The sequence below is a fragment of the Pinus tabuliformis genome, chromosome 4_1, assembly GCF_031772625.1.
Source record: "Pinus tabuliformis cultivar Carrire ecotype Pingquan chromosome 4_1, CPIR1, whole genome shotgun sequence".
Taxonomy (NCBI): Eukaryota; Viridiplantae; Streptophyta; class Pinopsida; order Pinales; family Pinaceae; genus Pinus; species Pinus tabuliformis.
The window spans coordinates 795,241,246-795,385,424 of NC_142303.1; the positions used below are offsets into that span (position 1 = coordinate 795,241,246).

General features: G+C 38.5%; 1 protein-coding gene across 1 annotated transcript; it reads right to left on the reverse strand.

Moving 5' to 3' along the window:
- Positions 1 to 19,321: 19,321 nt before the first annotated feature.
- Positions 19,322 to 20,266, reverse strand: LOC149178594 (uncharacterized). Its single transcript, XM_089422157.1, has one exon. The coding sequence runs from the start codon at positions 20,264 to 20,266 to the stop codon at positions 19,322 to 19,324; it is 945 nt and encodes a 314-aa protein (XP_089278283.1).
- Positions 20,267 to 144,179: the final 123,913 nt, after the last annotated feature.

The following is a 144,179-nucleotide window of genomic DNA, read 5'->3' on the forward strand; positions in this document are numbered from 1 at the left end:
AATTAGTGGTCTGGTGTGTGGCACACCTTTTCCTTGGTGACATGAAGTGTGATTTCATTTCTATAGAATGTTTTTTATTTTTTCATGAATGCTACTTTATGAAATTAAGTTCAACGACATTTTTTTTTACTCTTGGCTGAAATGTATCAGCACATATAGTGCATTCTCCTTTGAGATAAACAGACCTACTCTAGGTTGACAATTAATGGTTGTCATTCAGTCAATTAACAATTATTAAATTGAATCAACAGTACCTAAAGAAAAATATCATCTTTGTTGAAGTTTTGGAAGACCTTGGTTATGATGTGATCTTCAGCAAAGGAAAGACATTCTTGAGACACATAACCATAGGACATGTGAAGCAGATCGGGGTTTGTGTGAAGAACTTGTACAAGTTATATGTGGAGGATTATGCTTCATTGACTAGAATGGTGGAGAAGGTGTAAAGTAGTAATTTTGGTGAAATTTGGCATAGAAGACTTAGCCATTTGCATCATGGCACTTTGAAGATCATGCAAAAGATAACCACAAGTATCCCCAAAGGAGCACTTGAGCAGCATAATGTATGCAAAGGATGTACATTGGGGAAGTACAAAAAAGCCACTTTCCATGATGGGGACAACAAGGCACATGCAGTCCTTGAAAGTATCCACTCTGAGGGTTGTGGACCCTTCTTGATAGCCTCCACTTGCAGTCACAAATATTTTGTCATTTTTATTGATGACTTCTCATGAAAGTGTTGGATCTTCTTCACGCAGAAGAAGGATGAGACATTCTCCAAGTTCGTAGAATTCAAGGCACTGGTTGAGAAGGAAACATGAAATAAGGTAAAGGCTCCTAGGAGTGATAATGGAGGTGAGTACGTGTCGAATGAATTTAAAAGTTTTTGTGCAAAAGAAGGCATTCAATGAGAATTGAAGACATCACACAACCCACAACATAATGGGGTGGCTGAGAGGAAGAATTGTAGAATTTTGGGAGAAGCAAGGGAGATGTTGCATGGTCAAGGCCTACCTCTACATTTGTGGTTCGAGGCATGCAACACAATAGTCTATGTGAAGAACCAAAGTCCTCATCAGATTCTTGGCATGATTACGCTGAAGGAGGCTTTCTCAGGGAGAAAGTTGGATGTGTCACACTTCATATTTTTGGAGCCTCTATTTATTGTCGTGTCTCCTAAGAATCAAGGAAGAAGTTAGAGCCAAAAATAGAATTGGGGGTATTTGTGTGTTACATAAAAACTCCCCACAACTATTGTCTGTACTTTCCATCCCTTGAAATGACAGTTGTGAAAAGGGATGTAAAATTTGATGAAGATAAAGCCATGTGATGCTCTCTTGAGAGGGGGCTTTAGATGCCACTAGAAGAGGGAGAAAGAAGTTGTGGAGAAGCCACAAATTGAGGAGCAGAGAGTGGAGACAACCACTCAAGAAGAACCATCCCGAGTAGGCAGCAAAAGGACCAAGGAAGTTGAGAGACTTGTGCAAGATGTGAGGGAGAATGTGGGTGCTCCTTCAAATCAACATAGACAGATAAGGTCACCAGATTGGTGCATTGGCTACATGGCTCTATTGACTAAGCTTGTAGATACTGATACATACTCTTTCAAGGAAAAAATAGAGAAACCTACATGGGTTGATACAATGGTGGAGGAATATGAATCCATTGTAAATAAAAATGTTTTGGAAGTGGTCCTAAGACCAGAAAACAAATTAGTTGTGGGTTCGAGATGGATCTTCAAGGTAAAGCATGCAACAATCAAGCATAGAAAAGTACAAGGCCAAATTTGTGACCAAGGGGTACTCTTAGGTTGAATGGATTGACTATCAGGAGATCTTGGCTCCTATAGCAAGGTACGCATCCATCAAATCAACCCTTTCTTTGGATGCACAGATGGGGTGGAAGATCCACTACATGGATGTGAAAACAACATTCCTCAATGGATTTATTGTGGAGGAGGTGTATATCGAGCAACCAGAAGGATTCGATACTTTTGATCAGGAATCTCATGTGTGCAGACTCAAACAAGTGTTATATGGTCTCAAGAAAGCACCTTGTGCTTGGTACAGTAGGATCGATAACTATCTCACTTGTTTGGGCTTCACGAAAAGTGAAGTAGATCCAAACCTCTATCATATTTTGGTAGAAGCTAAAGTGTTGATTATTGTCTTATATGTTGATAACTTAATTTTGACTTGTGATGAGTAGTTTATCAGATATTGTAAGGAGGACCTTGAAAGAGAGTTTGAAATGAAGGACATGGGTCTCATGCACTACTTCCTCATATTGGAAGTATGGAAAGGTGATGGAGAAATGTTTGTATCTCATGGCAAGTAAGCCAATGAGATACTTCAGAGGTTCCACATGGATAGTTTCAAACCCATGGAGACACCTCTAGTGACCAACTAGAGGAAAGAGGATTCCACTTCAAGTGAGGAAGTGGATGCTACTATTTACCAGAAATTGGTGGGTTCACTAATGTATCTTGTGAACACATGACTAGATATGTGTTATGCAGTCAACCAGATGAGCCAAGCTATGGTTAGGCCAACCAAATAATTTTGTAGGGTAGCTAAGTATGTTCAATGGTACCTCATAGGCACTACCCAGTTTGGACTATGGTACAGAAAGGAAGAGGGAGTGAATTTGTGCGGATTCACAGATGCCAATTGGGCGGGGAGTCCATTAGACTGAAAGAGTACATTAGAAGGAATTTTTAGTGTTGGGTCTGCAATGGTTTCTTGGTACAGCAGGAAGAAAATATTTGTGCCACTCATCCCAGTAGAAGAAGAAAAAAAGGCTACAAGTCAAGTAGCTTGTGAGGCGATTTGGATGAGAAAGATACTTGTTAGATTGTTTGGTCAGATGATGGATCCAACTGTGATCTACAATGATAATCAGAGCTACATCAAGCTCTCTGAAAATCCTATTTTTCACAATCGATCCAAGCATATAGATGTACGATATCACCATTTACAGGATTGTGTGTAGATGTGGATAATGTTGTTGCAGTAGATTCCGACAAAGGAACAAGATGCTAACATTTTGTCAAAGGCCTTGTCAAGAGGGAAGTTCTAGTTCCACAGGTTCAAGATAGGGTTAGTTGATAATCTCTTTCTTTCTAAGAGGTAGTGTTGAAAATGCAGTAAGAAAATATCAGTTTGACTTTGCCTTGGTCAAACTAGAGAAAATTCAAATTTCCATTTCAGCTGAAATCTTGGATGTAGTTAACTGAGGTGACATGGAACTTGTCACTCAATTAACTCAATTAATTTTAGATGGGGAAGCTTGAGTTTAGTTTAGTATGATTGATTTATAATTTGTAGCAATATACTTTAGTTAAATTGAGTTATGGTTAGTTAAACTCGTTCTAACTATTGGAGGAACTAGTGGAAGGTCAAGTTGTGGAAGCGAAACTTCAACCACACTTAGTGATCAACTAGTTAACTAATAAATCAACCCAAAACAATTGATGCATGCATATAATTTGAGTTACCCAGTTGAGATGGAGATTCCAAGGCAATGTACTACCAGTTGTAGACTATTCCAATGTGTACAGGTGGTGCATGAAGTCAAAGGAAGAGCCTAGAGGAATTGCACAATCGAATTGAGGGGATTTTCTACACAATAGGGGCTAATTTCCTTAAGGAAAATTGCAAGGAAATATGAGATTGGAGGGCTTGAAAATTGGCTAAGTGTTTGCCAGAGTTAGTAAATCAAGCATAGAGATAGACTATACACTTGTAGGTTGCGCTTAGGCTTGAGAAAGCATATGTATTCATCTCTATTCTCTAATTAATGAAATACAAATAGGAAGGGATTTTGAGAATTTTATCTCCCCTAGATAAATCTTTGTGCATTTGTGATGTTTCCTTTTGCATGTCTATGGTTTGTGTTCTAGATTGTGAATTAATGTCTACATAGTAGTAGAGTAGCTTTGAGTCTTGTGATTTAGTAAATTTCATGAGAAGTTTGGAATCTAAACCTAATTTCTACAAGTATACTTGTCTTATGGGTAGAAATGTGAAGTTGGGTTACATTTTTGTGAGAATTTCTAGCGAAATATACATCATTGCGCCTTTTCGGATGAACTTTTCCATTTTTTGGCAAAATTAGGCAATTTTTTTTTCGGGCAAACTATATTGTTTTTTGGCCGAACATTTAAACACAACTTTCGGCCAAAATTTTGAATCTTAAATTTAACGGAATCCTAAAATGGAGTTTTGGCTAGTGGGGGTAAAATATGGCCAATGAACACTATTTTGAGTCAAAAAAAAATATTTCGGCTGAGAATATCTTTTGGCGAAAAATATTTTTTCGATCGAAAAAAGTTTATATGTGTGTGTGTGTGATGTGAGTTTTTTTCAAAGTTTTTCTCTATTTTTTATTTTGAATGTTGTTTGTGCACTGTGATGCGGTAAAGGGAGAAGATCATATCCTACATTGCAGGTCAGGTTGCTTTTTAGCACATTCGAAATTTCTAATTAGTTGGTATTGTTTTTTTTGGCAAATTTGTTAATATTTTTTTGGTTTTGTAGGTTTTTTGGGATGGACAAGTTCGACGTTAGAGGATTTCGACTCTAGAGGATTTTAGTGTTGGAAAGTTCGACACTAGAGGATTTTGACTCTAGAGGAGTTTAGTGTTGGAAATTTCGACGCTAGAGGAATTATTTCGAGCACTAGAGGACTTCAACAAGTTTTTCATGGAATACTCCCATCAAAATATTGAATTTTTTATGTGATTTTTTTACTTTTATTTTTTCCATTTAAATACTTTTCATGTATCTTTCCCACCACACTAATGCACGACAATCATCTTCAATCTTGCAAAATATATTTTCTTCTCATTCTTGCACTAGTGAATACCGAAGCATCAGACTAGTTGTTAAACCTTTTGGCATCAAATTGTCTTTGAGAAGCAAGTTTTTTCAAAAAAAAAAAAACTTTCATTAATAAAATAAAAAAGGTATAACATTTAGTTCGGTTACATGCCAATTTTTCTAATTTCAAAAATATCATAGTAAGTATTACATCGTTCATTTTGATCTTCTGCTATGCGTTATTCATATTACATATTGAACAAAAAAAAGCAAAACATCATCTATTATTAGTGATTTCTGTCAAGGAAAAAAAACACAAGAATAATTGGATGCCCCTGTAAACAAGACTTCAGTTCTATATATTTTGATGTGCCCATACCCCTCCAGTTCACCTTTGTCAAAAGATTGGTAGTGTATCTTGTTTGGCACTGCACTGCATCTAGCCTTGGAAAGTTTGTGAGCTTCACAATTTTGTATCCTATAGATATGAGATATTGTAATTTTTTGGAAGACTGTAATCAGGTCTCTGGTTATTTGTTTCAATTGGTGAGAGCTCACTTTGGAATTGAATGGAGTGACAAAACATGTACAAAAACTATTATTAATAAAAATTTCAGGCGTTTCACCATTGCTTTTTCGATGATCATATATTCTCCTTCATGCTGGAAATTTGTTAAAAAATATCTCTTATTTGCCATTATCTTATTAAAATAAGTGATCCTCTCCACTAATGTGGCAATTCTCTACTCTAAACATGCAAACCTAACTTCTGGGTCCTATTAGCATTACTCTTCATATGGGAACCCTTCCATCTTTTGTTGCTTCCTACTTTCCAATTCTTGTTATAGTGAATCTCTCTGTTTTTTGTATTTGCTTAAGGTCTTATCAATCATTTTTTTTTTCTCCTATGTAATTTTGAACTTGGCTAATACAAATTAATATGGATCTATGTATGTTGTGTGGTAGTGTTTTAATTGCAAATTTGAACACTTACATTTGCTGCAAGTCTTACTAGTGCAATCTTGTACTCATTGAACCAATGTAGTTTTTTATCCATTTCTTTAGCATTTTCATTCAATAAATTCTCCAAGACTAATAATTGAATTACGTGAAGAATATAGGTAATTGAAAAAGAGCTTCTAATAAGTGTCCCATAACAACAAGAATAAAAAAATATGGTGAGCAAAAGTATAATTTCTGATCTTGGGCTTTCCCTTGTTTTGGGTTTTATTCTTGCATTTATATAGCATGAAAACCCAAAATAATAGTAGAGAAAGAAATAAATTAACACAACAAACAGGCTTTCATAAACAATGGTTTTTTAAACTAGAGAAAAACACTTTTGGGAACACAAATTTCCATTTTTTACTCATAAAAAGTGATAGGTGCTACGGTAAAAAATAGGTTGTTACCCATTTCTCACTTGTGGCTTTAAGTTTTTAGCTTTTACAGTCAAATTTCATGAATCCTATGTTCTACTTCACTTTGTCTTGCAATCTTGGGTCTCTAGAGGAAGATGTTGTAAACACTTTGCTTTGTCTCTCTCTTCAGCTCGATTATCGACCCGATTTTTTTCCTTCATGTGCCTCTCTCATGTCCATGAATGTTTTTAGCCGATCCCATTTGATGGTTGTTGGTAGTTAGACACACATGGTGCTACGGTGGCATTTTCTCTTTTCTGTCCTATTTCTTTATAGATCACTTGTACTAACTTTCAAGTAGAAGGAAGAAGCCTTACAATCCTATAAATCAAATGCATAGTTGAAATGTTAGAAATACAAAAGGGCATAATCATGAAGCAAAATTGATAACAGACATAAAGGCCCTCTGATTCAAATGCCCATGTAATCATAGTGCAAATAGTTGTACACCACTGATAAATATGATCACCTACATCATCAACTTATTCTTTCTTAGGTATCTATTAGAAAAATAAAACAAAGACACCAATGAAGCTTGCTTTATTTCCTTTCTTATTTTCTTCAAAATCTAGATTAACGCAACTAAAAAGATAGTTAAAAAATTCAATTTTCCACCTTTCTTATTATATACGACATGTCTTTCTTCCTAGAACTCAAAGTAATGATTGGTCACTCTTGAAGCATTAATATCGCCCTTGAACAATTTGTGTTTAACTCTTGGTATACTTGTCACACTTGGAAGTTGGTATAAGCCAGATAAACTTGGTTAGAAATACTGCCAAAATTAGGGGCCAAATTGGAGTACCAAGGCAAATAACCTCATTAGAAATGTTGATAGTCTATCTTAGAAACATGTTGTGCCTCACATGGTAGAAGGCTTGGGAACAACTAGGGACTATGTATCCAATGGAATTGTAGTCTTCACTAATTCTTCAATATATGTAAGAATATAATGTTTGTGTACATAGAGTTTGATATATATTTTCCTAGTCAATTTTACATTCAGTTTCTGATATATGGATTAAAACAATAAAAAATACCCATCTATAAACAAATTGTTGCAAGTTAAATGTCACAGAATGAATTGTTAGTTATGTTCCACAACAAGTGAAATGTTGCATAATGAACTGTTAGTTCTATTCAGTGGAATAGTGAAATATTTGTAGATTTTTCTTTGCAAATGTCTCTCAATTATGATATAACCTGATTTTCCAAATAGAAAACTTCATTCGATTTATATTTTTTTTTAGCAAATGATACATGCAATATAACTAAGGATCATTAACCAGTGAAGTAAGGGCCATGTTAGATGCTATTTTGGAAAACTTTTATCTATATGGTTGGAATAGTGAAATATTTGTTGATTTTGTTTTGCAAATGTCTTTTCATTATGATATAATGTGATGGTGTAAATAGAAAATTTACACTTTATTTATGACTAATCAGGAGAGTAATTATGTATGGGAAGATATATATCATTATAAATAAGAGCATTTATAAGTAAGAAGAATGTTTTGTTTTTTGTTTGTTTTTTTGTTTTTTCTTTCATAAGATCATATATGTTATATCACTGCAAAAAACACATTTACAACATTAATAATTTGTGAAAATGGATAACTTAAAATAAGTTTAGATAACTAATTTCAAATTATCCATTTTCTCATTAATTTTTCCAACTCCAAGGAGTGTGGGGAGCATTGGTGTTGGGGGCGTGTCTTTCTGGGACATTAGAATAAACTAGAAAAGCTAGATTGTGTCTAAGCATTTAACATGTAATACTTAATCATTATTTTCCCAACATATTTATAGGACTATGATATGAGATTTAACATATTTAATTAACATTAAATTCATCAAGATTCACATAAACCTTAAGATTAACCTCTTTAATCAAGGATTATTGACTTTGTCTCAAAGCTTCAATTAAGTTCAATCCAATTCTCAGCAAGTGATTCCTTTTATCACAATCCAAATACTTACAGATTTAATAAGGGAGAGGCTAGACATACATTCAACACTACCATCTCTAAGCTTGAAATGCTCCACTCAAAAACTTCAATTGTGTTAAATTCATTCATACAATCTACCTTAGATAAACAAGCCTAGGGAAAATGATGGATATATACAAAGGAGAAATGTTGTAGTATCTAAGATGCTAAAATTTTGTGACATAATTAGGGGTGATCATAAAAACCCTTAAGATGAGATGTCGTCAAAACTAGCTATGCAGTTAGTACATGTATTACAAAAGATATGAAGAAGTAGTGTTAAATCTACCAAAAACTGGAGCCTGATGGCACTAGCTTAAAGTTTGAGAAGAATTTTAATATTATTCAGAAGTGCTTCCAAACCTTCATAAAAATCCATCCCATATAGATTACTTCTACCATCAAAATAGGAAAGGACATTATCATCTTTCCTTCAAGTATATCATGGGAATTACTCACATCAAATAGGAGGGTTAACCCTTAATATTTTCCATATAGACCTTCATAATAAACTAAAGCCAATTCAATAAGAGTTTTTGTTGTTTTGTATTTGGCACACACACATATAACCCACACATGTACTCCCTTTCAAGTATTCCCTAGATGCACCAGGTCATTTATCCGTTTCAAGTACTCCCTAGATGCACTAGGTCACCTCTTGTCATTTCAACAAGATTGGAGGTCACCTTTTTAAGTCTCTTGTAGACTTAGAGTGAGATAAAAAAATCAATCCTTTAATGGGTCTCCTACTATGAGAAACTAGGAGGATTATATGACTCTAAAATGGCCTTAACTTGGATAATATAAGAACTAGAAGTTGAATGACAAAATTACACTCATGTTACTAACAGTATCGCAATTACGATGACTGTAATGTTAACTCAGATCATACTTATTTACTACTTTGAACTCAGTGAACCAAATAAAAACCATATTCACTTGTTGTTGGGAACCAAGAGCTATTAGTTTCAAGTTCTATATTGGTTTTAACTGGCCATTTATTTTGCAAATGCAAACACCTAAGTAATCCAATTTTAATAATAGATATGATCCCAACTATATTTAAAAATAAATTGAGAAATCTGTTAGTAGGAAAACCAATGACTACTTTTAGTTGTCAAATATATCTAATCATGCCCTGAGATTGATGCAAAACCAATTTTCAACTTCACTCAGGAATCATCCTAGAATTGAATTACTTGCATTAACTATAATGGAACGAAGATTCAAAAATGGTGGGAAAGAAGTTGGTTCTTTGCATGATTATAAAGAACTAAATTTGAACTTTACAGTACTAAAAATTGATGAGTTCGATTTCTCCACTTGAAACAAACAATCGATAATAATGTTGCCAAAAGGAAGTAAAATTGGACTCCTTCCCACTTTCCATGCTAACCATCTACACAATACCTAGAATGTATTCTATGATAGAATTTGATTTTAGATATTTATTTTTTATCATTCTCCCATAAAGGATGATCCAGGTGGATATTTGTGGCCACTCGCCTATTCCACCTAGACCCCCCAGTCAGTTTCATCTGTTTCCTTAATTGTAGCACAATTTACTATTTTTGGCATTTTTTCAGGTCCTGAACTTCCGGAGCCGTTTTGAGGCCCTAAACGAAGTTTTTTTGGAAAAATTTCTTAGCAATTGCGCAAGAAATTTCTTCACTAGTTGTAGTCCTCGGATAGATATTTCCAACGAGGTATCATACACGTCAAACGGAGATAATATGACCAAGTTACAACCTCGGGAAGTTGGTTGCCCAACTGTCCCCAATGGGGCCCATAAACGCGTGGTGTTACATCTCCTCGGGTTAGGGGTTTGGTTGTTTAGGGTTTTCTCTTATTGTTCAATAATAAAAAGGCCCTTGAGCCTCACTGTAACTTAGTTCAGAGGCATGTAGCTGCCACATCTCTTCTTAGAGATAAGCTACCATCGCTCGAGCTATCTTATTTCCATTCTGTTTGTAAGCATAGTTCAATATTTTTCTATTAATGAAATGAAGTGTTTTTTTGTTGCATATCTATGTTTATGATTATATCTATAAGTTGTTGCGTTCCTATTTAAGTTCAGATCAATGGTATCAAAGTGATCTGCTCTTTCTCTGTTTTTCTTTGCATGTCCCCGCGAGGTTAGGGTATAAGGAGTTAGGGTTCGATCTAGTTGAACCATTGTAGGATCAGCCTCGCAAAACCCAACGACCTCCCATGGCAGAAGAAAAGAAAGATGAGGGGGCAGGAGATCCTTTCAAAATGTTTCTTGAGGAAGCCCTCGAGTGACAGAGGGACGCGATGATGGATAAATTTTCCCAGATCCTTTGACGACTACCCACATGCGATGCATCTTCATCTAATAGCCACTATGGAAGCGCCACTCCTTTTAAGGTACAAGTTAACTTCGACATTTCCATATTCGAAGGAGTGATAGATGCAGACGCCATAGATAAATGGTTAAATCTATTGGAAGGATATTTTTCAGTTAATGACTTTTTCAATCGGGAAAAGATTACATTTGCACTTCTCAAATCCACCCCACACGTCAAGGACTGGTGGGAAACCTACTATACAAAAAAGGACGAGAGTGAATCCTCGCTGTTTTCAGCTGCACCCACTTGGAATTCTTTTCGAGACGCCATTAAGGAACAATACTGTTATCACCCAAAAATTCTCAAAACATCATTGTGTCAACTCTGCTTTTGGTCATGATTTCAAGGAGGTCTACAAGTCATTTTATGTTTTAATGGGTAGGTGATGGGGTAAGAGTCTCAAAAGTCTCATTTTCATATCCAAATAAAGTTTAACAACCTTATTCCATGTCTTAGAAGTCTCACATTCTGTTTAGAACTCATATCTTAAACCATTTTGAATTTTTTTTTGGAATTAGCCCCGAAACCACGTTTTCGTAGCGTAGACAGTGTAAAAGGTCTGTTTTGCGCTATGAAAACGTTGTTCTTTTCGTAGCACTTTTCCCCAAAAATACTAAGTGCGCTACGAAAGCGCAAATTCATAGGCAGTATTTTCAAAACATCAATTCGCTCAAATTCTGTTAATTTTTCATTATTAGGTATCAGCTAGGAGTTGGTTCTTAAGCATGCAACCATCCAAATCCATCATTTCAAATGTAGGGGTCATCATAATAGGTAATTTCAAATTCAAAAGGGCTAGATGGTTTCTTATTGCAATTTGCATGCAAACACTCAAAAAGACCATTCTCGAATGATAAGCTTATGGTAATCTCTTACCAAAGCTTCTCTCATCTATGATTCAAGCGAGGCTGACCACCATAAGCAAGCAAGGCTGATAAACAGAAATTCAAGCGAGGCTGATTTGTTACAGGAATTTAGAGGCAAAGATGATAGAAGAAAGGAAAAATCACAGGTCTATTCATTGTTTAAGAACAGAGCCTGAAAGCACCGAGGTCTTAGCTAGAGATGAATCAGTAATGGAAGCCTTCAAGAAAACAGGATGTTGGAAATTTTGTGAAAAATTGCAGGGAGGACACACTCAGGTGACAAAGGAATTTGCTCTATATTTCATTGGTTCAAACACAAAGGTTGGAATCCTAAACTTGCAAATTACTCTTGAGATCATAACTTTGGTGACAGAGATTCCTAAGGGGCAAGATAGATGGTTCAAAAACTTCATATTTGACGTGGAACCATGTAAAGTGTTTCTGAAGCTAGAGTTTGCATAAATAGACTTAACCAAGGCAATTCCAAGGAACTACATCAAAGACATCTATGCCAACTTGCTCTTCAACATTCAATGGTATTTTACCTATGAGGGAAGATATCATAAAGTATATTCATATCATTTTAAACCCCTATTGCATTTTATTGGTATGATTTCTTTAGATTTGCATTTCTTCCTGTATCGAAGTGTAGCTAACATGGCAGATAAAGTGCAAATGAAATCTCAAGGATATGAAACCTCCCTTTTTCATCATGGTCTAATTAAATTGATAGTTTTACATGAACTCAAAAGGATCAACAGAGAATGGTTTTCTTTTTTGTTTTTATGTGGTTTTGGAATGGAGAATCAAGATACAAGCATTAACCCTAAGGCTAAAGAAACTCCACCAACAGAAATCAGTAAGCCTGTAATGACTAGGTCAAAAAGATTTGTTAAGCTGAAATCTAGAAAGCAGGTGAAAGAGCAAGTGAGTAAAGCATCAATGGTTATTCTTGAGATTCCTCAATCTATAAAGGAAAAGATAGCTGAAGTTAACTAAATGACACAAGATTAGTCAACTATCACCTTTGAAAAGTTAACTTTATGACAAACAACTTGTTGTCCAAATAGTTCTTTACAGCTGTCATATTTTTAAGAGGGCAGTTTGGGTTATAAAGGGAAATTTCCATGAAGATGAAAGCATAAAAGGAAGGCTATGTGTTTGGATAGGAGCCTATAGAGCTTTAACTGATCATGGATGACCTCAGCTTCACACAAGCTTTCATCCAGACAGGTTTCATGTATTTCTACTAGGAGCTGCAAGGGGATTTGTGTTTCTTGGACTGTTTTGAGCTGTTGGTTTCAAAAGGAATTTTCAGGCAAATGAAGATGATTTTCAAAAATATGAAGGAGGTTTTTTCTAATAACATAACAGGGAACAAAAACCTCTTTCAAATTTCTCCCAAGTGCTACCAATTTAGAGATTCGAAGTTTCCTTTGAGACCTATTTTCAGAATTCAGAATTTTTCTTGTTTTATACATGATGTTATAATGCATATTCCGAACAACTGAAAATGGTTTTCAAAAAAATGAGAGAGTTTTTTATTATAAACATTATTATCTAAAAAAACCTCAGTTTTTGTAACAAATATCAGGGATCAAAAGATATAAGCTTTGTCTCAACACTTATTTTTCAGATAAAAACAGTGCAGAAAATGATAAATTTATAGGTTAGTCTTTCATTAAGGTGAAGACCAAATTTTGAGGAAAAACACTTTTAAAGGTCAAGTTGTTATGCTTTTTGATGTTTACACCAATCCTTGAAGAATGTTAAATATCTTCAAACTGTAAATTTATGAAAACTGTGTTAAAGGGAGCATACACAGCAATTTCGTAGCGCGCTACGAAACCGCTGAAGGTGAATTTTGAGAATTTTATGCATGTATTTGGAGGTAAAGACTGTTGGTTTTAAAATTTTGGTGTTGCTGATGGAAAGAATAAGATGAAAGATGAAGACTCATATTGAAAAGCAGAAGAAAGAATGGTCAAAGAAGTGTTTTACAGTGGTAGGTAAAAACCCTGTTGTGTATGCTCTTTTTTCTGTTTTTAGAAGTCAACTTCCAAGGGGGGTCCTGAGCAATCTAAAACTCATTTTTGAAAAATTAAAGAGGTTTTTCTTCCTAAGATACTTAGATACAAAAACCTCTCTCACTTTCATTAAATTCATTATTAGGTATGAGAAATTGATGACCCAACTTGCGCTACAAAACTGCTGAAAGTCACTGAGAGAAAAACTCTGTTTTCTGGTTTTAGTATTTCACTTCATGATCAGTTTCTGGCCAAATGGAAAAGTATTTTATAATTCTGAAAGAGGTTTCTATTTATAAAATCTCTAGCTACAATAACCTCTCTCACTTTCCTCAAAAGTGTTACCAGTTGAGATAAACAAGGCTTTCTTTGAAGCCATACTTTCAGAAATCAAAATTTTCCAATTTTACACATGTTGTTCAAAGACAGTTTCTGGACAGTTAGGTCACGGATCAGCAGGGTTGGTAACAATGTTGGAGGCATCATAAAGGTCGAAGACATGGATTATTATCTGTCAAAGGATGTATTTAAGTCTTATATAATGTTGTTGAAACATGTTTTAGGGGTTTCACTCCTATTTGTATTAGGACTCCTAAAAGGCAGTTAGTTGTCAGCTTGTAATTAAGAGTTTGTTTTATGAATAAATTGGTGTCAATGTTAGGAATTAGAATTCTCCTAAGGAGGGATCATAGAATCCAAGGTTGTAAAGACTCTATATGAAGCATGAGGTCGAATTCCTCAGGGTTGGCATTTGTATTAGCAAAAGAAGTTGTGTTATGTGAGCAGACTGTGTGTTTTTCAAACTTAATACAGAGATCAGTTTTACTACTCAAGATTCACAAGGGGTTTATGTGTTTGATGTTCTTATGGCCTTTTCAATTACTTATTTGCAGTGTTATGAGCTTGTGATACTTAGAATTCATTGGAAATTGCTCTAACTTCCTTCACATGCTTATACACTGTGTTGATTCATTGCGTTACCGTTTTACTTGTAAACCTAAACTCCAAGTGCCTTGAATTCCATGTTTTTCTGATCATGATGTTTTTTTGAAGACTATCTTGACTCCATAGCCCAATAGATGTTTGCTAATCTTTGATTCAACCAGATATACATTTCTGTCCATTTTTATTCCTAGAGTTAGCCATCTAATCATTAATCAAAAATCTTAAACCTATTGAGAGAGCCCTCTCAGGTTGAGGAGGCTAAGCTCAACCAAAAGATTGGTTTGAAAGAGTTACTCAGAGTCTACTTGTTCAGCAACCTATCAGGGTCAGATTTTGTGATAACATTTTGGTGTGTCTACTGGAAGATTGAATATTACTCATTCCCGAAATCAAGAAGCTGAACTTTTGAAGGTAGCAAGAGCTCGAGAAGCTGTTCGAGGCTGCATCTACCTTGGTGACTCCACACATCAAATAACAAATTGGAAGGTGACTCCACTGCTAGGAGATCAGTAGCTTGATGAAGTTTCAAGATGAGTGCCATTGCAATAATGAATGCCAGGTATGCCCCTATGAATCGGTCTCATATCCCTGGTTTTCCAAATCCTATGCAAAAGGTCGAATGGTTAGATGATCTTCAAACATTCAAAGATGAAAAGAAAGACAATGTTGCTCTTCATTTGGTTAGGTTCCATATGCATTTACACAGTCTTAAGGTTCAGTTCCCTGAAGATTGTCTCATGAAGATGTTTATGACCACTTTAGAAGGAAAAGCATGGTCTTGGTATAAAGGCTTGGAAAATGGTTCATTGTATTCTCTTGCTATTTTCCATGATGTATTCTATGAGAAGTATAAAGAGTTTCATCCCTCCTTATTGCTGGTCAAAGATTGCTGTAAACATTCTATGATTTTTAGGAGGATTGTTATGATAATAATGAATTCATGGATGAAGAAATTTTAGAGGCACTTCATAACGATACATTTCAACACCAAGAAGAAAAAATAACATCCCATAAAATGCAACATGGAAATCAGCAAGGGTTTACTTATGAAAACTATGTTACATCCTCTCAGATTAATGTAAAGATGTAGCAAACTTGCGAGTCTTTTGATCATAAAGAGAACGAAAATCATTGCAAACACCAAGAAGAAATACTGGAAGATAGCTTTTATAACCTTCAGGCAGAGGAAAAGGTTGATTTTTTATGTCATACTTTGCAACAGATTACATCAAAGAATGATCATAATAATGAGGAAAATTACATTGTTTGTGGGAATCATTCAGAAAAGCAGTTGGATAGCATATCAAAGGAATCTTGTGTGGTTGAGAATCAATTGTCTGAAGATATAGAATGTTATGATGTTCATCAAACTAACCATGTCCTCTTTGACCCTATAAGTGAATACATGGCAAAGATTTGCACACCAGTATTTCATTTTCATTTGCATTATGAAGATCACAAACATCATAAGTTGATTTGGTCATCTCACTATCATGGTTATTTTGAGGTCGAATGCAATCAAGAGCCTCAAATATTAGAAAAGACAATTGATTGAATTTATTGAAAATATCATGTTGCCTGACCTAAAGTGGAAATTGCAGCTGATAGGGTAGGTAGGAATGTGAAAATAAGCTCAGGGTAGGTTGACTGAGCATTTTTAGTAGGTGCAGTTTGAGTCCTTCTTGCAAAAATCATTAAAGCTTGGGGAGCAGATTGGGTAGAATTTCAAAGATTTATTCTAAAGGATGGATAGCAGCACTAGAGCTACCGGTTCTTAGTGTACCACTGGGGCACGCTATCCCTAGTGGAGCCATTGTTATCACCCAAAAATTATGAAAACATCATTGTGTCAACTTTGCTTTTGGTCATGATTTCAAGGAGGTCTACAAGTCATTTTATGTTATAATGGGTAGGTGATGGGGTAAGAGTCTCAAAAGTCTCATTTTCATATCCAAATAAAGTTTAACAACCTTATTCCATGTCTTAGAAGTCTCACATTCTGTTTAGAACTCATATCTTAAACCATTTTGAATTTTTTTTGGAATTATCCCCGAAACCACGTTTTCATAGCGCAGACAGTGTAAAAGGTCTATTTTACGCTACGAAAATGCTGCTCTTTTTGTAGCACTTTTCCCCGAAAATACTAAGCGCGCTACGAAAGTGCAGATTCGTAGGCAGTCTTGTCAAAACATCAATTCGTTCAAATTCCGTTAATTTTTCATTATTAGGTATCAGCTAGGAGTCAGTTCTTAAGCATGTAACCATCCAAATCCATCATTTCAAATGTAGGGGTCATCATGATAGGTAATTTCAAATTCAAAAGGGCTGGCTGGTTTCTTATTGCAGTTTGCATGCAAACACTCAAATAGACCATTTTTGAATGATAAGCTTATGGTAATCTCTTACCAAAGCTTCTCTCATCTATGATTCAAGCGAGGCTGACCACCATAAGCAAGCGAGGCTGATAAACAGAAATTCAAGCGAGGCTGATTTGTTACAGGAATTCAGAGGCAAAGATGACAGAAGAAAGGAAAAATCACAGGTCTAGTCATTGTTTAAGAACAGAGCCTGAAAGCACCGAGGTCTTAGCTAGAGATAAATCAGTAATGGAAGCCTTCAAGAAAACAGGATGTTGGAAATTTTGTGAAAAATTGCAGGGAGGACACACTCAGGTGACAAAGGAGTTTTCTCTACATTTCACTGGTTCAAACACAAAGGTTGGAATCCTAAACTTGCAAATTACTCCTGAGATCATAACTTTGGTGATAGAGATTCCTAGGGGGCAAGATAGATGGTTCAAAAACTTTAGATTTGACATGGAACCATGTAAAGTGTTTCTGAAGCCAGAGTTTGCAGAAACAGACTTAACCAAGGAAATTCCAAGGAACTACATCAAAGACATCTATGCCAACTTGCTCTTCAACATTCAATGGTATTTTTTTTTTTTTTAACAAGGTAAGGTACTATTATATTATAAAACAATAGCAGAGGGACAAGGTCCCAGTACATATATAGAGGGGAAGATCGGTGCAAAAGGGGAGCGCAGTCGCATCCTCCAAATCACTGGTCTTGCTTCTTAGAATTTGAAATACAAAGTAACTATATTGGTGAACGAATTGTCCTAACAGTAAGAAAAATTTACAGAGCATAGAAAAATTGACAGAGAGGTCACAAAAAGTGATTGACCGAATCCTTGGGGGGCTTATCCTTCTTGTTGCTGAGCTTGGTCGAGGCTTCACCTTGCTCACTTTGATTCAGTGTCTTTATGAAGCTCACAACTTCTTCAAGATGTTGACATTTCTCCTTTAGCCCTTCGATCTCAGCTTTCTGCTTCTCGAACTTTTTCTTCTTGGATTTGTTTTCATTTTCCATTTCAGCCCTGAGCTCGTTAAGAGTTTTGATGAAATGCCCAATCATGAAGCAGTTTGCCCGACAGAGCACACAACTATTGTTATTCTCAATCTGTTCCAGGGGATTACCAGACATATTAATGGCGGAGAAGATGCTCTCCTTATCCTTATTGCTATTCCGATGCTGAAAACTTCTGAACGTGAATGGGTGGGAGGCAACAAATCTCAGGTTCATGACCAAGTTTTCTCCCTGCTTCAAGAGCTTGTGACTGCTCGATAGATTCAAACTGTCAATAGAGATGTTCTGAGGCTGTTGCCTATGGGTGTAGGAGCTTATGATCGAAAGGATGAGACAACGGAGAGGAGCCAGCCAAAGGGAGTGATCACTGTGTCTTCTCAAGCCCACAGATCCGATGAGAGTAGAGGAAGAGGAGTGATTGGGAGGTTGAGAGAAATTCTGGGAGCGAGTAGAGGAACTGAGCAAAGGTAAGAAATGAGGCACAACTGAAGAGGCTTGAGACACCTTGTACACAATTCTAATCAGAACCACATGAGAAGACAGGAGGTTAGCTGAAAATTTGCAGAACCATAAGAAAAACAGAACCAGATTACCTCTGCCCATGCACAATGAAGAAATGGAGCTATTTTTATGCCCCAGAAACCTCCTTAGACAAACACTGCGACCTGGAGAACTTCTACTATCGCTGCTGAGATGAGTCTTCTTGTGAGGAAGCCTTATCCCGAGTTGGTTCTTATAATCCTTGATGTGGAGCTCCTCGTGAACCATCCTGGCAGTGATATCATGACAATTCGTGACAAGATGAGAACCCCTACACTTGAAGAGACATTTACCAACTGCTGTCATGTCTTGAGGGCGAGAATTATTCGACAGAAGGATACATGGCCTGCAGTTCTGAATAAAGGAGATTTTCCACTCAGCTCTAGGCAGATTTTCTTTGTTTTTCATGTCAGACATATGAGGGAGGATCACCTTCTGAATCTGCGTTGTACTGATATCCCCTTTTTTAAAATGGATGTTGTAATTTCCCAGGTCTTGTATGATGGGCCAGATCACCATTGAGGGCTGATTATGGTATTGGTTTGTCATAGACATCATGATTTTCTCTAGCTGTCCCTACCCCTCTATCCACCGCCTTGTTGGCGAAGGCATCTGCAGCTTGATTATGAGCTCTTAACACATGTTTGTAGACAACTTTCCCAAGCAGGTTAACATTTTTGTTGATTCTTTGCTTAATTTTGTTCAAGGCTTGATTTTTGAAATCTCTTCCAGCTTCCATTGCAGCTATTATAATAGCAAAATCTCCAATAATGATTGGATCTTTCGCCTGAAGCTTTGTGAGGATGCTGGTGCCCATAAGCAGACCATATGCCTCAACCCTGTTGTTTGACAGAGTCCCTAGCCCCCATTCAAACATGGAGACCGTTTCACCTTGCTGATCCAGGATAAGCCCACCTGCCCTAGCTCTTTCGGGGTTGTTCTTTGAGGCTCCAGCAAAGAAGAGGATGTAGCTTCTTTAGCTTTTGATCCACCCCTCTATTTCCCTTTCATTACCCCGAAGCTTCCAATTTTTCTGATTGTTTCCAACAGTCTTTGGTATATGGTTCCTAACTGGGCCATCCATGGGAATTTTGTTGTACCAATCCTTTTCTACTTGTGTCCAGCTGGTTTGATCTGTGGGTGGCACACCTTTAGAGCTGACCATTTCTGCAATTTGGGCCCAAGTTTTGGATAGAATAGAACCTAAGCTAGGTTTTTTTCCCTTGAAGATGCACTTGTTTCTTGCCAACCAGATGTGCCAGCAAAGAGTGGAGGGGAGACACTTCCAGACACTCATGATGGCAGCCTTATTTCTCTTGGCATAAGGGTAGCTATGAGTCCAGTTCTTGTGTAAAGGAGACAACTGCTCAATTGAATCAATATTCAAATCGAGGGGGCTGATAACTTGCTTCCAGCACTGTCTAGCTATGGCACAGTTCAAAAAGAGGTGCTGGGTGCTCTCTTCTTCTTCTTGGCAAAGAACACACATAGAAGGCCCATGAATGCCTTTTTTCCTCAAATTCTCAGCTATAAGAATCCTCCCTTTCAGCAAGGTCCAGGCGAAAAACTTGATTTTAGGAAGGCAAGCATTCTTCCACACAGCTGGCCAAAGGCTCCAATTATCATAGTTGCTGTGGTTTCGAAGGAAGTTGTATCCAGATTTAACAGTGTAAATTCCTCCGCTAGGATCCCAAATATAACTGTCCATACTCTTTTTATTTATCGGAGCTGAGCCATAGAGCAGAGCCTTCAACTCTTCCCACTGATCAGAAAGGCGATTTGGTAGAGGGGGCTTTTTCCAAGCAGTCCATCTATTTTGATCCCACTCCGAGATGGAGAATAAGGAAGATATACCCTTCTCCTCCAACCAGTCATGGAGATCTCTCAAATTGTGGTTTCCTTTTAATGGAGTTGTCCCCATAATTCTGTCATTCCAAATGGAAGTGTTTTCTCTGTTTCCAGGATTTCTTGAGAATTGATCTTTAATGTGAGGAATGGTTTTTTTAATAAGCCTCCAGATTTGGGTACAAGGACGTTCCAGAATCAGCTCATTAATCAGCGAGGACCTCTGCCCGTTGAGATATTTCCTGGCCAAGGCTTCTCCCCACCACTGATCCTACCCATTTAGCATGCGCCAGACTAGCTTAATACCAAGAGCCTTGTTTGTTATGTTTGGGAGGCGGATGGAGATACCTCCATATTCGAAGGGAAGAGTCACTTGATCCCACTGAACCAAACTGAACTTTTTGGAGTCCTGCCTCCCACCTCGCCAAAGGAAGCCTCTGATTATAAGCTCCATTTGCTTGTGAATGCTAGTTGGAGCCAAAGTTAAAGCAAACTGATAAATTGGCAAAGCCGAAAGGAGAGCTTTGATTAAGATGGTTCTGCCAGCCAAGTTTAACCACATCATCCCCCAGCTTTGGATTTTCCCTCTCACTTTCTCGATTTGTTTATTCCAGGTCTCTGTCTTAATCCCTTCTTTGGCCAACGGTAACCCCAAATATATGAAATGACTCCATTTTTGCTGAACTGGGATTTCCAGGATTTGAGAGATCCTTTGCATGATATTGTTTGGCACATTCCAGGTGTATATTCTACATTTTTTATTGTTCAAAAGACCTCCAGAGGCAGCTAAGAAGTCATCTAACACCTTTTTGAACCTTCTAGCTATAATACTAGAGGCGCCCCCAATCAAGAGAGTATCATCAGCGAAGAGAGAGTGGTTAATTTCTTTAACCCCTCGAGCAATTCTGATACCAATAATTTCCCTTTTGATTCTCTGGTTCTCCAGCTGTATGCTAAGCGTTTCAGCCATAATGATGTAAAGAAAAGGGGAGAGCGGGCAACCCTGTCTCAAACCTCTAGTGCTGCGAAAGTATCTGCTGGGCCTTCCATTAATCAAAGTTGCAATCCATGGATTGGAGATGCACGCTTCAATGATCCTAATAAACTTGGGTGAGATGCCAAAATTTTGAAGAGCTGCAACAAGAAAGCGATGGCAAACATGATCAAAAGCATTAGCCATATCCAACTTTATGACCATACCTCTTTCATTGTTTTGGATGCTACTATGAATGGCTTCTTGTATGAGGATCATATTGTCAATTATTTTCCTTTTTGGGACGAAACCCCCTTGGTTTTCCGAAATGATACAAGGTAGGATTTTTTTTAATCGGTTTTCCAAAATCTTGGTGATGATTTTATATGAGGAGTTGCATAGAGAAATTGGCCTGAATCTATCAAAGGAGACAGGGTTTGGCTCTTTGGGGATGAGGGCTAGGTGAGAAGTTTTGGTGTTTTCCCCCACTTTGTGTTTTTTGTAGACATTCTTAATCATATGGACCAGATCTTTTTTAATTGTCTCCCAATGGATCTTGTAGAAAGCAATGGTAAATCCATCAGGGCCTGGAGCTTTCTCCAGATGCATTCTCCAAATAGCCTCCCTTATTTGCTTTGCTGTTACCTCCTTCTCAAGCTCACTGTTTTGCTGTTCACTAACTTTGTTGCTAATTTGCTGAAGAAAATCAGCGCTGTCCACTTGCTGCTCCCCAGTTGTGAGGAGGTTTTTAAAATAGTTATACACTGCCTCTTTTATTTCTTCTCTTCCCTTTATTTCCTGTCCTTCCACTTGGATTTTGTCAATTTGGTTGCCCACTCGTCGAATCTTGAGGTTGTTGTGGAAAAAAGCAGTGTTCTTGTCCCTTGCTTGGATCCAAAGACATTTGGACTTTTTCCTGAGTTCCTCCTCTTCATTTCTATTTTTCTTGTAGAGGGCCAATTTTTTTTTTGTTTCATGGGCTTTGTCTTGTTCGGTAGCTTGCTGACTTTCTTTTTCTTTGTTCCACTTTTCCAGCTTCTCTTACAACTCTGATTTTTTTCTTGTCCCTGAGAGCTTCTTCTTTGGCCCACGTTTTTATTTTTTCTCTCACATTTTTGAGCTTGGTTTCCCAAACATACTGTGGGGAGCCCAACACCTCTGCGTCCCAGATTTCTTTTATTATGTTCCTAAAGCTTTCTTTGTTGTCCCAAATTTTGCTATATTTGAATGGGATTGGACCCTGATTTCCCATTTGTCTAGGATGAGCACAACCGGCTTATGATTGGATGCCGAGGCATGCACAATTTTTCTCTTGATGGACGAAAAACTTGCTGCTATATCCTCCTGAATCAAGATTCTGTCAAGCCTTTCCTTTATGTTATGAACACCCGTTCTTTTGTTGCTCCATGTGAATTTCCTGTTGCTAGGATGGATATCAAGCAGCTTATGCTCAGCAATAATATCCTCCAAGACTGCTCTTGACGGGTTGCCAAAGTATCTACCTCCCAGATTTTCCTCTATATTCCATATTAGATTTAGATCACCTCCCATGACTAGATTATCTACTTGTGCATCTTGTACCTCTTCTTTTAGTGACTCCCAGCATAAAGCTTTGTCTTTGTAGTGATTTGGTGAGTAGATGTTTATGACCGTATATTTGACGTTTGTGTTCTTCTTTGTTAAATCTGTCCTGACCCAACTGTTGTTGAGTTTTTGGCTGATAATTTTCCAGTTCCATTTATTCCACAACGTACCAATGCCTCCTGAGGCCCCGTTGGAGTCTATGGCTATTCCTTCATAATTTTTTTGTGTTGCTATCAAGTTTTGAAACTCTTGGTTACTGATTTTGGTCTCTTGGATCATTAATATATCCAGTTGTTCTTGCTTTATTAGGTCTCTTGTTGCATTGAGTTTTAAAGCAGAACCCAACCCCCTGCTGTTCCAAGAGACCAAAATCATTATTTACTTGATTTGTGGTGGTTCCCAACCTTGTCCTTCTGTTGCATTTTCTCCCCACTTCCTTTCTGTTTGCTGAGGAAGGTGTCCATTGGCTGTTGGGTGCCAATAGCCATATCATTTGCTGCGACCTCATCTCTAAGTTCCTTATTGGATTTTCTCCCGGCTTTCTTTGGCTGTTCTGGAGCGTTGATTGTTTCTTTGAATTTATTTCTAGTGAGGATTCTATCAATGGAAGGGGAAGGAGGCAAGAAACTGAGGGGTGGGGATGAGGAACCGACAATAGCATTGGGCTAGGGAGGGGAATGAGGGGATGGGGGATCTTCATCCAGGAGTTCAAAGGGATTAGATGATGGTTCAACCGAAGGAGGAGGGTTTATGGGGGGGTTAGAGGAAGTAGCAGTATTTTTATTAGCTTGAGTGGGGTTCTGGGAAGCTTGTTTATTACTAGTTTTCTTCCTTTTCACTTGTTCCTGTCACATGGAATCAGTCAAGGGTGCGGACACAACTGACCTTCCTAGAAGTCTAAGACATTCTAATGACAAACAAAACAAACTGGAGCTATCCTTCTCTAAACATACATTATGATATGAGAAATCAAGGTGTTTCGTTCTTACCTCTGTCCAAACGCTATTGTAGAAGTCCAATCTTTGTTGATCCGGATGAGCTCCTCCCGTTCTCCAAAACCTGCAATCACCAACAGTTCAAACAATTAAATAGCACCTGATTATAACATAAAACAAAACATATTCAACATATAGACCAAGGAGTACATGAAATAACCCATTAACAACAAGCTATTGAGAAGAATGGACCAATTTGCATTAAAGGTAATCAAAAGGAACCATTACAACCTGAGCCTTGGTGTTGTGCAAGCTCCTTCCAGGGTCCACAAGAGTCTTCCTCTACTTTGACAAAGCTCACCCAATTCCAAGTAGAACAAGTAAGGGTGACAATCTCTCCTCACAAACTTCTAAATGGGAGTCCTATTTCCTGCAGCATTTACCCTTAGAAATCTATAGCTTTCAACCTTTTTCCTTCTGGCTCAATGCCTCTTTTTATAGTGCTCAAGAGGAATTTAATCAGGTCCACCATCAATGGGATTGTCCCCTCTTTCGATGGGATCACTCCCTTATTGATGGGATAAGTTCCTCTTTGATAGGAGTGCATGAACCATCTGGAGGCGCTCAATATTCATCCAAGAACCTTCTAGAAAGCTCTAGAAGTGACCACAAGTAATTTTTTGAAGATGAAACTCGCGCATTTTAACCTTTTCAGAGGGACGCACCTGCCCCTTTAGATACAGAGCGTCCTTGGACGCAGACCTTGTGAACAAAAGGTGCGTACCCGCAGGCAAGGCTTGAGAGAACCTGCGTACCCAGAGATAAACATATTTTATAAGGACTTTCTCTCTTTCTTGGATTTTGACATGAATAGCAGAGGCCTAAGACTTGCTCAAAAGGGGTAGTATGACTGTTGATTGAGCCATATTGACTGTAAATAGCCATGGTGACATTTTTTAGTGTAACAGATTGCCCCCTAAAGTGCGAAGCCTGGAATAGATTAGGGTTTTGTATTATCTAGGAAGGGTGAAGTGCTTTATCATTTCGAGGATTATCTTGTGGAGAACCTGGTTGGAACCTGCAATTTTCAACACAAAATACATGGATAAGATTATATCATCACTGAGGTAGGCATTCCCATACTCAGATAAAAACTTTAACTAACAGACTAAACTACTCTGATACAGAAATGATTTTGTAGTACATCACAATCATAGACTTTTGTAGACACAGTATGGGCGCAGCCATCTGTTTATGATTAGTCTACTTAGATAATGAATACAAAACTCCTCGCAGCCTGGACGGTAAAGATTTGATCCAGGGTCTTCATTCCTACTTCTCGAATTGGTACGATTCTAGCCATGTGAATAAATGAGTCGATGTCGAACATGGTAGAAACCACTTGATTACCAGTCGATGATGTGAACTGTTAACAAGCGTGAGAGAGACCACCAGTAATGTCAATGGTTCTCAAAGTACCCAGTACAATCCATGAGATGTGAATGAATGAGTTGGTGTCGAACATTTCATGGAATCCTTCGATCGAAAGTCAATGATGTAAACTGACGTCAAAGGCGAGAAACCTGCCATTGATGCATGCAGACTTCAAGGTACTGACGATTTCTAAGTCATCTCTCTAGATAATGTGCTGATGTCGATAGAAAGAGACTCGTTGCAGGCAAGCCCACAACACGAAATCATTGTTCAAGTTGAAGAAATATTGCTGTAAGGACTGACTCAGGGATGGTCAAATGGATGACAAGTATTTTGCAGATGAAAGTTTTGTTTGCAGACCTCTTAAACACATAACGACACGACAGATGGTTTGGTGCTAAATAACTCAAAGTTAATCCCCGGAACCCGGTTAAAGACTTTCAAAAGTGGTTTGATTGACTGTGAGGTAAAAGATTTCCCAACCCAGGTGAATGAAAAGTGTCGTGTTCAAGAGTGGTAATAAAGTTTCTTTTGAGACAAAAGGTAACAAATAGGCTCATTCTTCTCTCTTTTCCCCCACCATTTCTGGCAAGTACCTCTTTATTTTTAACAAGCTTGAGGAGGATAACATATGCTTGATTATAAGCTCATCCTTCGGATGAGTCCAACCCAGTTTTGATTCGAACCCTAGGAAGGAGTGGTTCGTTCCTGTTTGTAATTGAACAGGTCCTTTACTGTGAAATGTTTAACGAGCCCAGTATAGGAGAAACTCGGCGTTTTTCAATTTTAGAGAGTCTGAAAAACTTAAGGAAACTCCAAGTTGAACTTTTTCGTAAATTTGTGTCCCTCAAGCCCGAAAAAGTATAAAATAATACCTGGGGGAACCGCTTGATCTTGCGACCAAGGAGTACTTTCATAGTTAGTGTCAATGACCTGAAAAGTAAAAAGCGATCAAGGACACGTCGTTTTATTTCCGTATCGAGTTTGAAACGACAAAAACACGGCAATCTTTTCCTGATTTTACGGTCAGAAAAGAGCTATAAGGGGACCGTCTTTTAATTCCGTTTTAACGAGTGTAAAAGAAACGCTCGGCAATCTTTTCATGTTTTAGGAGTCAGAAAAGGGCTTAAAAGATGACTCTGATATTTTGTTTGTGAAAAATTACAATTTTCCCTCTAAGTCCCTTTGTCCTGCACAAAAGCGACACATTACTCATACCTGTTTAAGATAGGCAAAAATTCATCGAAAAACATCTTTTCATGGTGAAAAATGAACAAATTCATCCAAAAAACCTATAAAAAGACTTTTTACCATGTCATTTTTACCGTTTGACTGTTGAGGTTGAAAAAGGAGCTTTTGACAAGAAACTTCCCGTGGTCGCTGCGGAAAAACCGACCGTTAGAATCGAACGCCGTCTCTTCCAGGTATTTCACAACATCCTCCTTGTCAATTTCATCCGTTTAGAATTTTGTTTTAAGTTTCATTTTTGATTTTTAGGGGGTTTTGGGTTTTGGAAACCGCCCTGCGGGGGACGCAGCTTTCCTAAAGGCTGACCTGCGTCCCCCGACTTTTTCCTACACAGGGAAAAGGTCGGGGGACGCAGGTTGCCTTCAGGCCACCTGCGTCCCGGCGCACTGTGTGCTAAACGCGGGGTGCGTCCTCCGCAAAACGCAGGTTTTGAAACCCCAAACTCCCAAACCACCCAATGAAATTTCTCAAAACTAATTTTAATGCCTGTGTAATCATGTGTAGGGCACTTATCATGCTGGATTGGAGAGAAAGAGAGCATGAGGAGGTTGATGAAGCTGCAATCAATCATCAACCCTCCCTCGATGCCCTAAGAGGATGTGGTTTATACAAATACTGGTCCATTCCCGGTATGAGAGCTCAGGTAAGGTTCTTGGAGTGGCTGGTTGAGAGATGGAACGTTCAGGAACAATGCTTTTATATCGGCGGGCAAAAACTCGAGATAGAGCCTGCTGAATTTACTTTCTTACTGGCTTGCCGAACAGAGGTGAGCAACTCAATCTGGCTGGGACTAGGCCGGGTGGCCAATCCCTTGATAGTCTCCGAGCAGATTGGTGCGTACCTGATCGAGAGCACAAGAAAGGCATAGAGATCAAATATGTCTCTCAACGTGAACTCATGGTCTTGGCTTTCACTGTGACCAGAATTTGTGGCTCAGCCACTTTACATATTGCTACTGGGTCTCAATTTGGATGGCAATTGATTGTCTCCAAGGCACCATTTTCAACTGGTGTGATGCACTGTTGGCTAACTTGAAAGTCCAACTGACCAAGGCAAAGACCGGCAGACTAAAGACCTTTGGATATGGGCCTATAGTCGTGAGCTTTGCCTTAGAGAGGGTACCAATGCTGATCCCTCAGCATCTCACTGTTGATATTTTGGGTCCTCAGGAGCCAAAGCTGGTACGATGGGTTGCTGTGATGGCCCGGCATCCGGACGAGGGCGCGGCAGTTGTTCGATTCACTGACAGTTATTTTCACTGGTTAGAGGACCAGGTGTTCGCGATCCAGGATTTTCCGTATGCCGGAATAGATTTTCGAGGTGATCCGGACATGGTTCTTCCACAGGGAGAACAATGGGATGACAGAGGTACTTTATTTTTCACGAGTTTTCAAATTATGTATTTTTTTTTTTGTTTTTTATATATATCGTCTCAAACTGACAGTAAAATTTTCAAAATGCAGATGTTGGTCCACAGCGTCCAGCCAACCTCCGGCTTTTTGAGAGGCGACATCCAGTTGCACCGCTACCGGCCCCACAGGACGCGGCGGCTGCGGAGGTACTGACTGAGTTGGAGCATGATCTACAGCGTCTGACGGCAGATATACCAGAGACATCTATGGATGACATTCCTATCAGACTGCAGCGCTACGTAGTCGCGGTCCCTGGACCGTTGAGGAGATTTTTGCGCAAGGTAGCTCGTGCAGTGGTGTCGTACAGGGAGCACCACCAGTGATTAGCTAGTCACTTGTGGACACATGTGACATTTTGACTTTTTGTACTTATCATTTTGCCGATCATAAGGTGTTTTTCAACCTATGATCGAAGACGATGTATATTTTTTTGACACACTCCTATCTATATATATATCACTATTACCGGCTTATCTTGTTTAACATGTATGATGAAATGTTTTTTTTAAATTTACTTGCATGATTATCGTAAATGTCTGTCCAACACTCGAGAAGCAATTGCATCTGCTAATGTATTTAAGGACCTTGGAATATGCTGATATTCAATGTAATCAAATTCACGTTCCAAGAGACGCACTCTCAAAAACAACCTTAATAACACAGGATTTCTAATGGCATAAACTCTATTAAGCTGTAATACAACAAGTTCAGAATCTAACCTCACTATCAAACGTCGAATTCCAAATGAAATAGATTCGGATAATAATTCAACCACTGCACTGTATTCTGCAATGTTATTCGTTGTTTGACCGAGGCTTACCCCATGCATAGAAACTAACTCGTCAGAGGGTGAATAGATAACCCAAGCTGCGGAAGAGATATTCCGTGTATTACGACAAGCACCATCAGCGAATCCAATGTATGTTTGGAGGGGCGTCGACATCTACAATATCAAGAGCAAAACCAAGATAAGCCATAATAACGACGAAACACACTCACTAAGCTAAGCACACTGACTAACTAACAATCAAACTAGCTAGAAAGAAAACCTAACCTAACTAAAAATCTCCATACCCACCATTTAAGCATAATACCTCTTTAGGTAAAGCCCATTTCTGGGTTTATCCAAAGAGTCCCCATCAAAATCTACTAGCTCATAAGCCCCTTTTGCTAGCTTTCGCTTTACAATATAGGGTCCATGCCACATAGGAACGAATTTTCCAGCACCTAGCTTATCGTTAGCTTGATCATATAAGAGCACTAGGTCTCCCTCTGAAAAATTTCGAGGGGTCACATTTCTATCATACTGAGCTTTCATTCGCTTCGCGTGAGTCTCGATTGCCAATGTAGCGTCACGTCGAGTCTCATCTAATTTAGCTAAGTACAATAAACGTTTCTCCTCTTCGGAAGTAGCTGGAAGTAATTCGACAGCCATTTGAAGTGATGGGATTTCACATTCAATGGGTAACACTGCTTCTAAGCCATAAACTAGCTGGAAAGGAGTGAACCCTGTTGAGTTTTTCACTGAGGTTCGGTATGCCCATAGCGCCGAAAATAACATGTTATGCCAATTCGACCGATGAATACCAATGGTTCGTCGGATCATGATAACCAGAACTTTGTTGATAGACTCAACCAAACCGTTGGCTTGCGGATAATAAGGAGTAGAGCTGTCATGGCGCAAACCAAGCTGGCTTGTAAGTTCAGTCATCATGGTGTTTCGAAAATGGCTTCCATGGTCAGTAATAATTGCTTGTGGGACACCAAACCTAGTTATTATATGATTGAATATGAAAACTGCAGCTGTTTTGCCGCTTGCGTCGAATGTAGGCATCGCCTCGGCCCATTTAGTGAAATAATCAACCGCGAGGATGATATACGCATGCCCCCCGGCCGAGTGAGGGTTACAAGTAATAAAGTCGATACCCCATTTGGCGAATGGACCAACGGCAATTATAGGGTGGAGAGGAGCAGGTGGTGCGCGCATCTTTCGATCAAACACTTGGCAGTTGTGGCACTTCCGGACTGCAATGATACAATCTTTAAACATAGATGGCCAGAAGTAACCAGCGCGCAACACCTTCTGAGCTGTGGCATACCCAGACATATGACCGCCACATGCTCCAGAGTGACAATCATTCAAAACTCTCTCAGCCTCTTCGTGAGTTAGACAACGTCGAAAAACTAAGTCTGCCCCCCGGCGATAAAGTGTATCTCCAATAATTTTGTATTGCTGGGATTGAAACCTAATTTTTCGTCGTTCCTCTTTGGAAGCTTCAGGCCGAAAGGTTTGGGTTTGGAGATAGATGATTATATCCCCGAACCACGGATCTAAAGTACTGATAAGAAACAAAGATTCGTCCGCAATGGACTCTTCTGCCACAGTCTCTGTGTCAGTACGCGGGAAATCACACATCAATTCCGCAAAAACTAAAGATTTCTTAGACTTGGACTTCTCGAACTCCAAGTCGAACTCTTGCAGGATAACTATCCATTTAGAGTACTTGCCCCCTAGCAATTGTTTTGTCAAAATGTAAATCATAGGGTTGCAATCCGAAATAACTGTAGTTTTACGGAGAAGAATGTAGTGACGAAAACGCTGGACAGCTTGAACGGCTGCCAGGGCCAATTTCTCCACATGCGAATATTTTAACTCAGTGGGATTTAAGGTTTGACTAAGATAATATATCACATGTTCAGCTCCGAATTCATCTTCTTGAACTAACACCATCCCAATGGTGGAATGTGAAGCTGCGAGGTATAAGAAGTAGTCCTGGTTGTAGTTGGGAGGATGCAATAACGGTGCATGGGTCAACGCGTGTTTAAGTGCATCAAAAGATTGTTGGGCAATCTCGTCCCAAAAGAATTGAACGTTCTGTTTCAACAACCGTGTAAAACCTTTAGTGACCTCGGCGTAGTTTGGGATGAATCGACGTAAAAAGTTCGCTTTCCCTTGCAAACTTTGGAGTTGGCGCAAACTCGAAGGAGGAGGCAATTTGATGATCGCTTCGACTTTCGAGGGATCGACGCGAATGCCGGCTTTTGAAACAACAAATCCCAGCAATCGACCTGTTTCTATACAGAAAACACACTTGTGGGGATTCAACCGAATTCGATAATGCCTACACCTCATAAAGATTGCTCGTAGGTGGTCAAGGTGATCAGCTCGTCGTAAAGAATGAGCAGGCAAATCATCGAGATACGGTTGCACAATGTGCTTGATGTCGTGAAATGCGTAAGACATCGCCCGTTGAAAAGTGGCCCCGGCATTCTTAAGCCCAAAAGGTAATTTGCAATAAGCAAATGTCCCCCATGGACAAATGAATGCCGTTTTTGGTTGGTCGGCAGGTAGAATATTGATTTGATTATAGCCCGAAAAACCATCCATGAAGGAAAACATTTCACTTCCGGCACAATCATCAATAATTTGATCGATATAAGGCGTAGGATAGTTGTCTTTTGGACAAGCTCGATTGATATCCCTATAGTCGATACAGATTCTTATTGTTCCTTGTTTCTTATTGACGGGAACAATATTCGATACCCAATCCGTTAACGGGATCGGATAAATGAAACCTGCTTTCAACAGCTTTTCGACTTCTGCTTTAATCGCAGCCGCTTTTCGAGGGTGAATCTGACGCAACCGTTGCCGAATGGGTTTAGCATCCGGGTAGGTTTTGATTTCATGAACAACAATGGCAGGATCGATTCCCGGCATTTCCTCGTAAGACCATGCAAACACATCGCGGAATTCTTGGAATAGGGCCTTGTAAGTTTGGATTTCTTCTTCTGTACATGAGGCACCTATATGAATGTTCTCCTCAATTCCGGGTTTCACTGAAATATCAATGGGAATAGTACGAGAAATATTCCCTAAATTCAACTCTGAATCAGAATGTTTCGTTGGATCCTGAGCGTCTTTGACATATTCAGCGGTAAAGATAGATGAAAAATCATTTTCAAATGCATCATCCTTAGGTAAAAACGAAGATCTGTGATGGAGATCTTCCCATGGTAGATCGTCTACACTTAGGATTTCGCGAAGTTGTTCGTCAGATGACACGACTTCGGGAAACGCTATCCGTTCTAAGGTTGAGGTGAAAAGTGATTCTTCACTGACCACATTCATTTGGTCGACTTCGGTTGAATGAAAGTCGGTAAAAGACATAAGAGCTTCATAAGCAATTTCATACGGACTCAACGGCATAACATCACCGAATGAGTCTAACTCAGAGTCAGATGGAACATACCAAGGATCATCATAAATAATGTTTTCTGACGTGATCATATGAATTGTTGCAAACGAAGGTTCTACGCTGAGTGGAGGGAGAGGAAAAGTTCCCAGTAAACCGGAATCCTTAACTAAACCTACACCAACGTCCTTATAAGGGATTGTCGTCTTACCGACATGCTGGATACTCTCTGAAGAGGCTGGGTCGGATGAAAAGTATGTCAGCTGATCAATTGTCACGATCTTACCGTTGTGTGGAAATTTAATTACTCTGAAGACCGATGAAACGACCGCTGTCATAGCATATGACCAACTTCGACCCAAAAGAAGGTTGTAGTCTAGAGGGGCATCAACCACTTCCACATCCAGACTAACGGTTTTACCTTCTACCCCTATAGGCAATTCTTGTAGAATACCAAACGGACGGAACCCACGGCCATCAAAGGCCTTAAGGATGGTGGGGGATTGGTTCAACGAAGGAGAACCAAGGGATCTCCAACATTGAATGGACATAATACACGTAGAAGCTCCCTCATCAATCACAGTGCGATGAATAGGCCTGTTTTTGACTATCACTGGAATTTGGAAAGCCATTTGATGGGGGAGTCGTGGTGTACTATTTTCTAGATCGAAGATCATTAGATTCGGATCCTGAACGTCAACAGCTCCTATAGCCGACAAAAGCAATTTTCGTTGTGCTGGACATGATTGCAGCACTTCTAACGCCGACATTGCTGAGGGTGAAACAGCTAAGTCCTCAACAATGTTGTAATTCTGGGCCGCTCTCGCATGTGGATTGAAAGCAGACCTTCGAAGTACACCCTTGGCGGGCGGTTTAATTACTAAGTCTGGGTTAGGTTTCTCGATCTGTAGTGGATCGGAACCAGGAGCTGAGGTTGATGGGTTAGAGTGAGAAGATTCTGCTTCCTTGCCATCAACAGGATTCTTACTACCATAATCTTGCGATCGAGTCGCAATCCTCACATGAGACATCATCAAAATGGGTTCTTCACTGGCATTCGAGGAAGAACCTATCATCTTATTCTCCTGCTCCGGAAATGGATTTTTTAACACAGCAGGAGTGGGAGAACCTTTGACTATTTTCACTACCTCGGCCCGATGAGGGCAGTCTCTCGTAAAATGATCCTCTTCACAAATGAGACAAGGATATCGAGGTTTGCGCTTTTCGTCATTGGTTTCCGACTTTTCAGTTTTCTCCTTTGGAGCCTTGTCTGCTTTAGCCTTCTTCTTTCCTTTCTTCTTCCCACCGTTTTTTGATTTGGCCGTAGATGACTCTACAGCGTGAATATCGGCGGTAAGTTCAGGAGAAGACTCTCCTGTCGGGGAATCGGGCAAAGTGATAATAGGAGTAGTTGAAGCCTTGGAAGACTTCTTCTTGCTCTTTGTAGTCACGATACCAATCATACCATCAGCGGCATGAGATCCCGAAGGAGCAGCAGCGATTTGGTTCGACTTTGGAAGATCCGGAATCTTCTCGTGTAATGTACCCGACTGCGTGTAAACTAAGTCAAGGTATTGTGCCTGAGCAATGACTTGCTCCTCAGTAACTACTCCGGCCTTAGCTACATCTTCAGTAATTCTTGGTAATAATGATTTAACAAACCATTCAGCTAAGATTTGGTCCGGGATAAAAACTTTCACTAGTCTTCTTCGACGTCTCCACTCATGGATGTGATCTGAAATATACGTGGAGGTCGATTGTTTTAGTGAAGTTAATAACTCTGTACCGTTATCGTATCTGACTGGTAACTGAAAATGAGTTAAGAACGAAGTAGCTAACTGGCTAAAATTGTAAAAAGAGGCCCGTGGTAACTCAATGTACCACTTGGCCGCGAGACCAATGAGTGTACGCTGAAAAAGACGTAAACGGATCGAATCATCCGAGATGGAATTTGAAGCACACCAGAGGTGGTAAGTCATCACGTGATTGGACGGATCCTCTCCAGACTTACCTTCGAACTTGGGTATATCGCTGGGCAACTTATTTGGCATTGACGGCCAGAACGAAAGATATTGAATTGGATCGTTCGTTAGGCGCGTCAAGTCTGGTAAATCCAAAGTTGCGATAAACGGTAACTGCCGGTTAGGATCTCTAAAACTCTGGGTCACAATACCGGCCCCAGGAGGAGGATATCCAGGATAACTAGGAACAGGAGTCGCATTTGGGATATTATATCCTCCTGGAAAACCAGGATTAACCGGACCGTACTGGGGTTGCTGAGGTTGTTGATAAGTGTACCCAGGATACGGTTGATACTGGTAAACCGGTTGTTGGGCAGCTTGCCCAGGTTGATACTGTCCCTGGTACGGAGGTTGAACAAATTGAGGTTGAGTAGTAACAACCGTACTTATACCAGGTTGGCCTACAGGCATCTGGACTGTGGTTTGAATCGTAGATCCAGACAACGGTACAGATGTCTGAGGAGTGGTTACAGGGACAGTAGAAACCGGAGCTGTCGATACTCCAGAAGTAAGTATGGTAGATGTGGCGGTAGTTGCTGCAGCCGTTTGAGATGGAGTACAGGTGCAATTGGCGGCTGAGTAACTACCGAAGTTACAGGGGTCTGAACACTTGACTGGACAGGTTGCGGTTGCTGGGGTGGACCAGGAACTACAGGTTGTCCTGCTTGAGGTACCGACTGTATACTTGGTTGCAACATCTGTTGACCCTGTGACGGATCCCACACTAACATTCCAGGGTATTGACCCATAACAGGTTGAGGATACTGAGATCCATAGCCGGATTGAGGATAGGGTTGATAATTGTAAGGTGCAGTCCCATATGATTGCCCTTGAGGTGGTTGATAACTTTGACCAAAGTATTGACCCTGAGGTTGATAACCTTGAGGTAAATACGGGTACTGGGGTTGACCTTGACCTTGAGGTTGGTATCCTTGAGGTTGATACCCTGGGGTTGATACCCTTGGGGTTGCCATCCTTGAGGTTGCCATCCTTGAGGTTGATATTGATACTGAGGTTGACTTTGGGGTACATATTGAGGCTGGGGTTGACCTTGAGGTATGTATTGCCCCATAGGAGCGTACTGACCTTGAGGTTGCCCCCCAGACACGAATGAAGTACCTTGAGGTTGCCCCCCAGGCATTAACGAAGGTTGCCCCCCAGGCGGTAATTGGCCACCTTGAGGTTGGGTAACGGGAACTGAACCTGACATCATGTAAATGTCTCCTACACTCAATGGTACATTACCACTGTTTCCAACTAATAACCCATGATCAATGGGTTGAGGAGATGCTCCCGCAAAGGTACCAGAAAGAGATTGATACCCAGTAGGAACAGAAGGACCGCCATGTAAAAAAGATTCAGGACTTTGTGTAAACACAGATGACTGACCAGACATATTTACAGGAGTATGAATTCCTCTAGGTGGAAAAGGAGTTCGAGGTGTGGAAAAACCAAAGTTGTCTAAATAATTGGTTAATGAGAGGTACCAAGTAGTACTTCTAGGAGGACTGTAAAAGATGGATTCACGCTCCCTTAGATCAAGGGTAATTTGATCTTCAGGATCAGAGACGCCTATTTCTTCCTCTGGAACAAGTTCTTCTATAGCAATTAAACCAACAGGAAGATTTTCGGTGATAATTCTTTCTATTCTCGGTGAATCAGGAACACTAGGAGTCGGAGTAACAGGTTCGGATATTTCTGGTTCTTCGCCTGTATCGCTAGCAGACGAAAAACTACCAACAAGTTCAGAAACTGTAACAGCTTCGGGATTATAACCTGTCTCTAAACTTTGGTAATCTGGATGGACTACCAAGGAAGATTCTCCTTCTTCAGGTGAACCTACTCTACTGCCACTAGGAGGAGTTACAAGGACCTTTAAACCTTCTAAATTACTGGGGTCGTCTCGAGGAGGTTCACCCCTAAGTCTACGGGATCTTCTCAACAATTCGGCCACAGAAACAACTTCAGGAGACTGGCCCCGAATTCTACGGGACTGTCTCGGTAATTCCGCCACAGCTAAAAACTTTTAACTACTACACACGAAAACAAAATAAAATTTCAAATCAAACCACCTAAAGCCTCTAAAGAACCAAACAAATTGAATCACACGCCTAAAGAATCTAGAGCGTCAAACCAAACACAAACAGTATCTTCCGGACCAAAAGCGCTAGTTGGTGATTAGGTCCAACCTCGCAGGATTCAGTACAGAAATGGTGGGTGGAACAGTTACGCCGACAACCTGCTTAATGAATAGACTGGACCAAGTTCCTCCACTTTAACCGTCTCGAAGTGAAGTGAACCCCCCAGAAAATCCAAGTGAGTATAGCCGACGTCTGCTCCAGGTACAGTGGGACCTTCCCTCCACCGTCACCTTGGGTAGAATCCTAGAGATTATGGTCACTAAGGTTACCAACGGCCACAAGTACACCTGGGGGAACAGTCTAAACTCCGACAGCACGCAAGGGCAGAGTAGCAAGCTCAATCCCCTTACCGGCTCCTTGACAGTAATCCAAGGTTTACCGATAAGTGACCCCTGGCTCCTCGACAATGGTTAATCCGAGGTTTACCGTTTGTAATACGTACTGCCTGGCGTCGTTCCCAACGAGGGGGGAATGATCCCCTCACTGGTTCGGACACGAGCTCGTGCTTCTTCTTTAAGAGGAGCTTTCCCAGAGTGTAAATGTAACAATTGGATTTGATTCTATCACAAGATCGACTACTTGTTTGTTTTACTGCCTTGGAGAGTTAAGTACTCACCTACTCCAAGACACTAGCCTAAGCTATGTTGGTGCTTTAGAGCCCTAGAAAATAAAAGTTACTAGTTCAATTTTACTTTAAGCGTTACTTTTAAGGTTGTTCTTTAAAGTCACAAGGTGATGGAAGTGAAACCGATGGTGTATAGACTCGACTCCAACCACTATAAAGATGCACCTAAGATGATCTAGGCTACTTTTGCTTTTTCAATGAAAATCTTTAACTAAAAGAGTTGAGAGAATGCAATTTTTAGAGAAAACAACTTCTTTAGAAAAGACAATCAAAGAAACAATTCTCTTTTTTCTTTTCGAGCGTACAAACATAACCACTCTTTACTTGCACGAAAAACTCTTTTTCTTTCAAAAAATTTTAAAGCTACTTGAAACAAAACTATTCAAAGGAGATATTTTTGTATTTTCTATTTCAATAAAGCATGTAAACCTACCTTTAACAAAAAACAATCTCAAAAGCTATAAAACTATGAAATTTTGACTCACAAGCAAACCAAAAAAGAGATTACTCTAAGTAAACCTAACAAGGCAAAAGATCATAAAGGCGATTCTAGGATGTTTTACTTGATCAAAAACAAATCAAGGGCTAGCTAATGCAGAATCAAAAGACTAGCCAAAACAAAATTCAAATCTTTTTGTTCTTTTCGTAAAATGGAATTCAAGACTTAAATAACAAGTACTTCGAAAATGGCCCAAAAGACAACTTGATGGTAAGTTACTTCTACAGGTAGGCTTTTAGAACAGGTCTGACTTCTTAGAAAGTTGACAAAACCAGAGAGATCTAAGGCTTTGACAATTCCTACCGCTAAAGTCACTACAAGACCTACTCAAAATCAAACCCTAGGGATTACACTTCGACGAAATCCACTAAAACACTTAATACTAATGAAACCAGTTCAGGTGAAGATTCTGGACAAGGGACTGATGAATCTGGGCAGAAAAAACTAAGAAAAAACAAAATCTAAGAGCAAAAAGGGCAAAAAATGGATTTTTCTTAAATTTTGGCAGGGGACGCAGGCAACCCGTTAGCACAGGTGCGAGCCCGCTCTGTGCACACAGCAAAAGTGCGTCCAGGGACGCACTGTGCAGCACTCAGAGGGTGCGTCCTACTGAAAAACTCAAGAAAACCAAAAATCAAACTAATCCTAAGCTAACCCACCCAGAGACAAGATCACAGAGCCAAAACCAGAAAAAGAAATCAATTTTCTCAAAGCAAAGTTCAAACAAAAGAAAGGACTCTTTTCATTAATGGAAACTATCCCCAGTGGAGTCGCCAATTTGTCACACGGAATCAGTCAAGGGTGCGGACACAGCTGACCTTCCTAGAAGTCTAAGACATTCTAATGACAAACAAAACAAACTGGAGCTATCCTTCTCTAAACATACATTATGATATGAGAAATCAAGGTGTTTCGTTCTTACCTCTGTCCAAACGCTATTGTAGAAGTCCAAGCTTTGTTGATCCGGATGAGCTCCTCCCGTTCTCCAAAACCTGCAATCACCAACAGTTCAAACAATTAAATAGCACCTGATTATAACATAAAACAAAGCATATTCAACATATAGACCAAGGAGTACATGAAATAACCCATTAACAACAAGCTATTGAGAAGAATGGACCAATTTGCATTAAAGGTAATCAAAAGGAACCATTACAACCTGAGCCTTGGTGTTGTGCAAGCTCCTTCCAGGGTCCACAAGAGTCTTCCTCTACTTTGACAAAGCTCACCCACTTCCAAGTAGAACAAGTAAGGGTGACAATCTCTCCTCACAAACTTCTAAATGGGAGTCCTAATTCCTGCAGCATTTACCCTTAGAAATCTATAGCTTTCAACCTTTTTCCTTCTGGTTCAATGCCTCTTTTTATAGTGCTCAAGAGGAAGTTAATCAGGTCCACCATCAATGGGATAGTCCCCTCTTTGGATGGGATCACTCCCTTATTGATGGGATAAGTTCCTCTTTGATAGGAGTGCATGAACCATCTGGAGGCGCTCAATATTCATCCAAGAACCTTCTAGAAAGCTCTAGAAGTGACCACAAGTAATTTTTTGAAGATGAAACTCGCGCATTTTAACCTTTTCAGAGGGACGCACTTGCCCCTTTAGATACAGAGCATCCTTGGACGCAGACCTTGTGAACAAAAGGTGCGTACCCGCAGGCAAGGCTTGAGAGAACCTGCGTACCCAAAGATAAACATATTTTATAAGGACTTTCTCTCTTTCTTGGATTTTGACATGAATAGCAGAGGCCTAAGACTTGCTCAAAAGGGGTAGTATGACTGTTGATTGAGCCATACTGACTGTAAATAGCCATGGTGACATTTTTTAGTGTAACAGTTCCCAATTGTTTTCTTGGACTTCTGCATTCTCAACCATCTCCACATCCTTTAGTTTGCTACACCTATTTGCAAAATGACCATACTCATGACATACCTTGCATTTGAAGGGGATTTTCTCATAGTCCAGCTGCTGGATGTGTGTCCATTGATCCACCTTGAGTTTTATTGCCTCCGGAAGCCCTTTTCCCAGATCTACTTCCACGCAGATCCTGGCACAAGCATGCATGTTGTCTTTTGGTTCGCATCTATCAATATACTTGCCTACCGCGTTCCCTATAGCTTTGACTGACTCATCACCCCAACAGTGGAGAGGAAGATGCAGTAGCCTAACCCAAACCAACACTGTGTTTGGGATGTCCATCTCAGGCTCAAAGTCCGAAGACCATCTGTTCAGGTACAGGCCTCTCAAGTCCATGAATTATTGTCCATTCCTGAAAATAAGGTTCATATCTTCTTTAGATTCAAATAAAAATGTACAGTATCCCCTTCCACAGAACCTGATGGTGATTTTCCCTTGTATGTTGGCACTCCAATTTCTCTCCACCCATATTTGGACTGCTCTGGGGGAGGGCCACAAACCTGTAAACTGCCAAACTAATCCTCTTTCAGCGAGAGAAATGGCTACTTTTCTAGGGAGAGTTGGGGGTAAGGATATCTTAGGAATGTCATCTAGATTTTTGACGAATTTGCTTGTAGTTGGCCTGGCTTTTGGAGCTCCATGATCTGCTATTAGGGAGGCAAAATCTGCTTCATGATTGGATTCTTCATTCGAAGAAGGTGAGCCTTCCCCCGACAGGAGAGGCATTGGATAGAGGGAAGCTCAGCAGCAGGAGGCTGCCAAGCCCGAAGGCAGAGTGCTGGGATCAGCCTAATAAGAACGAGCCAAAGGGAAAGCCAACAGGAGGGGAGGGAGCCCAGTAGCAGCAGGTTACCAGGAAGGGTAGCTGCAGGAGGTAGCACGAGAGGCAGAGGCTAGGTCATAGGCGCGCACGCAACCAATGAAAATTTCAATGGTATTTTACCTATGAGGGAAGATATCATAAAGTATATTCATATCATTTTAAACCCTTGTTGCATTTTACTGGTATGATTTCTTTAGATTTTCCTTTCTTCCTGTGTCTAAGTATAGCTAAGATGGCAGATAAAGTGCAAATGAAATCTCAAGGATATGAAACCTCCCTTTTTCATCATGGTCTAATTAAATTGATAATTTTACACGAACTCAAAAGGATCAACAGAGAATGGTTTTAATTTTTGTTTTTATGTGGTTTTGGAATGGAGAATCAAGATACAGGAATTAACCCTAAGGCTAAAGAAACTCCACCAGCAGAAATTAGTAAGCCTGTAATGACCAGGTCAAAAAGATTTGTTAAGCTGAAACCTAGAAAGCAGGTGAAAGAGCAAGTGAGTAAAGCATCAGTGGTTATTCTTGAGACTCCTCAATATAAAAAGGAAAAGATAGCTGAAGTTAAATAAATTACACAATATCAGTCAGCTGTCACCTTTGAAAAGTTAACTTTATGACAAACAACTTGTTGTCCAAATAGTTCTTTACAGTTGTCATATTTTTAAGAGGGCAGTTTGGGTTATAAAGGGAAATTGCCATGAAGATGAAAGCATAAAAATAAGGCTATGTGTTTGGATAAGAGCCTATAGAGCTTTAACTAATCATGGATGACCTCAGCTTCAGACAAGCTTTCATCTATACAGGTTTCATGTATTTCTACCAGGAGCTGCAAGGGGATTTGTGTGTTTCTTGGACTGTTTTGAGCTGTTAGTTTCAAAAGGAATTTTGAGGCAAATGAAGATGAGTTTCAAAAATCTGAAGGAGGTTTTTTCCAATAACATAACAAGGAACAAAAACCTCTTTCAAATTTCTCCCAGGTGTTGCCAATTTAGAGATTCAAAGTTTCCTTTGAGACCTATTTTCAGAATTCAGAATTTTTCCTGTTTTATACATGATTTTATAATGCATATTCTGGACAACTGAAGCTGTTTTTCAAAAAAATGAGAGTTTTTTATTATAAACATTCTTATCTACAAAAGCCTCTTCCAGTTTTGTAATAGCTATCAGGGATCAAAATATATAAGCTTTGTCTCAACACTTATTTTTCAGATAAAAATAGTGCAGAAAATGATAAATTTATAGGTTAATCCTTCATTAAGGTGAAGATCAAATTTTGAGGAAAAATTTTTTTAAAGGTCAAGTTGTTATGATTTTTGATGTTGACACCAATCCTTGAAGAATGTTAAATATCTTCAAACTGTAAATTTCTGAAAACTGTGTTAAAGGGAGCATACACAGCAGTTTCGTAGCGTGCTACAAAACTGCTGAAGGTGAATTTTGGGCATTTTATGCATGTATTTGGAGGTAAACACTGCTGGTTTTCAAATTTTGGTGTTGCTGATGGAAATATTAATATCACATATGAAGACTCAGATTGAAAAGCAGAAGAAATAATGGTCAAAGAAGTCTTTTACAGTAGGTAAAAACCCTGTTGTGTATGCTCTTTTTTCTATTTTTAGAAGTCAACTTCCAAGGGGTTCCTGACCAATATAAAACTCATTTTTGAAAACTTAAAGAGGTTTTTCTCCCTAACATACTTAAATACAAAAACCTCTCTCATTTTTGTTAAATTCATTATGAGGTGGGAGGAATTGATGACCCAATTTACACTACAAAACTACTGAAAGTCATTGAGAGAAAAACTCTGTTTTCTGGTTTTAGTAGTTCACTTCATGATCAGGTTCTGGCCAAATGAAAAAGTATTTTAGAATTCTGAAAGTGGTTTCTCTTCATAAAATCTCCAGCTACAATAACCTCTCTCACTTTCCTCAAAAGTGTTACTAGTTGAGAGAAACAAGGCTTTATTTGAAGCCATATTTTCAGAAATCAGAATTTTCCAGTTTTACACATGTTGTTCAAAGACAGTTTCTGGACAGTTAGGTCACGGATCAGCAGGGTTGGTAATAATGTTGGAGGCATCATAAAGGTCGAAGAAATGGATTAATAGCTGTCAAAGAATGTATTTAAGTCTTAGATAAGGTTGTTGAAACATGTTTTAGGAGTTTCACTCCTATTTGTATTAGGACTCCTAAAAGACAGTTAGCTGTCAGCTTGTAATTAAGAGTTTGTTTTATGAATAGATAGGTGTCAATGTTAGGAATTCGAATTATCCTAAGGAGGGATCATAGAATCCAAGGTTATAAAGACTCTATATGAAGCATGAAGTCGAATTCCTCAGGGTTGGCATTTGTATTAGCAAAAGAAGCTGTGTTATGTGAGCAGACTGTGTGTTTTTCAAACTTAATACAAAGATCAATTTTACTACTTAAGATTCACAAGGGGTTTATGTGTTTGATGTTATTATGGAATTTTCAATTACTTATTTGCAATGGTATGAGCTTGTGATACTTATAATTCATTGGAAAATGCTATAACTTCCTTCACATGCTTATAAAATGTGTTGATTCACTGTGTTACTGTTTTACTTGTAAACCTAAACTCCAAGTGCCTTGACTTCCATGTTTTGCTCATTATGATGTTTTGTTGAAGACTATCTTGAATCCATAGCCCAATAGATGTTTGCTAATCTTTGATTCAACCAGATATACATTTCTGTCCATTTTTATTCCTAGAGTTAGCCATCTAATCATTAATAAAAAAATCTTAAACCTATTGAGAGAGTCCTCTCAGGTTGAGGAGGCTAAGCCTCAACCAAAAGATTGGTTTGAAAGAGTTACTCAGAGTCTACTTGATCAATAGCCTATCAGGGTTAGATTTTGTGATAACAAGTACTACCCTGTCGGGTGCTATGAAGATAAATACATAAAGTGGACCACACTATGGAAGGGAAGGGACCAAGATGTGCCAGAACTCACAATTACTTTCCATACCCTTTGCACGAAGTTGGGTATCAAGGATACTGAGTGGAATTTGGCGCTCAAGTACCACGACTATCTACACAAATGCATTCAGGATGAGACGTAGTTCCTGGACATTTCCTTGCTTGGCACGGTGTATCGATACACTGTAAAGATTGAGCAGAAGTTTAAATAGAAGAAGCTGGACTTTGGATATGTGAATCCAAAGCAAGGAAAAGTCGCCCCCAAACCACAGAACAAGGTACCAAGCCAAGGTGGGGCTACCTAGGACAACCCTCCAAATCCACAAGCAAAGAAAAACACCACAATGATGAAGAAGGACACGGGAAAATGGTGTGAGTTCCATAAGAGCTCCAATCATAATACAAATGAGTGTCAGGCCAAGCAGTCACTGGTGGCCGAGCTGAAGGCTTCCGAATCAGACACAAGTCCTTACTCTGAATTAGAACCTGATAAGGGGACTGACAAAGGGAAGCAGATCATTAATGCAGAGCCCAATACCACCATGGCCACCACAAAGATCCAGAAAATTGAGCCTGAAGATCCAGAGGAGTGGGAATGCCTCTTCCACTCACAGATGTGGGTGAAGGGTTCTAAACTGTAGTTCATTTCAATAGAAGTCATGAAGCAGCTGGGCCTAAAGACTACAAAACATATATTTTCATACACCATCGGCTGGCTTCACTAAGGACAAGATCTTCGCCTCAGCCAGCAGTGTCACCTTCCCTACAGCATCAAGCCCTTCACAGATGAGGTATTGTGTGATGTTTCTCCTATTGAAGTTTCTGATGTATTATTAGGACAACAATACTTGTGGAAGTGACATATTGTATATGAGTCTAGACTTCGCTCTGCGATTATTACTTTGGCTAATAAGTTGTACAGGATATCGGAGGAAGCCCTGCCTACTGCCATCTCTTGATCACTGTAAAGAAATGCATTAAGATCATTTCCTTGACCAGGAAATTTGTTTTCCTTATGATTCACCCCTAAGGCAAGAAGAAGGTTGTAGCCACAACTTCCAGGTAGGGCTCCTTTGCACAACAAAAGCAGATGGACAAGGTTGTGGAGAAGTACAGGGATATTTTCACCTCAACCACTGGAGTACCCTTGCACTATCAAGTCAAGCACTCCATCGATCTGACCCTGGGAACACCGCTGCCCAATGGACCGATATATCGACACTCTGTTATGGAGAATGATGAGATCAAGAGGCCAATTGGGAATTACTCCAGAAAAGGCACATTAGGCCAATATCATCACATTGTGGGAGCTTGATTGTATTGGTATAGAAGAAGTATAGGATGTGGAGGCTATGTATTGACTATCAGGTGTTGAACAAGATCACTATCTGGAATAGGTACCTAATCACACAAATTGATGACCCTTTGGAACAACTCAAGGGGGCCAAATATTTTAGCAAGATTGATTTGAAGTTAGGTTATCACCAAGTTGTTATCGAACCCTCCTATGTGTGGAAGACTACCTTCAAATCTAAGGAGGGCCTTTTCGAATGGTTGGTCATGTCGTTCGGATTGACGAACGCCCCTAAAACCTTCATGAGATTGATGGGTGACATATTGAAGCCCTTCACCAATGCATTCGTGGTGGTGTATTTAGATGACATCTTGATCTTCATCCAGAGTTGGGAAGAGTACCTCCACCATATTCGAGAGGTCCTTCAAATGTGTCGATAACACAAGATGTGTGCTAACTTGGAGAAATGCACCTTAGGCCTGACCCTGGTTCAATATCTGGGGTACATCATTGATGAGGAGGGTGTACATGTGGACCCATCCAAGATACAAGTCATTCGCGATTGGCCAGCCCCAACCACTCTAATAGAGCTCCGCAACTTTTTGGGTCTTTCCCATTTCTACCGTAGATTCATGTTGGGGTTCTCTCATATCACTTGGCCTTTAAGTCAAGTCATCAAGGGTGGAGTGAAAGAAAATTTCTTTTGGTTGGAAACCCAACAACGAGCATTATCCGAGTTGAATAATTGCCTATGTTCTGCACGAGTGCTCACATTACCAGATTGACAATAACCATTTGATATTGAGACAGATGCCTTCGACTATGCTGTTGGTGTAGTTCTTACTCAACATGGGCATCCATTGGCTTACCACAACGAGACACTTTTAGATAGAGTCCGAAAGTACCCCACTTACGATAAAGAAATGTATTCCATTGTGCAGGTCTGCCATCAATGGAAACATTACATTATGGGGAATGAAACGGTCATCCGAACAGACGACCGACCTCTACAATTCATACAGACACAAGGGAAGTTTCAAAACGATCGCCATCAGAAATGGTCCACCTATCTGCAACTGTTCCATTTGAACATTAATATAAGAAGGGAAGCGCCAATAATTTCGTTGATTGCCTTAGCCGACCACCGTTCATGGTGCTAATCACTGTGCTCGACTCCTATGGGAACGAGACATTGGGGTGGCCGCATATTTCCAAGGGTAATCTAGAATTCGGCAACATATAACAAACAGTCTTGGTAGGGAAGAAAGTTCCAAATTTTCACCTTCAGGATACACTGTTATGCCACCTGGGACACATCTATGTTCCTTCAAGTGAGCATGCCAAGATGATTTGGGAGGCACACTACAGTTGGGTTTCTGTACATTTCAGAGTAGAGAAAACAATGGTGGTATTGCAGAAGTATTTTTATTGGCCAAAACATCGACAGGATGTTGGGAAGTACATTAGATCCTGCACCGCCTGCACCTTTGTCAAACCAACCATCAAGAAGCAAGGCTTGTATACTCCTCTACCTACTCTTAGTCAGCCTTGGGAATCTGTCTCCATGGATTATATGTCAGACCTTCCTTCTACTAAGCATGGCAATGATTGCGTTTTTATGGTCGTCGACAGATTCTCTAAGATGGTCATCATGGCGGCCTGCAAGAAGAGTATCACAACATAGGCCACTACTAAGATCTTCTTTGAGCGAGTGTGGGTACACTTTGGTATCCCAAAATCCATTATCTCAGATTGGGACAGTAGATTCTTGAGTGCATTTTGGTCAAGTCTTTGGTCGATGCTAGATACAAAACTTACTAAGTCCACGACTTTCCATCCCAAAAGTGATGGCCAAACAGAGGTTGTCAATAGGATGATCGTACACATTCTGCGCATGTACAACTCGAAGAATCTACACACATGGGATGAAATCTCCCCTATGTCCAACACAACTACAATAGAGCTCTCCACAAGTCAACAGGGCACATCCCCTTTCAGGTAGGGCTGGGATTTCAGCCACTCAGGTAGATTCGTCTCATGTGCAGTCTAAACCTGAAAGGGCTAACAACTTCATTGAGTGCATTCAAAACATCCTCTAATAGGTACATGATATATTGGAAAAAGACAATGCTAAGTACAAGCAGTGCCATGATCAACATCGAGTGCCGCACAAGTTCCCGCTGGGAAACAAAGTTTGGCTTCATTTGTAGGAGTGCCTTGCTGCACCCCATTGCAAGCTTCGCCCACTCCAATATGGGCCATACACCATCACCAAGGCCATTGGTGGTAATGCCTCTGATTTTAGCATCCCACCGTTCCTTGGTCTGCACCTAGTGTTCGATGTAGATCGTCTTCGACCATACTTTCCACCATTGTTGGACATATCTGACATTGTAGAACATCTCACACCAATAGATCTCAACCCATACTACATGGAACATGCCACAACTGATCAGATCATGGACACACATATCAAGGACACTCAGAAACAGAGGATACACATATATTGAGTTGTCAAAGTAGGCCAACTCCTTCACCAGGGCAAGTGGTTCACCAGGGACCAGGTTCAACAGAAATTTCCTCACCTCATGGAAGCTCTTCAAGAAATGGGGATCATTTCTTCATAGGGGGGGGGATGATCCAGGTGGATATTGGTGGCCACCTGCCTATTCCACATAAACCCCCCAATCATATGTTTCCTTAATTGTAGAACAATTTACCATTTTTGGCAGTTTTTCGGGTCCTGAACTTCCGGATCCATTTTGAGGCCATAAATGATGATTTTTTGGCAAAATTGCTCATTGATTGCTAGGGAAATCACATCAGCAGTCTATTCCTCGTAGATGTATTTCCAATGAGGTATCATGTGTGCCAACCGGAGATACTATGACCAAGGTACGACCCTAGGAAGTTGGTTGCCCAACTAACCCTAACGGGGCCCATAAACTCTTAGTGTTACCTCTCCTCGTGTTAGGGTTTTGGTTGTTTAGGGTTTTCTCTTATTGTTCAATAATAAAAATGCCCTTGAGCCTCATTGTAACTCAGTTCAAAGGCATGTATCGGCCACATCTCTTCTCAGAGATAAGCTACCATCACCCAAGCTATCTTATTTCCATTATGTTTGTAAGCATAGTTCAATATTTTTCTATTAATGAAATGAAGTGTTTTTCTACTACATCTTTGTGTTTATGATTATATATGTAAGTTCTTGTGTTCTTATTTAAGTTTGGATCAAAGGCATTTACAAAAAGAAATATATTATTCATTTTTTTTTTCTTTTTACGGGGATCAAAAACCCATTAAACATGGTTGAAAAATGGACATTATGCATGCATTGAATTTGCTTGTTATCTCAATTCAGGATAAACAATGATTACACGTGTTATACAATATTGTGATGAACAAAGTAGTCCAAAGGAAAAGGGATGTACCTATAAGGACAAAAAATAATGAAGCATATTATATTGCACTGATATAAGGCTTAGGAACAACTAGGGACTATGGATCCAAAGGAATTGTAATCTTCACCAATTATGAACTTGTGTGCAACCAGATGAAAGGTATGTACCAAGTCAAAAGGGATAAGTTAAAACCACTAAATAGAGAAACAAAAATTATTGCTAGTTAATTTCAATCATTTAGCATAAGTCATTGTCAAAATGTTAATAGGATGTCTAGTGATCTATTGTATGGAGCAATACCAATTCAAGATTTGTGTGTGAAATATGAATTGGTATCAAGAACCAATCCATAAAAAATTATTGATGGACATTATAAGATATCTCTAATTTGTTTGTGTCTTTTAGTTATAAATGTGGTGTCTTTAATGACCATGTGGTTCTTTCAATACTATACTAAGTGTGCCCCCATTTTGTAATCACAACTTGTTGAATTATTAGGTGAATTATCGGGGTGGAAAGTTTAACAAAAAATTGTGTTTAATTATCAAGATGTGCACTTTAGCATTTGTTTCTTTAGTCTTGAGTACATATTTTAAATGAACATTTAAATATTGAGTATCTTCTTGTTGTTTATCTTTATTATCTTGGGCCGAAGAAACTATTCACCAAATAGTTTTGAAGAAAACCTTAGATAGTTACATTTATTTGTCTTATAATTTTTTTGAATTGTTAAATCTTTTTAAATAGTAATTCTAAAGATTTTTAAATGCATGAGGTAACTTGGGTTTTTTGAAAGATTATATATATATATATATATAGATTTTTAAATGCATGAGGTAACTTGGGTTTTTTGAAAGATTATATATATATATATATATATATATATATATATATATATATCGAGGGTATGGATCATCACATGAGTAGTCACCACCTAATTGTTTGAGGTGTAAACGAGATAGATAATCAACTTAGTCTCGAGCATGACTTTCTATGCATGTCGACAAGATTATTTATGGATCAAGGAGAGTATGAGATGAATTAGGGGAGGACCATCATTCGTTAAATCACCATTGCGGTATATATATATGTTTATGTGCAAACTTAAATTCCATGTACATACATATTGAATTGATTTTTCTCAATTTAAATAAATTCCATATTTTTTAGGAGAATCTCTCACTAGGTCGATGAGAGTATCAGATCAATCAATGGAGGACCATTGTCCACATCATCATGACATGGTATTAATATATATGTTTATGTGTATTTACTTAAATTATAAATTGGTATGATCATATGTATATACATATTGAATTTATTTTTATCAGTTTAACTTAATTAATTTATAATTTCTATTTTGTTTAGAAGCATTTATCACTAGGTCATCGCATGAGGGTGCTCAACATTCTCTCGGTGGTCAAAAATCTCAGTCAACTCGTGTAATTTGGGCGTGATGGTGCTCAACCATCTTTGGGTGGTTGTGAATCTCAATTAGATCATGATCCCCAATTTGGTAAATTATATATATATATATATATATATATATATATATATATATATATATATATATATATATATATATATATATATATATATATATATATATATATATATATATATATATATATATATATATATATATATATATATTTGGTTATTTATTTATGTTAAAACAAATTTTCACATAAATAAATTGTATGTACATATACATGTATGTCTATTTTGCATGTATATAAAACATTGAAATGTTTTAATATTTATGTAATTATATTGAATTAAGGGGTGAAAATGTAGACGAAAGTCAACGTAGGTGAAGGAGGGTAATTCAAGAAGAAGACCATACACCAATTACCACATATTTGTCTGATATTCTTGATGAGATTCCTTGGGAAACAAATGTCCAACAATGTACGTTACAGAGGTGCACAACTTATTATTCAAAATTTAAGAACTATCTTGGGAGGTTGGATCTCCCTGCATAGAGTTAGCAAAGCTTAGAAATAGTCTTGCACTCTCTAAGTACATTTCTTGATATTTACAGGAACCTTGGGCTAACAACTGATGGCTTTATAGATATGATGAGGTGTAGAAAGTAAACAATGATGGGTCTCGATAAATGGGTTGAAGTAAATAGGAGGGTTACAAAATCACATGGAAAATCTATGTTTAATTTTAAAGAAGTTTTGAAAAGAAATATAGATGAAGGTGCAATATTTCAAGAACCTTGAAATAGTTTGTAGGGTGTGGAGCCCAATTACCCTCCTGATTCAGAGGTCTTGTTTCAGTTGGTTGTATACCCCAAGAAGATTGTACACCCCTCCACATGAGGGGTGTGGGGGGGGGGGACTTGTCCTCCTCGTGGGGGTACCCGGGGGGCGGGGTGTTGTCCCCCTGGGTTGGGGGGTTCGAGGGATAGCATGCCCCAACAGGCGTTCGGGGGTAGTGCCCCCGAAGCTAAGAACAAATGAAAATTTACCTTGTAAAATATTGTAGTTTCGTAGTCAATCTAGGCTATTAATTAGGAAAATAATCTGACAAATAGAAGTTATGTTAATTTATGATTTTCTTCCTTAGAAAGAAACCCTTGGTTTATATGAGGGAATCGTATTGTGGTTGTGTATGATTATTCTGAATGAGAAATAGAGAGGAGACCTGTGAGAACGAAGAGGAAATTACAACAGATCTATTGTAGGTTGTATCTCTGCATTTTGTTGGATAATATAAAAGGAAGGATTAGTTGTTTCTTAGTGGATGTAGCCCAAATTGGGTGAACCACATATAGTTGTGTCTCTCTTATTTTATGTGTTTTTGTATTTATGTTTCCATAATATTTTGTGTAGTTCATTGCTCCGTAATTAATTTCTAACATAGTCCACCATTTGTATGACAGGTTTCTTCCAGCATATGGCAAGCTTCCATGGAATGATAACGTTCCACATTAGTTTGCTTAATTATTTTATGCAGATTCTTTTTGGGGTATGAAACCTAATTATAATGAACTTCCATCTGAATATTAATGTATTGGAAAATGTTAGACATATGATCAGAAGGGTGCATTAAGGGATGTTGCATTGCCTCATCCTCCGCCTCCTTTGGTATCTCAACCACCATGTCTGGTAACTCTGCGATTGGAGATGGATGCCACTTCTTGGATTGTTCGAGAAGCAAGGGATGCCATTCTAGACAACATATTAACTGCAGATTGGAATTGATGTCAGTCTAAATCGAAAAAGATCACAAGATGACCTAGATGCTAATTTTTTATTTAAATCATATGTGTAAATAGATAATATGAATATTGAATAGGTTAGAGTGTATGCAAAGACTTTTCGTGATGGTTGGGAAGACCTAATTGGTCATGAGGAAGAGGGCATGAGATCGGTATGTGTTAATGTTGAGGGTTGATATTTTAATGTAATGTAATGTATGTGTTGTTGTTGATTCACATACATTTTGTAAATTTTTTATAGATATAATCTAACATGAATGTTTAATATTGATAATATAGCATTGTCGGATTTGGGTTCAAATGAAGATATGTTGAGAGATGTTAGTGTTTTTTTTAAGAACATGTTCATACTATTAATTTACTTTTATTATATCGGTATTGTGAAGACATTTTTGTAAAAGAAATAATTACATAATTAAATGTTAACAAATTTCCATTCCATCTAACATTTTCGACACAACGTGACTCTCTTCCTCCCTATTAGGAGATGTGCTAGATATTGACTTGTCACAAGTATTGAATATTTTGATTTATTTTTTTATAAATTGAAGAAAGTTCCGTTAAAATATGAGATCTATCTTACAATTTAATTTTTTTGAATTTTAGGTTTGAGGAGATAGTTTTCCTTCTCTGGGGACATTAGCAATGGATTCAACTATGGGGATTGAATCGTCTAGACAATTTGAAAAAGTTTTTATAATTTTCTTAATATTATGACTTTATGTGTTTTTCATGTGCAATTTTAAATTTTTAATATATGCATGTACATGTGTTGTACATGGTATCCATGAGGGCGCAATGTAGGGGGAACACCATGAGGTATTGCTTGGAATTTGAAACATTAGTCAGCTACGGGGATTGGATCATCTAAACAATTTGAAAAAGTTGTTGCAACTTTTTTAATATTACGAGTTCATGCATTTTCATGTGCAATTTAAAATTTTTAATATATACATTTACATGTGTTGTACAGGGCATCCATGAGGGCATAGTGCAGGGGGAACACCACAAGTTATTGCATGGAATTTGAAACCTTTTATAATTTTGTTTTGATGATAAAATTCTCATTTAAATTTAATGCATTAAAATTTAATTTAAAAGTACACAATCTTATGTATATATGCATATTACACATGTTGTGCAGCGCACCCATGAGGATGAGGATGATGACAAATTATAGAATTTAGCAAGATTCTCTTTGATGAATATTTTTATTTGACAATATTTTTATTATATTTACCTTTATCATGATATAAATTTTGGACATATTTTAAATAGAACCCTTTATTTTGAATTGATCGTTAATATGCAGATTTTGGAGTTTACACATTTTGCATGATGATTCTTATAATGTTAGTAGAATATAATATGGATTTGGGTTTATTCTTAGGTTTTGTGAAGTTGTTTTGTCAAATTGTTTAATGAATAGTAAAATTGCAATTTATAAAACTTAGTACATTTTTCATTCATGAATCTTATCATGGTGTAAATGTCTAAAGCAATCATAACTTAAAATTGCATTATAAAACATGGTATACATTTTGCATTCATGAATAGATAATCATCCTGTATAGAAGAGATACTATGGATGTGGGTTGATAATTAACTTTTAAAATAAAGTTGTGCAAAAAAACATACTATAAAATTGCATAATAAAACATTATACATTCTATATCATGCATGGTTTGATGCTTAAAGATTTTACATTTAAGTTCATGAATATGAAACAATGAAAGTAAATTTTCATTTAGTTGGTACTTTGTATGTTTCAAATATGTAGAGTTTTAGAATCCAACTTTTGATACCCTTTGTAATAGTTACAATTTCCCCATACCAACTTTTCAAGTGATGTATGTTTGAAGTTAAATGATAAGTAGAATGCATCAAGTGATAAGTAGAATGCATATAAATAGAATGCATGATTTATGGTACATATATATGAGATATGTGTTTTGTACAAAAGGACATTCCATTAATCTTGTTAAATACATACATTCTAAAGTTAAAGTACCTTCTTTGTCTTAAAGTCTGTTACTATTGTATTTTTAATGAAATTTGAGAAATTTTAGAGACTGGGAATTAAAAATTGCAATGTTGAATCAACTGAAGTTGCACTAATCTCAAAAGTTGCATTAGATTCAATATGGGCCTAACTTTTCTCTTAATAAATGATATTTTTAAATATTAAATACTATGTGTGGAACATGAATTGTTAGTTTGAATAGGTTCATATAATGAAGATTATGCAATGCACATATAGATGGTGTATGCATGTATAGGACAAACACATAACAAAATGCATTTTTTTTACCTATCAAGATGTACAAGAGATACAAAACATTTGAAATTGATGGTAATGTGATTTTAATAAAGTAAATAATGTCACTAAGATAACATTAAAAATATTTGAAAAGATACTAAGATGACATAAAAAAGAAAAATGCATTGCAAACGTGATAGACATATAATCAACATGTTGGGTATGTGTTATATCCCTTCCATGACTAGCTTCACGCGTTGTATGTTGCGCTGGGTACAACTGGGGGTCACAAGGGGGTCAAAAACCCCCACTATCAGGGGGTTCACAGGGTTCAAGGTAGTGCTAGGGGATTTTTTTTATGCGGACCCAATAATAGTTGGGTGGACCCAAGGATGGGGAGCAGACCCAAAGATGGTGGGCAGACCTACCCATGGTTTTGTGCATGGATTTTACACATGGTTTTGGGCATGATGGTTTTCTTCCCATGGTATTTTGTAGATTCGGTCAAGGGAACTACGGTTATGTTCTAATCCAAGGTTAGTGGATTGGGGTTTATGAATGCTTCAACATGCATATATATGTATTGTAAAATTGAAAGCAATATAATGAAAAATTAATTTGATAGTCTTGATTTTTGGATTCAGGGGAAAATATCCATGTATATTTGTTTTATCTTCTCACCATTGTATATTTTTCTATTTGAAGAATTCATTTACAAGTAATTTTTGTACAAGGTAAAAACCTTCACAACAACAAACAAGAAGATTGTGATGCTACATCCTTACATTATAGTATTATTTGGGATCTTTGAATTTCCTTTTAACTTAACAACAAAGACACCACACTAATGAAAACAACTCTTTCTTAGAGATGAATACAAGGAGAAGATATTGTTGGCTAGTTCAATTAAAAATATTCTAATGGAATGCCATCCTTAATGATTCGTTCATGGTCAACTTTTGACATTCTCCATTTTTTAAATTTCGATTTTTTTCTTGATTGAACTTATTCACTCTGTATTCCATTTTGTGCAACAAATGTGTACTTTTCTGCAAAATCAACTATCGACAAAATTGTCCCTAGTGGAAAAATCTCATGGGATTTTTTGAATTGCAGGTCCTGTCGTTGAGCTCTGTAAGAATGCTTGGTGTATTTATAAATTGTTGTTTCAAACTTCTTAAAAAAATCTAACATAGCAATTTATTCTTCTTGTAAATCGATCCTTCTTGCAATTGTTCTACTACTTGCACCAATCGATGTATGGATATATTCATATCTCTTCCATTCCACTTTTATGTTGGACAATGATTGATCATTCATATCAATAGGATATTTGTTGTGAAATAAAGTCAAATTTCCATAATGATCACATTTTTTACCACCAACACATTTCTTTTGGTAAAATAATTCATGATTTTCTCTTCCACATAGAATCTAGGATATGAAATCATGGAAAGTGGAAGGAGGAGGTGAATTTCTCCAAAATGATTTACCAAAATTAAGGAAGACGTCATAATATAATTAAAATTCGACATGATAACGACAACACCAAGTGTTACATATAGTGATAGCCTTAACATACCATGGTTTTTGTCGTACAAAAGCACTGATTGAGACATTAATTCCATATTCTCTTCTTTGAAATTATTGAACAACTCTATTTGAGTGGTGTCCAAGATATGTTTTGGATGTTCTTCATATTGATTATGTGTTATTCTTTGTCGCATCACCTCCCTTACTTTTGGTGAAACACGTGAATTTTTCATCCAATATTCACATATCATATTTTTAACATATTCTATATGCTTATATTTGTATGGTTGTGTTGTGGAAAAACCACAACCCGCCCCCCATTTTTAATTTATTATCTTCATAATAATAATGGGGACTCTCTATGTAAATTATGGTCATATCACCCTTTAATGCTTTCTTTTGGTTAAGTGTGTGGCATTTTTGAGGGATTTTAATTTTTCTTAGATTTCCATTTAGATTGCTTCATTGGGTGTGGTTTCTCGCTAGCTTCCCAACGACTTTGATTTTGCTAAGTTTAGACTTACGATTTGTAAATGTTGCTTATTCAAAGTTTCAATGATTTTCATTGCCTCAACTATAAAATATATTTTATTTTTGTATATTTAATTATTTTTATAATTTGTAAATAATATTAATTAATTAATTAATTTATTTAACCTAAATTAATTATAATTAGTTGTAATTAATCTATAAATAATAATTTTAATTAATCTAAATTAATTAAGATAATTATTATTAGTTTTTATTAATTTAATTAATTATTATTAAATTATTTTATTAGCTATCCTCTGGAACCACCATAGCTGAGATCGTAGGTTAGTTATAATAATTTTATAGATAGGTGAACGAGAAATGACCCAAAAAAACCCTTCTTTAGAGACTTTAAATAAAATCGCCCAGGGGATGTCTTCCCGGAAATTCCCCTGAACAAAACCCAATCTATGTTTTTATATAGTGGTTGTAGTTTACTTTTAGAGAAAGGTCCCACCTCCACGTGGGCCTCACCTCCCTCCTCTCTAATTCTCTTACAGTGTTTGGAATTCCGACCCTCACTTCCCCATGAATCTCTTCCCTCCCTCGCTCCCTGACCCTTATTACTCCCTGCTCTCATTATCCCTCCGTTCCACCTTACATGCTCCTCTCTTTATCAATCCACGGGACTCTTAAAAGAGTGCCCAGAGCCACTTGCCATAACTTTTTTTAATTATTTTATTGTAATTTTATATATATATATATATATATATATATATATATATATATATATATAATTTAATTTAATTTAATGGTATATAATAATAATTTAATTTAATTTAATTTAATTTATTTAAAATAATTTCTAAATTAAGATTTATTTTATTAATTTGTATATATTAAAAAAATATTAGATTTTTGGTTTAGGTATGTATTTTTTAGAATTTTGGTAGTTTTGAAATTTTTATTTTGAAAGTTAATATCTTGAGTTATATTTGGCTAAATGAGGCCCAAGATAGCTTGTTGGAAAGCTAGAATCGAAGAGAACATTTTGAGAGAATTATATCAACCAAATATGAATATTTAATATACCAAAATATTAGCAGAAGACGAAGCTACAAAATTGTAACAAAAAAATTAATTTGGAAAAATTGTTGAAATAATTTCACCTACCAAAAGTTATGTTGTCACAAACTGGTTTGATGAAAGATCCATTCAGCGATATAAGCCTTGAAAAATATTAATGAGAAGCGTGATTTTGCTTTAATTTATTTTTTTAATTTAATTTTAATTGGAGAGTTTGTTTTCCTATTTTTGGCACTTTTATTTTATTGTGCAAAATTAATTTATTTATTTTCAATTTTGATTGGTTTTTGTAGGAGATTTGTTGAAGAGGATGGAGCTAAGAGATATTGGAGCAATACTATTGCACCAACAAAGGAGAAGAAGAGAATTTTCAGCTCCAAAATAGAGGAATCTGAACCACTTCCAACAACTCTCCATTCTTGGAGGATTTTGCAAATAATAAATATCAATTTTGAGAATGAGAAAAGGGCTTCTCTTCTCTGCAACTAGGTTGCTCTGAAGCATTTTTGTAAAGAGTTTTTAGCTATAGGAGAAAGGGGATACTCATATGTGAGTAATTTGGGAATTTTTCTCTCAGGATTTAAGTTTTGTTAGTGAGGCAAGGCTTGCACTTTTGTAATTCTTCTTCCTGTTAGCAGAGTTGATGCTTTTGGGAGAATTGTTGGAGATCAAATTGGGAAACAAAGCAAAGAGACTAGGTTTAACAATTTGTATTTGAGTACTATTATTTGTAATGAAAACTTCATCTTATTTGATAGCAGATCTGTGCAAATTACTTCATGTTGTGCACTATTGTTAATATGAATGTTTGTAGAGAATAGTCTTTCAGATTAATCACATTGTAAGGATTGGGTCGACGTTTCGAACCAACTAATGTGGTTGTCCTGAGGATGAACCACATTAGTTGGTTCGAAACGTCGACCCAATCCTTACAATGTGATTAATCCGAAAGACTATTCTCTACATCATGGATCACAAAATTCTGAGATCTAACATGAATGTTTGTCTTTTGAATTAAATATCTAATTCATTAGTGTCTGAAACTGTTATCGATTTTCTTATTTTTTCAAGTGCTTAAATCATATTTCTGAGTAACTATTTACTTAGAAATTTGTCATCTAAAAAATTCTTTAATCACCATTAAAATTATGTGAACTATTTCCTAATGTTAACAGTTAATGATTAATTGTTTTAATCTCTAAATAGAGCATGCATGGAACTCATAATACCAGTTGTTAGAACTTCTTCAGTAGCTGGGAATTCATTATTAAAAGCATGTTAAATCCCCAATTTGTTTAAAGTCTTGCACTTGGTATTTGGGAGTTATCTCCTAGATATCGAGTTAGGTTAGTTTCCTTTATTTTTAACAGCACATTCAGATTAGATTTAAAATTATATTAATTAATATCATTCTAGAAGTCCTCTTACATAGGGGCAAACCTTAGGTGTGGCTTGGCTAAGCCCTTAATTCAGCTTAAGGGTTGCTTTCTTGCTTATGCACAACAAGGGAGTAATATTGATATCTCTCTTCTTGTTTGGTAAGTAATTGAAATATCATAAGTCATCAGGGAGAGAGATAGGGTAACTAGACCAAATAAAACTAGTCAAAAATGCAAAATCAAACAAACAAGGCTTAGTTGGGGCTCTAATCGGGTGATCTACCTTACATGTTGATGGGGTCATTTTTGGCCATCAACATTTTTGGCACTAGAAGGAGGGCCTACAATAAATTGTTTGTTTAAATATTTTTTGTTTTGAAATTTTATATCACTATGATGGCCCCTTCAAAATTACCTATTTGGAGTTGTTTTACCAGACCTCAACCAACTACCACTCCAATAAAGGAAGTAAGGCTCTTGTCAAAAATAAAATACAATGGTAAGACTTTTTCTTTTGATAATCTCCTTCGATTTATTTTAAATTGCAATAATTTCAATATTGATGAAGGTATTATTTGCAGGATCTTCGCACTTACTTTGATAGGTAAAGCTAAAGACTGGTACCAATCACTACCAATTGGGATAAAAAAAAAAAAAAAAAAAACCTTCACGCTTTTCAAAAATATGATTGCAAAAAGGTTTGTGATTAGTTAGAAGCATTGCGTAGATTGGAAGGTGAGTCTTTGAAAAATTTTCTAATTCAATTTAAATTAGTTTGTTTACAATTTTGATCAAAATATTTGCCTCACGAGTTTCAGTTAGTAGGATGGTTTATGCATTTAGTGTTTCTTCCCTGTAATTCTAACAATTCTAAAGAACCATAAGATTTAACATTTGTAAGCATATGCACTACGGTTGAATATTCAACAACTCAAAATACCATTGTTGATCCACTACAAATTGAAAATGTTAATGCTTCCAATCAACAATTTGAGTAGGAAATTGAGGTTGCTCAAACAAATCATGCTAATCTTGGGACTGATTTTAATCATAATAATGTTGTTGCATTAAATCATGCTACCTCTATTGAAGAAGAGAATCAACAATCTATAGATTCAATTAGCAGCAACCAAAAATCAATAAACCCTGCAAGTAATCAACATCAAGCAAATCAACAAGTCGAAAGGCATATTGAGAATTTTAATGATGAACTTTCTGCTATAACAATTTATGAAATCAATAATCAATCACAAATTGAAGAGAAACATAAAAAAAAATTTCAGGACAACCAAGTACATGTTTCTCCCTTGATTCTTTCAAATAATAGTGAATTTGATTTTTGTATTAAGAAAGACAATCATCAGCAATCCAAAATCTGCATAAATGCAAATCAAGAAGAATTTGAAATGTGCATTTTGGAAAATGAGCAAATCTCTTCAAATAGGGAAATTTTTAGGTACATAACTTCAAATTCCCATTTCTTTCTTTATCCCAATATGTTTGATGATAATAATTCATTGAATAATATTTCAACAACTCCTTTTTATACAAATGTAATTTCACAAAATGAAGGAGTTGCCATAAATTTAATTAATAATGAATTATTAGTAAATTCTGATTGATATAGAGAGGATTTAATTACCAATACTTTCAACAGTCTTGAAAATTCTCTCAATTATGCATCTAATTATTTGTCTAGTTGTGGTTTATCTTATGAAAAGGAAGAGAACATTAGTGAAGTCATTAACAATGACAATTTGAAGGTTGAGAATGTTGAGTCTCTTCACCCTTTGGTAATAGTTATGTCAAATTCTCATAATCTCAATCCTTTGAGTTCATATATATTTGAAGATGAGGAAAACACCAAATCAGAAATTATTTCCTATGGTGAAAGTGATTTTACTATCGTAAGATTAATCCTACATGGTGTATTTCGATCCACCTAGTTAGAAATGGCTAGGTGATAACAATTATGGAAGTCATTTAACATGGAAATGGATGCAAGTGGTTATGGTACGAGACAAATTTTGATGCAAGGAGATAAATCGATATGTTATCATTTTGAATTTTTCTTGGGTGAATATTAAACTATCCTAGCTATGTTAGGGAACTCTACCCCCTATTTCAAGCTTTAAAAATGTGGGATCACTCTCTAATGGGTAAGAAAACCATTATCCACATAGATCACAAGACGCAATAGTGCTTACGAGCCCCAATTTCAAATTGCCAATGCCAAAGTGACATACTTGAATTAAAGATAAATAACCCAGAGAAGATAACAAAAGAATGATTTCAAGAATGGCACAAAATAAAATTAGTTTTTTTGAGTGTGATCTAAAATGTTTGATTAAAAATTGATCTTCCTCATATTCAAATGTCAGAGGTTTAAGATCCAAAGACATTTGGAAATAATGAAGGCTTTCTCCTTATTTATCACCAAATGATTATGTCAAGTGATAAGGATATCTTTTAAAATTGTAACAAGTTAAATTGCATTAGCTAATAATAGTCTGTTGGCATTATGATATGAGTGTTGTCCTTGATGGAAACTCACTCACAGTGTAACAGGTCTATTCAAAGGTAACAGGGCATTGGTATAGAAGAACAAGAAGATGGAACTAAAATCTACTGATCAGAATAAAGAAGTTGAAGGAAAAGGATGGTGTAAAGCAATTTAAGATGTATACATAGGTCCACTTAGTCAAAACGGCGTATACACGCTAGTTCAAAGAACAAAAAGTGCGTATACGTATACATAAATTTTCATAAGAAGAAAAACGTGTATATGTTGGAAAATCAAGGAAATTCAAGAGGAAACAATACTAGGGGTCAATACAATATTGAGCGAAGTAATGATCCCGTCCAAGAATACCATAGGTCCTAAGTGGTTTTGGTCTGAGGTATTGAGAAAGGCCAAAAACTATATAAGGAGGAGAATATCATAAGGCTAGGGTGTGCAAGTGAAAAGGGTTTCTAAGGAATACTTCTATCTAAAGTATATTTTATGTTGCAGGGCCTATGTTTGTGATTTGATCTGAAACATTTTGTGCACCTTGAATTCAATGTTGGATATGGATCATGAGACCTGAAATGACTTATCATTGAATGATCTGATATTGGTTGGGCTAGATCTAATTTTATACACCTGTTTTATTCTTTAAATGCCATGATCTAGGTTTGTTAGAAGTCTGGAATAGAAGTGAAGTTATGAGTTAATATTTGTAGATCTATACATTGGTTCATCTCGGTAAAAGTGTGTATACACGCAGGTTCTACTCTTCCAAGTAGCATATACAGAAGAAACTTCTATTCTTCAGATCTGACTGATTTATCTAGTCAGTTTTGTTGTTTTACTGTTGTCTGTCAATGAAGTCTTCCTAGATCTGAATGTAAAACTGAATGCATAAGGAGTTTGGTGTTTGATTGATTGATTGTCTAAGTAAGAAGGGTTATCTATGCTACTACCTGTGTAATTCTTTGTAAATTGACAGTAGATGTTCAATATATTGCTGGTTGGTACAGACTTGATTAAGAAGTTTTATGTTTCAGTAGTTTTGAAGGCATACACAGTTTTGGTTAAAGGAAGTAGTGTATACACAGAGGTTGGGTTCAGTAAAGTAGCATATACATTATGATGCATGATTTTTGAGTTTGCGACTGGTTCTGAATTATGATGCATATTTCTGTGTTTAGCACAATGTTTTGGTGACAATGATTTGACTGTTCATATTAATTGATTATTGGTTGATGCAGTTTGAAAGTTCTAATGGGTCTAGTATGAAAATTGATGAAACGAGGCCTTCATTTGTATTGTTGTGTACCAGGAGCATCCAATCTGAAAATTTATGAAACGTGGTCCCTGGAAGAAGAGAGAAGGTCGTAGCCTCTTGTAGGGCGATGCCTACATACTAGTAAACACATTGGCTAGTACAAGAGCTAGAGGTTTGTTGATTCCTTCCATTAGAAGCTGGAAAATGAGAGAAGGTTGTTGCCTTCTGCAGGTGGGTGCCTGCGTAATGGTATGAGTCTACACCAGTACAAGATTGTAAATAGATTTCTTATTATTAAAAGAAGATAGAGACGACAACAGAAAATGGTTTTTCTCCCGCATTGGGTTTCCACCTTAAACCTTGGTGTTCATATGTGTTTCTTATGTGTGATGGTTTATTCTATCTTTACTGCACTGTTTAATAAGTTACAGATGCGCTAATTAAAGATCAACACATGATAAATTGGATAAATAATAAGTTCTCTGGGTATACGTTGGTTTCTCTAATTATAGTAGTGTGTACACGCTAGTTCACTTCACAGAAGTTGCATTTATAAATATGTGTTGGAAATGAAAAATTATTGAACTGATAATATTGATTCAACCCCTCTTTCAGTATTATTTCCAACAATTGGAATCAGAGTAGGTCCTTCAGAAGAAGCTTGATCGCTTGAAGGAAGATCTTTCAAGATGAATAATCATGAAGGCATGGGATCTATCAGACCACCAATATTCAATGGGAGAAACCTGCTATATTGGAAAATAAGAACCAAAGTCTATCTACAATCACTTGGAGCCGATGTTTGGGAAATTGTGGAAGGAGGATATCAATTTCCAGCAGCAATTCCTACAGACTCTACAGGTAAGAAGTTATACAAAACCAATGCCAAATTTGTCAATACATTATTGGGAAGTCTGTCAGAATCTGAATTTGTCAAAGTCATGCAGCTCAAAACATCCAAAGAGATATGGGACAAAATCATTCAGAGCTACGAAGGAGACTATCAGGGAAAACGTGCTAAGATTCAAACTCTTAGAATACAATATGAAACTCTTAAGATGCATAGTGATGAGAGTGATACTAGTTACTTTTTACGTATAGATGAGATTCTTAATTGTATTAAGAATTTGGGTGAAGAGATAAAGGAAGCCACTTTAGTTGAGAAAATTTTTAGTTCTGTGTCTTCTAAATTTGAGTCAAAAGTATATTCCATAGAAGAAAAACAGGATCTTCAAACTATTACTGTGACTCAACTCCATGGAATCCTAACCGCCTTTTAAATGAGAAAAGGAGGTCCATCAAATATGAGAGAAGTCGCTTTTAAAGCATCAGCAAAGGGAAAAGAAAAGGAAGAGCACAATGAATCAAGACACATTTCAGAAGAAGAAGATGAGGTTAATTTTGTCAAGAAGCTTCAATGGGGTTCTGGAAGATTCAGAGGTAAGCTACCTTTCAAATGCTTTAGTTGTGGTAGAGTAAGCCATTATGCTTCCAAATGTCCTCATAAAGATAAATATGAAAAGGGAAAGGAATATGAAAAAGGCAATAGAAAGCAGGTTGTGAATAGAAGGAGTTACCATACACATGAAGAGAGTGATGGTTTATCTAATAGTGATGAAGATGAAACTGAACAAGATTATAGAATACTCATGGCTTATGACAATGATGATTTCTTAGATGCATTAGAAGAGGAAGACTTTCTTGAAGAAATCACTAAACTCAAAATTTGTTTAGAAGAAAATAATATGATCATAGATATGTTGACACTCCAACTCACTGAAAGAGAAAAACACAATGAAAATCTAGAATGTGAAATTGTGGGTCTAAGAAAATATCTTGAGAAGACAAAATCTCTTAATCATAGATTTGCTAAAGGATTAGAAAATTTAAATGAAATCATCAAAGTTCACTGTTCTCCTTTGATAAAGACAGGTCTTGGATATACTGAAGAATCATCTCAATCACAGAAGTCGTCAGCCTCCACTAGAAGTTACCTTGATGCAACAAAGACCAATGAACAGTAAGTCAATCGTCAACAAAGGCCTAAAATTACTCATCAGGTAAATCATACTCAATTTAGTCCAAGGATGAATATCAGTAGAAGCTTCAACCAACAGGGAAACAATGCCAAAAGATTATATGATCGCAAAAATTTCTTTAATGGGAAAAATTTTTCATGTCATAACTTTGGGCATAAGGTTGCTCAATGTGTTGCTGAAAAAACCATCATGAATAGAGAAGCACGAAATCAAAGGAGTGTAACAGGAATAAAGAAAAGTTCCTATAATAAATTTTCTCCTCTTGAAAATGAAATAGAATGTTAGATTTGTAACAACTTTGGTCATGAAGAATCTGAATGCAGGAGCAAATTTCGGCCAACACTTCAAAAGGAGCAAACATCATTAAATCCCAAGATATGGAGAAAGAAGGAATCTCGATTAGAAAGATGTGGCATAACTCTATATGCAGAAGGACAAGAAAATCAATGGTACATTGATAGCGGATTCTCCAAACACATGACAGATGATAAAGAGAAACTTCATTCATATAATGCTTTAGAAAAGGAAAAGAATATCTCATTTGGAAATGACATTCTAGTTGTCATTAAAGGTAAAGGTTATGTTTCTTGAAAGAAAAGGTTAAAGTTGGAAATGTCATGTATGTAGATGGTTTAAAACATAACCCGTTGAGTGTCAGTCAAATGTTTGATAAAGGAAATGAGGTTTTATTTCGATCAAACAGATGCGTGGTTCGTGATCTTGATACAGGAAAGACCGTGATCAAAGGTACAAGAACTACAAACAACTTATACATACTCAAAGGAGGACAACAACAATGATATCTAAGAAAAACATATGAAAATTGGATATGGCATAGAATATTGGGACATCTAAGCTTTTCTCAAATAATAAAAGCATGCAGGCTCAAGGCAATTCGTGATCTTCCAGATATCGGCATCCCAGAAAATACCATATGCAAAGCATGTCAAATCAGTAAGCAAACCAGAGTTAACTTCATTGAAAAAGAAGGATCAACAAGGAAAAAGTCACCTTGTGGAGAAGAATACTTTATTTTATTTATTGATGATTTTTCCAAGATGTGTTGGATAGGTCCGCTAAAGCATAAATATGAAGGATTTGAAAAGTTTAAAGCCTTCAAATCTTTAGTTGAAAATGAATCAGATCGAAAAATCAAATGTCTCATATTTGATCAAGGGGGAGAATTCATATCAGATTAATTCTTTGACTTTTGTGAACAACATGGAATAAAAAGGCAATTCTCCATCACAAGAACTCCTCAACAAAATTGTGTGATGGAAAGAATGAATAGAACAATTTAACAAATGGCTCGAGCTATGCTTGATGACTTTGGAACTCTTGCAACCTTCTGGGGTGAAGATGCATTTGCTGCCGTTACTATCCTCAACAAAGCGAATGTTCAGGTAAATAGCAATCAAACTCCATATGAACTTTGGTATGGTAAGCCTCCTATTGTAAACCACTTTAAAGTTTTTGGAAGCAAATGTTTCATCAAAAGGACTGATGAAAAACTTGGTAAGTTTGAACCCAGAGCAGATGAAGGAATTCTTCTTGGTTATTCATCCAGAAGTAAAGGATACAAATAACAGACTTCGGAAAATTGTTGAAAGCATTGATGTTGTAATTGATGAAGCATGCAAAATCTGGAACAAATGAAATCAACAGAGGAATATGACAATGAGGAAGATGGGGAATGCTTTCCTACATCAAATCAAAATGATATAGAAGAAGAAACCAATGAAGCACCAGAAGAAGATACAACAGACAGGGAAAAGACTCCATCTAGGTATGTTCAGAAGAATCATCCAAAATCTCAAATTCTAGGAGAAAAAGGGTCTGGAGTATAGACAAGAAGAACTCTTACAGGGACCTCAAGTTATCTAGCATTACTATCCTCCACAGAACCTCAGAATGTAAATGAAGCCTACAAAGATGAATGTTGGGTCAAGGCCATGGATGAAGAACTGGACCAAATTGAAAAGAATGATACTTGGGAATTAGTTCCTAGACCTCATGATAAAAATTTTATAGGAACAAAATGAATATTTAAGAATAAGTTGAATGAAAATGGAGAAGTTATTAGAAACAAGGCAAGACTTGTTTGTAAAGGGTATTGTCAATAGAAGGTATATATTTTGAAGAAACTTTTTCACTTGTTGCCAGACTTGAAGCCATAAGGATGTTTCTTGCTCTTTCTAGTTTTCGAAAATTCAAAGTATATCAAATGGATGTAAAATCAACTTTTCTTAATGGATATTTAGAAGAAGAAGTTTATATTGAAAAACCATAAGGATTCATTCTTGGAAATGATGCAAAACCCGTATGCAAGCTCAAAAAGGCTCTCTATGGTCTGAAACAGTCTCCAAGGGGTTGGTATTACTGACTTGACAAATATCTACAACAACAAGGTTTCACAAAAGGTTCTGCAGATAGCAATTTATACACAAAGATTGAAAATGATAAACTACTAATTATTGTTGTTTATGTTGATGATATCATTTTTGGTAGCAATGAAGAATCCATGAGTCATAATTTTGCTTCAGTAATGTAGCAAGAATTTGAAATGTCCTTACTTGGTGAACTTACTTATTTTCTTGGTCTACAAGTACAACAAACAAAAGATGGTATCTTTCTTTCACAAACCAAATATCTCAAGCAGATCTTGAAGAAGTACGGAATGGAAGATTCTAAACCAGTATGTACTCCAATGGTAACAGGATGCAGTCTCAGTTCTAACGATGAATCACCAGTAGTAAACCAACCAACTTACAGATCTATGATTGGAAGTTTGCTTTATCTAACAGGTACCAGACTTGATATCATGCATGCAGTAGGAATTGTTGGAAGGTTCCAAGCAAATCCAAAGGAATCACATCTTGAGGCGGTAAAAATAATTTTCAAATATCTTCAAGGAACTCAAGACTTTGGTCTATGGTATCCTAAAGATACAGATCTTACTCTTCATGCTTATACATATGCCAATTGGGCAGGAAATGTGGATGAATGAAAGAGTACTAGTGGAAAAGCATTCTATATGGTTTCACGGTTGGTGTCTTGGTTTAGCAAGAATTAAAGTTTGATTGCCTTATCTACAGCTGAAGCAGAATATGTGGCTGCTACATCTTGTTGCACACAACTACTTTGGATGATGCAAACATTGCAAGACATTCAAATAACATGTACTCCACCCATCTCCATTCTATGTGATAATACAAGTGCCATCAGTATTTCGAAAAATCTAGTCATGCACTCCAAGACCAAGCACATCCCATTAAGTAACATTTTCTACAAGAAAAAGTGCTTAAAAAAAAGGTTAAATTGGAGTATGTTGCCTCCAAAGAATAGGTTGTTGATATGTTCACCAAACCGCTTCCCAGGGAAACATTTGAATATCTCAAACAAAAGCTAGGAGTAGTTGTTGCATCATCCTGCTGTTAAATCCAGTTTTCAGAGGAAGGTTCATACACACAAGTTTCATGAAGTATAGTCACGTATATAAGCGAGTTTCTGTGGTTGTAGACGTGTATATGTTTTTCAGGCAGAAAAACAGAGGGTCAGACTCTGATATGGGTGCTCGGTCTGGTATTGATGATTACAAGCTGACAATATGCTTTATTCATTGATTTTTATATGACTAACAAAGATGCCTTGATGAATGCTTGTTGACAATGCACAAGTAGCACAAGTTCAGGGGCAAAATTAGCCTTCACATGCATTCTACATTGTTAGCATTATGGTTGCTGAGTTCAACTATGGTTTTAGATATTTATATCATTTGTTGCATAAGTCATGTAAAGATCTAGGGTGTGATATGACTCCTTCTGTCATAGTCTATGTTTGAATGAGTCCTATTGGACATATGATGTAATTTGTATCCCCACTATGCCTGGGATGGATGATGTAATAATTGATGCATTTTTGTCATGTATAAACAATCGGTATATCCCCATTTGGTTGGGTGGATGAGTCAAATGTGGTGTATCCCCACTTGGTTGGGTTATTGATGTATGTATGAGTCATTGGTCATAGGTAGGTCATACTCACTTAGTTGAGTTAAAGATTCATGTTATTTTTTTTAAACATATCTCTATAGACTCGACATGTACTCAGGGGGAGCATAGACAACATATTTTATATCAAAGGAGGAGAGTATTTTGTATACCCTTTGCCCTTGATGTCAAAGGGGGAGAGTATTTTGGCGTTGCTTGTTATCTCTAACAGTTTCTACAACTTGCAGTAATCAACACCAGCATGGTTGCCATCAAGTCCAAAGGGGGAGATTGTTGGCATTATGATATGAGTGTTGTCCTTGATTGCAACTCACTCAGAGTGTAATAGGCCTATTCAGAGGTAACAGGGCATTGGTACAGAAGAAGAGGAAGATGGAACTAAAATCTATTGATTAGAATAAAGAATTTGAAGGAGAAGGATGGTGTAAAGTAGTTTAATATGTATATGCAAGTCCACTTAGTCAAAATGGTGTATACACACTGGTTCATAGAACAAAAAGTGCGTATACATGCATGCACTTTCACAAGAAGAAAAATGCGTACATGTTGAAAAATAAAGAAAATTCAAGAGGAAACAATACCAGGGTTCAATACCATGGTATTAGCCCACAATATTGAGTGGAGTAACGATCCCATCCAAGAATACCACGGGTCCTAAGTGGTTTTGGTATGAGGTATTGAGAAAGGCCAAAAACTATATAAGGAGGAGAAGATCATAAGGCCAGGGTGTGCAACTGAAAAGTGTTTCTAAGGAATACTTCTATCTGAAGTATATTTTAGGTTGTAGGGGCTATGTTTGTGATTTGATTTGAAACATTTTGTGCACCTTGAATTCAATGTTGGATCAAGATCATGAGACCTGAAATGACTTATCATTGAATGATCTGATATTGGTTGGGCTAGATCTGATTGTGTACACCTGTTTTATTCTTTAAATGTCATGATCTGGGTTTGTCTGAAGTCTGGAATAGCAGTGAAGTTATGAGTTAATATTTGTAGATCTATACGCTGGTTCGTCTCGGTAAAAGTGCGTATACATGCAAGTTCTACTCTTCCAAGTAGCGTATACAAAAGAAAAGCCTATTCTTTAGATCTGACTGATCTATCTGATCAGTTTTGTTGTTTTACTGTTGTCTGTCAATGAAGTCTTCTTAGATCTGAATGTAAAACTAAATGCATAAGGAGTTTGGTGTCTGATTGATTGATTGTCTAAGTAAGAAGGGTTATCTCTGCTACTTCCTGTGTAAAGCTCTGTAAATTGACAGTAGATGTTCAGTATATTGCTAGTCGGTACATACTTGATTAAGATGTTTTATGTTTCAGTAGTTTTGAATGTATATGCAGGTTTGGTTAAAGGAAGTAGCGTACACACACAAGTTGGGTTCAGTAAAGTAGCATATACATTATGATGCATGATTTTTGAGGTTGCAGCTGGTTCTGAATTATGATGTAGATTTCTGGATTTAGCACAGTGTTTTGGTGACAATGATATGACTATTCATATTAACTGATTATTGGTTGGTGCAGTTTAAAATTTCTAATGGGTCCAGTATGAAAATTTGATGAAATGAGGCCTTCATTTGTATTGTTGTGTACCAGGAGCATCTAGTCTAAAAATTTATGAAATGTGGTCCCTGGAAGAAGAGAGAAGATCGTAGCCTTCTATAGGTCGGCGCCTACATACTAGTAAAAACATTGGCTAGTACAAGAGCTATGGGGTTGCAGCTCCCTTCCAATGGAAGCTGGAAAACGAGAGAAGATTGTAGCCTTCCGCAGGTAGGTGCCTATGTACTGGTATGAGTCTGCACTAGTATAAGATTGTAAACATATTTTCTTATTATTAAAAGAAGACATAGACGAAAACAACATGTGGTTTTTCTCCCGCATTGGGTTTCCACCTTAAATCTTGGTGTTCATGTGTGTTGCTTATGTTTGATGGTTTATTTTGTCTTTACTGCACCATTTAATAAGTTATATATGGACTGATTAAATATCAACACATGATAAATTGGCTAAATCATAAGTTCTATGGGTATACTCTGGTTTCTCTAATTACAGTAGCATGTACACGCTAGTTCACTTCACAGAACTTGCCTGTATAAATCTATTTGTGAAATGAAAAATTATTGAACTGATAATACTGATTCACCCCCCCTCTCAGTATTATTTCCAACATAGTCTAGTTCATGATAACTATCCCACTTAGTTTCACCACAAGGTTCTGGAAAGTTTCGCATGGGGGAGGGGGAGTTTATTAGGAATATATGATTATAAGGTTAAATAATGTTTTAATGTGTGGTAGACAATAAGCATAAACAAAAAACAAGTAATATTCTTGGAACTTCAATCTTTACACTTCCTACAAAACCAAAATCAATAATCAACAATTGCTTTCCACTTTATCTCTTTCCCAGTGGATCCTCCATGTGTTTTTATATCACCATTGGATGCCAAGACATGTTTTTATTAATACATATCATTGATTTGTTTCTCTGTCACCATTGGATGCTAAGACATGTTGTTATTAATGCATCCCATTGATTTCTCTATTGTCTTGTGCCAAACTCATTTCCATGAGCATGTAAAGTGATAAAAAAAACACATGGATTTGCCTCCCACATTGTGATATTGTTAACAACATCATTTCATAACATACTACTGGAAACACATCATTTGTATCAAGTTAAGGGTAATAATTTCAATTATATGTGAAAAATGGAAAGACATTGAAAAATCAAAATTTGTGTCCCAAAGTAAGGTTACTAGGTTCATCTCTTTTGATAGGAAGGCTCTTGATATCAATATGATGAATCCTGGAAATGACATGCATTAAATTATATGTACCAAGTTCATGTATTTTTTGTCAAGGGTAAACCACTTCATGTATTCTTAGAGTGTGGATGAATCCCTGGATGTCTTACTAGTTGCTTTAAAATTATAGTTTATCCATGATATAATAGTGAGTTGGCCCTAATAAAAAAAATGTTTTCCTTGAAAATTTTGTAATTTTATTATTAAATTAATAAAATTACATTCCTCGCGTGTTTTTTAGCTACAAAATTTCCTCACCTAATATTCCAAAGTTTAAAAAAATAATTTATATATGGAATTGTTTGATTTCATACACATCATATCTAGTACATCAAAGAAAACACTCTACTTAACCACTTAAATGACGTATACAATGGGTATATCATTTTAATTTCTAGATATAAAACAAATAGAACGATAAAAATTTCTAATGAGTAAGCTTTAATTAGAGATAAGAAAGACATCAGGAGTATATATTTCTCTTACCATTAATTCATGAAAATGAGCACAATATTATTCTGAATTGTACCATTTCTATTCTTTACTATTATCTGGATACTACATTGCATCATAATTCTATATTTGAATAAACCATCAACTTCTATATCTACCTCCATGTAAACAAATTAAGAACAAGATAACTAATAAAAAAGCATATGCCAATAATCCTTCATAAAGTATGGAATATCCCAAATGTAAAATTTGCAGGAAATTGCTTATAAAATTTTTGTCGTTAACTTGCTAGGCAAAATTCACAAATTGAACCATAAAAATTAATTGGCAACAAGAAATATGAGCTGGAACTGAAAATTCATTAAAATGCACATGTAGTGAAATTCAACCTTATTTTATTAATATAAAAGGAGTACATATAAAATTGGTACTGGTTGAAAGAATGGCCACCAAAATAAATCTTCTCCAATTGTTGGCTTAATGGGGCTTGACCCAGGTTCGGAGTTGAGTTAGCCAAACAAATCCCAGTACTACTGGCCCTTTCAGCAACAGTTCACGGATCGCGGACTGAGGTCTCACCCAAAGTAGTATGGGAGGGTGCTAGAACCAAGTTTCCGCACCCTGGGGATGTCTGATGGTTTCAAGTGGTGCGCGGTTGCGCCCGTTGCTATGTGCACCTTTCTGTACCACGCATCCCGAGATACTGCCTTCACGCAACCCTACTCGGGGGCCAAACCATGTTATTACCCAAGTCCTTACAAATCACCTAATATTAGTTGATTACCTTAGCTCAATTGTGTGTTTTTAGTTATACTTAACAATATTCCCCATTCATATAAGCATGCATAGTAATAAAACAGTATAATTGCAAATGATAATAAACATATAATAACTTAGAGTACATACACAAGATTGGTAACAAACTTCTCTTTATTATTCTCTTCTTTGGTTACAGACTCGACTCTACCCTGCACACTCAGCTGCAGGGGTCCGCGCACTCAGCTGCGGACTCTACTAGGCCTCTGCGCACTCAGCTACAGAGCCTCTCCCTACTCTATGACCCAAGACACACTTCGCACTTTTAATTAAACTCTAAAACCTTTCCTGCCCATCTTCTATTCGATTAGATATCTTTACAACTTAGAGCCTCACTTTATTTATACAATCCCATGGTCCGTGGACCATGGGTAGGCTGACATTACATTCAAACTTAGGGCGGACAACCCTATGACTCTAACATACACTCCGCGCCTGCAATTCGCGGGGCTTTACAATAATATTACTCAAAACTTGGGCTTTGAGCCCCAAAACATGTTGTGGGGGGATTCCATGCCCAATAGGCCCCCAACACAAACATCGTGACTCACCCTTGAGTCACTCTGTCAGCGCGGCGATCTTGGCACGGAGTCCCTCCAGCTGGTCCCGAACAGTCTTGATGTCTGCAACGCACTGAGCTACTGCTTGCTGAACCTGTTGCATTCTCTCTTCTGAGACCTCTGTTTCTGGTGTGCTACCCTACATCTGTGCATGCATCCCCTGAATCTGCGCGAGATTTCCTTCAATATATACCATGATTGTGAAGGCTTCGTCAATCCATGGCTGGATGCGCGCTTTGAGAACTGCTTCCTTGTGGCGTGTTGCGTCCACCTGCTCCTTTAACGCCTTGGCTTGCTGCATCCTCGCAAGCCGCTGAGTGAGGAATACTGTCTGTGCAATCCCTCTGATGTTGTCGTACTACTGCTGGAGTTCGCGTGCCTATGTCTCCAGCTACTGGATATTGGGATCCTCCTGCAAAGTAGTGAGGACCTCAAATATATGCCATCCTGCTGCAATAGCACTGGTGCACTGTTCTTTGATTTCCGGGGGAGTGGAAGGCTGCACCTTTAACCACAACTCGGCGATCTGGAGATTCAGCTCCAACTGCACCCTTGTCATCTCTTCTCGTGCGTTGCAGACTCCACTTGCCAAACTGTGGATCCGCACTTCTACCAGGAGATCTGTGGCGATGACCAACTCTGGGACACGTCGGGAAGCATCATCAATTGTTTGCACCAATTATTGGTTTTGTGACACCAACTTGTCGCGTTGCAAGCCAAGCTATTCTGTGTTAATCTTCTGTTCACTAAGAACCCGGATCGCGCGGCTCTCCTTGACGCGGAGCTCTGCTGTGATCCCATCCTGCAGCTAATATGGTGTTTCCCCGGGAAGGGCAGCCAGATTAAGGTGAAGGCCTTTCAACATGTTAATCGTCACTCGATCCATCGTGTTGGACGATACTAACGCTCCCTTTGGTAATACTATCGTATTTTCCATCTTTGCATGCAACATCTGCTCTATGGCTGAAGTTCCTGCTGTGACGTGGGTAGACAGGGTACCTTCCTGAGGGGGCCGCACCTGTAACTCCTGCAGCTGTGCCCTAAAGGTCCCCAACACAGTCTGGTGCTCTGTCATAAATTCTTGAAGCATTTCACTGGTGATATCGTGAACCGTCTCGCTGATGTCATGGAGATCACCTTTAGTTAAGGTGATCGGGTCAATGGCCAACTTCGAAGCCTTGACCTTCTTCCTTGGAACCGATATCTCTACGATGCACGGCCATTTGAGCTGTGTGGACGATGTCCCTAGGTCTGCACTCCCTTCTGCTATTTCTGTGTCCTCTGCCTCCTTCCCTAAGGACTTTTCTTGGCCCTCGTTTGCCTGGGCCGTTGCTGCCTCTGTTGCCTGCATTGCTGCTGCTACTTCTACGACCTTCTTCTGCTCTATGGCTTTTTGTGCCGCTTCGCGCACTACCCTTACCTCGGCTACTGCGTTTTCATTTCGCCTTCTCTCGGCGAGTTGGGTGACCCACAACTTGGCATCATCCTTCTTTTTCTCTGTTGCCGCTTTCTCCAGTTCTGCCAAATCTGGGGCACGCCACTTGGGAGGCCATGTCTCTAATATAGTAAATATCACATCGTCAGTGGCTACAAATGGTAGCTTCGTCCACTGCTTTGCTGGATCCTTTCGCGCCCTAATATAGATGTTGTGCATGTCGGCTTTAAAGTCTGCAAAGCTCTGCAGATTATTGTTCACTGTAGGTGACAGGCGTGGCCTCCTGTTAATCCACATCGAGATGCTTGCCTCCATGAGCATCCAAAAAATATTTGTGTCATGAATCCACTTCACGTCCTTGGTGGCCCAGAGCGAAGCGTACTTCACGGCCTCTGGTAACTCTCTGTCAATGGTGGGGAACTGACTATCCTCCGACAATTCTCCCACTACGAACAATATGGATAAGAGCAACCACGCGTAGTGGAAAGTCTTACCCTACTCTTAGGCTTCGCAACAGTTTATCAGAAATTCTTCGTTGAGGAATTCGGCCCAGTTGAACTGGACCCCCTCCGTGCACTACTCGGCTAGCGCGATCACCAGTGCTAGTACCTCATTAGAGCGACATTTTCTCATAACTTTACCGACCAATAGTTGAGTTGCTACATGCACCCCCTTGTCCTTTATGTTGGTGATGGCGTAGCCCCTCTTCTTTTTCTCTAGCTTATATTTCGCTTTCATGGCTTCTACAAGAGCCAAATCGCTACTTTTTCTGGCTATAGTCATGGGGTCCTTTCCCTTACAGGGGAGTCGCGAAATACAATGGGTGAGGTCTGCCATGATGGGAATAGGCTCCTCCAGCCATAGATACCCATCATGCACTAGGCAAAGTAGCTTCCTGATGACGAAAATGGTGATGGCCGCGTGGTGGAAATATGGTATCCATAACAGGTGAAACAATCTGGCCTTTTCCACACCGCGCAACCATTTTCGCAGCTCTAATGTGATCACCACGCCCTCAGTGTTCAGCTTCATCAAGTTCCTGGTTTCTAGGTGTGGGAAATTTTCGCTATCAGCGAGGTCCTAGTCTTCAAATTTCATGGTGGGAACGCGACCTAGGTGTGTGCCCTCAAATACAATGCCAACGGGAAGGAGTGGGGTTTGGAGTGAACTCTTTGTTGCATCCATATCTTTCGGTACTTTGGTGTTCCCTTTCCACAGAGGGACATACGTGGGTAGTTTTGCTGCAGAGCGCAACGGTTGGACATCCTCTTCCACGTCTTCTTCTTCTTCTTCTGTTGCGGCAATCAGGGCCTGCAAGTCTTCTTCTTCCTCATCTGTTTCAATTGTGACTGCCTTCCCCTTTTCTTCCATTGATAATTTTTTGTGCCGTGGATTCCTCGGGGACATGCATACTGGACCCATTTCCTGTTTATCCTTTTTCGGCTGCGGCGTCCGCGGTGATTTGGGATTTCGGTCACCACCCCAGCACCCTCGGGGACATCCTGTACCATGGGGGTCTGCGCAGCCTCACTAGCGGTTCCCTCTTCAATTCCCAACCCATCCTTAGTGGCCGTCATCATCTCTACACTGTATTCTGTCTCTCGCGAACTTAGGGGCTCAATTATCGCTCGACTCTCAACACTCTGTGCTCTGCTCAAGCACTCAATTCTCAAATGACCAAGTGTTGTTCACTGGCTAGCCCTTTGAGTTTTATAGCACCTTTTGAATTCAAATTCGATCGTTCCCCCCAATTTCGGGCCATTAATGCTTTCTTGGCAGCAGATTTTCCCAAATCTTGCCCATAACTCACGTCTTAAATGCCCGCCATCCACTCCATTTGGCCTCAAATCGAACATCCCGTCATGAATAGTGACACCAACAGTCACTTCCCAACCAACTCATGTGGCAGCTCAGCCCTCCATGCGTGGGCACGAACCCTGTGACGTTCTGATTCTGCGCACCTTTCCAATATCGCACAGCTCCCATGCTGAATATTTTATAGTCCCGCGCTCCCTTTCAACTGCCTAGAGTGCTGAGACTATCCTTCTTACAGCTAGTCAGGTTGTCACACCACCCATGTGGAGCTCCATCCCGTCCTCCAGTATGGCTCACAGAGAATCCTCATCTTCCATTGCGGTGATCGGCACCGCGCGCTCTACTATTTGCAATGCGCTACCCTGGTTACTGCATTTGGCAATATGCGGTCCCATCCACGACAACAGACTAACCAATTCTCGTCGATAGTTCTCCAATTCGTCAGTAGGATTAGATGCACCTTACTTTTCCATCCTTAGTTTATCAACAAGAAATGCTTCCTTTATTTTTTTTTGCAACCTCTTGACCTCTGCGTCCATTGAAGCGCTTTTCTCCCTTAGTCGTACCAGGGCTTTTTTGCGAAGTCTAAAGTTTCCCTGTCGAATTTCTTCCTAAAGTCTTATATGTTCTACTTCGTGTAGATGTGTGATTTCTTCATTCCAGTCCTCATGGATCATTGTATCTACGATTGCTATTATGCATGGACTCGGCTTCGCATGCTCCTCAGAGATTACAGCCCCTGCTTTACACTTCAGCTTCAGAATTTCTCTCGCGGTCAGAGTTTTGCACATAGTCCTATAGGCCCATCGAACCACTGGTACGTGCAGGTCCCAGTCAGTGCGCTTCACATGGTGGACCCTGTTCAGTACTTCACACACCTTGTCAAAGGCTTTTTCGCAGATAATCTTTGGTGTGCTTCGACTTCCCTGCTTCTACGTGTTGTTCCTATTTTCTATCGTGAGAGCAGCGTGCATTTGTGCGGGCTGTGTACCACACGTCTGTATCCATCTGGAAAGGTGGGTGCACAGGTTGTTTCATTCATCATGCCAAACTTCCATTCGTATATGAGGCCTCCCAAAGCGTAGGCACATCATCCTTCTACAGTCGTGCCAATCCTCGAAACTCCGTTGATGCGTACCCCACCATCTTGCAGGCGTAGCGCGCAACGCCCATTTCAGAGCATCGAACTGCTATCGTTATCGCACTTCACTTTCAAATTTGTTCAGGAATTCATCCAATGATGTCAACCCGTCATATATAGGCAGATCCCTTGCCTCTGCTGCTACACAGTGTAGTGACCTTATCATCATGTTGCAACTGAGTGTGGTTACCTCATGTAACTGGTTTTGCCATCGTTCTACTTCTTCGTCTGAATTAAAAGTGCAGGAGCTGTCACGCTCCCACAAAATTCTACCATCTGTTGTTGGACTCACCTAATCTTTCTCTCACGCGGTTGTCTTGTAGATATAGTCGAGATTCTCATCACTATCATCGTTGCGCACCGGTTTTGTGTAGTGCGCTCCTTCCGCAGGGTTTAAAGGTACCACTACGCATAGTGACTTTTTTTCAAAAATCATCTTGCGCTTTTTCATATTTATCACTCCGTTCATATCAGTGGCCCAATCTATTCCCAGTAGTGCGGGATAGGGATTGCTATCATCGAAAATTTCTATCACTTCGAAATTGGCCAGCGCACTCACACCTTTAATATCCATTGTTACTCCTTGCAATATCCCCATTGGTAAGATCTTTTGCTGATTCACCATTCTTAATTGAATAGGAGACCATTGCAACGCGGGCTTACCCATGCGGTCCCATGTCTGCTTTGGTAGAACATTCGCATCCGATCCTAGATCCAAAATTACTTGATCCATTTCATATTCCCCGATTTTGCGCAATCAATCTCATCTCCCTTCCTGTTCGCGTTGTTTGTTTCCCGAGCTTGCAGACTACGTGCGGTTCTCTTGACCCAGCACACCTAGTGATATGTTCCTGTAGTCCTTTCATAGTCTTGCTACCACACAACTGCTTCATACATGTCTCCAGAAAGGTAGTGAGCATTGAAGGATCCATCTCCGATTCTAGTTGATCCTTACTACTTGAAGTGGAGGCCTCCGTGAAGCTATTCCTATCTTCCATGAATGTCTCCTTAGCACGCTTCAAATCAAATTTAGGTTCCTTTGTGGGAGCCTTTCGAACGCACACACTTTCTTTAGAATGCTTATCTTTGTCATCTCCTATATTGATACCACTTCGAAGCACTATATTCACATTTAGGTCCTCTTCACATGGCTCAGACCTCATCATCTGTAGGTTCTGAGTCAGGGGAGGTTGGAGTACTCCTTTATCGCGCAACCTCGCTATCAGTGTAGGGCAGTCCTCCTTCTCATGATCAAATTGGGTACAATATAAACATGATGGTCTCATCAGATTTGTACAATCGCGGGCATAATGCCCTGGCCCTCCACAATTGTAACAAATCAGTTGTCCATGACCCCTTCTTAGTCCCATTCCACCTCGACCTCATTCGTGCCCCTGAAATCCTATGCGTGCCATCTCTGCATTTGGATCAAGGGTTTGTATTTTGATCTGCACTCTATATGAAGGAGTATGATCCATCATCAACTCGTAACTCCTACAGAAGTGCTCATCATGGCCTACCGATCTACATAAATTATAGAAAAATTGTTGGGACGTCTGCGTATACTTTTGTAATAAATGAAAATTATCCATAGCATGTTTTCCTCCTATCTAACAAATTTCACACCATAATGTAGGCACCACACTTCGTCCTGCTTGTGCCTCTGGTCTTAATGGCATCGACCCTCCTCTCACCAAGTAGTTTGTGAAGACTGGACAATGGTCCTTGTCATGCCCCTGGCCTTTGCATTTTATGCACCATACCTCCTCGCACACCTCTGGGCGATTTGTCCTGTCCTATTTTAAACTCTGCATTTCCAGACATAAATTTTGTAGTTGTGCGTGGATTTCTTGGACTCCCATGCTAGGATATTGTATTGGGGTCTCGTGCAGACTCATTTCTATTTCCAAGGCTTCGACCTGAGTAGATAGCTTCTGCTATGACATCGTGGTCCTTAGATACGGCATTAGTGATGCCACAAACCATGCGCAGCGTTGTCCATTTGTCAAAGTCATGTTGTCTTCGCGAATCATACTCTTTAGTCTCTGATCCAACTCCTAGGGGGTCTCGCCTGGAAGCATCACGATTTCCTTAAACCCAATAATCGACTGTGTCTCTGATTTTGGCCTGCTAAATTCTTTGTTTAGCACGGCCTGGATATCTGTGATCCCCGCTTTTGGATGGTCATTAGAATGATTAATGTACCATATTAGTGTGCGATCCTGCAACGCGCTTACCAGTGTTTCCTTCTTAATATTGTCATCCATGACTCCTTGTGCTTCCCATACCGCCTATACTACGAACCAAAATTGGTCCAGGTCTTCATTCCCTACTCCTCTGAATACCAGAAATTTTATTGCGCTCGCCATATTAAACTATGGTGGCGGCGGTGGTGGTGTGGGAGAAGTTGGAGGTGATGATGGTGAAACTGGTGGCGGTGTAGGTGGGGGTGGTATGCGTAGAATTCGCTGCCTTATCAGACTAATTGCACTTCTCAGAGAAGCTTTCACGAGCTCTTCCTCACTTTCCTGCCACAACGAAGTCAAGGGACTGTTTTCTATCTCTGCGCTACCTTCATTTCTATAGATTCTCCCACTTCCGGTAGTCCCAAATATCAATTTATTCGCATAACCCATTTTTCACACAGTAGCATTTTAATCCAAGTTTTCAAAGATTTAATGTACTTACCTCTCGGTCCTTTGAGGAAGCGTCACTCCACCTCACTGTAACTAATTGTGACATCTATTGCGAACTCAGTGATAAACCCTCCTATAATTCGATCGAGCCAATGGTCCACAGGGAACACGATCTTATCTTCTGATGCTTCTAGTCTGTGCACCAATTCTGGAGTCCACACAATCGGTTTGTCGAGCCTATACCTTCCCTGTCTATCTGCAAGCTCCGCAATCCACTCGTACAGCTCAGAGGGGAAGGATGCAAAGAAAATTTTGTGGATTTCCGTATACACGTAGTGCTCTAACCACTGTTCCTTCGATACTCGCGGATTCCTATTTTCCTGCGCCATGAACTCGTGAATCTTTCTGTCTAGCCAATTTTCAATTTATTTCTTTGTCGGATTCCAGTGACACAACATCAGACATCCCTTATGTAGATCCTGGTCTCGGCAAAAAAACCATTTGTTGGCTTAATGGGGCCTGACGCAGGTTCGGAAATGAGTTAGCCAAACAAATCCTAGTACTACTTGCCCTTTCAGCAACAGTCTGCAGAGTACGGATTGAGGTCTTACCCGAAGTAGTATGGGAGGGTGCTAGAACCAGGTTTCTGCACCCTGGGGATGTCTGATAGTTTCAAGTGGTCCGCGGTTGCGCCCGTTGGTACGCACACCTTTCTCTATCTCGCAGCTTGAGATACTTCCTTTACGTAGCCCTACTCGAGGGTCAAACTGTGTTATTATTCGAGTCCTTACAAATCACCTAATATTAGTTGATTACCTTAGCTCAATTGTGTGTTTTTTGTTATACATAACAATATTCCCCATTCATATAAGCGCACGCAGTAATAAAACAGTATAATTGAAAATTATAACAAACATATAATAACTCAGAACAGATACACAAGATTGGTAACAAAACTTCTCTTTATTATTCTCTTCTCTGGTTACATACTCAACTCTACCCTGCGCACTCAGATGCAGGGGTCCGTGCACTCAGCTGCAGACTCTACTAGGCCTCTGCGAACTCAGCTACAAAGCCTCTCCCTACTCTATGACCCAAGACACACTTTGCACTTTTAATTAAACCCTAAGACCTTTCCTGCCTATCTTCTATTCGATTAGATATCTTTACAACTTAGAGCCTCGCTCTATTTATACAATCCCATGGTCCGCAGACCATGGGTAGGCTGATATTACATTCAAACTTAGGCTGGACAACCCTATGACTCTAACATACACTCCACGCCCACAATTCGCGGGGCTTTACAATAATATTACTCAAAAATTGGGCTTTGAGCCCCAAAACATGTTGTGGGGGGATTCCATGCCCAACACCAATACTGCATCGGGCCTCCAAAACTAAACTAGAAAATCAATATGTTGCAACCTGTGAATCTTGAGTGGATTAACCAAGGGAGAGAGCTAGGTTCTTGCCTACTCTCACAGAATCACCTGAGGTTTTCCATCCTAAGGCTATTCTTGAGGTTGAGAACTCTCGTTCTCCAAACCTCTCCACAGGAAAGAAAACTCAACTCCAAGATGTCTCTAAATGGTTTCCTCCTGCTCTTTTATAGATATACATAGATAGGACCCCAAGCCTCTAGAAGCATCTCATTTTATTTTTTTATTATTATTCTAGAAGCTCCTCCATTGACTTTATCTTAAGTGACCTTTTAATTTTATTTTATTTCACTTAAGTCACTTTTGGCCTTTTTCCTCTAATTAATTATTTTTCCTTAATTAAATGACTAATTAAAACCATTTTTAATCAAGGAAAATGGTAAATCTCCCACCATATTTCTATTGGAATGCCACCTCAAGCGAAATTAATTAAGTTATGCTCAATAACAACCCAGTTTTCTGAGAGTTGTCAGAATGCAACAAAATGAAAGGCAAGGTGTGCAGATGATATAACATGCCAAGCAAATGCCAACGAACCCCATAAAAACTCCTCAAAACTCACTGGAACCCCTGATACATAAAACTTCTCCCATGACTTGGCCATCTCATGCCCTGGAAATCCACCCTGGTTGTACTTTAAAGGAAAATAAAAATGGGGACATGACAAATCCTCTCACCCCAAGATTGCTTTCCCTCAAGCAATCTGTATTTTTCCACTACAAAGGAATTTGTAAATGGATACTAGGATCCCAAATGAACAACTGTACCATGCCATGCCTCCAAACTAACCCAACATGAATGGGTCCCTCAATACTCGGACCCAAAAAAAATTGCTAACTCAATGCACCTAGATCCAAAAACCACCATACCTAATCATCCTTGTCCATCCCCCCTGGCTTGATGTGTGCTCTATCTCTGACCATAGATGCTACTCCACTAGTAGAATACCAACTCATCACCTCTCTCCAGTCCAACCCTTGGCATAAACCAAGGTCAATCCCACTATGTTGATGTTGTGTTGGAATGCTAATGAGTTGACAACCTACATCCCACTGCCAATTGAAACATGTAGTATCCCTCACACCTAAGGGCTCTCACTGTACTATGTCCCTGAATAAAAATATTGCTCCATCAATAGGATACCAACTCATGATCTCCCGCCAATCTATCTTGTGGAAATAATTGAATGCATGGAGACCTATGTATGGAATAATTCTACTATGTTGACATTGTTCCATGCTCAACTCATGTTTCTCTATCCGGTCCATTGACAAGGTTTGACCAAGAAATCCTTCCTTTCTCCCTATAGTGGGAAAAAGTGGGAAGGTTGTGCTGCAAGCCCTATCTATGTACTCCTATAGAGGGTCGCTCACTAAAAATGTTGCAATTTTTTTGGCTACCACTGCATCTATTTACACCTCATCAATGGGTATACCCAAATATGGATGAACTTCCATCTCCCCCATTTGATGGTGAACTCCATGCTCCTTCAATCTACCACCCTGTTGGTTGGTTGTGCAATACCAAATAAATATGTCTTGCCATCCAACCACAGGGGAAGGATTGAATGCAAATATACCCATACACGCAACAACCACACTATGCGAATGTTGTGCCTTGCACAACTCATGTGGCCTCATCTCACTACCTTGGTCAACACATGAGATCTGACTATGTAACTCTGCCTCTCTCTCTCTAATGTGCAGAGGTAACCTAATAATGTTATCAGTCCCACCTATGTATGCTCGAATAGGGCCTCTCTAAAGCTCCAATGCGTACTCCTCTAGTTGTAGCATTAGGGAATCCAATCATTCCCCATTTGGAGTCAACTTGGTTGTTGACTAGACACAAACTTCTCTCATGCCATCTAGCTCCTCGTTCTACTATAGAATGGTCTCTCATAGTGTCATGGCCTTATTTCTCAATGCTAGAAGTTCGGCTTGGAACTAATGGAACTGTTGTGGGCGACTAACATCAGTAAGCTTGGGCACAACTCTAGGTACCTTTGTGCCTCCTAACACCTCATCAATGGATGGCTCTACGAGTGTGTGCTCAACTATCTCCACCAACGTGTCAACTGGGACTATCAAAGGAATCTCCAACAAGGGTGACTCCTACATCACACATGGTGTACACAAACTTCTTGCATGCCATCCAACTTCTCGTTTTGTTGCAGAATGGTCTCTCATAGTGTCATGTCCTTCTTTCTCAATGCTCGAAGGTCGGCCTGGAACTGATCGAAATGTTGTGGGTGGCTAACATCAGTAAACTTGGGCACAACTCTAGGTACCTTTGTGTCTCTTGGCACCTCATCAATGGATGGCTCTACAGGTGTATGCTCAACTATCTCCACCAATGTGTCAACTGGGACTATCAAAGGAATCTCCAACAAGGGTGACTCTTGTGTCACACAGGGTTTATTTACATGCTTCTCATCAATGGTTGGTCCAAAATAGGGTTGCTCATCCTCCTATATCACGGGCTTAACATGAACCTCCAATTGGCTCTCCATAAAAGGCTCATCATGCATACTATTCATATCATCCTCCTCAACTGACTCATGCTCCACCATATGCTACTCATGTTGAATCATCACTAGTGACTCATCACCTGAATGTCTCCCATAGGGTCCACTGACTACTCACTATACACACCCGAATATAAATTTGGCCTGTTGTCAACAACTCCACATGATTGTTGATGCTCGTCAGAGGCATCCTCACATGAACCCATGGACTCATCCAAAGAAGAGTCATCATACTGAAAGTCAGAAGGAACCTGCTCCTTCTCTATCTCTGTTGTCTCCTCCGCATCAGTCAAGAATGAGTGGTCAGGTCCCAAAGGTTCCTTGCATATGATGCAAAGACCCTTCCTTCCCAGCTCATTATTGTTGCATGGTTGGTCACCACTAATCCTCAACAACTCCTCTTGGGTTAATTGTCTCCTGAATAAACCAATGTTCTACTTAATCAACCTTTCGTCTAGTTCATAAGTAGCAGATGGGACCAATTATTCTCTCCTCTAAATGGCTAATAATATAGACTGAAACTTCCTACAAATGGCATCATTACCTACCATACATGAGGACAAAAAGGATTGCATATGTGTTATGATTGTGTCAGGATGATGTTTCCTAATGTTGAAGAAGTATTGAAACATCTGTAGGATCAAGTTGTCACACTCTAGCTCAAACATGAGGTCGTAAGATCTAACTAAGGCCATGACTTCTAGAATCTCTAGCCTTTTCCCAAAGTTAGGCCCTCAATGTTATCCAAATATTGAGAGGTCTCCACTATCAATTTCAAGACTCTCCTCATTATGTCATCACCGTAAGGAGGTATATGTGTGGTCAACATCATGATACTACTGAGACAAGAAGCAACTAGAATTTTGACCCCTACACAAGGGTTCTCCAAATACTTGTGTTACACTAAGGCAAGCATGGTTGGCTTTAGAGCCCAAATCAAGCTCTTCCCATCCGATTAATCCACCTTGGAAGGGAGTGAAGCTAGTTCTTCCAATTTGAGAAGGGATTTTACTGAAAACCTCATAAATATCAATTTTTTTCCAAGTTAATAGATTTTACATCCCAACTCATGCTCTTCCTGTGGCTGCTCTTGTTGTTGCAAAGTATGTATCCCCTTGGATAATGATCTGTTGATTTTTGCTGCTACTTTATTAAGGGAATTAATGAAGGTCTCATCAATGTTTTTTTTTTAGTTCAATCAAGTTGGCATACCTTATCTACTCATCAGAACAACAATAAACTTTTGATTACATGGCCAATTGACTCAATACATAGACCTCTCACATCAACACATACTCATCCCTCACAAGTCATATTCAACAATTAGATAGAGGTATAAATATGAACACCTCATGTAGACTCACCATACTCTCTTAATAATTCAACAAATATTGAAAAATTTCTTTGAGAAATTTTAATAAACAAGCAATACTTTTTCCAAACACTTTGCAGATAAAGTGGAAACACTTGTAACATAAATAATCATGAGAGAAAAATACTTGAGGGAATTATAATTCTCAAATGAAATCGATACCATGCTACATGCATGAAAAACCCAGGTGAAATGAAGTAGACCCAAGTGTTGAAAATAACTAAAACAGGTAGCGTGCACTGCCTAGAAAATACTACAATTTCTCTTGAAGAAGAACAGGGGTTTCTACCCTAAAAACTCTCAAGAAAATTCTAAAAAATTAACATGTAGATCCTCACACCCAACCCATAAAAACCCAGAAATGGTTTGGCTTAAATCTAGGCTAAGATCAAGCTAACCAAGTGGTGTGAATTACCCAGTTTATTAAAAAAATGCATTATTGAAGGAATGGTTATTTACAGCTTGAATATTGCCTGAAAAATTCTGAAATTTTAACCATGGACTCCTCTCACAAAACCCAGAAAATTATTGGGTAAATTCTAGCTGGTCTAGAAAGCCCAAATTTAGTGTGAGTTTCCTAGTCTGCCTAGCTTTTCACATAGTTTCAAATAAGATAATTTTGTACCATAATGCTCCAACTCTTCAATCGTTCAAATTCACTCCAAAATCACCAGCTCAAATGAGAGTAATCTTCTGCAAAATCGATGGTAAATAAACTGGGCTAAAGTAAATAAATTGGGCTACAATAAATGAATTGGGCCTAACAAATAAACTTAGCCCCAATAGATAAATTTGGCTCTGGAAAATGAATTAGGCTAGGGAAAATAAATTAGGCTCCAACAAATAAATTTTTCCCAACAAATAATTTCAACCCTTTAAGATAAATTCCCCACAGAAGAATAATTTTTCTTGTGCAAAATAAAGTTAGCCCAAAAAGATAATCTCAATCCAGAAAGATAAATTTGGTCTAGCAAAATAATTTTGGTCCAGAAAAATGAATTTGGCCTAGCATAATAAATTCATCCGTGTAATAAATCTGGTCCAACCGTTTTTTTTAATGCACCTGCAACAACTATCCTCCAACAAAATAGATTAAAAAATTTGATCCACAAAATTGGCTCCCTTATTCTTCAGGAACAATATGGTAACTCTGATTTTAACCCACAGTTGGCCAAAATCATGCTTTGATATCATTGCAATATTTCAAACATAAATTTAGCAGCGAATTGCTTGAAAAATTTTAACCATCATCTCCATAAGCAATTTGCACAAACCAAACCACAAATTTCACAGAAAAACAAGGAATTAAACAAAGTCTTTCGGTAGAAATCACATGAGAGAATTTTTTGGCCAACGTGTTTCGAACCAACAAGTGTGGTTCATAATCAGGACTAGATGATTTCTCTCATGTGATTTCTACCGAAAGACTTTGTTTAAAACAAGGAATGTTATGATACCACTTGTAATATCCCAAATGTAAAATTTGTAGGAAATTGCTTATAAAATCATTTCATTAACTTGCTAAACAAAATTAAAAAATTGAAGCATAAAAATTATTTGGCAACAAGAAATATGAACTGGAACTGAGAATTCGATAAAATGCACATCCAATGAAACTCAACCTTATTTTATTTATATAAAAGGAGCACATATAAAACTAGTAGTGGCTGAGAGAATGACAACCAAAATAAATCTGCTCCAATACTGCACTGGGCCTCCAAAACTAAACTAGTCAATCAATATGTTGCAATATGTGAATCCTTAGTGATTTCACCAAGGGAGAGAGCTACATTCTCGCCTACTTTTATTGAATCACCTAAGGGTTTCTGTCGTAGGGCTATTGCTGAAGTTGGGAACTCCCGGTTCTCCAAAACTCTCTACAAGAAAGAAAATTCAACTCGAAGTTGTCTCAGAATAGTTTCCTCCTCCTCTTTTATAGATCTTCATAGACCCCAAGCCTCTAGAAGCACCTCATTTTATTATTTTATTGCTATTCTAGAAGATCCTCCATTGACTTTATCTTAAGTGACCTTTTAATTTAATTTTACTTTACTTAAATCACTTTTGACCTTTTTCCTTCAATTAATTATTTTTCCTTAATTAAATGACTAATTAAATCCATTTTTAATCAAAGAAAATGGTAAATCTCCCACAATACTCTTTCTGGCCACTGGAAATCACTTCTCAGCATCCAATCCTGTAAATATTCTCATTCCATTTCCAAAAAGCTATTACACTGAGGTATTCCATCAAATATTTCTCCTAGAATGCCACCTCAAAGCAAAATTAATTATGTCAAACTCAATAATAACCCAGTTTTTTGAAAGTTGTGGGAATGCAACGGAATGAAAGGCAATTTGTGCGGATGATATAATATGCCAAGGGAACTCCATCGGACCCCATAAAAACTCCTCAAAACTCCCCGAAACCACTGACGACATAACCCTACTCCCATGAGCTGGCCATCCCATGCCCTAGAAATCCACTCTGATTGTACTATAGAGGAAAATAAAAATGGAGACATGAAAAAATATCTCAGAACTTAGTTCAACGTCTCTTACACTATCATCAATTCTAGATGTGAGTCATCATGTGGAGAAAATTAGATAGATTAAGATATGAAAACATTGTGCTTAGAGAAGACGCCACTTAATTGGCAATGTTCACTACGACTAAGAAAACAACTATGACATCCACTACCTTGTCATCACATTTTACTAGTTTTGAAAAATAAGAACAGTATTGATAAAAACATGTGAAGAAAAAGGAAAAATCAGTAGCAGTTAGTGAACAAGTAAGACCAACATGATTTTTCTTTTTTTATCAAGACGATCAAATAAAATTTCAAACATGTGAACGACGGTTTTGCTAGTTTTATAGATGCTGGAAACTATTTGATGAAAGGTAACTTTTTCAATAAATTTATTTATGAGTTCTTTTACTATTTTCTAAATTTTACATGAAAGTAAATTGATGACATATTTTCATGGATTTACTAAAGACAATTCGGTTGCATATCGGAAAATATGGCCTTAAGGGTTTTCCATTTTGATATATTTTAGCACCAAGGTGGAAGCCAAATGGGACTTTTCTTGTTTCCCCATTTATAATAGACCAAACATGTTGTATGTTAAGCACCAAATACTCCTGGTCAAGAAAGCATAAGATATCACAATTATGGTCAAGAAAGCATAAGATATCACAATTATCCCAAAGATTTTACACAAAAACATGGAGTTTATTGATCTATCATGATGGTGGCTATTGCACTCCTCTAATGAAATTTTATAGACATTATATATACATTCTATACAATGTTCAACCACGTTAAAAATAAATATAATTTTCAAATCTTTTTGTATGTTTTCACATTTTATCCACTACTATTAATCAATATTATTGATATAAAAAGTGTGAATTGTAGTCCTCCCTTTAGGTTTATAGCAGGCAATCATAGTGGTAGATTTTTATGAACACCATTCAATGTAGGGTTGAAAAACATCTATTGGATACTGTTCAACCTTAAAAGAGGATACTTGGAGGAGAAGCTCTTGAATGAAGTCACCATTGGAAGGAAAAGGTTGAAATCCATGTAGGAGTTCCATCAAAGGAAAAGGAAAAACCAGGAAGGAGCTTCATGTATTTTTATTGACAAAAGCTTTGCCTTGAACAAAAGTTCTAATTATGACTAATGCTTCTAATTGAATCATATCAATTAGAAGTAGTGTTTCTAATTTAAAAAGAATAAATCTAACTATAAACTACTTTAATTTATTTCCAATCAATGATCATAACAAACCTCACTCTATGTAGTGGTTATTTTTGAATTTTTATTTAACAAGAATACTCTTAACTAAAAGTAGTTGATATATATTCGTTGGTGTTATTAGTTTTGAAAGGTGGAAAATGGAACCGGTTGGTGTATATAAACCACTTTTTCTTATGTGATTGTGCTAGCTGATGGTTTACAAGCATGAGGAGCTATTGTTGCATATCAACTAGTTTACTTATTTGGTTATGCTAGTTGATGGTTGACAAGCATGTGGAGGACTAGTATGATTGATCATGGTTATAGTCCATGGTTGACCTTGCATGTCCACATCTGACCACAATTAACATTGACCATAGATGACCATGGTTTACCATAGCTAACAAGAATTAGCCTTGGTTGACCATATTTGACCATGTTAATTATGGTTGACAATTTTTTGTTATTTTTTATCATAATTCTATTTGGTTAGCCATGGTTTAATATGTCATATTATGTTTGACTATGATTACTATGTTTGATCATTATAAACTATGGTTTAGCACGATTGAGCATGATTGACTATGGTTGAACATGGTTAAGAATGGTTTACCATGGTAGAAGATGGTTGACCCTAGGTAAACATTGTTGGCCCTAGCTAAACATTATTGACCCTAGTTTCCTATAGTTGACAATAGTTTTCCATGGTTGACCTTGGTTGATCATGGTTGGATCATTATATTGTTAATTTTCCATCCATCTTGATGCTTTAAGAGGGGAAAAGGTTGAGGAATCAACTCACAAGACCATTTTTACTAACGGGTCCCGGTTTGGAAAATTAAGATCTGTAACCTTAGGAAGTAGTCTGAGGCATCAAATAACATTTTTTTTGTGTAAATATTTGTCACATAAGCACCATAGATGCTAATTCATTCTACACGTAAATACATTTCCAACAACATAAGAATCACCTCAATCAGAGTTTGTATGCAAAATTTATGTCACTTGGAAATTGACCTTCCTATTTTGACCACCATGATTCAAGAGGATGCAACGTCAACCCCCATTATTCGTGGAATTTGGGTTAGCCACTTGATAACTTTGAAGAATAGTTTAGAAAAATCGATATTGTAACTCTAGTTAAGAGTTGAAGGAGTCAAACTTAACCATTAGTAGACTATTGCATTGAATTATAATCAAGCTACTATGAGGAAAAGGGGTTCCATTATATTCAAGTGCATTTTGTTCCATAAATGAGTAGAGTAGCCAAGATTGGATAGGAAGAGAGAAAATAGAGAGGATTTGTGCATTGTAGTAGCCCATGGGCCAAAAGTCTCACTTGTTTTCACTTGCATCCATTTCCATTCAGAGAAAGAGAGAGTGGAGCAACCTTACCTTCCAGTTGGGTTTTCACCCAAAAGGTTTTCCTAGGTAATATCTTGTGTTCATATGATTGTGGGTGATTTTATTTGTGTTTATTCTCTATTTTATTCCCTTTATATATTACAAGCATAAAATAGTAATTAATGAATCAAGAAATCTAAGGAAAAACTAACCTTCATATTGTATATTTCAGATGTATGAATATATTTTAATATATTTGTTGTGATGAACTATCTAGCGGAATATCCATGACACTTTATATATCATTGGTTGATCATGTTCGAGTATGGTTTTCAAAGGTCGACTATGGTTGACTATGAATGATTATGTTTGACCTGAGTGGATTTTGGCTAGCCATGTCAACCTACATTACACTATGATTGTCTTCAATAAACCATGGTTTACTATGGTTGTATTTTGTTGACCACATTCCAATATGGTTGACTATGGTTGATCATGTTCAATTTTGGTTGAACATGCTTAAGTATGGTTGAAGATGGATGGCCATGGTTTAACATAGTTGAACATAATTGGCCATTGTTGATTATCACTTACCATGTGTGGTTATGTTTTCCCTTCCTATGATTGACTTCTAGAAACCATGATCTACTATGGTTAAATTTGGTTGACCATGTTTAACTATGGTTGAACATGTTTGAATATGGTTGAATTTGGGTTACAATGTTTGACTTTGGTTGTCCATGTTTTACTATCATAGAAAAATCCATCCCTCAATCTGTGTAATGTACAACTAAATTAGTTAGAATTTTGAACTAGTGTAATGTGCCAGTAATTAGATGGATGAATTATTTCACTAAGAATTAGTCGTTGAAATTCATAATCCAAAGCTCATTATTATGCCAGGATCAACCCAGGATGATAGAAACATAGCCCATGAACTTTTTGACGTGTCAGGCGGCCGCCACCAAATTATTCAGCTGGAGTTGAGTAATCGTCATAATTTTCTTATAATCAGAAAAATCGAAGTTGGTGCCATTGATAGATTGCAGCTATAAAACAAGTGCAATGTTTGATGGCCAATAACTTAGAGCAAGGCATCTTACTGCTATCATCTAATACGGGATGAAAACAACAATGTATCTGAATATTGGTATCCGCATTTCCATTTTCATAGGCCAATATGTCAATTAACAACTATAGGGCCTGAAAAAATTCTAAAGTTTGATTGTGAGATCCAATGTAGTTAAGGCAATTGCATACTCGCAAGGGAGTAATGGTGAGAAACAAATTCACCAAAATTAGTGTTTTTCACGTAAATCAGTTAGTTTGAATGCAACGCTTGCTTACTAGGTAAGCTTAATAAAAAATTAGGAGGGAGACTGTATGATATGTGAGGGAGTTATTGAGTCCTTAGAAATGTTAAATGTTATTTTGGTAGTATGGTAAAGATGTTAATTACATTGGTATAAAATTAAAATTAAATTAAATTAAATAAATATATATTTAGAGTAAAATAATTAATTTAGAATTGATATTTTTAGCATTTTAGATTTTAAATATAATATTTTATTTTAAAATATAATTAGTCAAAATATAATAACAATGACAAAGTAGAAAAATATATATGTGATTTAAAAGGATCTCACATACAAGATGACAATATAGATGGCGACACGGAAGATGAGTGACGCGATGGAGTAACCAGAACATGCGAGAGGGCAAAGCCTGTGACGATGATCGATCGGATACACTGACCCTTCAAGGCACAGACGATTTGAGGGGTATCTTGCGTCAGATGGAAGAAGGATAATGTGACGACGTGTCTCTGGGCTACGAGGCTCATTGCAATTGAGCAGATCATAAACAAAGGGGAGGCATATCTCGAACACAGATTAGAAGGGTCGTTCGGAAGCCTTTGCTTTGTAGGATTAGGGCATAAAATGATCTGCATTCGATTACATTTGATCATCATATCTGAACCTCAATTTTGCTACGATCAAGATGGGGAAAACTTACCCTTCATTGTTCCATTGTCTCGGATTAGATCTGAACTAGAATCATTGCGGCAAGGCTCCTCTTTTAGTTTTTTTCATGAGTTTTCTACCTCATCTGAACCCATACATGCTAGAATCTCTCATCACTTTCTCGGGGATGCACAGGTCTGCAACGCTGGGGACAAATCTGCCCTGATCTTGCGGGAAGGATGGATAACCTATTCAATGACTTGCTGTCACATTTAAGATTTTGGCTCACAAAGGTCGTCTGGAGTAGATCTCCAGATTCTTACACTATTGTCTACATAAAAGCCCAACAACAAGGTATGGTATGCAAATAATCTTAGACCCTCCATATCAGATATGGATTTTCCACACGTTTTATGTGCATCTAACTCTAGTCAGGGCACATCCGAATCTATACTGGGGATTTCTGAAATCCTTTCATCGGACTTGCTCCCACATACAATTGAACACAGAGCAACAAGGAATCCATAGTCATTGACTGTGCCTGTAATGCAGTCCATGCTACTACAACCAGGGTTATCATGTGACGCTAATCCAGATCTAGATACTCAAGCTTCCCAGAATTGGAATGATCATAAATCCTTCCAAATTTTTCTCAAAACTCCTAATGGTAAATATTCTTTAGTATGGGTACAGGCTTCAGAAAAAGTTTCACTTTTGAAGCAGAACATCATTCAAAATCTTGGTTATCCGTCACACCTTCAAAACTTGATCTATGGTGGCAGATCTATGCAGGATAATCGGAATCTAAATGAATACAATATCTTTCTGCGGCCACCATCATCCTAAATCTAAGATTGAGAGGCAGAGAAGTAGCATCTACTAAGTCAAAAGAAACAGGAGGTATTGTTGGCTCTAGATTACCAAAAGGAGAAGAACCAAACCAGGAACACATTGGTGGTGGACTATCCTATAAAAACATCCTAGAGGGAAAAACAATGGATACAACTGACACAGAACAAACTCCCTACATAATGGAGCAAATGAATCATGTCCCAGAACTGAACATCGACATCCCAGAAACAAATGATCTTTGTTCAACTTATGTAGCACAAGCCATCATCTGTAGATTCAACAACTTTTGTCCAAAAATTATAGATGTCTTTCACTGGATTTTCAAAAATTGGACAAAAAACTATGAAATACACCTATGCTCCAAAGGTTTTTTCATTGTTAAGTTTGAATCATTAGAGGATCGTGAAGTTATACTTCAGGAAGGCCCATGGTTTTGGGGATCAATGAGACTTTTCATTACTCCATGGTTCCCAGATTTTGATGCAAACACCATGATTGTATCCAGAGTGTCATTCTAGGTCAGGCTTCATAACCTCCCCCTACATTTTGGGCATAACCAAGTGATATAAGGCATGGGAACTATTTTAGGACGATACATAAAAACATACACGCAAATAATGTAGGAAAGAATCTATACTTTCGCATGAATATGCATGGAAGTGGATCTCAGTAAAGGCCTGCCGATTTCATACAATTGATACACAACAAGAAGAGATGGACACAGTTCTTAGATTTCGAGAACACAACCTTCAGATGACGAATATGCTGACAAACAAAACATCTACAAGAAAATGTGCCCTTAAGCCAAGGAAGAATCACGGAGGAAGAAGAAATCGGGAAAACAACCCAAAGGATGGAAATTTCCTCCAAATGAGTCGGATGAAGAAGAGGATTAAGTAGAAAAACACCCATTACCAATATGAAAAATCATAATTTGAAAGAAAAAGATGGAAAGGGGGAAGCAACACAAGAACCGATTGATTTACAGGTCACTGCAACACAGTTAGCAAGGATACCATTGGCAAAGGATTCTAGTGGCTACAAACGTCATCATACAACCGACAATTTTGATTCAAATAAGGAAAATTCAAGAATAGAAGAAGGAAATCATCTAGCCATTGTCTCATCCACACCATCTCAAAGAGAATGGAGAAAAGTTCAATCTTTTCTTTTCATCTGTCTAGGTGATTATTTTGTATGAACTTATGATCATCAATCTTTGGCTAAATGATGGAATGCTTTACATGTAATTTTGTTTTCATTAATAAAATTATGATTTTTCCTTCAGAAAAAAAATAACAAAGTAGAAAAATAAAAATAACCCTATAAAAAATAAATAAAGGTAAAAATAAAAATGACCCATGGTATTAAGAACCTATGGTATTGACACATGGTATTCATGTGGAACACAACCTATTAACAGGAAAAATTAAACTAATATAGATCCATCTTAGTTTGATGTTATATTTAGATACATAATTAGCTATAGAAAATGATGGCTTTGAATCCATGTAGCATGTAAGGGTGAAATTTTTTTATGGATATGTTAGCATTGGGAATTTGTATGGATTTGTTTGGTGGCCTTATGTCATTTTGTATGTTTTGTTTCTATCATTGAATGGATGAATACATATTGTGTATATATGGTTAGAAGCTTCAAATCTTCTTGCTTCAATGTTATCCTTGTCTCATTTATCTTGTTGGTAAGTACCCTTCATCCATCCTCAGGAACCTATTGCTTATAGTGCTACGCCTTCCCTAATGGCATTAATCATGTCTTAGATATTAGGCTTTATGGTTACAACCTCAATTTTGTTCATTGGATTCATTATTTTAAGATATGTAGGGTCCTTAACAGTGAATCAGGACCGAGAGTTTCAATTATTTGCATTAACAAGAGGCCTGATACAACAATACATCAAACATCCCCACAAGGGTTGTTCTTCCATTGCCTGAGAGTAGCACGTGAGAGTTCAGAGCTAGAGTTTGAATTGTTTTATTTTTCGGGTTTCTTTCATGGTGATTCATGTGTTTTTAATCAAATTGATCTGAATGGATAGTCACATCCACCCATGGTATTGTATCTCGAAAGGCTATAAAATTTAGGCCTCACTTAGTAAAAGAAAGAGAGATCAATCCACACAATGTAGATGTAACAATGTTTTCCTTGTTATTTAGTAAAGAACTGGGTTTTATCATATATGTTGTTTTCTCGTTTCATATTTTGTTTTGGGACTTATTTAGTTCATGCATCTTCCCATTATTTTTCTTATTTCGGATCTCTCCTCTTGTAACATTCTTGGTTCCTAGATCTTAGCCCCCAAGATCCATATCAATTGTATCAGAGTGGGCTATGAATCCATGGCCATTAGGGTTTGTAGTGAAATTTCTCAAATCTAATCTTCCATTTTGCATCTCGGACTCTATGGGAAAGCTTCATAGAAAGCCAAAAAATTTGGTATTTTAAGAATTATGATTGACATTTGCAGTTTCTAAATATTTTGTGCACTCCTCAATTGATTCCTTCCACCAACACTGATACAAGATCTTTTACTTATAGATGCATCGTAATTACATATAACAAAGTTAATTAACCATGGAACTTAAAAGCACACAAATGATGCGTAAATAATAAGAAGAACGCAAAAACCATGACACAATGATTTGATTATGGAGATCATCCAATTTGGACTACGTCTCAGGCCCTGTTCAATAGTGGGGGGGGCTTCTTTCAATTAGTGGCATAAAAGAGATAAAAGTACAAGAAACAAGCAATTTACAACCCTTATACCTCCACACTGATAGATGGGCAGAGAATGGAGAGCCCAGCTTCAAAAATATACAATATCACTTAACTCATAGCAAAAAATAGTGCAAAAAAGCCTATCCAAATTCTCAATTTGGATAATCGGGCCTTCTGCAGCCTTCTCAAAACCTCCTTGCTGCTCAAGGCGGAGTTTCGACCTGCTGCAAAGGTCAGGGTCTATTGTGTACAATAGATTATGAGTATTCAGCCAGTCCTTTTCGCTTTCTCCTAATACAAATAGTCACATATATAAGCATGGTAACATCCCTCAAAATAAGGGTAGTTCTAACATAAGAACCCAAGTTAGCAGACGGATTCTGGCCTGAAGGATTCATGGCAACAACCTTACCACAATAGTGAAGCCCCTTTCCAATAAGGCAACTCATTTCAACTGTGCATGAGTCTCGGCGGTGGGTTTTTTTGCGTTTCCAACTTATTACTGGACAGTCCAAGCCAAGGCACAAGCATATGTGATATACGGACTCGCCGGATTTATAGAACACACCATACAAAATATTGCATCTAGATCCTCCTCACAAATCGCAATTGGTATAGAACCCATCGGTGTATCGACCTAGTTCTAGTGCTCTGTGATATGACGGACCCGCCGAGATTTATAAATCACAATATATATCATTTCGTGTCTGGCCCCCCATCTCAATATCGCAATCGACACCTATCGCGAAATTTCAATCAACTCTTTTTGTCAGGGCCTTTTGTAACACCATCCCTATTTTACGATTGCGATATGCGATAATATCGCATCACAACCAGGTCTTCATCGGGGCCAATTCTTAACCTTTTTGTTCCTCCTCTAGCCTGCGATATGTGATATCACAATCGCAGCCGGCAACACCAGGGGTTGATTCTCCTTAAGTTTTTCCTCCTTTTCATCAATATGTGATATGCAGGGCCTAGTGGCAACCTGTTACATGTCTCTCCCTCATTTGTTGAAACTTTGCCATGTCATCTTCTCCCTGCTACCTGGACAAGTGAAACTCAAACTTTGACTTGTTCTAACTTTTTCATCTGGACTGAGATTTGAGTGTCATTCACACCGTTGGAATCAGGATGACGAGCACTTTGATCTGATGGAAATTTTATCTAGATTCTGCCACTTTGAGTTTTGAGCCTCTCACCATGCCACTGATACTTTTCTGAAGATCCACCTGGATCAATCCTCCCCACCAAGAGATTTTGGACCATAAAAAGTCTTTTCAGTCAATTGGCAAGTGAGGAAATTTCTCCCTCACTTTTTCCTTCTCCATCCATCGAGCTTTGCTTTTATGCATTCCTTTGAAGCCAACACGAATATACTCCACATCTCCCCATTGTGAAGTTCTAGTCTTCTAGTCGAGCATGATATCTTCGGGAAACTTATATAGATACTTGATGAGGCTCATCATTGGGTAAATATATGGACCTTAATACACCTCCAAGCTTACTAAAAGCAACTCTTCTCATAATTCCTTATATGTTTTAATTATATTTTGTTTAATGAGATGATTAAAAGTAAGATGTTATGTTGAGTGGTCTAATGTGTATTGATTGCAGGTTTTTGGGAGGAAATTATGGTAATTATGGCTAATTGAGGTGTAGGAACTCGAATGAGACAAGAAGGATAGATTATAGGAGATGGATCTTCCTCATTAAATCCTCACTCATTCGAATATCCTTCAATCAAATCACACTAGCTCGAAGTTGCAGGCAACCGAGTCATGAAGATCATTGGCAGCCAAGCCAGTGATAGTTAAGAACCATTTCATCTTGAGTTTAGGAGCCAAGCCTCCCTAGATTTAAGGAATTTTTTGGAAATTTTAGTTGTATAAATAAGGAGGCCTAGAGCCTGATTAGGATTTAGATTTTTTATGCAAGATAACTAAGCACTTTCAAGTTGAAGGATTGTGGCAAAACATTGTTATGTATTTTTTGATATGTTAATGAAAATGGGAAACTCCTTGATCGATCACTGAGTTGACTCAGGGGGCTGAAGCTATTGGGTTAGGGCCCAACCCTAGCAGCAAAGGTTCCTCTTATTGTACTTGTATGCTTAGGTTATTGCATAGATTACTTGTTGGATTGATTTGGAATTGTTTCATTGCAAGTATTGGTGAATTTGATTAGTTTTCTTCCATTTGTGCATAGATTAAGCAGTAGCTTTAGAAATATAAAGGAATACCAAAAAGGCTGATAACAGGTGGATCCTGCCTCGCTCCTCCCTTAATGGGACTATGGTTTGAGGAAACACTCTCATTTAGCCCCAAAAAGACAGAATTCTGATTTCTCATGAAATTTAGGGTTTTCTGCTAATTAGGCCAGCATCTTTTAGTTTTCAAGGATAGATTGCGGTTGTTATTTCTGATATCTCCAACTTTATATTACATATCATGGTGTTTCACGATAGGTTGCAAGTATTTCCATGCATGAACTAGGCAAATGAATGATGAAATTTTGTTTTCTTATGTTGTTGGAAATCTTTCTTGTTTTGACATGATTTATGGGTAAATGCCAATGATGTATATTGCAGGAGTTTCAATAGTGCAGGAAGACCTCGTGTTAGCAGCCCCAACCTAACCTCATCCATCCATGATCACCAAAAAACCATTAAGTCCATAAACTGAGTTATCATTTTATAAGAACAACTTGCCATGATTGTTGAGCAAATCCAACCATCCTATAAACTTTGGTTTGAGTTTTGATGAAGTCCTAGCCACTCCCATGCCTTATTCCATCCATCACTCACCTTCCCTAAGAGCCATAAAACTGTCCAATTCACTCATGCTTTTGGCCTGATCTTGTAGGAATACAGGGGATCCTGTAGGTGCATTAGGACATCCTGTAGACATCCTGTAGGATGACCTGTAGTGGCCTAGTTTGAGGCCGATTTGTGAAAAATGCATCAAGAAATATAGGAGAAGACCCATGCTTGCCTCTCAAGCCATCTGACCCTTTAGAACCATCTCTCTCCACACCTAACCCACCTTCCATAAAATGAAGAAGAATTAGCATTCATGTTTTCACCAAAAGGACAAAAAAGAAAAGGTTGTTGTGTTTATTCATATGCACAACAGTAAAGTGTTTGATTAGATCAGATTGCATGCTTAGGATAGTTAGGGTTCCACATGTGTTAGATTATAATTCTTCTAAAGGAATATCTCTTAACTAATATCTAGATGAGTGGTGTGTTTTAAGAATTTATTTCAGTCTTTCACTATTGCAGTAGATAATCTTTCAATTCTCTCAATTAGGGTAAAAATTCCCCTTTCTCCATTGGTAATTAAACTTCTTCTAAATCAATAGAAGGCTGGTTTGAGAAACCCTAGTGGTCTATCGCTAGCTCGGCAGTGATAAAGAGTGGAACCATTGCATCTATTTGTGTATACAACATTGTCACCTCCAAGTTTTCATGAACCCTAGGTTGATAAAGTAAAATTGGTAGCCTCATGAGTTGCAACATTCTTGTTGTAATACTGGTGCTCATCACTTTTTGGCGCCATTGTCAAGGAGGTGTCTGAGTAGATGTGATTTCTGCTTTCTTTCTTCCATTCCTTATCTCTTTCATTCTGGTATTAGTTTTATTTTTTCAAGATAGTTGTAAGTCGGTTTGCTTTCTTTCCATTCTGCAAGAGATTTCATTCATCAGTTAGTTTCCATTCAGTTTGTCTTTCCAATTCTGCAATTAGTATTTTAGCTTGAAAAACAAAAGAAAACAAAAGCACTTCTTTCATGCCTCGTATGAATAGGGATAACTTAGGAAAATTTCTACCAAGTACCCCCCACCACTTCAAACAGCCAACCTTCCCTCTTCTTTGGTGGTTGTGAATTGGAGGATCCCTTAGGCGAACAACAAGATATTTTTGAAGAGCCTACAGGGGAAGAAGAAGAAGAACCCATTCCAACTGACCTAGTGGCTAAAAATAGAAATTATAGAGGAGATAGAGAAATAATTGAGGGTGCTTTTCCCATTACAGAAACCAATGGGGTTGCCAAGATGAAAAACATAATCCCCTATGCTCTTCCTCACTTCCATGGAAGATACAGATACTTTCTTGTTTGAGTTCGTTGTCATATGCATAACTTATGATTACACCACTAATGATAAGAAGTTGAAATTATTCACATCCACTCTCAAGGATGCAGCCCGCTGCCCTACGCTGGTTCGTGGGTTTACCTAGGGATAACATCACCACTTGGTCTCATATGTAGCAATCTTTCAACAAAAAATACAGGGACTACTGCAGGTCCAAAGACACCAAAGAAGAAATTTTTGGAATGACCTTGGGGCATGATGAGTCCTTAGAGGATTATGAGGAAATATTCCAGCTTAGCTATAAAAGGGCCAGGTGCACACTTGATCCTGAGTCATTGAAGTGAGTCCTAATCAGGGGGGTCAGGGAAGATCTTCTGGATACCCTAAACTTGCTATCATGAGGGGACATCTACCAGCTACCCTATGAGGATATCAAGACCATATTTAAGAACCATTCTAGAGAAACTATGAAAAAGGGTAGGGGTAGTCAAACAGTGGCCAGCTCATCCTTGTCCAACACATCTATAAAAGGTGAAATTGGAAACATGTTGGAAGTTTTTAAGAGTAAAATGTTGTAAACCCTTGCCCTACAGATGGACACTATACACATCAAGAGGAAGCATGAGGAAGTAGAGAGAGCATTAGCCATATTCTTCCCCAGATGCACAAGGAGGCACCCCATAAATGAAGGTCCATTAAACCTTATAGAAATATGCTCGCTCTGTGAAGAAAACCACTCCATAGACAAGTTCCCTTCTCTACCTAGACTAAAAGTTGTGTATCACGAAACTGAAGGGGTGACTAAACATCTCTGCTACATAAATCAAAGAAGGCCTCGAGGGCCTCAACTGTACCATCAGGGCATGCAAAGGTCATCCTATGCATATTAAAATCCTAACCAAAACACATCCATTCCCTCTTGGGAGGCCCCTTCTCAACCCTCCTAATCTACACCTTCTCCTTGGTCTTTTGCACCTCAGTACCATTCCCAGCTAACCAACTAGCCATGTCAGCCATATACTCCTCCACAGCCTCAGTGGAATGCACCACCCCAGGGGTGGAAGCCCCCTTACAACAATGCTCCAGCTTTATTGGCTTCACCTCCTACTGAACCACACCTTTTACACCCTACTCCACCTAAACAACCTTAGATGCCTGCCCAACCAAATCCAAACCTGAACAACAGATAGGCACAACAAGTCTACATTGGAGAGACATCCTACCCTACTTATGCTATGGAAATTTAGGAAATCAACTTGAGGTCTAGGAGAGTACTCCCGGACAACAATATTCCATCTCCACCTAGGGAGAGTGAGGAGGAAAGAGAGGAAAGTGTTCCTAGAGTGAATCCACCACCCTTTCCTGAAAGGTTAACTCATCCAGTCCAGCCTACCCCAGAAGAGAATGAACTTCTGGTTGAATTGAAAAATCTATGCATCAAAATTCCACTTCTCTAAGCCATTAAGGATGTACCTATTTACAACAAACTGATTAAAGAGAAGTGTTTCAAACATCCAGGGAGGCGAAAAGGAGACATCGCTACCATTAATTTCATTGGATAGTTGTCTGACTTAATGCTAGGGTAGGTAATTTTCCCAAAGTATTTAGACCCTGGAAGCCATGTAGTAGATGCGCACATCAATGGCACCATTGTCCCACATACATTGATTGAACTTGGGCCTGCCATTAATGTAATGACTAAGGACACCTTGCTCAAGCTGAATATCCAGTGTTCATTAAGAAAGACCATGACAGTCTTTTAGCTTGCAGACCAATCCAAAATAGCCCCTGAGGGGATTACTGAGGATGTGATGGTCTCCATTGACTCCTGGGAGTACGCTGCAGACTTCCTAGTTCTCCAACCTAAGGCCAAGTTTAATGGTTATCTTCTCATACTTGGTAGGCCTTGGTTAGCCACTATCGATGCTTACATCAGCTGTAGGGTTGGAAACATGATTATAAAAAATGGGCATCTATCCAAGTAGTTGGCCTTGTACCCTCCTACTCAACCATCTTTAGAATATGATTTACCTTTATGGATATAAGAGGAGCAGGAATATGAAGTCTACTCCGCCCAACTCTATACCCTAGAAACTGCCATGGGAGGAGGACAACCTGACGAAGATGATTTGATTGAGCACATCCTCCAAAATCCAAATCCCAACACCTTGTCTCTAAAGGAAGTAGTGAAGGAAACCAAGAGAAACCATTGGATCGATATATGCTTAGCTGAGTCGAACCCTACTCGTGTCAAGACAATAGAATTCTTTCCTGAAAGGACTTTGAAAAACAACCCCTCTCTTTCTGTACACCAAGAAGAGGAGTTATGTAACATGCTAAGGGATAATTTGGATTCCTTTGCTTGGAATTACAAATAGATGAAGGGAGTGCACCCCTTGGTGTGTACTCACCACATTTATATCAAAGAAGGTTGCAAACCAATCCAACAACCCCAAAGGAGAATGAATCTAGCTCTCAAGGATATAGTCAAAGAAGAATTGCAAGAGCTATTGGATGCAGGATTCATTTACTCTATCTCGGACAATGAGTGGGTGTCTCCTTTGGTTCTGGTCCCAAATGAAAATGGGAAGTGGATGATTTGTGTTGATTACAAAGAGTTAAACAAAGCAACGAAGAAGGACCATTTCTCTCTACCTTTCATTGACCAAGTGTTAGATGGCCCGGCAGGGAAATTTTTTTTCTCTTTCTTAGATGGGTTCAGAGAGTACAATCAAATCCAGAATAGCCCAGAAGACCAGGATAAAACCACCTTCACCTGTCCTTGGGGTACTCTCGGTTATAGGGTCCTTCCTTTTGGTCTATGCAATGCCCCTACCACTTTCCAGAGGGTAGTCTTGAGTATCTTTGTCGAGCTAGTCCATGATGTAGTAGAATTTATATGGATGACTTTACACCCTATGGGTGTGATTTCCAGGAGGACCTCTCTAACCTGGGAATGGTGTTGAACAAATTCATTGAAATGAACTTATGCCTTAGTCTCGAAAAATATGAGTTCTTGATGACTGCATGGACTGTTCTAGGTCACTCAATATCCTAGGAAAGACTGCAGATAGACCCAAATAAGATAGCCATCATCAAAAGGGTCCCAACTTTGCAAAAACAAAGGGATGTTAGAAGCTTTTTAGGTTTAGCTTAATACTATAGGAGGTTTATAAAACATTTTAGCAAGTTAGCTTCTCCTTTATTTGGGTTATTGGCCAAGGACTCTAAATTTTTATGGTTAGAAAGCTGTCAAGAAGCCTTGGACACCCTAAAGGACAAGTTGACTACTGTACCTATTCTCTGAGGCCTAGATTGAGCTCTTCCTTTCCATATACATGCCGATGCCTCTCACAATTCCATAGGAGAAGCTCTAGGCCAGATAGATGACAAGCTACATTATTTCATTTACTTCATCAGTAAGAATTTGTCAAAAGTCGAGCTAAACTAAACAGTGACTGAAAAAGAGCTCTTAGTTGTTGTGCATTCATTGAATAAATTTAGGCATTGCATTACTGGTTACCAAACATTTGTACATACTTACCATGTTGCAATTAAATACTTGATGAATAAACCTGATGTAAATGCCCTGATTATTAGATAATTACTTTTATTGCAGCAATTTGATTTAACTATTATTGATAAGCCTGGAAAAGAGAATGTTGTTGCATATTTTTTTATCCAGATTGAATTTTCCTGCAGAGGAGGAAGGAATGGTTGATGATCAGATACCAGATAAACACTTATTCACCATTTTAGTTCTCTCTCCATGGTTTGCTGACATAGTGTCTGCATAGTTTCCACCAAATTTGTCCTCCAAGGAAAAGAGAAAGATCGTAAGGAAGAGCACCCAATTCAGTTGGATTGGGAGCAATATCTTCAAACTAGGCCTGGATCAAATTCTGAGAAGATGTGTCAGGGAGGAGGAAGTCTTTGACATCCTTCTGAGCTGTCCTGATGGGCCTTGTGGAGGTCACTTTTCAGCCAAAAGAACAACATTTGAAGTACTACAAGTTGGTTATTACTGGCCCACTCTTCACCAAGATGTGAGGAGGTATACCAGTCAGTGTGATTGGTGCCAAAGGATGGGGAAACCTACCCCAAGGGATGAAATGCTTTTGTAACCTCAAGTGATTGTGAAGCCATTTGACAAGTGGGGCATAGATTTCATTGGGCCCATTGAACCTCCATCCAGATAGAAGCAATACATCATTGTGTGCACTAACTATTTAACCAAGTGGGCTGAAGCCAAGGCCATCAAAGCAGTAACAAAAGAAAAGGTGGCTGAATTCTTAAGGGAAAATGTGTTTTATAAGTTTATGTACCCTAGAGAATTGGTCACTGATCAAGGCAGTCAATTTACATCTCACATGATTGAGAATTTGTTAAGCCAACACAAGATTAAGCACATAACATCCATTGCTTACCACCCACAGGCTAATGGGAAAGTGGAGGTAACCAACAAAGCGCTGGAAGGCATTTTGACCAAAGTGATTAGCAGTAGCAGAAAGGATTAGGTAGATAGATTAGTTGAGGCCACTTGGGCCTACAATACCACCTGGAAGACCACAATTGGGTTCACTCCTTATGAGATGATCTATGGGAAGAAAGCCCTATTGTACATTGAATTTGAATACAACACCTTAAGAATGGCAGCACAACTAGATCTAGATCTCACCCGGGCATAACAACAAATATTTCTCTAGCTGAATGGGTTAGATGAATTTAGGATGAAGGCCCTCTTGCACACAGAAGTGACTCAAGTTCAATGAAAAATTTGGCATGACAAGAATATAAGGGACAAACAGTTTCAAGAAGGTGATTGGGCTTTGTTGTATGATTCCCGATAAAAGGATTTTAAAGGGAATTTAAGGACTAGATGGTTAGGTCCTTATGTCATAGAAAATGTCATGATCATATGGGCGCTGTATAAATAAGAAACATTGATGCAGAGGCTATCCCTTTACTTGTCATTGGGTATAGATTAAAGATCTACAAGAAGCCCTTGTCATAGAAATAATTCATCAATAGAATCAGAAAGAGAGTGATGGTGGTGGAGCAAGTCTCAGCTTCCACCCCACCAAGTCCCTAAAAAAAAGAAAAAAAAAAACTCAGGTGAAAACCTCCATGAGGCATCTGAGTCCCACTATTGGGTTGAAAACTTCTTGAGGCGGCCCAAGGGTGTTTTTTTTATAAAGGAGAAGTAAATAAAAAATATCCTTGGGTGAAAACCTCTTTTGAGGTACCCAAGGCAAGCAACTAGGATGAAAACCCCCTTGGAGGCAGACTAGTTGGTTTACAAAAGAAAAAAATAAAAATAAAAAAGAGAGAAAAAGATACAAAAAAATTGGAAATTTTGTTTTGCAGGTCAGCAAGAGGAGGATAATCATAGCATAAGAGGGGCAGAAGGACCTACAAGAGCCATATATCAGTCCACACATCTCATATCTCTCATTATTCACCTATTCTTCCACTTATGAACCCCTCCAGCTCATCTTGCACAAGCTCTGTGTTTTCTACAGGATTCCTTATAAACCTACAAGAGTTTCCTGTAGGCATTACAATGGCCTTAAAAATCCCAAGAAAGTCAGTCTGAGAGCAAGGGGATTACAAGCTTGTGTTTGAGAAAAAAACCCATTCACTCCACCACATCATAACCATTCCTTTCATCACCATGTCACCCCTGCATCCATCAAACAAATCAATTAAAAACAATACAGATTACAAAGAAAAAAACAAACAGAAGAGAGAGAGAAGAGGGAAAGAGGAACAATACCTAGAGACATCATCTCTCACCTACCATTCCCTACCACCCTTCTCCACTCATTTCAACATCCCTCTTGATTCAGAGTTGATAAAAAGTATGAAAGTTTAGGGGAGAGGCATCTACAGGACATCATGTAGATTTCCTGTAGGAAATCCTGTAGCAGCCTATCACACAAAGGAAACCTCATAGTTTTCAGCCATCTTCAGCACCAGGATTCTAAGGATGAGGAAGCTCCTCCAAAGATAAGCAACAACAACATCTCCATCTCCTTCACATCAAAAGAAACAAGCATCAAAAGCGGAAAATTCACATAAGAATATGCAGCAAAAACACAACAAAGAAGCATCACTCTCCAGCATGCATCATCATCAAAGCATCTTACCCATAGGTATGTCATATTACTCAAGCTCTCTTGTTAGAATGATATGATCAAAACTATAGGATTATGTAAGAGTTGATTTTATAAGAAAAGGTTGCCAGTTGACTTGGCCACATTCAACCAGTCGATGATAAGAAAAAAATTAGACCACTCCACATGTGGCAAAAGTCAAATTAGAAGAAAAATGGAATAAATCCAAAAATGGTTAAGTTACAGAGGAAAGGAGTGGGAGATGATTAAGAGGTGAGGTGGAATGATGGACAGATAGTGGGACCAACAATCCAAAAGGAGGTGCTCACACTTAGACAACTAACACACCACCCCACACGATTATCCATATATGGAAATAAAACATTGATTCCCATACAAAGAGAGCATTAGCAATTTCGAGAATTCATCGAACGAAGAGACCTACAAGAAACCTACATGATACAGATAAATCAATCTACAGGACTATCAGTAAGAATTAAGGGAGGTGGAATCAAAGGTTATCCTCACCTGAACTTAGCAAAGCAAGGTATGAGGTATACCCTCCATATTTTCCATTTGAAAGAAAAAATCCTCAATTTGATTAAGGAAATTTTAGAATAGGATAGTTGTATAGCATGTCACTCAAAGTTAGCATTCACACCTCCCTCACCTACCAAAATTCTTGAAATTTATCCTCCCAAGCCTCCACAATTACTAGGGAAAGATGATAGGAGGTTTCAACAAAAGAGAATCCACAAACACAGCAAGGATCCAACAGCATCCTCTTGTAGTGGAAATTTTCACAAGGCACCAATAGATGGGGTTCTTTGAGATGATGAGAGGATACGATGATGATGTGGCCAGAGAATTTTCCCTCTCACTCCTACCCCTCACTAGGACCAATGCCACTGCTGTGGTGAAAGGCTTATCAGTAGTAATTACCCTTGAAGTTATAATCAGAATCACTACACTCCCTTTAGGGTTACAATGGAGAAAAGAAGACAAGGGTGACAACACCCTTGCAAAGAAAAGATTCTTTTTGGAAGGAGAGGAGCCAACGAAGGACAAAAATGGGGTTAAAGGGAAATCATTCCATACCTTTGGAATGAAGTCATTTACCACCTCATTAAATACATATCATGTGAAGGGAGATACAGTGTAGTGTATGGATACCACTTCAAATTCCTCCAAATGTCCTGCTCTACAATTCTAACCTGGTGATAGCCACTATGCAAATCTAGCTTTGTAAAACATTTTTCAATTGATCTAACAATTCATCAATGCAAGGGAGAGGGTATCGATTCTTCATTGTGATCTTGTTCAGTGCCCTGTAATCTACGTACATTCTCCATGTGTTGTCTTTCTTGGGCAACAATATGATCAGTGAGCCACAAGGAGAAGAACTCGGTCAGGTGACTCCTTGATTTAACAATTCCGGCACCTGCTTCTTGATCGCCTCCATCTCGATAGAAGCCATCCTGTACATGCCAATATTTGGCAAAGGAGCATCCTATTGCAAATGGATCTTATGTTGGATTTCCCGTTTAGGGGGAAATCCTCTCGATTCCTAAAAAAATCCATCATAATTAGAAACAATTTCAAGTAATTATTTCTTATGATCAGGATTACAACCTTTGAAAGCGTAAACCATATTGGCCTCTTTCGCTCTTACTATCATGAGCATGCACCCTTTGCTGGAATTAACTAGTCATTTAATCTATACTGTGCTTACAAGGCTAGCATTAACTTTTGTATGATGAGATCTGACTATATACTCTACCCCATCCTTCGTGAGGTGGTATTTGTTTTCATGCCGGAAGAAAATGTCCTTTCTGTCATATAGATATGGGCTTCCCAAGATGATTCCACAGATGTCCAAAGGCACTACATCTAACTCTACCTCATCAAATAATTTAGAAGCAATAACAAATCTGGCCCTACACTGCTTGGTGAATTGAAATTTGGATTTATCACTTACCCAACCAAGTGGGTATGGACTCGAATGAGGTTTAGTTTCAAGGCCTAACCTTTTCACTAAGGACTATGAGATTAAGTTTGCTTGGGAACCTAAATCTAACAGCGTTTCCACCTTTGTATGTTTTATAACAACTTTGATGTGGAATAACTCAATTCTCTTTTTCTCATTAGTTATAGCCTCATTCAAATAGCTAGTACTTGCAACCAAATCAGAACTATCATTAATAGAAAGAGTACCTCTTGCACCCATAGTTGTGATCAATGTCTCATCGTCGAAATCTGATCCAAGGTCCTGCATTTTTGCCAATGTCTTCTGCTTCCCCTTTCCACCAAATCTCTTCAGTCTCAACTCTGGATGCAGCTTCCAGTAGTGGTCCTCATCATGACCATATTTCTTGCAATGAGTGCAAGACGGTGTTGCTCCATCTCCTTTCTTGGTTGTGATGGTCTTCTTATCCTTCCCTTTTCCTTTCTTCTGGAATTTTCCATGTTGAGGTTTGAATGGTGTCTTCTTTTCTTGATCATCTCGATCATTCTTGCCTCAACTTTCAAGATGAATAGCCTTTACACTGGCCGCATCAATTGTAGTAGGCTCAAACAATGATAATGAGTGTTTGATGTAACTATGTAGTGCACCTACATACTTATTTATAGCCCCGGGTGCATTTAATTAGATGCCCATATTCAGTTCTTGTTTCCAAAACTCTTTAGTGAAGCTTTGTACATTATGGCCCTTACCTTTCCTTAGATATTTCCATTCCATAAGTGACTTTTTCTTATAACCCAAAGGGTAGAATTGGTCTTTCAATGCATAAATAAAATTAGACCAAGAGAACAGAAGGGTGACTGACTTTGTGCTGCCCTTCTGTAACTTTCTCTCCCACCAAACAAGAGCAGTGTCGCTTAGTTGAAGAGATGCTAACTGGACTTTCACCTCATCTTCTTCGATCTACTGGATTCAACAGTAAATCTCTATCTCTTTGATCAAGTTATTGAGTTTTTCTGCACTACACTCTCCATTGTACATGGGTAGGTCGAACTTTACGTCTAACTTGAAGAATGGTTTCTTAGAGGTCTGTTTGGAATTTCTATGAGAGTGATGAGAACTATCATTGGAAGAAGGAGAGGGAAGAGGATCTTCTCCACCACCTTCCTGATTTGTTGATCCATGATCATCGACATCCTTCTTCTCATGACCAAGTGCCTTCTCATACTTTGCGAACAACTTGTCCACTTTTCCTACCATATTGTAGTATACCTTTCAGAAATTATGTTCCTCTTCCCAACAAGATTCTTCATTGGCCATGTTTCTTCTTTGCTATGCACGTCCGGCCTTAGGATCAAAGTAATTAATCATTCCTTCTCCTTTTCATAGCTTTTTCTGGGTTAGCATAAACTCATGCAATTCGCATCTACAAAGACCTTCTCTGATACCAAACTTGATCCAAGATCTTTTACTTACAGATGCATCAAAATTACATATAATAGAGTTAATTAGCCATGGAACTTGAAAGCACATAAATGATGTGGAAATAATCAGAAGAATGCAAAAACCATGACACAATGAATTGATTATGGAGTTTTTCCAATTTGGACTACGTCTCTGGGCCCTGCTCAATAGTGGGGAGGCCTTCTTTCAATTAGTGGCATAAAAGAGATAAAACTACAAGCAACAAGCAATTTACAACCCTTATACCTCCAAGTTGATAGATGGGTAGAGAATGGAGAGCTCAGTGTCAGAAACAGATAGTACCACTGAACTCTTGGTGAAAAATAGTGCAAAAATGCTTATCCAAACTCTCAATTTGGATAATCGGGCCTTCTGCAACCTTCTCGAAACCTCCCTGCTGCTCAAAGCGAGGTTTCGGCCTACTACCAGGTGATAGGCCTCTAAATTACACATAAATTAAGGCCCATGCCTCTAAATTAAACATAAATTAAGGCCTATGAGCATCCTTTAGCACATTAAACCTCTCTTTTTGTATTAGATAATGTATTTTTAACTTTAATATATTCATTAGGAAGGTTTATGAATAATTGCATATTTATGCCTAATATTTTATTTTTATGGAATATTATGAGAATATTGGGCAGATTATGAAGATTTGGAGGAGGAGATAATTTAGGGACTTTCTCCCTACCACAAGAGGATCACTATTAAATAATAAATCAATAATATGTTATGGAATTATGTCACAGATTTTGGAACTCCAATGGTTGAGAAAATCTAGGAATGTGTTCCCTGCCATTTAATTTAGATTCCTAGTTTTAGGAACTAGATCCACTAATCAAGGGATTTTGGTGGGGAAAGCTTCCTCCATTCATGGGGAATGATTCCTAATCATTTTTTATAATTACCAAGTCGAATTTGCCTCTAGGGGGGGATTATGATTAGTGTTCTTGTGGAGAGAACTCGTATTTTTGCAGCTCCATTGTATTTCTTGCAGGGATGTAATTGTATTGATGAAAATAATAAAGATTGGTGTCATGTTCAGCGTCTAAATCTTGTTATCCTCCATAGTTCTCTGAGTTTCCTTGGGCTTGGCCATCCTAGGAGCCTCAGATCCCTTTTGTATCATTTTCTTTCATTCTTTTCACTTCTTATTCACATGCATCTCTTGTTTTTATTTCTTTCCACTACTACATTTAGTATTAATGATTTCTTGTTGTAGGATTGAGTTAAATGGTTAATGTAAGTTCTTTTGTAGGATCACAAGAATCATTTCATTCTTGGAAAATATTTGGAAGGTCATAGTAATCATTGAGCTACTTGGATTAGCTTTCTTATTCCCAAATCTAGATTTCTAGATCTATTTTGTGGCAAAGAACAATAAATTTATGCTATTTTTTAGAGCATGCTAATGAGCTTCAATCGAGTTGGTTCCACTTGTATTAGATCACAAAAAAATTCTAGTTCATAAAAAAAAATTACCCCATTTCATTTGGACTTGATTAAGTTAAGCATTTTATAGATTTACTAGCTCACTAGTTCTCGAATTTCTAGATTTTCGACTAGTAATTTTTCGCTATTTTTTAGCATGGGTTAACAGAGGTATTTTTGAGTGATTCCACTTGGAATGTGGACCTAAGACATCCTAGTAAATAAAAAAATGTGTCCCATCCAATTTTTATTTGATTTTTTGGTCATTCAATGAATTATAATATCGTATAGTAAATTTGTAACATCATGTAGTAAATCAGGGGATCTTGTAGGAGAACTAGGAGATCCTGTAGGAGAACTAGTACATCTTGTAGGAAAACCTCTAGTGGCCTGTTTTGAGCTCGAATTGAGAAAAATCATCATTGAATCTAGGATTAGGCCCCTATTTGAGTGCCAAGCCATCAAAATCATTGTACCCCTCTTCCTCCACACCTGTCTCCCCTGCCAAAGATCAAGGAAAGATTAGCATTTGCATTTGTAAAGAAAAAAGATTTAAAAAATGATTTCTTTTATATTTACACATGGACACAGAAGTTAGTACTCTCTAGATCAGATTTCATGCTTAGATTATTTAAAACATCACATGTGACAAATAGGGTTAAAATAGGGTTCTTTTGCAAGCAAAGTGTGTTAATAAGTAGATAGAGAATTTCATGTTACTTTACAAGCATTTTTAAATTCAGTATTTCATTCTTGCAAATAGGCATCATTTATTTTCTCTCATGACATCAAAGGAAGGACACATTGTATGTTGCACATATAGTGCTAATACCTCTTAAGTTTGTACGAACCCTGGGTTGAATATTAAAGTCGGTAGCCTTGGGAGTTGCAACATTCTTGTTGCAATACCGAGGCTCATCATAGAGGTCAGGGTCCATTGTGTGCAATAGATTGTCCAGTCCTCTCTGCTTTCTCCCTACACAAACAGTCACATATATGAGCATGGTGGCATCCCTCAAAATCAGGGCAAATCTAACATAAGAATCCAAGTTAGCAGTTGGAATCGGGTTGGAATGGTTCACGGCAACAACCTTACCGAAATAGTGAAGCCCCTTTCCAATAAGACAACCCATTTCAGTTGCGCATGAGTCTCAACAGCAAGTTTTTTGGCGTTTCCAACTTATTAGTGGAAAGTCCAAGCCAAGACACAAGCATCCTATGATATACGGACCCACCATATTTATTAAACACACCATACAAAATATCATGTCAGGATCCTCCCCGCAAATCACAATCGGCGTGGAACCCATCGATGTATCAACCCAGTTCCAGTGCTCTGTGATATGGTGGACCCACCGATATTTATAAATCATAATATATAACATTTAGGGTCTAGACCCCCATCGCAATATCGCAGTTGGTGCCTATCGTGAAATCGCAATCGACTCTTTTAGTCAAGGCCTTTTATAACACCATCCCTATTCTGCGATTGAGATATGAAATAATATCACGTCGCAACCAGGTCCACTGGGGTCAATTCTTAACCTTTTCATTCCTCCTCTAGCCTGCGATATTTGATATCGCAATCGCAGTCGGTAATGCCAAGGGACGATTTTCCTTAAGTCACTCCTCCTTTTCTTCGATATGCGATATGCGGGGCCTAGTGGAAACCTTCCACATGGCACTCCCTCATTCGTTGAAACTTTTCCATGTCATCTTCTCCCTGCTACTTGGATAAGTCAAACTCAAACTTTGACTTGTTATAACTTCATCATCTGGACTTAGATTTGAGTGTCATTCGCACCATTGGAATCAGGATGATGAGCACTTTGATCCGATGCTAAGTGTATCCAGATTTTTCCACTTTGATTTTTGATCCATTCACCATGCCACTAGTACTTTTCTGAAGATCCACCTGGATCAAGCAACAAACCATTTTTTTTGTCGACCTGATCTTTCTAGTGGCACACCTCTGTGACCAACCCCCCACTTCTCACTTCCATATTTGGCACCAATCAGCTAGCGCCTTTGTCAACCCAAGCTGATCTGTGGAACCAAGCATAACCCATGGCCCATCCCTTTTTTGGCATATAGGTTTTCCAATAAGGCTCCCACAGTCTACTAGGCCAAAATTCTACACTAGTCGCGGCTCTGGAAAGTTCTCTTCTAATCCAACCTTGTTGTGGGGACCACAATAAGATACCAAGCCCACATCTAGACCACAACCAAATTTTGATGACCATCAGCCCAACTAGTAGTTGGTCTGCTCAAAGATTGTTTTTTTTTTTTATGGCATGTTACCACTCAAACTATCAACGGTCCTAAAAGGGGATCCTTGAAGGGTTACTACCAGGTTAAGGGAAACAATGGAGCAATAGCCCACTCTCACCTCAAATATGGCTCCCTACTCTTTACGAACTTTCACTAATGGGATAAGTCCCGATATAATAAGGATCATGAAATGAGTAAACCAATGGTAGGGTGAGGGGTGATCCTAAGGAGCATGTTCACAAGAGATTCTCAAAGAATGGCTTTCTTTCTTTGGAAGGAAAGGTTAAAGTCTCTCAAGGAAGGGGTCAAGGAGAATTCCAAGATTTGATTTTTTTATGGTGTGTATCTTACGACATAGGCCCTCAAACCCTATAATTCTTGTTAAGGCTTGGGTTCCCAGTGATCCTTGAAGAATTATCCTTAATGAGATATGGGACCACATGGGACCAAGTGGACCCAGGTGGTAGGTCAAGGGGAAGGTTTTGGCAACCAATGATATGCTTGACCTATTAGCCCTGAGGTGCAGTGCTGTTATTTTGAAGACTAAAGGAGGGAAATGGTCTATTCTGTTGTCGTGGAGAGGTTCCCTTATGGTCCATCACCTCACTTTTCTCACTCATCCACTCCCATCCACATTCACTCATGTCCTAACCCAACCCTCAAATCATAACAAAACTCACTTTCGCCTTGATCCTATGTGAATTAATCCATTTTTTCCCCCTATGTATTATTATTTTTCAGAGAGCATGAAAACATGCACTAATGTGCAAAGGCCCCCCGAAAACCTTACCTTTCCATCCATATGTGCCCCTTTGCACATTTTAAAAAGTCATCCCATACCTTCATATCCCCCACCTTTGATCTTCCCACTGATCTGACGGTCCACACTTCATCCGAACAACGTTATACGCTCACCCGATTCGACCAATCACCACCATTATTTCATTTCCACCAGATCTAACGACTATCACACATATTTCTCGGGAAACAAGAGAGAGGGATACCCTCTTGATAAAGTGGTTTCCTCTCTCTCCTCCACTTCTACGTGGTGCTCAATGAATGGAATCGGGCGGGCTTCGACCTTTACCACTTACCACCCGATGACCACTCGATATAAACCATTTCCGCTTGAGTAAACTGCTCCCGGGCGTTATCCTTCGAACACCTCCTCCACCCAATAGCTGTTCGATCTACCCATCTAAGGTCTAAAAACTCAGACTTATTCCACTCTCGCCACGACTTCAAGCATTTGGCGGTTGATCTCCTCCACCCATTCCTCCTGATCCAACGGCCCCCGTACCCCACTTCCCACCAGTCACCCGGGGAGGAAATTTGTTGGCTTTGTCAGTGTTTTTGATAGTCAGACAGTTGAACTGAAATAACAGAATGCATGGCCGAAAGGGGAAAAAGCAACAGCACGACGCAACTGACCCAACGGAAATGATCATGGAACATCGCTGGCACGAGCGAACCACCTGACAGTGCGGTGAAATTACCAGAATTTTATTATTGTGTTTGTTAGAAACAGAGCTCTCTGAGCTCATGTTTGTCTAGTTATGGCATCAAGTAATTAGAAGATAGAGGGGATAGATTAAGACATCTCGAGCCTCAGAGAGTTTGAGAGTATTGTCAAAAGCCTATAAATGGCTGAAAGTTCAAAGTAATAGAGGTTCAACTTTTTGAGACTGTGGATACTCTGTTCCTCCCAACGTCTCATCTTCATTCCAGTAATACAAGCTTCTTTTGCTGTTACATGTTCAATTGCCATCTTCTCCTCTGTTTTAAGCTTGCACTTGAATAGGTTATTCATGTTTTTTCTATGTCTAATTCCAGATAACTGTTGTCTTATCTATGCGTTGATAGATTAGATTTGCAAGCTTCATTTACTTTTTGTAGCTAGCCATTCATATTTGTTTATGTATGTATCTACTGGTACAGTCAAGATTCTTCATCTATTCATTGAATCTATAAACCATTGAGCATTAGTGGTAGAAAGCCCTATCAAGCTTATGGTGTTCATGCATATCTCGAGCGAAAATAGAGTTGAAACAGTCATCTGACTTGATCCAAACCCCAATCCATTCCCATAGTTTAGAGAACGATATTGAAGATTTATATGTTACCAGGCATCTCCGAGCTACAACCTAGGAGAGTTTCCTGGAGTGCTAACATAATTGGTGTTGTTTCCAGGGACAGGAGACTAAATCTCAGTTTCCCTGGGGGATGACACAAATCCATCTTTGATGATAGACAAAGTTTGAACACTATTTGGGTTTTAGTCATCTATCCGGCGACTCTACTAGAGGACGAACCTCTTGGCGACTCCACTCCATAGTTCTGGCCCAATTTTTGAGGCATACTTAGAGAAATCCTCAGAAGCCACGAGCTGACCCAGTACCTGACCCTGAAAAAATCATCAAAGAAAGAAAGGCGTTGTAGAAAGGAGCATCAGGTTCAGGTAGCTCTAAACAATATTCTATATCTCTTCAAGAAAATCTTGTAATAGAACAAATACATGTTGAGAGTATAGCATCTAATACTAGCAGTGAAGAAAAAATCTCAGAGATTCATAGAGCTCCTTATTCTTTAGGTTCTTCTTTCGTTGTAAGCCCAAAGGAAGCCTCTCCTCCTATCCATCATACTCCTTTAGTCCTATTAGTCACTACTCAACCCTCTGTCATTTAGACTTCCAGTACCCTTAAAGCCACCATAGCTATGGCAGCACCACAAGCACCTACCAAAATGGAAAGAATCATAGCTGCTAGGTATGGACCTCTAGTACTGCCCACTCCTTTTTTCAAGTTATGGTATGTTCTATGCTTATAACATTTTACTTCTTTTTCTTATTAAATTCCATAGATTAGCAATCACATGTACATAAAGTAAAGTACAGATAGAACATTAAACGATCGACAGAAAACAAGCCAACACAAGAGACACAAGATGTGGCTGCTAGCCAGGGACAAACCCCACAATGTGTAGGGAAACCTTTTGATCAAATCTTCTTTTATATTCAATAATTCAGTAGAGAGAAATAGTGCAATAAATCTGATTCATATCAGCAGTAGCAAACCCTAGATCAACAACATCAGCATTAGTGGCTTCATTATCAAACTAGGGCAGATGATATCTCACAAACTAACCGTCGAATTGAATTTATTCCACCACCAAAAATTACGACTTCCAGAGGAGGTTCAGATGAAACTGTAGTGCAGTTTAGATGAGGAGATCTTCTAGGCCACGTAGGTCAATCTTTAATTATGCAGTTGCAGCTTTAGTTTTAGCAGTTTCCGGCTTCAAACTAGGGTAGTCGATATCTTGCAAACCGTTCATCGGAAACTTCATTCCACCACCAAAAGTTGTGGCTTTTAGAGGAGGTTCAGATGAACCTAGAGCATAGTTCCAAAGAGGAGATCTTCTAGGCCACGCAGGTCAATATTTGGATCTGCAGTTGCAGCTTCAGGTTCAACAGTTTCCGGCTTCAAACTAGGGTAGTCAATATCTTGCAAACCGTTCGTCGGATTGACTTCATTCCACCACCAAAAGTTGCAGATTTCAGAGGAGGTTCAGATGAACCTATAGTGCAGTTCCAAAGAGGAGATCTTCTAAGCCACGTAGTTCAATCTTTGGATCTGCAGTTGCAGCTTCAGGTTCAACAGTTTCCAGCTTCACATGTGTGAGAGAGAGACCCATTTCTACGCAGTAGAGAAGAGACTCATTTCTGCGCAGTAGAGAAAGAGAGATATGTGATGAGATGAGTGGGTGAAAATGATAAAATTTCCTCTTATATTTATACACAACATTGGTGTTTGAATAGATGCGACTGTTGGGCTTCTGAGCCTACATGAGTTGTAGGTTGGCTTGATAATAATTCCATAATCAAAATAAATTCATATGTCCATGAATACTTATCGGAATCGGATGATATTTATATCAATCCTACACCTCTCGAAGAGAGGAATCTAACAAAAATATTATCAGCCATGAATAAGATGACCCACATGAAGTTTTGCCCCGGTTGCCAATTTTAACACTCCCTCTCAACCAGGGAGAACTTCATCTACAATCTGTCTATTGGTCGTTACTATTCATCCATCAAATGCACTACCCTATACAGTCTGAACCTAGCCCTGATCTGCTCTATTCTGTTTTGTCTTGTTCTGCCCTGTACTGATCTGTACTGTTTTGCTCTGTTCCGATCTGCTCTTGCATTCTTCTTGTTCAACTCTGCTTTTGTTCGAATTATGAAGAAGAAGAAATGATCGAGGATGTATCATACTGACTCAAAAGTCAATCTCAGAGTATGTACCACTGGTCCCAGACCAGTCTCAACCAACCTAAAGTCAACATCATAGTGAGTACAACTCCATTGGTCCCAGACCAGTATCATCCTCCACTGACTCAAAGTTAGTCTCAAAGTGCGTACTACTAGTCCCAGACCAGTCTCAACTGACCCGAAGTTAGCTTCATAGTAAGTACCACTCCTACCACTGGTCCCAGACTAGTATCGCAGTCTCAGAGAGTGTACCACTAGTCCCAGACCAGTCTCAACTAACCCAAAGTCAGCGTCATAGTATGTACCACTCTCACTGGTCCCAGACTAGTATTGCACTGACAAGAAGTCAGTCTCGGAGTATGTACCACTAGTCCCAGACCAGTCTCAACCGACCCGAAGTCAGTGTCATAGTATGGTACAATTCCTACCACTGGTCCCAGACCAGTATCGCAGTCTCAGAGAGTGTACCACTGGTCCCAGACCAGTCTCAACCAACCCGAAGTCAGCGTCATAGTATGTACCACTCTCACTGGTCCCAGACCAGTACTGCATTGACACGAAGTCAGTCTCAGAGTATGTACCACTGGTCCCAGACCAGTCTCAACTGACCCGAAGTCAGCGTCATATTATGATACAACTCCTACCACTGGTCCCAAACCAGTATCATTGATCCCAGATCAATGGAGGTCATCCTAGCATAGGGAGTGCAGTGGATACAACGATGCATCCATCGGTACTACTATGGTCCCTAACTTCATTTCCCTGCTCATTGATCAGATGAGAGGTACTTCCAATGAGTCCCAGACCTCATGGGTAGGATGCCTCGATAGGAGAACTAATCAATCCTGTCCTCACAGGAGAACACATCAATCCTGCTACAATTTCCATGGAGAACACATCAATCCAGGCCTCACAGGAGAACACATCAATCCTGCTACAATCGCCATGGAGAACACATCAATCCAGGCCTCACAGGAGAACTAATCATCCTGCTACACAAGAGAGCGAATCATCCTATTCCACAAGAGAGCGAATCATCTTGTCCCACAAGAGAGCGAATCATCTTGTTCCAGTGCGCACCACCAGGGGAGGGTGAGTCACCCTGTGGTCGTATGTTGCTCCAGTAAGAACCACAAGCCCTCAAAGCTCCCAGAGCTCAATGTATGCAACATGCAGGACCCTTGTACAAGGGTTTCTTGACGACTCCAAGTCGTTTGGGAAAATCACAGATTAGATCTTTCCTTGGGGCTTTGACAAGGTGTATCGACCTGTACATCATCTTAATGCGATGGAGCCTCCTTGCTCATCGACTTACCATATCCCAAATGATGTCTATCTAATGGAGCAATTGACGAATATGTGATTCCTCAATAATCAAATCCCACCTCTAGTTGTTACAGAGAATCACAGTGGTATCCAATGTAAATCCAAACAGCTTAATGAAGATATTTCACAACCAAACTGCCTCACACAAGGTCATGCTAGCAACAATATATTCTACTTCGGCGGTGTTCAAAGACACCGACTTCTGCTTCCTGCTCATTTAGGATATCGAAGTAGATCCCAAGGTGAAACAGCACCCAAAAGTGCTCTTACGGTCCACCACACTGCCTGCCCAATCAGCATCAGTATATCCAAGTAGTCTCACATCTTCGGCAGTGTATCTTAACCCATTGTACCACGAAGATATCTCAGAAGATTCTTGGCATCAATCCAGTGAGGCTCAACCAAATATGAGCTCACAATGCTAACTGCAAAACATATGTTCAGATGGAGGTTCACCAAGAACATCAATGCGAATGAGTTTATGAAACTCAAAGGCATTTCCCAAATCTGGTCCGACATCACTACCATATAACTTCTAAAATTTAAGATCCTCGAGGTAGTCACAGGCTTGCAGTCCATCATACCGAATCTTTCCAATATCTTTACCACATATTTTCCTTGAGATAGGAAAATTTCCCTTGGCTTCTTCCACACTTCAAATCCTTGGTCCTTCATTTCAAATTCAGAAGCCAACTCCCTCTTACAATTATGAATGAGAGGGTTTGCACCTGTTAGAAAGAGGTCATCCACATACAACACTAGTATGAGAGGCTTGTCATCTTTAACCTTAAAGTAAAGGTTAGGATCGGCTTCACTCCTAATGAATCCTAGCTTCATCAAGTAGCTATCGATCCTCTCATACCATGCTCAGGGTGCTTGCTTCAGCCCATAGAGAGCCTTCTTCAACCCGCATACATGAGATTTTCAATCATAAATCTCAAATCCTTCGGGTTGCTCCACGTCGACCTCTTCTTTGGTAGAGACGTGTAAGAATGCAGTCTTGACATCCATCTGATGTAGGTTCCATCCTTGTGAAGTGTCAAGGGCTATGATCGAGCAGATGGTCGTATATCAGGAAACAGGTGCAAATATCATATCATAGTCTATACCTTCCTTCTGGGAGAAACCACGAGCAACAAAATGATCCTTATACTTTTCCGTACTTCCATCTGCTGCATGCTTTTTTATCTTGTAAAGCCATTTGGAAGTAACAATTGTCTTGTCCTGGGGTGTGGGAACTACTTCCGAGACATCCTTCTTCATGATAGACTGATATTCTTTGGTCATAGCATCCTTCCATATTTGATGCTTGACGACGTCTGAGAATGATGAAGGCTTATTTTGTATGATCATGCTCATGATGGTCAGGTATCCCTGATACCTATTAGGTTTCTTATGTTCACGAAAGGTTTCTTGGGGTGCAGCATGTCCTTCAGCATCATCAAGTATCCCCCTAAGCCATGAAGGCCTCTTCCTAGAAGAGGAAGGCTCATGTGGAGGAGGATCAATCGGATCCATGGGTTATGTTGATTCATCATCCTTTTCTTTCAGTTCCCTAGTGTCAGCTTCTTGAGAGCTCCTGAAATTCGGAAGATTGTCCACCTTGCTGAGAGCCATATCTTCATCAAAGGTGAAATCATGACTAATCATGACTTCCCTTTGACCAGCGATGAACATTTCTTCAGGAGTCTTGGAACCCAATGGTTGATGAGGGCATCAATTTTGTACATATACAGCGGTGTTTGTAGTTTCAGCCCATAGAAACTTCGGAAGTCTTTGATCATGTAGCATGGCCCAGACAGCTTCCACAATCATGTGGTTCTTCCTTCCCGCCACAACATTCTGCTCAAGAGTATGTGGTGTAGTAGTATCCCTCTTAATGCCAGCCTCAGGTATGCCTGAGTGAACCAACTGTAATATATCGGAGGTCTTGCTTTGGCTTGAGGGGAATGGTCCCCTTTTGAGCTTTCCTTCGGCACATCCTTGACATACACCTTCTTTCTCTACTCGGAATTCGGGCATTCCTGTCACCATTTTTCTTACACCGAGTATAGCTTTATAATGAATGGGGGCAAACCTCTGATGCCAAAGTTCAGACTGAAGAGATGTGTCATAAGACATGACACCTAGCAGACTTCCATTGACTTGATATAATTAATCAACACGAAACCCAAGAGTAAAGGCATCTTTAACATTATTTTTCCATATACGTACCTTGCCGTCGCTGAAGGTTACCTTGTAGCCTTTGTTTTCCATTGTCGAGATGGACACTAGGTTCTTTCGGAGGTTAGGTGCATTTAATACATCCTGGAATTTCTAGCCTTCTTGAATGGTTGTCCTCTTCCTCGATTCCCAACTCTCCTCTTATCTTTGCTATTGAATTTGTCATTCCTTTGATTGCCATGAGAGGGATTTTGATCATCGTCCCGGTGTGAGTCCTTTCTATAAGGGCACTCCCTTGCATAGTGACCTGCTTTATCACAGATGTAACATCGTCCTTTTCTTCCACCCTTAGGTCCAACCTTTCCTTTTGATTTAGTCCTAAAATTATTTCTTTTCTTAGCATGAGAAGAAAAGGTAGCAGGAGGACCTTTAGGCATGGGCATTTCTTGCACTTCTTCCCTTGTTTCTTCTTGAATGCATCTAGCCATTAATTCCTCAAAACCAGGAATTACATTATAGTTCAGAAGAGTAGTCCTGAACACGTACCATTCGAATGGTAATCCTCCAAGAGTCGTGACTGCCATTTCCATGTCAGTAATAACCTCCCCAATAGTAAGGAGATCATTCTTGATCTCGGTTATTCTTAAGAAGTATGCTTTTATACTCTCATCTTTACCCATCTTAATTTCCTTCAGCTTATTTCTAAGAAAAAAAACTTGATTTGCATCATTTACTTTAAATAAACTCACCAGTCTATCGTAGACTTCCTTGGAGGTGTCCAGTTCAGAGATGTAGGCCACCAAGTGCTTGTCGATAGAGTCCCGGATGATCTTCTATTTTGACTTCTTCGGTTTTCCATTTGTTCCATGCAGCAGTGGATGCATTTGATGGAGGCTCAACAATATTGCCTCTTACATGGTCCAACACTTCTGGATCTTCTAGGGTTACATCGATAGACATCTTCCATCCGTGATAGTTATCTTTATCACAGGGCTTGTCTTCGGCAGGAAAGAGTGTTGAGGACCCCATAGTTCTTTTAGGATAGCCTTGCCAATCTTCTCTTCGGTGATTTCTCTTGCTCTTGCTCGGACTTTGTCTTCACCTCAGCTCTGATACCATGTTCGGTTATGGTATGTTCTATGCTTATAATAGTTTACTTCTTTTTCTTATTATATTCCACAGATTAGCAATCACATGTACATAAAGTAAAGTACAGATAGAACATTAAACGATCAACAGAAAACAAGCCAAGACAAGAGACACAAGATGTGGTGGCTAGCCAGGGACACACCCCACAATGTGTGGGGAAAACCTTTGATCAAATCTTCTTTTATATTCAATAATTCAGCAGAGAGAAATAGTACAATAAATCTGATTCATATCAGCAGTAGCAAACCCTAGATCAGCAACATCATCATTAGTGGCTTCATTATCAGACTAGGGCAGACGATATATCACAAACCGACCGTCGGATTGACTTCATTCCACCACCAAAAGTTGCAGCTTCTAGAGGAGGTTCATATGAACCTACATTGCAGTTCAGATGAGGAGATATTCTAGGCCACGCAGGTCAATCTTTAATTTTGCAATTGCAGCTTCAGTTTCAGCAGTTTCCAGCTTCAAACTAGGGCAGTCGATATCTTGCAAAGAGTTCGTCGGATTGACTTCATTCCACCACCAAAAGTTGTGGCTTTTAGAGAAGGATCAGATGAACCTATAGCACAGTTCCAAAGAGGAGATATTCTAGGCCACACAGGTCAATCTTTGGAAATGTAGTTGCAGCTTCAGGTTCAATAGTTTCCGGCTTCAAACTAGGGCGGTCGATATCTTGCAAACCGTTCGTCCGATTGACTTCATTCCACCACCAAAAGTTGCAGCTTTCAGAGGAGGTTCAGATGAACCTATAGCATAGTTCCAAAGAGGATATATTCTAGGCCACGCAGGTCAGTCTTTGGATCTGCAGTTGCAGCTTCAAGTTCAACAATTTCCGGCTTCACATGTGTGAGAGAGAGACCCATTTCTGCGCAGTAGAGAAGAGACTCATTTCTGCACAGTAGAGAGAGAGATGTGATGAGATGAGTAAGTGAAAATGAGGAAAATTCCTCTTATATTTATACACAACGTTGGTGTTTGAATAGATGCGACTGTTGGGCTTCTGAGCCTACATGAGTTGTAGGTCGGCTTGATAATAATTCCATAATCAAAATAAATTCATATCTCCATGAATACTTATCGGAATCGGATGATCTTTATATAAATCCTACACCTCTCGATGAGAGGAATATAATAAAAATATTATCAGCCATGAATAATATGACCCACATGAAGTTTTTCCTTGGTTTCCAATTTTAACACCATTGAATGCCATGCGTATTGGAGAATATCAGAAGTATATGCCTAAGTTCACTAGGACTGAAGGTGTTACAGCTGAGGAACACCTTGAATCATTCTATAGCTATGCTGATAACCTGGACATTAGTGAATCTGATGTATGGATGAGAGTCTTTTTCCAAAGTCTAGATGGAGAGGCTAGAAAATGGTTCAGAGAACTGACCTCAAGGTATATAGTAGATATTGAGGCTTTAGATGATGCATTCCTAAAGCATTGGGGGGATAAGAAGGATCTACTCTACTACCACACCGAGTTTGGGAACTTAAAGAGGGAAAATGGTGAGTTGTTGTCTGATTTTAATAGTAGGTTTAACCGCATGTACAACAAGATGCCAGCTAAAGTAAAACCCACCACTAGCTATGCTAAACTCACTTATGCCAGTGCCTTTGATTTTGACTTCTATCTACTATTGAGGGAGAGACAATGTGATACCTTGGTTAATATGCAGGATGCAACCTTGGAAGTAGAATCAAACATCATGGTTGTAGAGAAGCTCAAGGGGAATGTTGATAGAAGGAGACAGAGGGGCGAATATTCATCATCTTCAGATCCCAAAATAGATAAAATGACCAAGATGATAGAGTCATTACCCTCTGAAATCTCCAAATCAAAGGTTGAGCAGCACCCTGGGAAAGGAAGAGTTCCTAATACCTTTGCTCCTAGAAATCCAAATCTATATAGAAGAGCTAATGAGCAGTTGTAGATTCTACAAAGAAGCAAAGATGCCAATGAAGACCAAAGGGTGAAGACTCCTTTCCAGAATGTAGTCATGGAAGAAGAGAAATTTGAAGAAGATGATGAGATCCATTGTCTGGAAGACAAAGGCAGTGCCTCCTTTTTGACCCTAGCTACCTATGTAAAGTCATTATTCAATGACTAGATCAGCCAAGAGTGGGATGGTGGAATTGTTCTGCAAACTGATGATCAACACAGATATGATTTGAGGTCGAAGAAGAATAATGCCAAGGAAACTCCTGTTTAGAGAGCTGCTGTCCCTGCAATACAACAAGCTAATAAGTAGAAACGACCGACAGTTGATCCCATCATCCTCAAAGCTCCAGCTCACGAGGTAAGAGGCCTTGACAAGTCTCCTTCTCCTTTCAGTTTTGAATCAGAAATTCAAAAGTTAAGAATACCTATACCTATGATTGAACTAGTGAAGAATGAGTCCTTCAAGAGATCTATCCTCGAGGCCCTTGAGCCTAAAGCCATCCAAGCCTCCATTGACTATGTAAATCTGCAAGACGACAAACCAATTGTTGTTCTCAACCCAATGATTGAAAATTGTGATGACAACTCCCCATCATTCTATGTCTCTTTGACTATTCATGACAAAATCCTTCACAACTGCCTTCTGGACACAGGAGCCAGCCATAATATAATGCCCAAGGCTGTCATGGATGAGTTGGGTCTTGACATTACCAAGTCTTACCATGACCTGTTTTCTTTTGACTCTAGAAAAGTGAAATGTTTGGGATTAATCAAAGACCTAGCCATCACATTGTCTCAGCTGCCCATGAAGAGCATGATGATGGATATTGTGGTAGCAGATGTACCCCCCAATTTAGGCATGTTTTTTTCCAGAGGTTGGATCAAGAGATTAGGTGGAACATTGAAAAATGATATGTCCTATGCTACTGTCCTAGTTTTTGAAGGTGAGAGTAGGAGATTATACTGAGAAGCTCAATTGGCTTATATCATCAGTGATGAAAGGAATCCCACTAATCACCCCATCTATGATGTCGGCACTGATTTTTGAGCCTGTATTCTTCAGATTGAAGAATACCAGTTGGCCTCCATGCAGCTTAGGAAACTAGTTTTCCAGATCACAGAGGAAGAAGGCCCACAAATTTGGGACATGTTCTTTGATCAAACTTGCTCTAAGGAAGATGTAGGGGCAGGTGTAGTCCTTGTATCCCCCACATAAGAATGCATTCATTTATATTTCAAGTTAAATGTTTAGGTCACAAATAACATAGCAGAGTACGAAGCCTTGATATTGGGCTTAAACGCTGCTAAAGAAATGGGCATCAAAGGTCTGAAGGTGTTTGGAGATGTAGACCTTATCATTCAGTAGGTGAACAAAAATTTCCAAGCAAAGCATCTGGCTGAAAGAATATAGAGATGAGGTATGGAAGATCACGTGTTCTTTTAATAGTTTCAGCATTTCTTACATCCCTAGAATGAAGAACCAGCTTGTTGATTCCCTTGCTGTGTCTACTAGCATGTTTATTCCTCCTTTGCCTCTTAAATTGACTTATGAAATTCAGGTGAAATATATACCATCTCTGCCTAACAATGTCAAATACTGGAATTTTTTTCAAGATGATGATGAAATTAATAGGTTTTTACAAGTCATTGATGAATTTTCTGAAATGCACATTGACCAAAAAAACGAAACCATTGAAGAATGCAACTAGTCCAAGCTAAAGTACAAGATTGGTTAGGATAGCATTGTTCAGCTACCTAGTAACCATATACCCAAAGGATTGGTACCACTAAAGAAGCTGTTTGATTGTAATGATGTACCTTATAAGCCTGCCAAAAAAGAAAATGAGTCTGCAGTTCATAGGCATAATGTAGGGAGTCCAGGCCATCCAAAGTACATAAATCTATCCACTCACTTGTCTTCTGCCCAAAGTTCTGAGTATTGCACCCTGATGAAACAATTTGCCGATATTTTTGCTTGGGAGTACAATGATCGTAGGACCTATGAAACCAACATCATTCAGCATAAGATTCCACTGGAGAAGAACACCATCCCTTTTAAGCAGAAATTAAGACCTATCAGCCCTCTCTTATTGCCTTTGATTGAAAAGGAAATCAAGAAGCTATTGGATGCCAAGATCATAGTTCCCCTAAGGTATTGAAAGTGGATAGCTGACCTTGTGGTAGTAAGAAAGAATAATGAAGAAATCAGGGTTTGCGTTGACTTTAGGAATCTGAACAAATGCTCTAAAAAAGACAACTACCCCCTGCCAAAGATGGAACACTTGATGCAAAAAGTTTCAGGGGCTAGATTCATGTCTTTCTTAGATGGATTTTCAGGTCACAATTAGGATGTTGTACATCCAGAAGATTAGGAAAAGGCTGCCTTCACTACTCCTTGGGGCACTTTCATGTACTCCAAGATGCCTTTTGGACTGATGAATGCCGGGGCTACTTTTTAGAGGGCCATGGACATAGACTTTGTGGGAGAGAAGGAAAATTTTGCTCTTATTTACCTTGATGACATAACAGTCTTTTCCAGCAGTCACAAGGACCATTTGTAGCATTTTAAGAAGGTGTTTCTAAAGTGCAGACGGTTTGGAATTTCTGTGAACCCAAAGAAGTCACGGTTTTCTCTAGAAGAAGGCAAACTTCTGGGACATATTGTTTCTGCTGAAGGTGTGAAGATTGATCCACCAAGAGTTCAAGAAATTCAGACATTGTACATCCCAAGGTCAAAAAGGGGCATTCGATCTTTCCTGGGTAAGATTAACTTTGTCAAGAGGTTTATTCCAAACATTGTAGAGCTAGTGAAGCACATCACTTCCATGCTGAAGAAAGAATCAGAAATAAAATGGACAGATGGTGCAAGAAGCTCTTTTGAAGCCATCAAACAAGCTATCATGGAAGCTCCCACTCTAATCAGTCTAGATTATACCAAGGAGTTTTATATCTTCTCTTTTGCCTCTTATGATACACTTGCAGTAGTTCTATTGCAGAAAAATGATGAAGGTGTAGAGCACCCTATGGCCTTTTTCAACAAAACTCTACAGGATGCTGAACTAAGGTATGACCTTATTGAAAAACAAGATTATGCTCTCATAAAATCTTTAAAGGCATTCAGAATTTATATTCTGCATTCCAAAGTGGTTGCGTATGTACCTTCAGCCTCAGTAAAATATGTCCTAACTCAGCCAGATATTGATGGAAAGAGAGCTAAATGGATTGCAAAATTCATAGAGTTCAACATAGAGGTGAAGCCCACCAAGCTTCTCAAAGGCCAAGGCTTGGATAAGCTTATGGCTGAGGAAAATTATAGTTTGTTAGACATCAATTGCATGGGTTCAAATTCAGGTGGTGAGCGGACAGAGGAAGCAACATAAGAGCAAGAGAAGAATCCATATTTGGCTAAAAATATAGCCACCTGTGAGTGGTATTCCAGTGTAGTTCATTTTTTGCAGAAGTTAGAAGTCCCTCTAGGGCATAGCTCAAGTCAAGCCTGGGCCATTCAGCTCAAATCAGCCAAATTATGCATTAATAAAAACCTGCTTTATTGGAGAGACCCATCAAGGATCCTCTTGAGATGTCTAAACAAAGGAAAATCTGTGGAAGTCATGCACCAGTTCCATTCTAGCATCTGTGGAGGGCATCGTTATTGGAAAACCATAGCCCACAAGATCCTGAGAGTTGGGTATTATTGGCCTACTCTGTTCTCTGATGTGTTTTATTTTGTGAAGTATTGTGACAAATGTCAGAGGTTTGTAGGAAGACAACAACTAAAATCTCTACCCTTGAAGCCAGTACATGCCAATGGTCCCTTCCAACAGTGGGGCTTGGACTTCATAGGTGAGATCAATCCACATTCCAGTGGCCAATACAAATGGATCCTGGTAGCCACTGATTATTTCACCAAATGGATTGAGGCTATACCCACTAAAAATGCTAATCATCAGGTTATCATAAAGTTCTTGAATGAGAATATTTTCACTAGATTTGGTTACCCAACCAAACTAGTCATTGATAATGCAACAGATTTCAGGATAGAAGAATTGTTGGACATGTGTGAATCCATGGACATTCAATTGGTGCATTCTACCACACATTATTCTCAAGGCAATGGCCTAGCAGAATCATCTAACAAGAGTCTTGTAAGGATAATCAAAAAACTGTTGGAGGACAACAAAAAGAGCTGGGATTCCAAGTTGAAGTTCGCAATGTGGGCTGACAGAGTTACCGACAAGAAGTCCATAGGAAATTCTCCATTTAAGCGGGTTTATGGCGCTGATGCTATTTTTCCTATCCAGCTGATTCTCCCTCTGGCCAAATTCTTTCAAGAAGAATAGGATGAAGAGAATGACATGGCGAGAAGAATGAGTAACTTTGTTGAATTACAGTAGATCAGAGAACAACTAGTTGAGAAGTCAAGAATTCATCAGAAGAAGATCAAAGAAACCTTTGATAGAAAGGCAAAAATGGACAATTTTTAGGTTGGTGACTGGGTTCTCAAATGGGATGCATTGAAGGAAAACAAGGGAAACCATGGTAAATTTGATGCCTTATGGATGGGACCATTTGTCACTGCTCAAGTTCAGATGAAAAATACTTTCATTCTACACAATTTGGAGGGGGAAGGTGTTTTTGATGACCCAGTCAATGGGCGGTTTTTGAAACTTTACTTCATATGAGGCTTTAAGGCCTTAATATTTTAATAGGTTTCTTCAGTTTTTGTTTTCTATGCAAATAAACTCCATGCCCAATGGAACACTAGGATATAAGTTTGTTTTGGTTGTTTCTGGAAAGGCAGTAGTCTGCAATTCTTGAAACCTCACAGGGAGGCTTTCATCCCCAAAAGGAGCCAGTGTTAGCCCTGAGGTGCAGTGCTGCTATTTTGAAGACTAAAGGAGGGAAATTTTCTATTCTGCTGTCATGGAGAGGTTCCCATATGGTGTATCACCTCACTTTTCTCACTCATCCACTCCCATCCACGTTCACTCATGTCCTAACCCAACCCTCACATCATAACAAAACTCACTTTCACCTTGACCCTACATGAATTAATCCATTTCCCCCCCTATGTATTATTATTTTTCAGAGCACATGAAAACATGCACTAATACGCAAAATCCCCCCTAAAAACTTACCTTTCCATCCTATGTGCCCCTTTGCACATTTTTCAAGGTCGTCCCATACCTTCGTATCCCCCGCCGTCGATCTTCCCATTGATTTGACAGTCCACACTTCATCTGACCAATGTTATACGCTCACCCTTTTCGACCAATCACCACCGTTAGATCATTTCCGCCAGATCTAACTGTTATCGTGCATATCACTCGGGCAACAAGAAAGAGGGATACTGACCCAATAAAGTGGTTTCCTCTCTCTCCTCTGCTGCTACGTGGTGCTCGATGAATGGAATCGGGTGGGCTGTTCGATCTACCCATCTAAGGCCTGACGGCTCAAACTTCTTCCGCTCCCGCCACGACTTCAAGCCTTTGATGATTGATCTCCTCCACCCATTCCTCCCGATCCAACAACCCTCGTACCCCACTTCCCACCAGTCACCTGGGGAGGAAATTTGTTGTCTTTGTTAGTGTTTTTGACAGTTGGACAGTTGAACTAAAATAACAGAATGCATGGCCGAAAGGGGAAAAAAAGATCACGATGCAATCAAACCAACAGAAATGATCATGGAACATCGCTGGCATGAGCGAACCACCTGACAGTGCGGCGAAATTACCAGAATTTTATTACTGTGTTTGTTAGAAACAGAGCTCTCTGAGCTCATGTTTGTCTAGTTATGGCATCAAGTAGTTAGAAGATAGAGGGGATAGATTAAGACATCTCGAGCCTCAGAGAGTTTGAGAGTATTGTAAAAAGCCTATAAATGGCTGAAAATTCGAAGTAATAGAATTTCAACTTTTGGAGACCGTGGACACTCTGTTCCTCCCAACGTCTCATCTTCATTCCAGTAATACAAGCTTATTTTGTTGTTACATGTTCAATTTCCATCTTCTCCTCTGTTCTAAGTTTTCACTTGAATAGGTTATTCATGTTTTTTCTATGTCTAATGCCAAATAACAGTCATCTTATCTATGCGTTGATAAATTAGATTTGCAAGCTTCATTTACTTTCTATAGCTAGCCATTCATATGTGTTTATGTATGTATCTATTGGTACAGTCAGGATCCTCCATCTATTCATTGAATCTATAAACTATTGCGCATTAGTGGTCGAAAGCCCTGTCAAGCTAAGGGTGTTCATGCATGTCTTGAGTGAAAACAGAGTTGAAACAGTCATCTGACTTGATCCAAACCCCAATCCATTCCCATAGTTCACAGAAAGATATTGAAGATTTATGTGTTACTAGGCATCTCCGAGCTACAACCTAGGATAGTTTCCTGGAGTGCTAACATGACCTATTCTAGCGAGAGAATGGGATCAAGGAAAGAATATTCAACACAAGACAATGTGAGAATCCCAATGAGTTCTTTAGGCCTAAGCAAAAGATTGATCTTGAGGCTAGAGCTTGGAGTATCTCACAATGCCACCATCAGAATTTATTCAAAATTGGAGGGTGCCTAAGTGAAAACCTATCATAGGTGATGCCAAGAGATTGAAATTTTCCTATGGGTGGTTTGCAAGATAAATGATGCCCTAGGAGACCTATAAAAGAGAGGGTGAGAGAAGGAAATAATTTGAAGTGATCACCTTTATGCTGGACCAGTGCTTAGTCCTTTGGGGATATTTTGGATTCAAGAGTAATTATGACTATGGACATCAAATTTCTACGTCAAGGAGGCCTCAAAGACAACTTCGCATAGCATTAGGGAAGCAACAAAAGTAGCTTTAAGAGCTTTATACTCTGTTTTGTGAAATTGATGGCTCATCAAGATGAAATTCAATAAAGAATCATCTCTAAGAAAATTATTTCATAATACATGGCCCATACATGAAGCATCACTATCTAGAAACCCAATTTCCACAACTTCGGATAAATGTATGCATCAAATTATCCCTAATATAGCCAAAATACAACAACAATGTATGTGATAAAAAAATAAATAAGAAAATAGCATTAAATTTACTTACATGTATTAAGAGTATATCCAACCATCAACAATTTTCCAATCAAGAAGCTCCAAAACAAGAGAAAATAATCCAAACATCAAAATTCGTTCCATTCTCCAAAAGTTCATCCTCCAAGAAGGATAGTGACGTTCTCTAAAGAGATACAAGTCCAACCCACGTGATGATGCTAAAATGATTCCTCGTTGCTTGTATTTACACCCTTCTAATGAGTTCAATTTAGCTATTTAGGCCTACGTTAGCTCCTACAATAAAATAATGTGCAAAATAACTAACTTTTGGTGACAAGGCCACCAAACTAGCTCATAAACAAAAGAATAAGCCTCTCAAGAGGGCGAATGATCAATAATACATGTCGTTTGGCCTTCTAAGAATCCTAATGAAGCCCATAAGTTCCTTAATGATGAATACGACTCCCAAAAGTAATGGACAAGGGGTTGGCTCCTTGTTCCTCAAATAATAAACTTGTGGTGCTCCCAATGGCTGTGGGGTGACACAAGTAACCTCATGGGTCTCCAAGTAGATTGAAGATGCATGTAGACCATATATAAGGGCTTAGATGATGGTGCAAGTGATTCCACATTAGCATACAAGTCCTCGATCAGCTACCACATGCATGGTACAGCTGTGGGGTCAATTCGGCATGGCAAACCAGGTGCAACTTACTCGTCCAATAGGTGAATCTTGAGCAATCTATAAACATTTCTAGGGACTCATGGAGTGTTTTCTACTATTGTGGAGGCCCATGGCTCTCTACACACATCCTATATGTGTCAATGTATCCCTATGGAGGGTTAGGACCTCGTATAGGGAGACCAAACCCAAAATGGAGACCATCTGCAATATTGCATAAGATTCAATGCATCCCCTAGCCTTCCAGTACAACAAGTCATTTATTTTAATCGAGTTAAAGAGCTTACAAACCATGGAAAACATGTGGATACTTCATAATGGCATGTCCTTCCATAGTAGGCTCTCGCATGTGTTAATGTATCCATGCTCCAAAGGGGCTTAACCAAGTACCCTATTAGGTGGTGTCTACCTTTAGAGGGGATAGTATGTCCAATATGTCCAAGGTACATATTTAAAATGGTGGTGACATGTGATAAAGATATGAATGGAATGGGGAATGGAAGGGACAATCCTGGGCCACATGTTGGGGTACAAGGGTAGCTAGTAAAAGGGAAGCCCACACTTGGGTATATAATGTATAGGAGGGAGAAATCATGGTGCATGAGGTGCCCCTACCTTGACTTTTCCACCCTTCTTTGTATGCATTTTTCCTTTTATGATTTTCCTTTGATTAATTGCTCGTGGCTCAAAGGATAAGAGCATGATGTGTAAGGTATTGCAGTGGATACCCCCTTTGAGGTAGGGTGGTTCATTTCCCACCAAAGCTTGGGAAAATCATGGGTTCCTGAATGATAAAGGAGGCTCATCTAGGGCCTATGGAACAAAGGTGATGGCCATGGGTATGGGGTAGATCTCATGCATTTGGATTTTTCCCATGTGTTAAATGTCTTTGTCCTGGCCATATTTTGCATCTTGTGGTACATTTTCCTTTTAAATGTGTCTAATTATGATTTTACTTTTCTTTTCAACTACATCAACCTCTGGAGCATTGTTCCAAGCATGACCCAAGTTGTGGGCATGGGGAAGGTGATTCTAACCCTATGTGTACCCATTGGATAAAGGTGGACCAAGGTGGGAAAGATGGTGGATGGGGTTATAATAAGCAGAAGGGGAATGATATATGTGGATCGGGAAGCGGGAACATGCGACCAAAATTGGGTTTTCCCATGTAGTACCACCCTAAAACCCAATGGTCAGTAAAGGATATCCCCTGGGACTAAGATCTAAGGGTACACCCAAAAAAGGTCTAGGGGATAGAAGAACATACCTAGCCCACTCTTCTTGCTAAATCCCCCCATGAATCCATGCCCAGAAGTGTCCATGACAAGAAAACCACAATACTCAATTACCAAATGACAAGGCATATCTTTAGGTTCGGGAGGCCCACCTTCAAACATACGATCATAACAGATGGGCAAGGGACCACATTGTTGTCTCAGGTGGTGGAGAAATGGCATGACGAGCTAGTTGGTGGCTGAGAGGGCCTACTAGCTATCGGTTGAGGACCATCTTGGAGAAAATTTTCTCCTAGGGATGTCACCCACAAAATGGTGGGTAACATCTAGCTCCAATTGAGACACGATCTCTCAAAAAGTGGGTGAAGCTACTCGAATGGGAGGTCATGAGAACTCCAGCAATCTCTAGGTTACCGTAGACCTATTACCTACAGATATCAAAGACTAAACGCTCGGGGAAACATGTTTTTAGGGTGTCTTATGATCACCCATGCTTAATGTTAGGCCATAAAATAAACAAATAATGGAATATGCAAATTTTAATATAAATGCAACTAATCTATCCTGAAAAATATCATATGACATTAGTTCTAATGCAAAAATCATCGTGTGATGCATCCTATTCTAACATGCATATAGTACAATTTCAAGTATTAAGGAAAGGGGTGATATGACTTAACTTGACTAGATGTGCCCATAGTTCATTGTTCAGTTTAGAAATGTAGTAATAGTCATCCCAAAAATTTCCATGAATCTTAACAGGCATAAAATACTAAGACGAAGTCCCCTACCTTATAATATTTTTTAGGCTTCCACTTTTTTATTGTTTTGTGATTTGGTCTTTTGAGGATGCAAACCTCTTGTGAGAACAAAATAAGAGAAGGATTTTCAATGTCATGTGCCTCATAATATGGATTTGATCCAGGTTTAATCACATGAGAGTAGTAGGTGGGTTCGCTGTAGAGGATAAAACGGGTTCCATCATATTGTGGGATAATGGCATATGATAAGTCCATTTGAACATGACCCCCGACTGTAGCCCCCCATTTCCTAGACAAGAGAATTCCCCACATATTAGGAATATCTATGATGAAAACATCCATGAGAAGGGATATATTGAGGTTCCTAGCCAAAGAAACCTTAAGACCATTTATGAGACCTTCTACCCCCTCGAGCTTAGATTTAAAACCACATGCCTTCTTATATGGCTGAGTGATGCTAAGACCTAATTGCTTCATGACTTTTAAAGGCATGATATTAGTGGAAGCCCCTGAGTCTAGCCTACAACTATGTAAATAATGGTCATTGATAGCCAAAGTGAGCATAAAAGGTTCATGTCTAGGGTTACGATCGAGAATATGAATATTTTGCAAGTCTTCAAGTAATTCCTCCTCTTCAAAACCCAAGAACTTCCTAATTTTTTTTTGTTGTTCAAGAAGTTTTGCAATCTCCTTTAGAGGAACGGGTACAATTATCTTCCCTATGGTAGCTTCTAAATCAACGTTAAGTCCCACTTGTTTTCCATTTTCTTTCTTTTTGATATTTCCTCCTTTTTGGGGATCCTTTTTAGGTTCAACTTTAGTTTGGGGATACTTTTTAGGAGGATATTTAAAAGGAGATTCCTTAGGAGGGGCTTGCATAGGAGGTGGGTCATATTTCTTGGGTTCCCTAAAGGTTGTGGGGTCCTTATTATTATACCTTCATGAGTATTGCACCCCTTTGAATCTTCCATTACAAGTATTAGTATTAAGAATAGGTTCCTCTTTCTCTTCTTTCGTTTTGACCTCACTAATAGGAGTATGAGTGTATGAACCCCCTATCAGAATGGTAAAGACATCGAATTCCATAAGATTATCCTTCTCGTCTACTTCTTCATCATCACTCTCATCACTTTCACTTTTCTCATGTTTGGAAGATGAGCCTTCATCCACTGCATTAGTTGGAGCCAAAGTGTTTGTGACTTGACATGAGCTTGGCTTATCTTCTTCATTTATATTTTTAGGAAAAAAAATTCCCTTTGGAATGTAACTGGACTTTTGGGCCTTTTCCAATGTAGTGATTTTATTCATAACTATCCTATCCCGTAAGTGTACCTTTTCACTAAGTGTTTCCATCTTCTTAAGGATATCCAGAAGGGTTTCTTCATGTTGATCTTTGTATTTTTCCTTCTTGGCCTTAGTTTTGGTTTTGGGGAGGTCATTGGCATCCATTCTTGAGACATGTAGGTTTTCTTCAACCTACAATTCCATTTATTTAGCCTCAACAATTGTAGAAGGTTTCTTGTCCCTCAATGCATATGTCAGGTAGCCACCTACAACTTTAATAAATTTTTCAAGGATGTTGGAATCATAAGATTTTAGGTGATCAGAGATATCCTGAACTACCCTATCTGTTATGAAACCAATTCAAAAAATAGAAGAATGATATAGATCATCGACTTAAAATGTAGCCTCTTCGAGGGGGAAACCTCCTTTACATTACATAAATGAACAATTATTGGATGATACAAATGACAAGAACCCCTTTCTATATATAGGAGTCTAAGGGGTCACGATATAATCCGAGCCGACATAATAATAATAATGTAAGGGCACAAAAATAACAATAGCGGGCTTCTATTGGGCACAATAATAAGAATATGGGGACAACATGGGCACAACAATGACAATAATGGGTCCAATGACAATAATAATAAGGCAATACACTAGTATTATAGGGACCTAACATTCCCCTCTCCTCAAAAAAAGTGTTGTCCTCAATGCTTGAGTAGTTCTGGATGCTTCTGTATAAAATTATCATCCTCCCATGTAGAATCTTCAGTAGGTAAGTTCTTCCACTTGATGAGATAGTCTGAAATTGATCGATTTCGTAGCTCTCGAGATCTTATTTCTATGACTTCTTCAAGTTCCAATATGATTTTTCCTTCCTCGTCAAGCTCTAGCAATATTGTTTAAACTGGGAACTTGTCATGTATAACCTTCTTTAAGCATGAAACATGGAAAACTGGGTGTACTTAGGAAGATGCAGGAAGTTCAAATTTGTATGCCATAGTACCAATCTTTTGCAACACCTTGTATGGACCATAATACTTTGGTGATAATTTATTATCCTTCTTAGCTTGCTTGAGGGACATTTGTTTGTATGAGTGTAGTCATAGAAATACCTTGTCATCTACATCAAAACTTCTTTCACTACGATGTTGATATTCCTGTTATTTCATTCTATTCTGTGCCAAAGTGAGGTTATCCTTTAATAGTTGGAGAACTTTTTGTTGATGCTCGATGTGATCTTCTACTACTTGAACCTTAGAATTTTATCTTAAATATGATGTGATGGAAGGTGGATTATATCCATAAAACGCCATAAATGGGGTCATTTTTGTTGTAGCATGGAAGGAAGTGTTATACCACCATTCAACGAGAGGCAACCATTTGACCCATTGTGTCTATTTATCAGATACAAAGAAATGGAGATATCCTTCCAAAATTTGTTCACTATCTCAGTTTCCCCATCAAATTGAGGATGATAAGATGATCTATGAGCTAATTGAGTACCCAGACAAGAAAATAATTATGTCCAAAAATTTCCAGTGAAAATAGGATCTCTGTCACTTACAATAATCTTTGTGTTTCCATGTAGCTTTTCAATTGTTTCCATAAATGCAGTAGCAATTGTATTGGCTTTAAATGGATGAGATAATGCATAAAAGTGTGCATACTTGGTAATTCTATTAACTACCACCATGATGACACTATTTCCTTCAAACCTAGGTAAACCTATGATAAAATCCATTTAAATCTCCTCCCAACGTTGACTTGGAATGGATAAAGGTTGTAATAGACCTGGGGTCTTAATTGTCTCAACTTTATTTTGTTGGAAAGCCAAACATTCCACCACAAAATTTTGAATATCAAATTTAAGGCCATCCCAAGAAACATCCTTCTTAACCCTGTGGTAAGTTTTTAAAAATCATGAATGCCCTCCTAAGGGATATATGTGAAATTCCCTAAGAATCTTTTGTTTGATTTGGGATTTCTTACAGAGGTATAAGCGATCTTTGTACCATAACAAATCACTTTTCTAGCTAAATGTATCGGATGTACTGGGATCTTGCTGCAACTTTTGAATGAGTGCCCACACTTCTTCACCATTCTTCCATTCATCCGTTGCTTCATTTATCCAATTTGGTTGTATAATAGAAATGGCACAAAGCAATGCTTCCATGTCCTCATCCTTTCTTGAGAGTGCATATGCAACAACATTTTGCTTCCCTTTTTTGTAGATGATTTCAAAGTCATAATCCAGCATCTTTGTGACCCATTTTTTCTGCTATTCTGAAGATAATCTTTGTTCTAAAAAGTATTTAAGACTATCATGATCTGTTTTTACCTTGAAGTGTCTTCCCATTAGGTAAGGTTTCCATTTCTTAAGTGCATGTAGTATTGCCAACACTTCCTTCTCATAAATAGCTTTGTGTAAATAGTTTCCTTTGATTGGATGACTTTCGAAAGAAATGGTTCTTTCTTCTGACATTAAAATAGCACCAATTCCATTTCCTGAGGCATCACATTCCACAATAAAGGTTTTTGTGAAGTCTAGCATAACTAAGACTGGTGCTTCGCACATTACCTCTTTAAGATGTTCAAAGGCCTTCATTGCTTCAAGAGTCGAAGAAAATGCATATTTCTTCATTAATGTTGTTAGAGGTGCCGCTATTCTGCCATATTTCTTAACAAGCTTGTGATAATATCTTGTCAACCCAAGAAATCCTCGCAGATGCTTTATGGATGCGGGGATTTCCATTCCTTAATGGCTTTAATTTTTCTAGGGTCTACCTTAACACCTTAATGAGATACAATATGACCCAAATATTCCACCTCTTGTACCCCAAAGAAACATTTGGAGGTTTTTGCATATAATTGTTTCTCCTCCAATAGTTTGAACACTCTGTCAACATGTTAAACATGATCCTTCCAAGACTTGGTATAGATTAGTATATCATCAAAAAATACTAACACAAATTTTCTAAGGAAAAGTTTGAAAATGGAATTCATCAAACCTTCAAATGTAGAAGGTGCATTGGTAAGGCCAAAAGGCATGACCAAAAATTCATAATGACCCTCATGAGTTGTAAATGTTGTTTTCATAATGTCTTCAATCTTCATTCTTATTTGATGATATCTTGAATGAAGGTCTAACTTGGTGAAGTAAATTGCTCCATGCAATTCAACCAATAATTCATCAATGATAGGAATGGGGAATTTATCTTTAATAGTGAGCTTGTTGAGCTCCCTATCATCTGGACACATGCGCCGTGATCCATCCTTCTTGTGCAACAATACTACTGGAGCAAAGAAATAACTTTGACTAGGTTGAATTATACCAGCCTCTAACATTTCTGCAACCATACATTCAATTTCATTCTTTAGGGCACAGGGACATCTGTAAGGCCTGATGTTTGGAGGAACACTTGTTGGAATCAAGTGAATAGCATGATCATGATCATGAATAGGTGGGAGGCATTTGGGAGTCTGAAATACCTTGGAATGATTGTCCGAGACTTTTTGGAGATCTGGATAAATAGATGAATCGAATGTGGGAACCTCTAGCAAACGTAATTGTGAAATTATGCCTCGTTGTTCTTTCTTTAGAATCTTTGTCATGTCGTTAGAGTTGATTATCTTTCCTGGTTTCCCTGTGATACCCCTTAATTCAACTTCCTTTCCTTCTGAAACAAATTTCAAGAAAAGTTCTTAAAAATTAAAAGTTATCGTACCCAAAGATTGTAGCCATTGGACTCCTAGTACAACATCAACATCACCCATTGGAATGGAAAGCATTGGACTATTAAACACATATTCTCCCATGGATATCTTGCTATTATGACAATTTTGAGAGAAATTTATGATTCCTCCATTTGCAACCATCACTTGGCACTCTAGTGCTGGATATAGGAAGCAATTCAATTCCTTGGCTATCTTACAATGAATAAAATTATGGGTACTGCCAGAATCAATCAACACTATTACCTTTTTTCTTGATATGTCATTCTATCTTGATAGTTTGAGGAGTGGTAATTTCGGCCAATACATTACAAGATATCGTTGGATTCATTTCTTTTTTCTCTAGGGTTTGTTCCTGGTGTGTATCCTCTTATTTTGATGTTTTTTTTCCTTTTCTTCCTCCTCTTCACAATCTATGTAAAATAATTTATTCTCAACACACTTATGACCTTTAGTGTATTTTCTATCACAACTGTAACAAAGTCCTTTTGCTATTTTTTCTTCCAATTGTTGTGGTGTCAAACTTGTAGGTTGTGGAAGGCTAAGGGCAACAACACTTCCATCTTTATAATTGTGAGCTATAGGATTCCTTGTTTCCATAATTTTTCTTTCAATTTTTCTTGCCAACCTGAATGCCTTCTCCTGTGAATCAAGTTCCCAAAGGTGAACCTCATGTTGGATGTTATCCTTTAAAGTCCCTATGAAAACATCAATCATATGCTCCTTTGGAATATATTTTATCCTTATATTCAATTTTTGGAAGTCCCCAATGTGCTCCACCATTGAACCCTTTTGTTTGAGATTTATCAATTAGCTAAAAAAGGTGTTGATTTTTGTATCCTCATAATGTGCCATCATTTCTTCCATAAAAATTTCCCAAGTGAAAATTTGTTACAAGAGCAAAGACATTGATACCATACAAACTGATTGGGTTCCAAATATAAATTTGCAATGCATACCTTTTGTGTGCTTTGCACATTGTGGAGATCGAAATATTGCTTCATCTGTAGTATCCATGTTACGGGATCCGTGCCATCAAACTTCCTCATATTGATCTTTGGAACATGGTGGCCTTCAGTCCAATGTTAGAGTCTATGAAATCATGACTAACATTTCTTTTGTTCTCATCACAAGTTTACTTTACTACCATTTTGCCATTAGTAAACATTTCTTGTAGCAACTTTGTCAAATATATCTTCAAATCTTCCATGTTGCCTTTAAGTTTTACTTCTATACCACCCATATTAACTTCCATTCCATCCATCTTATCTTCCCTTCAATTCTTTAAACCATCCATCTTAGCTTCAGTTACTTTTTTCAAGAGCGAAATTTGTTGCACTTGGTCTCGTAATTTTGATATATCATGTCGCATTTCTTCCTCTTCTTCATGTGTCATAGTAGAGATTTCAGGTTGCTTACTAGGTGTTTCCATTTTCTTTCTGAGGTTAATTAATGAATGATAATTATGCTTCAAAATTCTATTTGAATCACTTCAAACTACTTTCTCAAACAAGGCTTATGCAAAAAAAAAAAAAAAACTACACATTTTTTTATTTTTTATTTTTTTCTGCTTTGTATGAGCTCAATCTTGAAATTCCTGTAACTTTGTAATTTTGGATCTCCAAGTTCTAAAAATTTGGCCTATGATAGCCCTCTAAGGCTTCTTTCCAACCCCACAAGTCTGATCACAATTTGATTCTCGAAGAAAGAGTTATGCCCAATCTCCCATGATGACCTAATTATAGATGGGTTCAATAGAGCGAACTTGTACAACGTGCCACGTGTCACTATTTCTACCTTAGGTTCTGAAAATGATACCCAACAAAATAAAGTCCCTCTTATTTCTATCACCTTTTACGAAATTTGAATCAGATGCCTAGAGAGAAAGTTATGATGATTTTCCCAAGCTGACTTGTTTGAAATCCAATTCAAGAGCCTGCAAAAACCCTAACTTCCTCAGTTCATATCTTCGAAAATATAGCGACACAAGATCTAAAATTCAGTCACGCAGTTCATCCCGAGTTCGTCTCAAATGGGTTTTAATTTCAGATTCTAAATATTAGTATAACAAAATTTATAGTGAAAATTCCACGATGACCTGTTTGAAGCAGCGAAACCCTAGAATCCAAAGCTCTGATACCAATTGTTATGCAACCAGTTCACAAAATAGAAGAAAGAGATAGATCAACAACTTAAAACATAGCCTCTTTGAGGGGGAAACCTCCTTTACATTACACAAATGAACAATTCTTGGATGATACAAATGACAAGACCTCATTTCTATATATAGGAGTCTAAGGGGTCACGATATAATCAGAGCCGACATAACAATAATAATGTAAGGGCACAACAATAACAATAGTGGGATTCTATGGGGCACAATAATAACAATATGGGGACAACATGGACACAAAAATAACAATAAGGGGTACAATGACAATAATAATAATGGAATACACTAGTATTATAGGGACCTAACACTATCAAACTTTTGAATTAATTTCTGGATGTCTTCCCTTCCCCTAGATATTTGATAAAACTTCTAAATATTGAAGGTTCCTTGGGAATTTCATGACCATCCCTTCATGAATAGGTCCTCAAATTCATCAGAATATTCAATGCATGTTAGGGGAATACTAAGGTACCATTCCCTTTCTTGTCCTTTAAGAGATAAATCAAAGATCACCATGAGCCTATCTTCATCAAATATCATCCTAGGGGACATGTGCCAATATAATTCTTCAACAAAGTCATGGGCACTCATGGTAACATCACCTTTGAACTTGGGTAACCATCGGTTATATTTTTTAGGTAATGGTTTTGGATCATCACTCAATTTCAAAGGGGAAAAGACCCTAACCAAATGTCTTTCACTCTTGGTCATTTTTGGCTTGTCAATGGTGGAACTAGCTGTCATTTTTGTGGTGGGCTCACTAACCTTTTGAAACTCAGGAAGAAGAGTGGTTTCAACAAGTGATGGAGCTTGTTTCTTCCTTTTTCCAGCAGCCCTATTTAAAGGAGGAATATTGTCACCTTCAAGCAAACTAGGGGTTTGGAAAATGAGTGGAGTCGACAGAGGAATAATAAAATTAGTTTTAATGAATTAAATCCTTAATGATTCACTATGGTGGGACATCTACTTCTTCCCTGGTAACGACGCCATAAATGTTGCCACTCAAACTATCAGGGGTCCCAAAATGGTTTCCTTGAAGGGCTACTACCAAGTTAAGGGCAACAATGGAGCAATATCCCACTATCACCTCAGCTCTGTCTCCCTACTCTTTACAAAATTTCACCGATGGGAGGAGTCCCTATATAATAAGGATCAATAAATGAATATACCAATGTTAGGGTGAGGGGTGATCCTAAGGAGCCTATTCACAAGAGAGGCTCAGAGAATTGCTTGATTTCTTTGGAAGGTAAGGTTAAAGGCTCTCAAGGAAGGAGTTAAGGAGAATTCCAAGATTTGAGTTTTTAGGGTGTGTATCTTATGATGGAGGCCCTCAAACCCTAGAATTCTTGTTAAGGATTGGATTCCTAGTGATCCTTGAAGAATTATCCTTAATGAGGTATGGGACCACATAGTATTAGGTGGACCCGGGGGGTAGGTCAAAGGGCAAGGGTTTGGAAAACAATGATATGATTCACCTATTCTAGAGAGAGAATGGGATGAAGGAAACAATATTCAACAAAAGAGAAAGTGATAATCCCAATGAGGTCTTTAGGCCTAAGGAAACCAAGGGCAAGATTAAGCTTGAGGCTAGCACTTGGAGTATCTCACACTCTCACCATTGTAATTGCTCCAAAATTAGAGGGATCTTAGGATAAACCCGAGCGCAGGTGATGCCAAGAGATCGAACCTTTCCTGTGGGTGGTTTGCAAGATAAATGATGCCCTAGGAGACCTATGGGGCTAGACCTAGGAAACATAAGGTGAGAGAAGGAAATAATTTGAAGTGATCACCTTTATGGTGGACTAGTGACTAGTCCTTTGGGGATATTTTGGAGTCAATATTAATTATGACTATTGACATCAAATTTTCTATGTCAAGGAGGCCTCAAAGACAACTTCGCATAACATTATGACAACAGCTTCAAGAGATTTATACTTCGTTTTGAAAAATTGATGTCATATAAAGATGAAATTCAGTAAAGAAGCATCTATAAGAATATTTTTTCATAATACATGACCCATACATGAAGCATCACTATCTAGAGACCCAATTTTCACAACTTCGCATAAATGGACGCAACAAATTAGCCTAGTATAGCAAAAATCTAGCAACAATGTATGTGGAAAAAATAAAGGAGAAAATAGCGTTAAATGTAACTACATGTATTAAGAGTATATCCAACCTTCAACAATTTTCCAATCAAGAAGCTCCAAGATGAGATAAAATAATCCAAACATCAAAATTCATTCCATGCTCCCAAAATTTGTCCTCTAAGAAGGATAATGAAGTTCTCTAAAGAGATACAAATCCAATTCAAGTGATGATTCTAAAATGAATCCTCATCACTTGTATTTATACCCTTCTAATGAGTTCGATTTAGATAATTAGGCCTACATTAGCCCCTACAATAAAATAGTGTGAAAAAAAACTAACTTTTGGTGACAAGCCCACCAAACTACCTCATAAACAAAAGAATAAGCCTCTCAAGAGGTTGAATGATCAATAATACATGTTGTTGTGCCTTCTAAGAATCCTGCTGAAGCCCATAAGTGCCATAATGATGAATAGGACTCCTAGAAGTAGTGGACAAGGGGTTTACCCCTTATTCCTCAAATAATAAACCTGTGTTGCTCCCAATGGGTGTGGGGGCACACAAGTAACCTCATGGGTCTCCAAGTAGATCGAAGATGCATGTAGACCATCTGTAAGGGCTCATATGATGGTGCAAGTGATGCCACATCAGCATACAAGTCCTAGATCATCTACCAAGTGCATGGTACAACTGTGGGGTCAGCTAGGCATAGTGAACTAGGTGCATCTCCCTTGTCTAATAGGTGAATCTAGAGCAAACTCTGAACATTTATGGGCATCCATGGAGTGTTTTCTATTTATTTTGAGGCCCATGGATCTCTACACACACCCTATACGTGTCAATGTAGCCCTCTGGAGGGTTAGGACCCCATATAGGGAGACCAAACCCAAAATGGAGACCATTTGAAATCTTGCATAAGATCCAATACGTCCCCTATCCTTCTAGTACCACAAGTCATTTAAAGTAATTGAGTTAAATAACTTACAAACCATGGAAAATATGTGGATACTTCATAGTGGAATGCCCTTCCATAGTGGATTATGGCATGTGCTAATGTCTCCTAGCTCCAAACGGGGTTAACCAAGTACCCTGTTAGGTGGTGTCTACCTTTAGAGGGGAGAATATGTCCAAGTTACATCCTTCAAATGGTGGTGGGATGTGATAAAGAGATGAATTGAATAGGGAATAGAAGGGGAAATCATGGGCCACATGTCGGGGTAGAAGGGTAGCTAGTAAAATGGAAGCCCACACTTGGGTATATAATGTATAGGAGGGAGAAATCATGGTGCATGAGGTGCCCCAACCTTGATTTTTCCACCCTTATTTATATGCCTTTTTCCTTTTATGATTTTTCTTTGATTAACTGCTCGGGGCTCAAAATATAGGAGCATGATCTGTAAGGTATATCAGTGGATACCCCTTTAAGGTATGTTGGTTCATTTCCCACCAGGGGTTGGGACAATCATGGGTTCCAGAATGATAAAGAAGGGTCATCTAGGGCCTATGGAACCAAAGTGATGGCCATGGGTATGGGGTATAGTTCATGCGTTTGGCTTTTTCCCACGTGCTAAATGTGTTTGTCATGACCATATTTTGCATCTTCTGGTACATTTTCCTTTTAATGTGGCCAATTATGCTTTTACTTTTATTTTCAGCTGCATCAACCTCGGAGCATTTTTCCAACCCTGACCTGAGGTGTGGGTAAGGGGAAGGGGAGGCTAACCCTATGTGGCCCAATTGGAGAAATGTCGACCCAGGTGGGAAAGATGATGAATGGGGTTATAATAAGCGGAAGGGGAATGATATATTTGGATCGAGAAGTGGGACCACGAAACCAAAATTGGGGTTTCCTATGTAGTACCACCCTAAAATCCAATGGTCAGTAAAGGATATCCCAAGGGA

Excerpts from the sequence above, each read along its gene's own strand:
- LOC149178594 (XM_089422157.1), bottom strand. The coding sequence starts at position 20,266 with ATGGGGACAACTCCATTAAAAGGAAACCACAATTTGAGAGATCTCCAT.